General features: G+C 36.4%; 9 protein-coding genes and 6 long non-coding RNA genes across 52 annotated transcripts; 7 read left to right on the top strand and 8 right to left on the bottom strand.

The window, feature by feature from the left end:
- The first annotated feature begins 8115 nt into the window (after positions 1–8115).
- LOC110876830 lies at positions 8116–10381 on the top strand. The gene is made up of 4 exons (XM_035977142.1): positions 8116–8283; positions 9171–9276; positions 9370–9559; positions 9802–10381. Exons 1-4 carry the CDS (start codon positions 8116–8118, stop codon positions 10379–10381), a joined length of 1044 nt encoding a protein of 347 aa, XP_035833035.1.
- A 6885-nt stretch (positions 10382–17266) lies between these two features.
- Positions 17267–19067, bottom strand: LOC110876829. The gene is made up of 2 exons (XM_035977141.1): positions 18951–19067; positions 17267–18556 (listed from the first exon to the last, which is right to left on the bottom strand). Exons 1-2 carry the CDS (start codon positions 19065–19067, stop codon positions 17324–17326), a joined length of 1350 nt encoding a protein of 449 aa, XP_035833034.1. The 3' UTR covers positions 17267–17323.
- An 8177-nt stretch (positions 19068–27244) lies between these two features.
- LOC110875012 lies at positions 27245–27681 on the bottom strand. Its single transcript, XR_002556438.2, has 2 exons — positions 27410–27681; positions 27245–27326 (listed from the first exon to the last, which is right to left on the bottom strand). It is a non-coding gene; the product is annotated as an uncharacterized LOC110875012 (long non-coding RNA).
- A 12514-nt stretch (positions 27682–40195) lies between these two features.
- On the bottom strand, positions 40196–42599 carry LOC110879756 (serine/threonine-protein kinase AtPK1/AtPK6). Its single transcript, XM_022128277.2, has 6 exons — positions 41859–42599; positions 41699–41781; positions 41509–41629; positions 41253–41426; positions 40800–40907; positions 40196–40724 (listed from the first exon to the last, which is right to left on the bottom strand). Exons 1-6 carry the CDS (start codon positions 42483–42485, stop codon positions 40437–40439), a joined length of 1401 nt encoding a protein of 466 aa, XP_021983969.1. The 5' UTR covers positions 42486–42599; the 3' UTR covers positions 40196–40436.
- A 6251-nt stretch (positions 42600–48850) lies between these two features.
- On the top strand, positions 48851–50212 carry LOC118482251. Of its 2 annotated transcripts, XR_004868035.1 has the most exons (6): positions 48851–48997; positions 49078–49162; positions 49231–49315; positions 49384–49489; positions 49788–49914; positions 49999–50212. It is a non-coding gene; the product is annotated as an uncharacterized LOC118482251 (long non-coding RNA). The 2 variants fall into 2 exon arrangements; XR_004868034.1 differs by having other exon boundaries at positions 48851–49162; positions 49999–50209.
- An 18-nt stretch (positions 50213–50230) lies between these two features.
- On the top strand, positions 50231–54038 carry LOC110879755. Of its 3 annotated transcripts, XR_002558973.2 has the most exons (10): positions 50231–50366; positions 50655–50926; positions 51098–51169; positions 51591–51876; positions 52055–52118; positions 52653–52702; positions 52786–52889; positions 52980–53170; positions 53256–53445; positions 53557–54038. It is a non-coding gene; the product is annotated as an uncharacterized LOC110879755 (long non-coding RNA). The 3 variants fall into 3 exon arrangements; XR_004868036.1 differs by lacking the exon at positions 50231–50366 and having other exon boundaries at positions 50442–50926; XR_004868037.1 differs by lacking the exon at positions 50231–50366 and having other exon boundaries at positions 50443–50926; positions 51621–51876.
- An 871-nt stretch (positions 54039–54909) lies between these two features.
- On the top strand, positions 54910–56371 carry LOC118482250. Its single transcript, XR_004868033.1, has 3 exons — positions 54910–55099; positions 55301–55394; positions 56033–56371. It is a non-coding gene; the product is annotated as an uncharacterized LOC118482250 (long non-coding RNA).
- A 1380-nt stretch (positions 56372–57751) lies between these two features.
- LOC110879753 lies at positions 57752–66165 on the top strand. 34 transcript variants are annotated; one of them, XR_004868030.1, is made up of 20 exons: positions 57752–58082; positions 58150–58196; positions 58275–58323; positions 59280–59694; positions 59790–59841; positions 60718–61317; positions 61503–61640; positions 61750–62811; positions 62877–62936; positions 63002–63062; positions 63128–63190; positions 63408–63478; positions 63769–63820; positions 63917–63931; positions 64012–64049; positions 64156–64276; positions 64597–64703; positions 65092–65182; positions 65475–65537; positions 65810–66165. It is a non-coding gene; the product is annotated as an uncharacterized LOC110879753 (long non-coding RNA). The 34 variants fall into 34 exon arrangements; XR_004868029.1 differs by lacking the exon at positions 63408–63478 and having other exon boundaries at positions 57753–58082; XR_004868026.1 differs by lacking the exon at positions 63917–63931 and having other exon boundaries at positions 57753–58082.
- Positions 66166–68691: 2526 nt separating this feature from the next.
- Positions 68692–71546, bottom strand: LOC110876828 (protein FAR1-RELATED SEQUENCE 5-like). Its single transcript, XM_022124988.2, has 4 exons — positions 70779–71546; positions 70328–70586; positions 69716–70239; positions 68692–69561 (listed from the first exon to the last, which is right to left on the bottom strand). Exons 1-2 carry the CDS (start codon positions 71486–71488, stop codon positions 70538–70540), a joined length of 759 nt encoding a protein of 252 aa, XP_021980680.2. The 5' UTR covers positions 71489–71546; the 3' UTR covers positions 68692–69561; positions 69716–70239; positions 70328–70537.
- An 11142-nt stretch (positions 71547–82688) lies between these two features.
- Positions 82689–85528, bottom strand: LOC118481841 (uncharacterized abhydrolase domain-containing protein DDB_G0269086-like). The gene is made up of 8 exons (XM_035977140.1): positions 85363–85528; positions 84675–84836; positions 84461–84604; positions 83952–84382; positions 83783–83873; positions 83385–83536; positions 82959–83207; positions 82689–82868 (listed from the first exon to the last, which is right to left on the bottom strand). The coding sequence occupies exons 1-8, from the start codon at positions 85526–85528 to the stop codon at positions 82689–82691; spliced, it is 1575 nt and encodes a 524-aa protein (XP_035833033.1).
- A 5286-nt stretch (positions 85529–90814) lies between these two features.
- LOC110879752 (transportin MOS14) lies at positions 90815–99548 on the bottom strand. Its single transcript, XM_022128273.2, has 26 exons — positions 99195–99548; positions 98537–98614; positions 98318–98380; positions 98192–98239; positions 97965–98111; positions 97743–97874; positions 96304–96344; positions 96113–96204; positions 95854–95981; positions 95694–95769; positions 95506–95626; positions 95326–95425; positions 95134–95215; positions 94830–95032; positions 94676–94727; positions 94422–94577; positions 93576–93699; positions 93426–93507; positions 93255–93343; positions 93095–93169; positions 92964–93018; positions 92762–92881; positions 92596–92688; positions 92357–92502; positions 91400–91577; positions 90815–91322 (listed from the first exon to the last, which is right to left on the bottom strand). Exons 1-26 carry the CDS (start codon positions 99315–99317, stop codon positions 91044–91046), a joined length of 2883 nt encoding a protein of 960 aa, XP_021983965.1. The 5' UTR covers positions 99318–99548; the 3' UTR covers positions 90815–91043.
- A 13432-nt stretch (positions 99549–112980) lies between these two features.
- Positions 112981–113352, bottom strand: LOC110876827. Its single transcript, XM_022124987.1, has one exon. The coding sequence runs from the start codon at positions 113350–113352 to the stop codon at positions 112981–112983; it is 372 nt and encodes a 123-aa protein (XP_021980679.1).
- Positions 113353–114968: 1616 nt separating this feature from the next.
- LOC110875010 lies at positions 114969–116779 on the top strand. Its single transcript, XR_002556436.2, has 3 exons — positions 114969–115102; positions 115659–115715; positions 116534–116779. It is a non-coding gene; the product is annotated as an uncharacterized LOC110875010 (long non-coding RNA).
- Positions 116780–121816: 5037 nt separating this feature from the next.
- Positions 121817–123816, top strand: LOC110879749 (probable myosin-binding protein 6). The gene is made up of 2 exons (XM_022128270.2): positions 121817–123506; positions 123597–123816. Exons 1-2 carry the CDS (start codon positions 121985–121987, stop codon positions 123797–123799), a joined length of 1725 nt encoding a protein of 574 aa, XP_021983962.1. The 5' UTR covers positions 121817–121984; the 3' UTR covers positions 123800–123816.
- Positions 123817–124025: 209 nt separating this feature from the next.
- Positions 124026–127347, bottom strand: LOC110879750 (transcription factor bHLH79). 2 transcript variants are annotated; one of them, XM_022128271.2, is made up of 6 exons: positions 126725–127347; positions 126250–126453; positions 126084–126149; positions 125779–125847; positions 125607–125678; positions 124026–124501 (listed from the first exon to the last, which is right to left on the bottom strand). In XM_022128271.2, exons 1-6 carry the CDS (start codon positions 126986–126988, stop codon positions 124370–124372), a joined length of 807 nt encoding a protein of 268 aa, XP_021983963.1. In that variant the 5' UTR covers positions 126989–127347; the 3' UTR covers positions 124026–124369. The 2 variants fall into 2 exon arrangements, with proteins under 2 accessions (XP_021983963.1, XP_021983964.1); XM_022128272.2 differs by having other exon boundaries at positions 124026–124498.
- Between the last annotated feature and the right edge of the window lie 16832 nt (positions 127348–144179).

The following is a 144179-nucleotide window of genomic DNA, read 5'->3' as shown; positions in this document are numbered from 1 at the left end:
CACCTCTAATCCATCATCAAAAACTACTACCTTAAAGGTGTGGTTATGACTCAAAAAAGGAAAAGATTGGTTGAAAAATGGAAAGGAGGACCATAGTTGTCATGGTTTAATCCATGCAAACCATGGTGAATCAATCAAGGGGGTGGTGTAGCCTTCCATTCATGTTCCTATGTGACAAATCATATCCCAATCATGACCCTCACACCCTATAGCCTAATATTATAATTATCCATAAAAATATTCTTTTCGGAAAATGCTAAATAACGTAAAGCATTATAACTATCTATAATAAATATCATATTATATTCATTTAGTTAATCATATAATAATTATCCATAATTAATTTCAAATAAGATTCATTAAGTTAATGAAACTAGTTGATTTTCCGTCCGCACGTTGCGGTGGGGACCCAATGACTACAAAATGCGTGTTAGCAACGGCAAACAAACACCGAATATCAAAATATTAAATAGAAATGACGTGTTAAGAATAGTCACTCCGTCCTAAAAAATGATTTTAAATAACCTAATATATAATTATAGGACCCACACGTCCTACACGTTGTAAATTCGGTTGTTTTCAGTTCAGTTATTACGGTGCTAACACGTTAAAATATGGATGAGCTCGGTACTGGTAACGGCACCGAAAGTACCGATCCGAAAAATCATCGAAATAAGGTACCGGCACCGAAAATATTCGGTAAAATACGGTATGGTATTTGAAGGTAAAAATCAATAAATACAGGTATGGTGCTAGACCGGTGTCGAACCGAAAGTAACAATTCTGAAAACGCCAAAAGGTGGGTACCAAATTGGTAGCGAAAATGATATGGTATAGTAAATTTGGTACCGATACGATACCGATTTGATTACAGTATTTGATACGATATGCTCATCAATATTCTAAATATCCAAGTTAATTTTACATGTTACAATTCATTCATTACAGAAAAAGACAAAAAAGAAAGCAAAATAAGTTGTTAGGTATATAAAACTTCATTCAAACGAAATACAGTTTACTTAGTGTGTGTATGAAAAGTAATCTAAACGGTGCAATTACTTGCATTGCTGCGCTGCTACAGGATTTGATGAGCTCGGTACCAACCGGTACCGAAAACACGGTTACCAAAATCCCAAAAGTGGGTACCAGTACTGAATATACCTGGTACGGTACGGTTCAGTACTGGTACGATACCGGTACCGAAAATAAACCGGTTTAATAAATTTGATACCGATACACGATACCATTTATTTATCTCTTAGTGATATTACTATTCATTCCATTCTAATTTTAATTTAATTAATATTAATATATAGGTAATAATAGCTATCCATAATTAAATTTATATCAAATGTTTAATATATAATTTTTTAATTTGAATATCATTATTTAACATGAGAACAAAATAGAAAAATTATTATTTAACTAATATCAATATCTAATATAGAAGACAGATGAGAAAATAAGGGTGATGAAACACGAGAGTGAGACATGTCTTTAAAGGGTTTCATTTATTTTATATATATATATGTAGGGGAAGGTTCATTTGAGAATAAATTTAATGTGAGAAGAAAAAGAAGAAAGGGCATATTAGTAAAATATATTTCATTTATAACTCATATCATTAATTTTTAACTCTTTAATTAATTAAACTAATCATTAATTATCCTACATATAATCTACAAAACCTACACATATCAAAATTTCCTACATATACCCTACACATTATATAATTTTATCCTACACAGTCGAAATTTATCCTACACACCTCGAAATATATCCTACACAACTCATAATTTATCCTACACAACTAGTAATTTATTTTACACTTTAAATTAAGCTGCTTTTTTTAATTTGGAAAAAGTATATATTTTGAAAAACAGTTACAAATTTAATTTAGTTAGTTATGAAAGAGGAAGAATACAAATTAATGATTTTTGTAAGTTTACCAATATACTTTTTTATTAAAATTAAATGCAAATATTAAATGAAGTAGAATGAAGCATTCTTATTGGTTGAAACTTCTTATTTTTTCTTCTTACAAAAAAATTCTTCTCATAGTGAATATAAGTCGGTTTTCGAATGATTTAAACGTGTTTTGATGATTATATGAATACACCTATGTTTGATTGAACAATTGTTGAGAGAAAAAATATATAAAAATAAAATGAATTCCATTATGATTATAAGTCTCGGATTATAATGGTTGAATGCGAAAACACAAAAAACGAATAATACAATAATTGCGGCATGTTAAGGGAATAAGCCGGATTGACAAAACATAATCGCCGCCATGTGATCAATTCCAATAAGTCCACTCTAGCCCCACAGTACAGAAAAGACTTTTTATGATTAAGTTGAAGATCGGAAACAAGTGTAAAACACCTCATCAGCCTTATAAAATTGATTGCATTTTGGGATGACCATTCGCCAACCAAAAGGATATAATCATCAGCAAAAGTAAGGTGGGTGACAGTTGGTCCACCATTTACGTTTAACACACCATGAATAGACCCCGACCTGACTGCACTAGTGACAAACGAGGAGAAAGCCTCCATGGAAAGAATGAAGATAAAAATGGGAAAAATGATTCCCTTAGCTAACCCCATGTAACATTCATAGTTGAATGTTTAAGTCAGAGAACTGTTGACTAGGATTGATGAGCAGGAAGAAGATAAGATGCCTTTGACCCAAAGTTTCCACTTCATGGGAAACCACATCTGTTCTAAAATCAAATCCACGAAAGACCATGAGATGGAATCAAATGCATTGTTGAAGTCGACTTTGAAGAGAAGTGCCTTTGATTTTGGTTACTTTACCCATGATAAGATTTGATTAATGATCATCAGACCATCCAAGATATGATTTGAAAGAAACGTTGGTTGTTCTTCAGAGATAACTGAGTTAATAACCTATTTGAGACGGTTTGCCAGGACCTTTGATATTACTTTACTATTGCATCCAATCAGATTTATCGGCCTAAACTCATTTAGACTTGTTGCGTTATTGTTTTTTGGTGTTAGAGAGATGAAAGAGAATGCACACACATGGCTAATAACACCAGAAAATAGGAGTGACACATAACCTCTTGGAAATCATCACCCAAAACTTTCCAAAAACACTTAATGAACTAGTTGAGAACCCGTCCGTAGGCCGGGTACCTTAACGACATAATAACATGAATACCCATAGAACATAATAAAGAAAACGATAAAACGTATTTATAATGCCACTAAACAAATAATGAAACATTATAATGAACAAAACAAAAGAGCATACTTAATAGAACTAAATATTTGGTGAAGCAAGAGTCTCGGTGTATATTGCTCCTTATAACCCATGAAACCAAAGTACAGGATAGTAACAATCATCCCGTCCGTAGGCTCTTTTATACTAATATATTTACACATTTGTAAATGGCCAATAATACACTAAGTTGTTACTTATTTTAATATAATGTGTGTCGATATTATCTATTAAATAACTATAAATTTGTAACATAGAAAGGCATTTGCGAGTTGTATGTATATAACTATAAATTTATAACATAGTTAGGCATTTGTGAGTTGTACGTTGGGCTAATGTGGTGTTTCTCGCAAGGTTGCTTGTACATTTTGTTTTAGGGTTTAGACATTCTTCTGCTTTTGACACGTTCCTTCCTTTTTTGCTTACTCATTATCCACCAATGTTTTTAAAACCGGACCGGTCGCTCTACTGGTTCACTGGTCAGACCAGACCGGTTTGACCGGTCGAACCGTTTCAAGAACCGGATTAATCTATATAATTATTATTATATTAATAAATACAAAAGGTATAAAATTGTAAATATGGTTATAATTCATTTATGAAAAATAAGTTAAACATAGTGGATGTTTATTAAACTATATGATATTAAATCTTAAATAATATACTAATTATGAAACAAAGATATTTAATAAAGAAATTTGCATCGAGCTCACAAAAACAAATTGCCTGCAATGAAACCTTACAACCCATTAAATAAAAACTACTTTTACTGAAGCTACACATCTACCCAAGCAACATAGGGTCTTCAACATTTAAGTCTAATAAATAAATCTGAGATCTTACAACCCATTAAATAAAAACTACTTTTACTGAGGGTACACGTCTTCTTCTATACGCTTCTTTTTCCACAAAACAAAATAAACACACAAATCTTCTTCTTGGTTACAACCTACAACCAAATCGTCACTCTAATCGCCTCTGGACGGAGCCATTCCTGGAAGCTCTCACCACTTACGTCTCCATCGATGCCACTCTCTCCTTCGGCTTCCGGCGATCTCAAATCTCTTACAGGTATAATCGCATCTTTTATTCAGTTTGTTATGGTTTAGAGTTGTGATTTACTCTGCAAATAGTTGAATCGTATTGTGGTTTTCTGAAAACACCGTTACATTATGTGCAATAAATCGGTAACATGGAGATGCAGACGGTTCAGGTGCGTTGTAGCCAAGTTAGGGTTCCAGCGAGTTTTCCGGTAAGTTGTATTTCACCTGCATGTTCTATTCTTGGGTACATTGGGGTTCTTTTGATGAAGTGATGAAGAAGAAACCCTTTTTGGTTTGTGATGATAATCTCTTGGTTCTTTTTGGCCAATGATATATAACCAATTGTCCTGGCTATGATGACGGTGGTGCCGACGGTGGTGTCACCGCCACAGGAATCACACTGTTCTAAAGGTATGAAGGTTTCTCATAAGTGTGATTCTAAAGTAGAATTTATTGCTGTAGAGAATTGAATGCACGATTTTATGCTCAGATTTGATACATGAGATTCATATTGTTGTTGATTTAAAGTTGAAATGCATATATGTCAATGACTTCATCCTATTTCCAATTTAAAAGACATGTTTTCTTTTTATTGCTTTTCAAGCTTCTGAAACTGAAAATAGAAAAAATACATTTTATAATGTAATTACATATATATATATGTGACAATGACTTAAAAATTAGACCACATGATATTATTGTGCAATTGTCAGTTATTATAAAACTCTTACCTTCCTGTGCATATCAGATTTGCAGGGACTGAAAAATTGACCATATGAAATAATCTCCATGTTTCCATTGTCAGATTAAATAATAAAAATTCAGGGAAAATTAGAAAAAATACCTTCTGAGAATCTTTGATTGGGCTACGAAATTCCTCTTTGTTGGTTGTCATTACATTTTAACCCAGCTGTAATTATTTGATAGAAATTTAGAAAATGGATTAAACAATCAGATCATGTTTAAATTGATAATATGTGTGTTATGGAATGAGCCATAAAATTGCTTCTTCTCGCATGTTGTTTTGTTGGTACCCTTCATTGCATAGTTAGCTATTTTGAATAGGTAGTAGTCATCCATAGCTATATGTGAAGGTAAAAATAGACTAAACACTGAAACCATGTTTAAACTGCTAACTTGTGTGTGGAAGTAAAAAAATACCTTCTGATAATTTTTTAATTGGCTAGGGAATTGCTCCTTGTTGGTTGTCAACTTGTCATTGCATTCTTACTCAGCTGTAATAATTTGATAGAAATTAAAAAAAAAACGTATTAAAAGATTACACCATCTTTAAATTGCTAACCTCTGTGTGTGTGTCAAAGAAAAAACAATACCTTCCTGTTATCTTTGAATAGGCTGTAGAATTGTTCCTTCTTGGGTATGGCTGCGTTGGTACTCGACTACAATAAATACGTGCGTTAACATATATAACAATATTCATTTTTTGGGTTAGTGGTACCTTCATTGCATAGTCAGCTGCTTAGAATAGGTGGTAGAAGGCATCAGTGTCATCCATGGCTGCAAATTTGGCGTTGCTCGAATGGGTTAAATGTGAAAAGAAGACATATTTTTCTGGTACCTCATTCTTCTTATATAGCCATCATATTGGGCAGTTACATTGTCCACTACCCCACTAACTTGCTAAAAAAAGGAAGACTTTTTTAACCGTCAATTATAACTTGCACTTTTGTTGGACCCACGTTTCGATAATGCATTTTTATTGGTGCACCTTAATAAACTGCAGGAAACCGCAAGATCATGGGTGAGAGAGTGTGGAACTGCCATGAACTGCTGCTTCTAGAAGGAATTTAGTGACTTTATACGGCTGAGATTAAAAGTTGCTGACTTTGAATGGTTGTAATTAACCCAAATGGCGGTTACAAACAACGGGAACAATATAATATAGAATTTAAAATCAAACCCATCTGGGGAAGGCGCCCGATCATCAAAAAACTCGGGTCTTTTCTTGATTGGCTCTTTACATCTTTGAGCAAAAAACTCCATAACCTCGCACTTAATAGTAGTTGGATTAATATGCCACTCATTATTAACCATGAAACCATTTAACCGAATTCTGCCTATTCTGCTATTAATACACCCATGAAAATATGCAGAATTTTCAACACGATGTGACGCCCATTTAACCCGAGACTTTTGCTTTAGATCCGATAGTTTAGCATCCTTAATCCCCGGCCAAAATTTTCTTAGCTACTAAGCCCACTTGCTGCTCATCCTTCAATAATTATCTAGTTTCCGCCAATCTATCTAGATCTTTGATTTTTTTCCTCAGCATTTAAAAGAGCTTCCTCATCTTTGGTGTTCTTATTTTTAATCCAATCCTTTAATTTAATTTTCCTTAATTTGGATGCTAAAATAACATCTGGTGAGCCATATCATCGAAGTCCATGGCCGAGGATATATCATTACAAGTTCATGGTTACAGTATCTTGAGATACTAGATGTAAGCGGGGACGGGGCACTCTCACGGGTACCCTCACCGGGTTCAACCTTGTGCTACAACACTGCCACCACCCACAAGGGTAGGCAAGGCGGGTTATTTGAACGGGTTCCTCTACCCATGGTTATTTGGTGACTTTTATGTTTAGGTCGTTGCTTTTTATAAAAAAATAATAAAAAATAAAAGGGTAAATTACACTTTTCGTCCTTTATGTTTGTATCAGATTACAATGGATAACCTTTAACTTTAATAATTATAGCAACAGTCCTTTATTTGGAAAACACATTACGCCCTACGTCCTTTAGCCATAACCTAGTTAAAATTTTCAGTTAAACATTGCATGTGTTATGCACATGAGGATATGTTTGTAATTTTCCTTATATATATAAAAGATCTTTTACTTTTTCATTTTCACAGCCACAAGACCAGACCTTATTCCCTTTCACTTTCTTCTCCCTCATGTCTCTCTGTAGAAAACGGCCAGCCACCACCACCCTTGTGGTGGAGCCACGGCAGCAGCGCCACCCCACAGTGTCGTCGGTGCCAAGTCTCTTCTCTCTCGGGAAACCACCACCCACCTCAACTCCGTAACAACCAACACAACCATTACCAGCAATGACCACGATCTTCAACAACCACCAACTCCAACAGCCACCACCACCCCCAACGAAAATCACCAATGTCTCGCTATATAAAAAACCCACAATCTGTTTTATGAGACTGAAAAAGAAAGTTTATATTTTTTCTTGTAAAAGTTTATCATGTTAAAACTCCATGTCTTTGTTCTAGTATTTATCATGCTCGGGTTCGAATCCTGCTTGCAGGCTCTTCGCTCCCCTCGAAACGGTTGAGTAGTCACCGTCAGGCAGCGTTGCCGGGTCGCTAGCTTGGGGAAGGGGGTCCCTCTAGCGGGGGGTACCGTGCAATTACCCTTTCTTTATTTATATTTATATTTATATTGTATTTTGTTACTGTTGTAACTTCACAACAAAAATTAAAGTGTGAATGTGTGTGAAAATGAAATGCAAAACTTGTTTGTATAGTTATTCAGGCACGGTTTGTTTACTTTAGTCGGTGTAAGCGTTTATATTGATTGACCATGCCTCCTTTACTACTGAGTAATCATGTTTAAAAATTTAGGGACTATGCAATATTGCAAAACTTTCGTCTGTTCAAACCCAATTTGTTAATTTTCAGAGATGTTTTTTATTTTCCAATCTTTGAGAAAAAACACCCCAAACCCCCAATTTTCTTTCACAAAATTACCACAAACCCCTTGATTTATTCAAAAACAGTACCTAAAAACATTAAATTCAGATGGTGGTGGCAGATGGCTTATGATGACGACGGCAGAGATGGTTTATGGTGATGACGGCGGAGATGGCTTACGGTGATGGTTGCAATGGTGATTGTAGTTGCCGACCGGAGACGACATTGGTGCCGGCAGGAGAGCACATTAGCCAAGACATTGGTGCCGGCAGGAACCAGGTGCTCATGGTTGCTGGAAGCTGGGGAGGTGGTTGTCGGATGCTGCTGGTGGTTGTCTAATGGGGGAGAAAAGGCAGAGAGGGAGAGGAAAGAGGAGAGAGAGAGGGAGTGTCTGTGTTGTGATTTTATATAGGTTTTTTTTTACTTTTTGTTTTTTAATTTGATTTTGTTTTATTATAAATATACTTTTAAATAAAAAGATAAGGTAAAATGACTGAAATACCCTTATGTACAGACCCCATGTCATACTTAACTGAAAATTTTAACCTAGTTTGTGCTAAAAGACCTAGAGTGTAATGTGTTTTCCAAATAAAGGACTGTGGCTGTAATTATCGAAGTTAAAGGTTGTCCATTGCAATCTGATATAAACATAAAGGACGAAAAGTGTAATTTACCTAAAATAAAATTAGTTTATGACAACGGTAAGACGGCGCCAGTGTTTTGTAGTTTGAGGGTAGTTTCTAAGAATTCTGACATTAAGGGATTTGATTGGTTGGAGTAAGGGTGCTACCCTTGGGTGCCCCTTCCCCCCTAATTCCCATAGATGTAATCTTGAGTAGTTCAAGTTTAACCACTGTTTTATTTTCTACAAACATATGTTGGTACTTGTGGTATGGTATTTTGAAGCACTAGCTACTTCACATTCCGAAACGAAATCTATATGTGAAACTTTGACCAGCTTTGACTACTCACTTTATTACTACTCGTTAGTAGTAGCTTGCTTTTCAAAACAACTCTACTTCAATAGTTATCCTTCAAATTGGGACTTGATTGTTGATAGTAGACGGGCTTCAAACAATATTCCTGGTTTGTTGATCGACGGAGTGTGGACGACTAAACCTTCCTTAGTCAAAAAAGAGATTATGGGTTTCTTCAAAGCAGCTTTCAAGGAAAGATATAATAACAGGCTTATTCTTAATTGCCATGGCATCTAGAGGCTTTCGGAGGAAAACGCGGCGTTCCTGACAGATACATTTAAGAACGAGGAGATTAAGAGAGTTGTGTTCGAGTGTGGGGCTGACAAAGCTCCTAGGCCAGACGGTTTCAATTTCAAATTCATTAAAAGGTATTGGAATATTTTTGAGTGTGATTTTTATAATTTGTTGGTTGAATTTTACAGAAAATGATATATAGACAAAAGGTGCATCTCTTCTTTTATAACCCTTGTCCCTAAAAGCAAGGACCCGGTGGGGATGAGAGATTATCGTCCGATTAACCTTATTGGTGTGATTAGTAAAACTGTTTCTATGGTTCTCGCTAATCGTCTCAAAAAGGTCATAGGTTCGGTCATTTCGAAAAACCAAACGGCGTTTCTTAAAGGCAGGTATATCCTTGACAGTCCGTTAATGGTTAATGAGATCATTTCGTGGATTAAAAAAGTTAAAAAAAGGCTTTCCTTTTAAAAATAGATTTTGAAAAGGCTTATGACAACGTTTGTTGGGGATTCTTACTAAACGTCATGGGTCAGATGGGATTTCCAGTTCTTTGGTGTAAATGGGTGGAAGGGGTTTTAACCTCGGCCAGATCTGCGGTATTAGTTAACAGATCCCCTACTTTTGAATTCAGTTGTTCTAAAGGGATCAGACAGGGTGACTCGTTATCTCCATTTTTGTTCGTTTTTGTTATGGAAGCCCTGTCCAGCATTTTCTGCAAAGCAGGGCTTGAGGGTATTTTCAAAGGCATTCAAACGCCGAATAACGGACTGGTTATTTCTCATCCCTTTTATGCGGACAATGCTCTTATTTTGGGGGACTGGGATAGGGGGAATGTTAAGAATGTGGCTAGATGTCTTAGAATTTTTTACTTATGCTCGGGTCTTAAAATAAACCTTCATAAATCTTACTTAAATGGGTTGGGGGTGGTTAGTGAAGACATAAAAGATATGGTCAATGTGATTGGGTGTAATACTGATAGCATCCCGTTATCTTATTTGGGTATAAAGGTGGGGGCCAATATGAACAGAATAAGAAATTGGGATCCGATTATGGATATTTTTGATAAAAGACTATCGGTTTGGAAAGCTAAAACTATGTCTATAGGAGGGAGACTTACTCTAATTAACTCTGTTTTGGAGAGTCTGCCTATTTGTTACTTTTCTTTATATAAAGCTCCAGCTGGTGTTATTAGGGTCTTGAAGCTAAGATGAGAAAATTTCTTTGGGTGGGGTCTAACGAAAAAAACAAAATGAATTGGGTGGCTTGGGATTGGATTACGTGGCTAAAGGAAAAAAGGGGGTTGGGGATAAACAGATTAAAAGAAGTTAATGAAGCGCTCCTTTTTAAGTGGGGCTGGAGATATAGAGTTGAAAGTCAAAATCTTTGGAGGAAAGTGGTGGATGCTTGCCATAAGAAGAACAATCAAAGGAGCTTCTTACCTTTTAACGAAAAGTATACGGGGTGCTGGAATAATATTGCAAAAATGATTTCCAAACTGAAATTAAATGGGAACGGTATAAATCGGGTGATTTCGGGTAAAGTGGGGAACGGGGAGGATATTCGTTTCTGGTTAGACACATGGGTGGGTGATTTTCCTTTCATGGAAAGATGGCCACATCTGTTTGTTTTGGATTCTAATAAATCTTGCAGGATATCGGAGAGAATAAGAATGGATCAAGATATCGGCGGATTTCATTGGTGTTGGGCTAGATTACCCGAGTCCAATATTGAATGTAAGGAATGGCGGGAATGCGAAGAATCTATTAACATGGTGAGATTGTCAAATGATAAAAACTCATGGATTTGGAACATAGATAGAAAGAACGGATTCTCGGTGAACTCGGTGAAAAAGGGGTTATTTCTGATAGGAGAAATAGTCATCTTCCCATATTTGAATGGAGCAAATGGGTGCCTATCAAATGTAATATCATGGCGTGGAGAGGTAACTTGGATCGTCTTGCTACTAGAGTCAATCTGAGAAGAAGGAACGTGGAGATAGCATCGGTTATGTGCCCGTTCTGCGACGAGTATGAGGAGTCGGTGGATCATTTATTTATTACATGTTCGGTGGCGATTAGAGTATGGGCGGCTATAAGTGCTTGGTGCAACATTCCCCTAATATTCGCGTTTGAATTCAAAGATCATATGGAAATTCATAATTCAAATCAAGGAGATAAGAAAATGAAGAAGATTTTAAGGGGTTTGGTTATTATTTCATGTTGGTGTATATGGAAGGCCAGGAACAATTTGGTGTTCAATCAGATTAGGGGAAGCGCTCAACAGATTCTGATAGACATTAAAATGAGAGGTTTTTGGTGGTTAAAGAATAGATCATCTTGTAATTATATTTGTTGGAGGGAGTGGTGTAAATATCCCATGTATAAGTTGTAGTTTTGTCTTTTGCCCGTTTGGGTCGGGGACGCTTGTTTTGTATTGGCCTTTTGCCCTTTTGTTTCGGAGGTTGGTTTTTAATGAAGTTTTTATTTCAAAAAAAAAAAAGATTGTTTTATTTTATATTTTTCAACATAGAACTTCTGTGAGCTCAATAAAACTTTGTTGGATATGCGGCACAACACATTGACAAAGGCCACCTTTCATGTTTTCATTAAATACTTTAATACATTATTTTATCCTAAAGACAAAAGTAATGTGACACTCTAGGTTTTCCCGAGTAACCCTTTTGTATTAGCAGTGTGTACGTATGAATTATTAAATGAAAGGTGTGAATTATCTTGATGTGCTATGTGTTGATAACGTGTATGTAATAAATATATATATATGTGTTTAAGTACTAGTGAACCGAGACCATGACTCGAGACCACTCGGTCTCGAGTGAACAGTAAATGGTTGGGCCGGTTGGGCCGCAAACCCTTTGAGCCCCACTCGAAACCCTTGTAGGGATGCACCACCCAAATCAAGTATAAAAACCCATCATCCACCTTTCCCTTACACTCTCACACATCATCCTACACACACTCTCTCCCTCACTAAAACCCTAGAACCACAAACCTCCTCTCCTCTCTTTCGGATTCAACCGGTAGCACCAAGACTCTCGGCTCAAGCTCGAGATCATCACTCGGGAACTTTCTTCACCAACCCTCCAAACCCTCTATATCTAACCGGTTAGTGTTTTGTGGTTTGTTTAAATCTTTGGGCAATTTGGGATACATAACAATACTACTTTGTTGAATGAATGTGTTGTATAATTAAGATGTTTGCTTTGAATGAACGAATGATGAACGATGTGTGTATCATTGTGTGATAATGTTTTGTTAAGATATTTTGAATGGTAAATCATTGTATGTTCACATGATTCTTGTTATCAAAAATTTCGTGCTATATGTTGTAGAATTAAGGATATGCACATGTCTTGAATTTAAAGATGAATGATAAAAACCCTAGTGTTGAACTACATGAACATGTTATGAATATTTAAACATGTCTGACTTAATATATGAAAACCCTAAAAAGATGAACTGTTTGAATGCATTATGAACATAATATGAAGATTTGAATTGTGTGTTTTGATCCGTTTTGAATGAAGTTTAGACAAGAAAACATGTTTATGCATTTTGGTTGGATAGTACATATTATCATGAAAACAAAATTCTATTGGATAAGTACATTGTACAACCGTTTTAGGATCAGCAGATGTTGGAGTCGAGACCCTTGGTCTCGACTCGAGACCATCAAAAATGGCAACTCGAGACCAACCAGCACATCTTATGTACTCGAGACCTATGAGGTTGCGACTCGAGATCTCCTGATCTCGACTCGAGACTGAACTCGAGATCTCCAAGGCTGCCACTCACTTTAAACACCACTCGAGAACGGAGGTTGCGACTCGAGACCAGCCCTCCACAACTCGAGACCCCCCTGTCTCGACTGGGCTGCTTGTCTTTGTTATTGGGCCAAAGTGTATGAACTACTCGTGCTTGTTATTGTTTAAGTGGGCAATGTGTTAACTGTTACTATTTAAGAACTTGGACGGGCCCAATAACTTAAAAGATAAATATATGTTACGCATGCTATGTGTTAGATACGTGTAAGATATACGTGATTACTTGTATCCGAGCCTGACCCATACTGGTAACCATATTAGGGCATGGTGACCGGCATACTTAACCAAGTAAACTAAACTGCCGAGCAACCCAAGGTGAGTTCACAACTTTTAAAGCATGCGTTCCCGGTGGTTTGGGAAAACGGAACTTAAAACAACGCTATCCCTTGTAAGGGATACAAACTTATTTTCTCCCCTTGTGCGGGACTCTTAGTTAATTACTGTTTATACGGAATGCAACGAGCAACACTAAACGAAACTCTATCACTCAAGTCCCTACTACTTAATACCGATTAGTCGCCTGGGCCAGGCGAACGGGTTATTAGTTGATAGCGCTATTTAGGTCTTACCAGCCTCACACCGTGCCTGTAGAGGATCGGTCGTGAACTAATGTACTCTGGCAAACCGTCAATGATGATAGAACATTGACAAACGGGGCACTGCGGAAACGTACGGTCACCTAGTATTCGGTATTGGAAAAACAGTTTAGTCGCTTACTTATGGGGTAGCTCCCCATGGCATGTATAAACAGATAAATTAACTGGTGAAACAAGTTTTTGGAAATTAAAAACTGGACAACTCGTGAACTCGCCAACATTTTTGTTGATACCCTACTGCATGCTTTGCAGGTACCCAGTGACTCAGGATCTTGCTACTTGGGGATGTGTAGTGGTCGTCTAACCCCTGTGTTGGGTTCTAAATAAACTTGAACTATGAACTTTGTTTAAAACTGTTTTGTCTATGCTTCCGCTACTTACCTAAACTACTATTTGAACTTAAAACTTTTAAACTTTGATTATGATATTTGCTAACCCTGTGGTTGGTAAATACTACTTATGTTATTAATTAAATTGCTCAGTATAATTGGTGGCTGGATCCTGGCCAGTCACGCCCTCAAGCGGTGGTACTCCGCATGTGGATTTTGGGGGTGTGACAAGTAATAATTATGTTTTTTAATGTTATTTTATTTTATAATATTTTGTTACTTTTTTATATTTTGTTATACTATTATTAGTATTAATATCAATATTAATAAATAAATAATCAAGACATTTTATTAGAGTGAATTGCAAATTTTGTCTTTTATCTATATACCAAATTGCAGGCGTTGTCCTTTGTCTTTAAATTTGATGAGTTTTATCCTTATTGTTTCAAAATCTTGCATGGTATGTCCTTTAAGCCTAACCCAGTTAATTTTATATGTTAAGTGAAGGGTAATTTGGTCTTTTTACTTATTTATTTAAAACATTATGTTAATAAATAAAACAAAATGAATTATTATATATAAAAACACACTCTCTCTAAAACACATACTCTCTCTAACGGTCGAGGTGGTCTGCTCCGTCGTCTGCCGGTTTGACAAACCACAAACTTACAAACAGAAAATTGGCATACGAAAACAGTCTTTCAAGGGAGTTCTTGTATGATTTTATAAATGAGAGTTGAGAAGAGGAATAAAGGCACATGTGGTGGTAAGAATTGGAGTCCAGAGGCCATGGTTAGGGCTCAATCAAATACACCTGCTGCTTTTGCTTTTGATAAAAACAGAGGCAGGCGTGCTTTATACTTTATAAATGTTGGTAGGGTTTAGATGCGGCCACTTGAAATTAAATCGTTCTGTGTTGTTTAAGATCTTGCGGAATCAAGTGGAATATGAAGTTCATTAATGCATTGGTGTACGATAAATATGAAAAGCTTTGTAACCAAACCCCCTTTTTAGAAATTTCAGATCATAAAGTGGTAACAGATTATAGGTCTTGCAGATTTCTATCATTTGACTAAATTGGTGGTGTGGGGGTGGGAGTGGGTGGGGGCAGGTGGTGGTGGTGGTGGGGGTTTGCATTAGAGAGAGAGTATGTGTTTTAGAGAGTGTTTTTTTATATATAATAATTCATTTTGTTTTATTTACTAACATAATGTTTTAAATAAATAAGTAAAAAGACCAAATTACCCTTCACTTAACATATAAAATTAACTGGGTTAGGCTTAAAGGACATACCATGCAAGATTTTGAAACAATAAGGATAAAACTCAACAATTTTAAAGACAAAGGACAACGCCTGCAATTTGGTATATAGATAAAGGACAAAATTTGCAATTCACTCCATTTTGTTATAAACACGAAAGTGAAAAAGTTCATCATAAATAAATAAATAACGAGTCTCTAATAAAAAAGTAAACGTGCAAACATTAAAACAAGAGTAAACTGCCATTTTGGTCCCTGTGGTTTGGTCACTTTTGCCACTTTAGTCCAAAACTCAAAATTTTTGCATCTGTGTCCCTGTGGTTTCAGTTTTATTACCATTTTGGTCCAAAAATGAAACCAGGTCATATTTGTCTTATAAAATCCTGCAATTTTGTCATTTTCCTCAGGGGCAAATCAGGTCATATTTGTCTTATAAAATATGGTATTTATTTATAAAAAAGAAATGATCATTTTGCACATGCGGAAAATGACAAAATAGCAGGATTTTATAAGGCAAATATGACCTGATTTCATTTTTGGACCAAAATGGCAATAAAATTGAAACCACAGGGACCCAGATGCAAAAAGTTTGAGTTTTGGACTAAAGTGGCAAAAGTGATCAAACCATAGGGACCAAAATGGCAGTTTACTCTTAAAACAATTAATCACCTAGATCGACAAAATCACTTTCACGACGATAAGTTAGGTATATAACTCTAGACGCCACCTATACATGATCTCCCACCCAGCCGCAGACATGCTAATAAGGCGAAATATATCCTTCAGTTTTCTTAACCAACTTTTTTATACTCAGCAAAAAAAAAACGATCAAATACAACAACAAAAAATAGTAACATGGTTAGTGTTAGGGGCCAAAACCGTTATAAAATGAAATCTTAGGATCTGATATGTTAAAATACTTACTCTAAAATTAATACACCAAATGATCTAATTAAAAAAAACACCATCTTCATATACTAAAAAGACCTTTTATGAATTAGGATCATCAAGTCCAAAAATAAAATCACATTTAAATTGTGAACCATCGATTTTTTTCCTTTTTACTGTGATTCATAGAGTTCCTTTTTTTTTCTCATTTTTATTAAATATTGTTACTGTTACAATTAGTAATTAATATTATGATTTATAAAATTAAAGTTGTGGATATTCTTTTTAAATTAAAATGGTTAGTTTCAAAACTATTAAATTTTTCAAAATTTAACTTTCATTTACAAAATCTTTGATTTGGTAAAGGCAAAAGCCTTTAAACACCTTAAAAGAGAGAGGTCTTGGGTTCAAGTCTCACAAAAGATAAGAATAAAAAATTTGTCGTTCAAAAAAAATATATGAACTTTTGAAAAATTTGAAAATACACCCTGGTCAAAAAATTAAAAGTTGAGCCAGAGAAATTATTAGTTTATAGAAACTTGAAAAACTGAATTATTTGAAAAAAGTAACAAAAAAAAAAGTTGACTTGGGTTAGGGGTGTATTTAACATAACCCTTCAACAATAAAAAGATTGCAACCGAGACAAATTATCATTGGGTAAAGTTGAAAGCCAAAGGGGGAGACTATTTGCACACTTGGTGTGTAGATAGTTAGCCTAAAAAGGACTTGGTGTTGGTCCGGTCAACCAGACAAAGACTGACGGGTGTCTGACGGGTCTGTTGACCGTACCAAAACGCCGAACTTTGGCCGCGTTTTGGTCCTGTCAACCAGACGCCCGATCAGTCTTTTGTCTGGTTGACAGGACCAAAACGCGGCCAAAGCTTGGCGTTTTGATTCAGTCAACAGACTCGACAGACACCCATCAGTTTTTTGTCTGGTTGACCAGACCAAAACGTCGCGCTTTGACCACAGCTCAACACTGCAGGGTATGCATATAGGACAAAAAAAGCCTTTTTTTTATGTGTATATAGGCATTTGGGTATGCCAACAGATACACCCAAGCCAAATGATTCAAAAGATAACATCATACAAACTAAAAACATGTTTTTTTTTTCAAGCGTGCTTAATGGATCCATTAAAAAAAAAAAAAAAAAACTCAACCAACAAGTTAACAAGAAACAAAAAAAAACCCAAAATACCAAGAAATAAAAAGAGGAAAGGTAGCTTCAAACAACTAATTCACGGAAAGAAAGAATCACGCATACTAGCCGCCATCAGCTTATCAGCCAAATCCTTCACTTGCTCACCAACAGCCACATCCTTGCTATGATCTTCAAAAAAACATATCATGTTATTCTTGATAAGATTCTTCTCAGCAGTTTCCCAGGTTAGCTCAGGCTCATCAACCACCTTACACACATTGTTACAAACATCAACGATCTTCTTGAAAACAGCAGGGTCCGTCAAACCAACCTCTCTTAAAATAGCAACTCTAAACTCATCATCATATGGTAACTTTTCAACTCCAGCCTTAGAATACTCAAGCTGATTTAACGCTATTGCTTTCACGCCCCTCTTATCACCCGGGTTGATCAACTTGCCAAAATCAACCATATAGGCGGTATGAGAAAACAAATAAGCTTTCATCAAATAAGGGTCACAACACTTGGGAATTAAACCCGGAAATCCCGAATGCTTCATTGAATCAGGCAGTTGCTCAGAAGCTAAACCAGAATTTGCACCATTCTTCGCCATTCCAAATGTTTTACACAGTAAAGAACTTGCCATATGCGGGAAACAAGCTATAGCACGAACAAAAGTTAAAGTGTCGCTATTCAGTCGGATCCTTTCCCCAGGGGCTGATCTGAGAGGAATCTTATACCAATAAGCAAGTTCCACAATTCTTTGAGCACCTTCAGAAGGTGTTACTCCAAGCTGATCCTTTCTAAAGTCACCACGACCTAGCCCTATGTTAACCATTTCACAAATATCTCTAAGTGTGTCATCCTTCGTCCTATTATGACGATTTGAACAGTTGGTGATGTGCTCCATGATACCATCAAACGTGAAATCATCAGAAGCACACTTGTCATTCTCTATAGGAGCAAGCAACGCTTGAAGCGATTCAAATTCATCCTCATTGTTGTTATCAAGACCCAGTTGTTCCCAATAACTATAACCGTCATCTGAATCAGATTCGATAGAAGCAAGAGACGTTACCAGTGTTTCAAAGTCATGATTCTTGATGATAGTATCAAAATCAAGAAGATTAGAAAAGACAGACATGTCAATCTCTGGAGGAGCAAGAGACTTCAGCAGTGATTGAAATTCATCATCTTTTATGATAGCATCGTCCACTTCAACAAAATCAGAAACAGCAGTACCCTTGTCAATCTCTTGGTAAGCAACAGGAGTTGAAGTTTCACCGTCTTTGCTGATGGCATGATCAAGTTCATCAAAGTTTAAAGAAAGCTTGTTAAAAGTATATGATATTACTAATATAATTCATAATTAAACTATTAAACGTTGATGTTGATATTGGGCTTATTGGTATTGTCTAATAAGCTGGTTGTTGGGCTGTTGGACTGATTGGTTGGGCTGTTGGCCTGGTTGTTGTTAAGTCGGTTATGACTGGGGTCCAAAGTGTAAATACAAGGTACTGATGTGCATGTCTTATAACTATCAAGGGGCTATTTGTATCATTGGTTGAGTTCAGGTATAAAACAGAAGAGAGAGAAGGAGCTCATAATTCACAAGGATATTTTCTAGGGTTTCATTATCTCTCTGTCTCATCTCCGTAGTTGCTGAGTTCATGTGGTGTTCCTGGGTGTTCGTGTGAAGATCTGGTCATCAAGTCATCTTCAACCTGTTGAAGAGTTTTATCTGTTCTTAGATCTCTGTTGTAGAGATCAGTGTTGTATTTGAGATCTTGTTGATCTCTGTTTGTTTCTTTTGTATCCTTTTGTCGTATTTCTTTGTTCATATTCAACAGATCATTCAATCTGTTGAATCTATACTTTGTATTACATAGATCTCAGATGTTTGAGATCTAGGGTTTGGTTGGGTACTTTTTTGGTTTGGGTTAATAATAGATTTTGTCACGTTTTTCTGTCGCTATATCTTGTGTGTTCATCTTGTTTAGTCTTAGATCTATACCATTTTACATGGTATCAGAGCTTTAAAGCTCTTATATACAGATCTAAGTCTTCCGCTGTTTAGATCTTCTTGTTTGTTGTAGATCTGATCTGATAGTGTTTGTTTTTTGTAGATCTGTGGAGTTTGTGGTTATCTGATCTTGGGGTGAATTTGGTGTGGATCTTGACATTGTTCTTGGAAGTCGTGAGAAGACTGCGTTGGTCTCTGAAACCCTAGAAGGTTCAGGGCAAACCAACCAGTAGTTGTTCTTTATTGTTTGGTGTTTGACTTGTAACCCTAGAAGGTTACAATCTTCACCTTGTGCGAAGACTTTGCACCCACTGTGAGATCTTTCCTTCTTGTAGCTTGTTTTTACTTTTGTTGGTTGATTAGTTGAAGTCGGGGTAGTGAGGACCGGCACTTTATCTGTTGTTTGTTTGTTTTGTTTTCTCTGGTTTATTGTGAGGTTGGCTCCTGTATTAAGACATGTTCAGGCACTATAAGTGATGAACCTGAAGTCTTGACACTGATACAGCTTCGCCATTGTGTGTTGTATATCTGTTGGTTTTTTTTTGGTGTGGCTTATATTGTTGTTTCTTGATAGTGTTTTATCTGTCTACTTGATTGTGAGTCACCATGGTTCAGCCAGAACCAGTAGATCAACCTGTACCAGGTCCTAGTACCTCTCAGACCTTAATAGGTAAACTGGATATTGGAGATCCACTTTACCTACACCCTAGTGATTCTAGTGCCCTTACTATTGTTAGTGTAAAATTGAAGGGTACTGAAAATTATGCTGTGTGGTCTGCGTCTATGAAACTTGCTTTAGAAGCTAAAAATAAGTTTGGGTTTGTTAATGGAAAGTGTGAAAAATCCACTGAGGATGATGTGCTTGCTAATCAGTGGGATAGATGTAATTCTGTGGTATTAACTTGGCTTTTAAACTCTGTGTCTGAGGAACTTTTCTTAGGTCAAGTTTTTTCTAGTTTAGCTTCAGAGGTTTGGGATGATTTGAAAGAAACTTATGACAAGATAGATGGTTCTGTGGTTTATGATTTGTTTAAAAAAATAAATAGTATTTCTCAAAATGGTTCTACTGTTGCTGATTACTATAATAGATTAACAACAATGTGGAAGCAGTTTGATGCTATGCTTCAACTGCCAACATGTTCTTGTAAAGCAGCAAAAGATTACAATGATTTTTCTATGTTAATCAAATTAATGCAGTTTTTAATGGGGTTAGATGATGTGTATCAACCTGTCAGAACAAATCTATTAACCAGAGAAACCTTTCCATCTGTCAAAGTTGCTTATTCTGTGGTTTCTAGGGAGGAATCACATAGATTGGCTAGTAGTGGGTCTAAAGGGCAAAATGTTGCATTTGTTTCTAAACCAAATCAGTCTTTTGAGTCAAGAAAGAAAACTTCTAATCAAAGAGGACCTAATTCTGCTTTAAAATGTTCACATTGTAATATGATGGGTCATACAGTTGATAGGTGTTTTGAGCTGATTGGTTATCCTCCAAATTTTAGGAAAAAACCTAATAACTCATCTGGTAAAACAAATGTAACTAATAAGTCTAATGCTGCTATTGCTTCATCTTCTAGTGGGTCTACTTCTGTTTTTCCTTTTACACCTGAACAGATAGCTAAGTTGTTAAACTTAGTTGGTGATAAGTCTGCTAATGTGTCAAGTACTGGAGTGGAGTCAACAAATGTAGGAGGTGAGTCATGCTTTGTTACAAGTGGTATTAGTTGTTCTAGTTCTATGTTCTTTGAAGGTATAATTAGTTGGATTGTTGACTCTGGGGCTAGTCAACATATGGTAAATAGTGATAAAGACATGTTTAACATTGTTGATGTTTCTGATTTTGATCTTAGGGTAGGTCACCCTAATGGTACAAATGTTAAAGTTTTAAAAATTGGTAATGTCAAGTTAACTGATGGCATTGTATTAAAAGATGTTTTCTATGTCCCAGGGTATCATGTTAACCTTATTTCTGTGAATAGATTAGCAAAAGATAATGGCATTAGTGTTGTGTTTAATGAAAATAGTTGTGTGTTACAGGATTCCAAATCAAGGAAAGTCCTGGTGACTGGTAGTCAAGATAGTGGGTTGTATTTTGTGGGAAAGAATGGTAATTCAGTAAATGTTTGTTTTAATAGTTTTATTAAGTCAAATCTGTGGCATAGCAGATTAGGGCATCCCTCTGATCAGGTTCTAACTGTGTTAAAAGAGGTGGTTGATGTTAAAAGTATAGAACATGGACCTTGTGATGTGTGTCATAGGTTAAAACAGGTCAGAGTTCCATTTCCTATTAGTGAACATAAGACTAAGTCAATAGGTGAATTAATTCACCTTGATCTTTGGGGTCCATATAAAGTTACTAGTTATGAAGGATTTAAATACTTTTTAACTATTGTAGATGATTTTTCAAGAACTGTTTGGTGTTATCTATTAACAAATAAAACTGAAGTTTTTGAAAATCTGAATAACTTTTATGAACTATTGGTAACTCAATTTGAAAAAAGGATAAAAGTTATTAGAAGTGATAATGGTACAGAGTTTGTGAATAATCAAATGAGTTTATTTTGTAAAACCAAAGGTATTCTGCATCAAACTTCATGTTCTTATACACCACAGCAAAATGGTGTGGTAGAAAGAAAACATAGACATCTCTTAAACACAGCTAGAGCTTTATTGTTTCAGAGTGGTTTACCTCTTAGATATTGGTCTGATTGCATTTTAACTGTTGTGTATTTAATTAACAGGTTACCCACTTCTGTGTTAGGAGGAAAATGTCCTTATGAAATTGTGTATGGTTTTAAACCCTCATTAAGTCATTTAAGGAACTTTGGGTGTTTGTGTTTTAGTACAATCTTAAATGAAACTGATAAGTTTGCTTATCATGCTGATAAGTGTGTTTTTATTGGTTATTCTAATGTAAAAAAGGGATACAAGTTGTTAAGTCTAGAAAATAGAAAATTTTTCTTTTCTAGAGATGTAAAGTTTTATGAAAGTGTGTATCCTTTTAAAACTGGTTTGAGTAATAATGAAGAACAAGTGAATAAAACTGATTTAAATCATGTTAATTTTTTTGATTTTACTGAAACACCTATTCCTGAAGTTCCAATTGTTCCCAATGATGAAGAGGGTGCTACTGGTGCACAAGACCCCAACAGTGAGGGTCAGCAACCAGATTCTCCCTCTACATCTGCTACTGCTCAGCAAAATGAGCAGTTAGGTAGTAGTAGTTTGGGAAATAATGGTGGGGCAGGCAACACTGTAGGGTTGGATGATGTTACCAACCAATCTGAGGGACAAAATACAGTTAGGAGGTCTTCAAGGAAAGTGTTGTTTCCACAAAAATTTAGTGAATATGTTGTTGAGGGAAAAGTTAAGTATGGGATTGAAAAAGTAGTTAACTATGCTAATTTGTCCCTTGACAATTTGAGTCTTGTTTCATCTTTAAATAAATCAATTGAGCCTAATTCTTTTAATGAGGCTGTTAAAGATCCTAGGTGGATCGAAGCCATGAATAATGAAATGGAGGCTTTAAATAGAAACAATACTTGGATCATAGTTGATTTGCCTAAAGATAGAAAACCTATAGGCTGCAAGTGGGTTTACAAAATTAAGTATAAGGCAAGTGGTGAAGTTGAAAGGTATAAGGCAAGGTTAGTTGCCAAAGGGTTTAATCAAAGAGAAGGGATTGATTTTGGAGAAACCTTCTCTCCAGTTGTCAAAATGGTTACTGTTAGAATAATTTTGAAATTAGCTGTTAATAATGGCTGGCCTTTGTACCAGTTAGATGTTAATAATGCTTTTTTATATGGGTCATTGTCAGAAGATGTTTACATGTCTTTACCTCAAGGTTACTTTAGTGATGATAAAACTAAGGTGTGTAAACTTTTTAAATCACTCTATGGGCTTAAACAAGCCCCTAGACAGTGGAATGAGAAGTTGACTTCTGTGCTTGTTGGTATGGGTTTTATACAAAGTGTATGTGATCATTCCTTATTTATTATGTGTAAAAATGATGTTTTCCTTGTTTTGTTGGTTTATGTTGATGACATTGTCATCACTGGTAATGATAGAGTTGAAATAACAAAAGTCAAACAAGGTTTAAGTGATAGTTTTCAAATAAAGGATTTAGGGATATTAAAATACTTCTTGGGAATAGAAGTCTTGTATTCCAATGATTCTGTGTGTTTGTCTCAGAGGAAGTACTGTTTAGAGCTTCTTAATGAGTTTGGTTATTTGGGGTGTAAGCCAGTTGGGACACCTATTGAACAGTCTCAGCTGGTTACTAATAAGATTTGTAAAGATACAAAGTTTTTGGATAATGTAAATGGGTTTCAAAAACTTATTGGTAAATTGATTTATTTGTCATTAACTAGGCCAGATATAAGCTATGCTGTTCAATTTTTAAGCCAGTTCATGCATAAACCTTGTCAAGTTCATATGGATATTGCTTTAAGATTGTTAAGGTACTTAAAGCAGTCTCCTGGAAGAGGTGTTATGTTCAGGAAGACTGATAGTTTAGATATTACTGGGTTTGTTGATTCTGACTGGGGAAAGTGTCTTTCAACCAGAAAGTCAGTGACTGGTTTTGCTGTTTATCTAGGTGATACACTTATATCATGGAAAAGTAAGAAACAAAGTGTTGTTTCTAGATCCACAGCAGAGGCTGAATATAGGGCTATGTGTTCAGCCACTTGTGAAATTATGTGGATAAAGAATTTGTTAGAAGAGTTAAAATGTAAATGTAATTTACCTGTTAAACTTTTTTGTGATAATAAGTCTGCAATTTCCATTTCTTACAACCCAGTTTTCCATGAAAGAACAAAACATTTTGAACTTGACTTACATTTTTTAAGAGAAAAAATTGTAAGTGGCTTAATTGAACCAGAAAAAATTGCTACTGAAATTCAGATAGCAGACATTTTTACTAAAGGGCTTAGTGTTAGTCAACACAGTGAAATGTGTGAAAAGTTGGGAATGTTTGATATGTTTAATATATGAATTATGGGGGGATGTTAAAAGTATATGATATTACTAATATAATTCATAATTAAACTATTAAACGTTGATGTTGATATTGGGCTTATTGGTATTGTCTAATAAGCTGGTTGTTGGGCTGTTGGACTGATTGGTTGGGCTGTTGGCCTGGTTGTTGTTAAGTCGGTTATGACTGGGGTCCAAAGTGTAAATACAAGGTACTGATGTGCATGTCTTATAACTATCAAGGGGCTATTTGTATCATTGGTTGAGTTCAGGTATAAAACAGAAGAGAGAGAAGGAGCTCATAATTCACAAGGATATTTTCTAGGGTTTCATTATCTCTCTGTCTCATCTCCGTAGTTGCTGAGTTCATGTGGTGTTCCTGGGTGTTCGTGTGAAGATCTGGTCATCAAGTCATCTTCAACCTGTTGAAGAGTTTTATCTGTTCTTAGATCTCTGTTGTAGAGATCAGTGTTGTATTTGAGATCTTGTTGATCTCTGTTTGTTTCTTTTGTATCCTTTTGTCGTATTTCTTTGTTCATATTCAACAGATCATTCAATCTGTTGAATCTATACTTTGTATTACATAGATCTCAGATGTTTGAGATCTAGGGTTTGGTTGGGTACTTTTTTGGTTTGGGTTAATAATAGATTTTGTCACGTTTTTCTGTCGCTATATCTTGTGTGTTCATCTTGTTTAGTCTTAGATCTATACCATTTTACAAAGCTTCTCTTCATCTAAATTAGAAACAACAGCCAGATCCAGTTCTGATGTGTACCACACACCCACATCCGAAACCCACGTCCGAGAAGACCCACGTACAAGACTCCTGTGCATGCATAGTTTCATTTTAGTTATTTCCCATTTTGAAAGTGTTGGTTTAGTGGGTTTATTCCATTAGGTCCATGTTCTCTTTTAATTCAGTTTGTAATTTGTAAGCCTATAAAAAGGCATTTGTATTTAGTGTTTGGGTATGAATGAAAAATATTAGTCTTGAATTCTCTCACTAAATTCTTTGGCATGATCAAGTTCATCAAAGTTTAAAGAAAGCTTGTCTTCATCTAAATTATAAACAACAGCCAGATCCAGTTCATCAGCCATGGTTTACTTGAACAACTTATAAGCTACTACTTTTCTTTTCTTGGCTTTTGATCTGGTAACAAGCAGAAATGTAATTAGTGCCAGTTAAATATCAAAACATGCTGAATTGTAAATTTGGATCTAAACTAAAACAGTTTTTGCCAAACTAAAAAGATTTAGATGCCCTTTTTACAGTTACAGGTTGCAAAATGAAAAGATATTTATAAAATGGCAAACATAACAGAAAGCAAACATGAAACTAAGAGATTTCAAGAAACTAGTTTATGTTACTGAAAAGAAATGCATGACATTAAAGGTCAAGATGAATTCGAATACCATGTTAAAATTACTGGGCAGAACAACAACAAAAAAAATAACAAAACTTTAAAGACTCTTCGGATTAAGAACAACAAACATCATTCCAAATGACATTCCTAAACTGAAGGAATACACTAGTATAATGTAGAACAACAAATTAACCAAGAAAAAAGTATGTAGGAGACGAGAGGACCTCTCTAACTCTTCAAGGGGAATGAACGGTTATGTGGGTCTTTCAAGTTCAAAGCGACTGTTTATATAGATCTCTAAGTTATAAGAATGGTCCTCTATCTTTCTAGCATATTCACTTTGGTACTTCTAAGTTCTAACTAGCTATTTTTTTTTCTATCAGTATGTCTAATTAACTTTACTATTTATATTAAACGAGTTAGCGTCATCCGCGCGTTGCTGCGGGATGCTGATTATTAAAATCATTAAGATTACTTTGTTTTCCACACCTATTTGTTCTTTTTTTAGCAACAAATGTTGCTCTACTCTACTTCACAACAATAATAGTAACATTCCCTTTTTGTCCAAGTTTGAACCTAAAATCTCTCTTTAAGAGGCATATGCCTCTACCAAATGAGTTGGCCTCACATTGACGACATTTTTGTTCTTGGGTAATGATCTTAGCTACTGAAAATTGTTTTTGACTAAAACAATTTGTTTTTTAATCAATATGACGGTTTAGAATAAAATAACCAAATTTGATGTCATTTTTAGGATGAATATTTTTCTAATTGTATAATGTTTAATTTATTTATTTATTTTAAAATTTTGTATTATTATTATTATAGACATAATTTTTAGAACAGACATGTTCTCTCTCTCTCTCTCTTTTTGCTATTGTTTTTCTTAAAATAGACATGTTCTTTGTTTAAAACATGTATTTTACTATTGACATTTTTCTAACAATGGGATTTCTTTGTGACGAATTAATTTTCTTTCTAGACGTTCGGAATCAATTGATTTAATTATGATTTGAAAATATCATAAACTTATATTAAAATGTTTTAAAAGTATGTTTAAATCGAAACAAACTTAAACAAAAATAGAATTTTAAAATATTTTGTCTTATTTCGAAAAAAAACCAAGGTATATATGTATGTAAAAATATCATAATAACTAAATGCTTTTCGAAACAAAATCTGATTTTATAATACTCAAAAAAATTTATATTTAAACAAACATTGAGTTTCTCTTTTCCGAAAAAAACTGTGTATTTAAGCTTCGAAAAGTTCAAGATTCTGCTTACAAATAAATAAAACTTGTATCTTTTTTATCACAACAAAACTTTTGATTTCCAACAATCGGTTCTTCATAATTCCTTTTGATGCATTTTGATTAAGCCAAAATGATTTCCATTTTGTTTTCAGTATTTCCCGCCACAAATGCCATGCGATACCCTGTTCATCATTTTCTTTCTTGGAACTCTTCGAAATTGAACAATCCGGTTTAGTCTATAATTGAATATGAAATTTTGGTGTCGATTTAATGATCAATTATAAAGATTCGATTTTTCTTTGTTTTTTATTGTGATTTTTTTCATAACAGGGGTCTGGCATGCAACTTTCGGTATGCCCTGTTCTACGTTCTTCTTGGTTGAAGATTTTCCTCGTAACTGATTAAAGAATTGTGATAAAAGAATTAAACACTCATCCTTACATATTTTCTTTATCTTCATATTCAACAGCAGTTTAAATCCTGCATTTGTTTCACTTTCACATTAAAATCGAACCGGATCTCATGCGTGATTCAGGGAAAAGAATGAAAAGAGATATATTTACACTTAACAATCCGACCGTCAAACCGGCCTACCGCTAGATCGCCACGACTGGAAGGTTTCTTCATGGATAAACTATTCACATTCAACCGGGTCGTTCCGATCAAACCTTGAACAAACCACCCTCGTCCATAACGGTATCGCCGTTAACAATTCGTAGTAATTGTTGTCTCTGTTTCTTCCGGCAATCTTTACAATTCGTATTTTTCAAGATGATTTTCCATGAAAGAAAAGGGTTCGTATATATAGGCGAATAAGTGGGGTAAAAGTAAACGGTAAAACCTCTTCGAAACGGTGTGACTCTTTAATTGTAAACCGTTTATTATTGAGTTGGTACGTTGGTTCATGCGAAGCATGATACAGAACGACACCTTTATTAATTTTCTTGCAACGCATCATCAATTTAATGAACGGATGTGTTGGTTCATTTGAAGAGGATATCCTTTTCTTTAATAATTTACTGAACCAACTATGTTAAATGAAGATATAAAAAAAAGAATTAAGATTACGTAGGCGAGAAAAATTGGCGAAACGGTATCTGCTCTTTCATCTATTTCAAAAGGTTATGTGTTGTTTGTATCTTAAACACAAAGGGTATGTGTGTTAAATAAATGTGTGTCAACAAAGAGGTATGTGTTTTAAACAAAAGGGTGGGTTGGTGTAAACAAAGGGGCATGTGTTTCAAACAAAAGGGTGCGTGTTACTTTTTGTATAGATATATAATATCCTTAAAACCTAATTTCGTATAGTGGTTTTCAACCGACAGTTGTTATTAACTAGATTCCATGTAAATAAGTAGAGATCACCGTTCTACAAAATTTCTTTTAGAGATTGTAAAGATTACCAAGAATTGTCCCTGATGTATCTTGGTTAGTATCACAAGAACTCATTAATGTCAGCTCAGTCAGCAATCATACAATGACATGATAGTGAATGTTTACAATCTTACCTTTTCTTCTTTTGCTTGTATAAATGATCACTCAAGAGTGCAAAAGCTTATGTTTTTTAAATGCAAGAGGCAAGCCTAAGTGTTGAAGGAATGTCTTTTCATATAATCAACTGGATAAATCATGTCTTCACATAAAATGTAAGCAATAAATTAAGGAAAAATGCCAACGGTATCAAGGTGTGTGAATAGGTGTTCCTCTTTAAGTGGTTAAGGTTTAAGTCACCAAGCTTAATTTTGTTCTCTTTGTATAGGGACCTATTGTAAGCCTAGTTGATACACAATCAATATACAATCAACCTTTGTGTTTTACAGATAATATACTAACAATATATTTAGTAGTAGTAGATTTAAAACTTTATAAATTCACAAACTTAACTGTAATTAATTCAATTAGGAATTTTATAGGATTCATAGTTAGTAAGCTATTTTGTTGCACTATAAAATAAATTATACACACTTCATGGCATTATAGCCTAGTAGCATCTTAGGGGTGGAATAAAGTTTTGGGATCATTAGGTCCTATATTCGATTCCCACAAGGGTTTTTTCCCAGATTTATTGGGTTTCCTCCTGAATTGGTGTATAGGCCTCATTGCCTAGTGAGGATGGACTTGATCAGGTGGTTCTGCTGATAGCACGATGATACTCTAGTGTTCCGTCAGTGATCCAATTTTTCCGTTTAAAGAAAAAATATACACCCATAGAAAATGGAAGTTCATGAGATTTTGTTGGAAATGATAAGGGAAGTAAAACACTTTTTTTTTTTTTTTTGAACGGCTAATTTCTTTAATCCCCTGTCGTCTGTGGGACTTGAACCCAAGACTTTCCCCTTCCCAACCTAGGTGTTTTAAAGGCTTTGCCTTTGCCAATGGACCACCACCCCATTGGTCGGGAAGTAAAACACTTAACGTATGTAATTATGGGTGGGGGTTGGGAAGGCGAATTCTCTCCACCCTATTGAATATTGTAATAATTCCCATAGTAAGGGGTTCGGTTAGCCCAACTTTTGAGTAAGTTCAACCACACCTTTGGTTTTCTAGGTAACTTCAATGAATACTTGTGGTATTTTAAAGCACTAGCTCCTTGCATTCCCATTAGATTAATGAGCGGAGGGGGGTCTTTGGTTTTCTACAAACACATTTATGCCGATACTTGTTGTAATTTAAAGCACTAGCTACTTCATATTCCAAAATGGTATTACTTGACTTCCATGGCAGTCAAAGCATTCAATGTAAAACTTCGAGCTTTTATGCTTGTAATTTCATTAGTAGCTTCCTTTGCAAAACAACTCCACTTTTTCTAAACATGGGACTTGAATGTTTTATGAGAATATTTTTCAACTAAAAGATTTAGCAAACATAACATGACTTAATTCGTTGGATAATTTTAAAAACACATCAACACATTCACAAAGACCAACTTTCATGTTTTAAAATTGTATGTTAATATATGCTATGGAATAAAGGCCTTTTCATAAACAAACATAAGAAGTACAACTTTGAGATGATAAAAACAACACTTCCACAAAGAACAAGACGGTACATCCTTAGACAATATATGAGAACTTCTATAACCACTCTACAACCATACAGGAAACACATCTATAGAGCAACAATATTCTACAACAATAAGAGATGGAGTTAAAAAAACTATAAACATCATAAAAGTCATGTTTAGTGGTAAAGCCCCATAACCCTCATAGATGTAAGGTTACACCTATAGAGACGACTTTTGTAGCCTATACAGACGAGGCTGTAGAGACAAATTTTATAGAGACGATATGTCATCTCTATAGGTGAAAAAGACCTATAGAGACATGTCCTCTCTATAAGCTGAAAAAAATGTCCTCTCTATAAGGTTTTTTCTTGTAGTGTTAAGTATGTAGTGGGGTTATACCCCTTCAATTATACATGTATATGTATGTATATATGTGTGTGAGAAAAACAAATGGTGGAGGGGTATGGCGCCACAAAAATTTTCGCAGGGGAAGCAAGTTGGAGGTATATGACGCCGCTCGGGGCGGTGTACGAAAGTGTCGTAAAGCGCTATGCGGTGGGGGGTGCTACATCAAGCCAGACTACAGATGAACTTTAACCATGTTTGCCTATAATCAATCATCTAATTAAACTGTAAACCAACAATCAGAAGATCACAACCAAAACAAGTCATGATAAAGTACATCATAAACGAAACGATTCAACTATCCATAAGATATGTAAAACATCCGATTAAACATAACAAATTCATAAAAAAAACTTAAACCAACAAGTAACTGCAAGAAAAATATCCCAAAACATCAAGAGTATAAAAAGAAACAACGTAACTTGGAACAACAATTAAACATTAAGAATACTAGTAACCCTCAGCTTATCAGCAGATTTCTTTCCTTGCTCACCAGCAGCCACATCCTTGCTGTCATCTTCAAAAAAACATATCATTCCGTTCTTGATATGATTCTTCTCAGCAGTTGCAAAGGTTAGCGCAGGCTCACCAACCACCTTACACAGATTGTTACAAACATCAACAATCTTTTTGAAAACACCAGGATCTGTCAAACCAACAGCTCTTAAAGTACCAACTTTAAACTCATCACTATATGGTAGCTTTTCAATTCCAGATTTAGAATAGTCAAGTTGACGTAAAGCTATTGATTTTAAACTCCTCTTATCACCAGGGTTGATCATCTTGCCAAAATCAACCATATATGCAGTGTGAGCAAACGAATAAGCTTTCATCAGATACGGGTCACAACACTTGGGAATCAAACCACAAAATCCAGAATGCTTCATTGCACCAGGTAGCTGCTCAGATGCTAAAACAGATTTTGCACCGTCCATAGCAAATTCAACAGCCTTAAACAGAAAAAGGCTTGCTACATGCGGGAAACAAGTTACAGCACGAACAAAAGTTAGAGTATCACTTTGTAACCGAATCCTTTCGCCAGCAGCTGATCTGAGAGGGATCTTATACATATAAGCAAGTTCCACGATCCTTTCATCACCACCAACCGTCTTTCTGAGCTGATCTTTTCTAATGTCACCACGACATAGCCCAAACATAACCATTTCATTTATATCCCTAACCGTGTCAGCCCCAATCCAGTTATGAAGGATTGAACAGTTAAAGATGTGCTTCAAGATACCATCAAAATTTAAATCAACATAAGAACATTTGTCATTCTCTATTGGAGCTAAAAAGGCTAGCAGCGATTCAAATTCATCCTCATTGTTGATACCAAGATCCAGTTCATTAAACTCATGATTCATGGTGGCAAGACTCAATTTGACAAAATTAAAAAGATCAGAAGTATCAATCTCTGGAGGAGCAAAAGACTCTAGCAGTACGTGATTTAAATTCATCATCTTTGATGATAGCATCATCCACTTCAACAAAATTAGAAACATCAGCCATGGTTTGCTTGACCAACTTGTGAGCTACTGCTTTTCTTTTCTTGGTTTTAATCTGGTAACAAGCAGACATGTAAATGCCAATTATAACTAAACCATACAAAAAATCCAAAAATAGAAGATAATAGAATTGCAAACAAAACAAAACAAATCGGAGCATGATACTATTATCATAATAGATTCGAATACCATGTACGGATAACTGGCCTACTGGGCACAAAAAAGAACAATTATTAATAATAACAAAACATGAATGAATCTTCGGATAATTAATTAAGAGCAACAAACATCACTCTATAGATCATTCCTACAGTCAAAAAATATACTAGTATAATGTAGAATAGAACTCCAAATCAAGAAAAAAATATGTAGAAGACGAGAAGACCTTGAAAGGGAACGAACGGTTATGTTGTTCTTTCAACTAGTATGCGACTGTTTATATAGATTTCAAAACTATAGGAATGGTCCTCTATCTTTCTAGCATCTTCACTTTGATGCTTAATTACCATGTGTGTCCTCATATTTTGATATTTGTCAAGTTTAAATCCACCATCTAGCATGTCTTACTAGCGATGATGCAAACCACTAACTTAGTTTACTTTTTATGTTAAGTTGAAGGATATTTGGATGAAAATGACAAATATAAAACCTCAAGGACGATTTCGGCAATTTACTTAAATTCTTTTTAATTTCTTTTATTTAATTAATTTTGTCGCATATATAAAACAGAATATACACGCAGTTTCTATAAAAAAATTAATAGTTTTGTCATATAATTTTTATAAATTTTCATCCAACCACTAACTCTGTTATTTTTTTCTATTAAGGTGAAGGATCTTTTAAATTTTATAAAGTAAGACAAAAAATAATTTCTAATTTTTTATATACATCAGTTTTATAAAAATAAAATCTACTTCAACCTCTAAATTTTATAAAATTAAAATGCTAGTGGCCTTATAGAAAAAGGTCAAATAAACAAATCTTATCATATGTACCAAGTTTGTAATTTATCTTCTACTCTTTTAAATTCGATCCTAAAAAAAACATAAGTCACTGCCCCTCTTATCAAACAACGTATCGTTACCAAACCTTAAAATTACCCACCAAATAATAAGTATGTTGGTGCACTTGTGTCTGTACTTTGTCTGTATTTTGTCATGATATAAAACGATGTCTTTTGTTAGTCTTGTTTACGTCTTATGTTTGTAATATGTGTGTTTGATGTAAGTTTGACCAAGTCAACCATCCTCCTGGTTTGACTTGGCCAAACAGTTAGATCATGGTTTTGTAATATGTTTGTGTCGAAGGATGAGTCATCGAAGGATTGTTTATATCCTTCGATGAGCTCGAAGGATAAACCTTCGATGGATGTAGATGGACCTCGAAGGATATCATCCTTCGAGGTATATGTGGATCCTTCGGTAGGTTTCAGATCGATAGATGATCTTTCGATCAGTCTATCTGATCCTTCGACCAGACAATCTGTGATGGGTATATATAGTCATGTAATGTGTTCACTTCAGTATGTGAGTGAACTTAGTCTTGTAGAGAGCTTATTTTCAGTTTGGTCAAGGGCTGTAACCGTGTCCACTGAAATACAAGAGAAAACTTTGATATCTCGTGTGTCTACCTTTCTCTTTGTAGCTTGTGTTCTCATATAAACTACCGGTTTGCGTCCTAGCTTGGATTCCGCACTTGCTAGTGTGTTAAACATAACAAGGATAAGGTTTAACCTCAACCTCCTGGGGACCTACAAAGTATAATGTCATGAACCAAAAGTTTATTTACTCAAACCACTCGGAATAAATATTACTTAGTTACCCTGATAATCATAATTAGATAAATATTTTATTTCTGCCAACATATTTCTTAGGTGCTTAACACATTTAAAAATATGTAACGTTTTACAATTTTTTTTCTATCTCTACACTTAATTAAATACTAAAAGTTGTAATCGATTGTTATGTGCTGCACACCATTGATATTAAATTTATATATCGTTTTCTCTTTATAAAACATATCTATATAAAAAACTGGATATTAATTTATGTCTTACTTTATAAAATTTAAAACATCCTTCACCTTAACAGAAAAAATAAAATGAGTTAGTAATTTGGATGAAAATTTATAAAAATTATGTGACAAAACTATTAATTTTTTTTATAAAAATTGTATGTATTTATTTCATCCAAAATAACTCTTTTGTACCATATAGTTCTTCACTTTTGGATTTTTTTTGCCATTTTCATCCAAACATCTGACTTTTTTGTCAAAATCATACCTGAGACTTGAGATTTTTTGCTTTCATCCAAATGTTTGATAGAAAAAAATAAAGCAAATTGGATTTTTTGATGAAAATGGAAAAAAAATCCTAAAAGTGAAGGACTATATTGTACAAAAAAAATTGTTTTGAAAGAAAATGACAAACATGCCCAAACCTCAGGGACGATTTTGGCAATTTACTCTAAAAGAAATTAAAAATAGTTGAGTAAATTGCCAAAATCGTCCCTGAGGTTTTATATTTGCCAGTTTCATTTAAATATCCTTCAACTTAACATAAAAAGTAAACTAAGTTAATGGTTTGGATGAAAATGGCAAAAAATGTCAAATGTGAAGGGCTATATGACACAAGAAAAAGTCATTTTAAATGAAACTGACAAACAGACCTAAACCTCAAGGACGATTTTGGCAACTTTCTCAAACTAAAGCTATTATATAACATTTTATATCGTCTATTTAGTACCAAAAGTTATAAATGCTAGTTTATTAGTGTAGGAAAATAGTTTTCGTTAGATAAAATAGAGGCAGAATTTAGAGAATTTGACCGTAAACTCTCCAAAATCTAGAAATCTCGTTGGAATATGCGTATAAACCATCACCTGGAGAATTAAAGCGCAATTGCCTTGACTTAAGACGCAATTGTCTCGCCTTGCTAGAAAATTGGACCTAGGCGTAAAAGGCGACGACTTTTAACAACTATGGGCCAAATAGCTTTATTAATTTACTAGGAATTTCAAGTTTGTGATGTTGTAACATGACATTTTACACTTCAATGTTGGACAAATGTGATGTATTTTTTCACATTAACCTCTAGTATTATTGTTGGGTTGTTATAACTATTATTATTATTTTTATGTTTTTCTTTCAAAGATTTTTTAAATAATTTATTATAAGATTATATGTACTGTGTTATTCTATAAATGATAAAAATGATAATAGAATACACTATGGATGACTACCAATGTAAGCTATTTGTGACATAAGGGTGTAAGGGGTGTATGTCTAATTATACGGGACAAACTTTTCACCCAACCAATCATATTATGCCATGTTATTTCCCCTCTCATTCTTCCCTCTTGACATACAGAACCGGTGACGAAAAATTTCTTCGTTATATTTCGGTATTTCTTTTTGACTATCGGATGAATCACTGCTATCGGGTGGAAAAACACTAGTATTTCTTCCACCATTTTTAAATAAAATAGGAGTAGAGATTTATAGTTTTGGAGAAATGGAGATATGGGTTGGTGTGAATTTATTTATAATGGGTATAGGTTTATATAGATTTATATATAAAAAAAAAAAAAAAAAAAAAAAAAAACCTTTTTTTCTTTTCTTTTAATTGCAACGGTTATATAGCCGTTGTAAATCACATTCCAACGGTCTAATCAAGCCTTCCCGCATGCAGCAACCATCCCCCGAAAACTCTCCTCCCCGTGCGGCAAAAGATGACGGCGGCGGTGTTTGCCGATCGGCAAAGGGGTTGCCGGCTTGCCGCACCCCTTGCCGCGACCACCGCATACACCCTAACATATAAAACACAACCATAATTAATATACCCATTTGTAGGTAAATGATTTGAAATGGTCAAGAGTTAATTTTTGTGTGTTTTTGTTTAAACGTAGGATCTTGATGAGAGCTCTGATTCTCTTCAAAGTGGATTGCCTGTGGTTTCTATCTCCATTGGTGAGTGGGCAGAATTCTCGGCATATTTATCACGGGGTGGAGCAAATATTTGGGTACGGTGCTCCTAGGCCATTAATCTATGCAACCGCGCTTAGAATGGGCCGTCTAAATCTTACTTTAAGGCCTGCTCTTATGCTTGTTTTTCTGGAAGTGTCGTTTAGGATTTTCTATTTCTCATCCTCGTGACCGTGTTGGTGATCTTTGCTGGAGTTTCTTCATGTCATGTTGCTGCCTATGAGATATTTAAAGCTAAAAAGCATGTTTCGTGTTTGTCATAAAGTAACTAGCGTGTTTGTCATAAAGTAACTAGTGTGTTTGTTTGAGTCGGGATATTAGAACTTAAAATCCGATAGTCGTTAAAAATGGAAAAAAAAAAAAAAAAAAAAAAACTATATGAAAATGCAGATAAATTTGATAAAACCAAACTGAAAAAACTATACAAAAAAGCAAATAAATTTGATAAAACCAAATGGAAATAGTCAAAAATATTCCTAAATTATATAATTTATCGTTTTGGGTTTTATCTGTCTCTTTCTCGTGACCGACCGTGTTGGAGTTTCATCATGTCATGTTTTGTGTTTGTCCAGAGCCGTCCCCAAGAACTCTTAAAAAATTTAGGCCTCGGGCGAAAAAAGACTTGGGCCCAAAATTATGGTTAAGGGGAATTGATTTATAAAAAAACTTGGTGGAGGAACCAAGAATCGAACTTGAGACCTATATTATCTTAAAATAGTTTTTATCACTCAACCATCAATACTTTTTTGCATAATAAATGGATGCATATACAAATATATAACTTAATATATATAAAATAAAACTTATAAAAACCTTTCAAGCCCTTTAAAAATTTGGGCCTCAAGCAAATGCACGGGTTGGCCGGCCCAAGAGCCGGCCCTGTGTTTGTCATAAGGCTAGAGGGTATGATGATGGTCCTCCAAGAGAGGATGATCCGCCACGTAGGCGCCACGTCATAGTCCTCCCAAGGATGGTCCATCACACAAAACTAGAGGCTATGGAGGATGGTCCTAGTCATAGTCGTCCTCATCACTTTTATGTTTTTCGTTTTAATCTTCTACTTTTTTTTTAACATTTAACAAATAAACTAACAAAATATTTTTATTAATATTAAAAAACATTACATAAACTTAAAAAAAACATTATTTTATAATAAATTATTATTATTTTTATCTCAATAAAGGTTTAAGCATAAAACCACATATGTAAATAAAAGGGACCATTGTTGTAAATAATCAAAGCCTGGACCCACCATTCTTATAATAACATGAAACCATAGGGACCATTGTTGTAAATAATCAAAGCCTGGACCCACCATTCTTTTATAATAACATGAAACCGCCGCTCAGGTGGTTGTCTTCTCTGATTCCGACAATCTCCTCAACAATGGCAGCTCCAATCTCCTCAATAATGGCATGTCTATTTTTTAATTTAATTTTTTTAATGTAACGGTAACATTTGAATGGAGGGGCCCACCATTTTTGCTTCGTCGCCATCGTCTGAAACTCGACGGGACGGGGGGGGGGGACCATACCGTGTAGCCTAAGGTAACTAGCTAGTGTGTTTATTTTGGTTTTAAAATACTATGGTGGTGTTTCTTTTTCTAAAAAAGATCTGTGCAGACTCTTTTGTCTGCCGCGCAGACATTGTCATCTGCAAGCTGTTTGTTTTCTGAAAACGTTCCATTTAAAAAAACATAACTCTTCTTAGTGCAGACTTGGCCCAACCATTTCTAAGATCTTCTAAGGTCTGCAGATGGTTAAACACCACCACCCCCCACCACTGTCCACCACCGTCAATCGCCACCACCACCCACCGTCCACGTCCACCACCCACCACCATCGTCTAGCACCACCACCACCACCGTCCGTACACAATCACCGGTTTATTTTAGAAGTCTACATACATTGAAAAATAAACAGCAGCATTCTTCTTACAAACTATAAAGGTTCGGTCCACCTCTTTTTCTATAGATATCTACAGATGTGGTCCGCAAGACATTTTACCTCTTAAAAAACAAACACCTACGTGTTTGTATCAGCCTATCTATGGCCACTACTTTAGGGGTTGGTTCCGGTACGTACCATATTTATCCTACAAACCGTAAAAACAGATCCTAGCACTTAAAAAAAGTTAAATTAGCACATATCATAACAATACATACATAAAAGTAGCACTTTTGAATTATATTAGCATATGAAAATTAATCAAGATAATTGATTTTAGCACATATTTGAATGATATCAGCACTTTTCTTAATCAACACATTGAAAACAAAAGAAAAATTCAAATAAAGAATTAATTGCTTGTTAGCATATTTATAAGGAATTCAATATAATTGATATTATTTAGGATATTATTTTATCATTTCTCTATAATTGATTGGATGTCATGTGACACTTTTTAAATGGTTCCTACAGTTTGTATGCGAAATATGGTTTGTATTTGATCCTACTCCCACTACTTTAAACTATAATAAAATATTTACCCATTTTATTTTCTTCGTGAATGAAAAAAAGCCCATACCCATAAGACACAGTTGCATGCGTTTATATTTCTCTGTTTAATTCGGCTTTGAGTATTGATATGATTTAATTAATAGCAACATGGTAGCTTACCTGACTTACCGTATTGCTTGATATTATTATCTCTTGATCATGTCTTTGTATATGTTACTTCTCGTCACCCGCCATTTGAGTGTTTGAAAGGTCTCGGTTAATTGAAAACAATAGGCGAGGCTAAGGTCATGTGTAGTGATAACAACACATAATCCCTTTTATAGGGGTTTATGTGACAAATGACAAAAAAGTGAAATGTGGGGATTATAGAGGAGTTATATAACAAATGATAAAAAAAGTGAAATGTGAAGGTTATAGTGAAATGTAGATGAGGACATGGTTGTTGATTGTTTGACGGTTGGGAGGATGCCTTAATGTCATGAAGTGATTGAAGTCGGATGCGTTTTAGGGTTAGATAGTTAAAAACTCATTCTGACCCATGTTAAAATTTAGATGGCTATTTTAAAACTCATCCTAACCATCTTGTCTAAATCCCCAGCTCATTCTAACTTATTTCCTTTTTTAAAGAGGCCCAAAATAACCCAAAATATCATGATTGGGTTTTTGTTGTCATCCCATTGTGTATGTAGTGAAGGATTATGTAGATATGGAGTTATATATGTATGTATATATGTGTGTGTGAGAGAGGCAAATGTTTTCACCCGTTATAATTTTCGCAAGTCAACCTAACTCAGGTGATATAACGCCCCTCGGGGCGGTGTGGGGAGACGCCATAGGGCGCTATGTTGAGGATAGGCATCATATAACCTTTCCACTACGGAAGGTCTAAGTGTTTAAAGGAGGAAAGGAGGATTCCTTATGAGATATATTTTCCAAAAGGATGATGAAGTTTTTAGGACAATCCACTCTTGTATTTTCTTTAACGATTGTGTCTGGTACAAATATATTTTTCTTTTTTCCATTTGTAAAGGCATAATTCAGTAAGCCTTTGAAAACAAGTCCCAAATCAATTAAACAAATGCCTCAGATTAAAATGTGAGATGAAAATATTTTTATTTATATGTTTCAACTATCAATTTTTAACACCTAAATACCATCTAATTTTTCACGCACTTGTCAAGATTTACCCGCATCACTTTTGTAGGAAGCAAATGCCATACGACTAGACGGACCACTACTTCATGGGTTGTGAGATGAAAAGATGGTTTGGCGTTTTTCAAACTTTACTACATTTTGTAATACGTTTCATTTATTATTTTTTTACTTTCATAAAATCTTAAAATATCATTTTAGATATTTTTAAATTTTGTTTAGAGTAATGAAGAATCAAGTCTCGGAAGATCCTCTAGGGTGAGAAACCATCGAAGACGCATAAGAACCTGAAACATATGATCAGGTGTGCACCAAACGAGAGTGGATGACACACGAGACTTGGGAATTGGTTTCTAAACCAAGCAATGTTAAACGCGTGTCTTACAAATGGGCATACAAGGTGAAAGAAAAACGAATGGGTCAAATGACAGGTACGAAGCCCGGTTGGTAGCTCATTAATCTCACAACATGGAATAGACTACGATACTTTTATCCCGACAGCCAAACTTACTACAATTTGAGTCATTCTAGCTGTTGTTGCTAGGAGTACGTGGGAAATGGAAGTTAGTAATGATTTCTTATATGGTGACCTAGATCATGTCATATAGAACTACCTAACGGGTTTTGAAAGTGTGACATACCGAACCCTCTATGTAAGCTATGAAAGCAATCTATGGACTAAACGGCCACCACGAACCTAGTTTGGAAAGATAAGTGAATGCCTCCAACATAACGGTTTTACCATGACAACTGCCGAGGTCAGTCTGTTTGTGAAAGCAATTGGCACCAAGGTAGTCATCATTCTTGTTTACGTTGATGATTTAATAATAAGCGCACATAATGTTGAAGAAGCTATATCACAAGTTCACAACTGATAGAATATTGTGTTCGATTCTATATGAAAGACCTTCGACAGCTAAGTCATTTTCTTGGCCTCGAGGTTACAATTAAATATAAGGTTGTCGAAAAGGAAGCAATTAGAGCTATATATCACATTTATACGATGCTTTATATTATCAAAGAAACAAATAAACGGGGGGTGGGGGGTCGACAAATTGGGGACAAATTCACATTTTCAACTGCTTTATTGAGGAGACGAAAGCCAAGGATTAGGTGCCTCATAAGTATAACCATGAAAATGCTCACCCGCAGTTGGTGTAGGAGCAGGTGAGTCGTCTAAGGGCATTGCGGTCCAACACTTGTCAAAGTTTTCAGTGCAATCTTCACCGCTGACATCCGGCTTGAACTTTGGTTGCAAGTCCCTGGACTCCAGTTTTTTCCAGTTTATTGTTCGAAACCATTTGTGTTTTTTTATATCATCACCGCCACGGGGCCCACTTCCTAGTCTTAATGAAGGGTCCTTTTGTAGCAGCTGAAAAGAAAATATGAACTTGAATTAGTATTAGTAATTTAGTGGTTAAAGGGCACCCTGATTATCTAAACTTACTCCTTTCAGAAGAGAGTGAGCTTCACCGCTTAACCGTGGTAACAACTTCACTTTTTCATTGATTATCTTCTCTTGTAGTTTCTTTCTGTTGGAATGTGTGAATGGTGGCTGAACAAAAGATGATAAAAGCGCACAACATTAGAATCTGAGAGTGTAAAATGAACAGGTCCGATTGAGTAACGGGTCAAAACATATAACTTTTTATACCCGTCAAACGGCTTGGATTGGGTTGGGTTGACCCAAAACACTTCCCGTCCAATTTTATTGTTTTATTTATATAAATAATCAGTATTACAAGAAATAAATCATTTCAGTAACAATATATATTTTTTATATATACAAATCAATCTTTTACCCATTTAGCCTCTTAGACATATAACGTAGCACGAACGAACACATACAAAAAGATATAAAGAAAACTACTAGTTCAAGATAACCGCATAGATTTTGTACCTTCCCGGTTAACATTTCATACAAGAGTATCCCAACACTCCACCAATCCGCATTTTTGTTATGGCCTTTAGCCAGTAATATTTCAGGAGCCATGTATTCAGTTGTTCCGCACATCGAGTTTGATCGGCTCGACTCATCAATCTCCTTCGCCAGACCAAAATCGGTTAGCATAACCTGGCGAATAAACAATCAAACACCGAGTTCAATCGACATAAAAAAATACAGCAGGTATTTCTAGTATTAGCATAGTAATTACATGCCCGTCCGCATCCATGAGTATGTTTTCAGGTTTAAGATCTCGATGCACGATCCCTCTCTCATGAAGATGCGACACAGCCGACACTATCTCAGCAGTATAAACCCTTGCTTGATCCTCACTACCCAAAACCAAATATCAAAAATAATTTATAAATCAACACATGAAGTATAATTGTATAAACATGTACCTAAATATCCCCTGTCTATATAAATGAAAGAAAAGATGGCCTCCATTGATAAAATCCAGGATCAAATACAGCTTTGTTTTTGTCTGCAACCATACAAACCCCTCATAACAACAACAGTAACTAAAAGTAGTAAAACAATTAACCGAAAGCAAGCGAGTACCTGAAAAGAATAACGAAGCTGCACAACAAATGGATGAACAACTTTTGTAAGTATATCCCTTTCAGCTTTCATATAATCCACATGATTATTTTTAATAATAGTATCCTTTCTCATCACTTTCATCGCGAATATCCCGTCCCCAATCGCACACTCACCGTCGACATTAACGACACTTTTATCCCTCCTCCTCACCTGAAACACCTTCCCAAAAGACCCTTTACCAATAACCCTCATAATCTCAAAGTCCCCAGGCCCAATCTTACAATTCAATTTCCCTTTTTCTTCAACTTCAACTTCAGATTCATCAGCTTTTTCGGGTTCATCTTCTCCGGAGCTATTGGGATCAAATTGGGGGTGGAAAGGGAGGGATTTGGAACGGGTGTAACGAGGAGAAGGGCCTATGAAGGAGTGGGTCCGATTATGGATGATTGGGGGGTCACCAATGAACAGGTTATGATGAGGAGGGTTTGGGTGGGTTGAAGATGATGAAGATGGGCCAAATACATCGGCAAAATCGAAGTCTGGATCAGTGGGTGATGAGGGGATAGTGAGGTTGTTGAGCTTGCTTGTTAATATCGACGGTAGGGTTTTCTTCTGCTGAGATGGTGACGCCATGTGATCGATCATAGTTGAGATTACATTTTATGAAAGTAATGAGTTGTTACTGATCCAAAAGGGTATTGATTGTGGAGAAGATGGAGACGAAAATGGGTTTGTTGACCAAAATCAGCAAAAATAAAATAAAATATTACTGCGGAGAAGTGTCAAGTGTTGCACATATAAAAAAAAAAAAAAAAAAAAAAAAAAAAAAAAAAAGAGTAAATTGCCATTTTAGTCCCTGAGTTTATCTAAATTTATCATTTTAGTACAAATAGTTTTTTTTTCCCTCTAGATCCTGACTTTTATATTTTGTTGCCATTTTAATCATTTTGTCTAACTCCATCCAAAAACCCAGTTTGTAAGGGGTATTTTGGGGATTTCTTTAAAAAATGTTTTCAGTTGCCATTTTGATCCAATTCCAAAAAACCAGAAAAATTCCAAAAAATAAAAAAAAAATCTAAAAATAAAAAAAATCTAAAAATAAAAAAAATCTAAAAAATCATAAAAATTCTAAAAAAATTCTAAAAATAAAAAAAAATTCTAAAAAATCATAAAAATTCCAAAAAATCAAAAAAATTCTAAAAAATCCAAAAATCATTAAATGTTTCGGCACGAACCGTTTCAACCCGTACCGTTTCGAACCGAACCGTTTCGACCCGTACCGTATCGAACCGAACCGTTTCGAACCCGTACCGTTTCGAACCGAACCGTTTCGACCCGTACCGTATTGAACCGAACCGTTTCGACGCGAACCCTTTCGAACCCGTACCGTATCGAACCGTACCATTTCGAAGCGAACCGTTTCGAACCGTACCGTTTCGACCCCTACCGTATCGAACCGAACCGTTTCGACGCGAACCGTTTCGAGCTCGACTGTTTCAACACGAACCGTTTCGACCGGTACCGTTTCGAACCCGAACCGTTTCGACCCGTACCGTTTCGACCCGTACCGTTTCGAACCGAACCCTTTCGATACGGTACGGGCTCGAAACGGTTCGCGTCGAAACGGTTCGATTCGATACGGTACAGGTCGAAACGGTTCGCGTCGAAACGGTACGGTTCGAAACGGTACGGGTCAAAACGCTTCGCGTCGAAACGGTTCGGCTCGAAACGGTTCGGGTTCGAAACGGTACGGGTCGAAACGGTTCGTGCCGAAACATTTAATGATTTTTGGATTTTTTAGAATTTTTATGATTTTTTAGAATTTTTTTGATTTTTAGATTTTTTTTGAATTTTTTAGAATTTTTTTGATTTTTAGATTTTTTTTTAATTTTTTTGATTTTTTGGATTTTTTTTGATTTTTTGGAATTGGATCAAAATGGCAACTGAAAACATTTTTTAAGGAAATCCCCAAAATACCCCTGTTACAAACTGGGTTTTTGGATGGAGTTAAACAAAATGATCAAAATGGCAACAAAATGTAAAAGTCAGGGACCCAGAGGCAAAAAAAAAACTATTTGGACTAAAATGGCAAATTTGGACAAAACTCAGGGACTAAAATGGCAATTTACTCTAAAAAAATGTTAAAGTTTCTAAGACTGTGTCCAATGCATCGGCCTGCATTTACTACATGTATCATAGTCATCACTGCCACATCAGTTTTTTACTCATTATTAACAAATGCACTCTCTCTCCTTTTTTTAACTCCAACTCATCCTTCCCACATGCACCCTCTCTCAGTGTTTTAAAAACCGGTAAATACCGGCCGGTTATACCGGTATTACCGTTTCCAGATGTAAATCCGGTACGAAACATCCCGGTAAATAAGTGAAACGGCATAAGGTTTGTATCGACGGTAAAATCCGGTATATCGGTTTGAAATGTAATACCAGTACCGGCCCTAGGTTATTTTAGTTTGGGTTGTTACTTATTTTTATTATATATGTTACTTATCTTATGTAATTTTTATATATTATAATTATCCGTAACTAATACTTCTTATTTAATATTGTATGAAACGAAAATAGTTATCCTCTAGTTGATGAGGATAGCGATAATAGTGAATTTCATCTTTTATGTGATCATGAACGTGATGTATTAACACTCAAATGGCTTAAACATATTGTCCACTTTCATTTAAAAGAGCTTGTTGGAAAATTGAATGATTTTCAATTAATTTTTGGATTATTTTTTATTATGGATTAGTTTTTGGATTATCTTTTAATATGTAATGATGTATTTTTGGATTAACTTTTGAGTTGATGACTTGATGTTGTAATTTATGAAATTATAGAGTTAACTAGTCAACCCGGTTGAACCGCTCAGTACAACCTGGTTCAACCGGTTGAACCATTTTTAGACTAATCCGGTTTAATTTAAAAACCGGTTTTTAAAACATTGCCCTCTCTCCTCTATTTTTTTTAAGCTTAAAATTGAATGGGCCCACCTTCTCTCTCTGCACTTGGTTGCACTTCCCCACCTACAAGCTTTCCCCTTCATCACCCACTCCATTGCATCCTTTCCACATGCAGCCTCCACGTCACCAAATGCACCCCCTTCACTTGAAGCATTGGAGGCAGTCTAATAATCCCCACTGTATATCATTGGCTATTGGCAATACCATTTTTTTTTATTTTATTTGGCAGTCTCACCTTTCAACTATTTTTTCCTCTACTGGTCTTTAATTAAAAAAATTAACGGAGTTAAGTTTTTTTTCTGAATTACAAAATGATGTTTTAGGGCTTTTGATCAGAACGAGGATACGCGTCGAATGATGTAAAACTTACATTGAAATTGTGCTCCAAACGACGAAAACGGTGCTTCAATTCGGGTGTTTAAACTTCCAATTAACAAATTTTTTTATACAACATTCGAACATTTCTGGATATTTAGGTCACAAATTTTTTTTATATAACATTCGAACATGTCTAGAATGACTGACATCCCAAACGAACCGACATAATATGTTATTACACAAATAATTTACAAATCAAAATAATAAGGTTTTATACACAAACTTTGTCTCGTCTATTCATGCTTAAACTTTCCGAAGGATGCTTCTGCGGAAACGGCGGTTTAGGAGTGCTCGGTTCTTCGCGTGCATGGTCGTCCTTTTGCTAGGTTCCCGTCTTAGAGAAAATCTGTCATAAACACTAAAAACCATTAGTGTTTAAGTTAAACGGTCAACGCGGGTTAAAACAACGAAGAACAAAAACAAGTTTGTGGAAACAGAGCTCCATCGCACCACGCGACAAAGCACACTTGTCCCAACACGTGGCGCGACGAGGACCTGTTTCTAGCATATTTTTGTAACTAGCAGTTTTGACCCCTGCACGGAATCTTGCCTAATTTTCACCATTTTTGCACCGAACTTGACCTAACTTCAAGCTTATCATGTTCAGGAGTTTCCCCTATAAATACAGGTTCAAACTCATGACTCGAACCCGTAACCCTTAGTTTTTTAAATTATTCGTTCGGTTTGTCGTTATTTACCCAGCCGACCCATTGGAGGCATTTCAGGTTCTAGTTCATGCATTCTACTTTCTCATCGATATTTTCATCATTTCAATTTTCCAAATTTGATTTATATCAGATCAAAAAGAAATTTAATGGATACAAGGATATGGTGGAGGCACAGAAATGTGATATCCGAAATTTAAAAAGGGATTTGAGTGAAGAGAAATGTAGGCATCTCCATTTTAAAAAACTTTCTGAAAAATTAACTGTTGAACTTGATACATTAAAATCAACTTTTGAAAATGCAAACCTCAATTTCCAAAAATTCGATGTTTCTAGTGAACGATATTGCAATCTTAATATACAACCATTCTTCTTGTTTTCTTGTGTTCACTTAATTGATTTCCGCACTTTTGGATATAAGTTGCGTTATTAGCTAGTGTTATTGTGCATATTTTGGTTGTGGGCTGCCAAACATTATCTTCACTTCAACGACCTCTACCTTTAAAGACGTTAAACTGGCTCATCACTTTCAACGACCTTTAAAGATGCAAACTTTATCTTCCCTTCAAGTCGAATTCCTTCCAGCATTCCTTAATCCTTCCAGCGGTCTGCATCATCAATCTCAGGCATGTAAAGACATCTTGTAAAAATATGACATAGTTCCTTTCAACGAGTACGTTGCATCAGGACAGGCTCCACCGTCCACACCCTCTCCTATTGATATAAACGGGGTATTCCCAGGTCCGGAATGGTGCCTTACTAAACAATTCAAGCCCGTTATCTTCAGCCAGTTTCTTAACTTCCCATAGTTCATACGGCCCATTCTCCTTGTATGTAACCTCTATTTTACTTCGATGCTGGTAAACGAGACGTGTCGCGTTATAAAAGAACCCAAACATCAGCTCCCTGTTAGCCCTACATTTAGATTAACATGTTAGAACTGTTTCAGATTGGTGCATTACCTGGATTTTTGATGGTTTTGTGTTACCCGGTTTAAGAGATTACCTTGACTTCCTTTCTTGAACACGTGGGCAGCAGAAAAACGGACAGGAACAAGGCTCCAAAGTCGTGATTGAAGGCTGGCAGATTTGCTTAAACCAACAAAATCATGATTGGGTATTTGAGATTTGGGTCCTTAAAATCTAGTTTGAGGGTCTTAATGGGTTTAAACAAAAACAAGGGGGAAAAAGACGGTCTTAATGGGTAGCGATTGTTGCTTAGTGTTCTTGGCGAAACTGACATTTTGATTATAAGGTTTGTACATGTGCTTTTGCGGTTGAAAATTATTTGATGATGGAATTGGTTGGATGTATATGTTTGATAATCCAAAGTTGAAGGTTACGGGCATTTGGCTTCCATAGCTATATTTGTGTATTTATTTAAAGAAATTCATGTGACTTCTTATAGCAATCTATCATGGTGTTCATAGAATATAAATTGTTTTAAGTGCTTTCTGACAAAAGTTGCTAACATGATTGTAGTGATATCATGGATCAAACATGTCTGGCTTAAGTGTGTTTTGTATTCTAACCGGATTTGGCTTCCACTGAAATGGGAAAGAAAACGAGTAGAAGACAAATATGATCAACAATTTACATGTTTGATCCATGATCCTTCGATCAATGATTAGAGAAGGCCACTGACGGTTGTGTTGTAGAGAGCACCCTTGTATGCCTTAAATCGACGCGGTTGTCATCGTGAACCATTATCGTCAACGACCGTCATCTGATTTGGTCTCGAAAAAAATTTAAATCGAGAACCCTAGCCACCACTCTTTCTAGTCATTAGAAATGGATCTTGAACAACCGACCAAGAATTACCAGAAAACCACCACTTCAACCACCGTCTTCAACCACCACTTCGGCCATCTTCTTGAGCCACTATTTTCATCCACCACCTCCCATTAACACAACCTCCATCATCCACCATCTTCAACCGCCACCACACATCGCTCCACCAGACAACCACCACCGGCCTACACCCACTATAATGAGAGAGAGAGAGAGATATGAGAGAGAGAGAGAGATAGATAGATAGATAGATAGATAGATTGTTCTGATGTTAAAGAAACAGAGAGAGAGAAAGAAAGAAAGAAATAGGGGATTGAGTTTTAAAAAGAAGATAGCGAGAGAAAACATGTGACATGGAGAGTAAAGGACTAAAATGCCCTTTTGATTTAATTTGGTTATGGGTGATGTGTAAATATGCTATTGGATGAGAGGAATTCCTATGGTTCTCGTAACTGGGGTTGGTTCTCCCTTGAACCTAATCCTATATATATATATATGGGAAGGTTCATTTGAGAAGAAATTTAATGTGAGAAGAAAAAGAAGAAAGGACATAATGGTAAAACATTAAATAGTTTATAACTCATCCCATTAATTATGTTATCTCTCATTAATAAAGAAAAAAACAAAAAGTATCCTACACATTTCAAAAATTATCTTACATTTACCGGAATTTACCCTACGCATATCTAAATGTGTCATACACATTTCAAAATTTATCCTACACATACTGAAATTTATCCTACATATGTCGAAAATTGTCTTTCACCATAAATTATTTTATCTTGAAAAAAGTATAATTATAAGTGAGTTACAAGTTTAATTAATTAGCTAATTAACTACAATTTTAAATTTACCCATATGCCTTTTTCAATAACATTAAATACACATATTAAATGAAGTAAATGGAGTATTTCTATTGGTTTAAAACTTGTTCTTTTTATTCTTACAAAAAAAAATTCTCATTTGAACCTTCCACAATATATATATATATATATCTATACTATATTAATAAGCATATCCAAAGGACTTCTTAAGGTCATTAAAATTTTCTTAAAACACCTTTAATGCATAATGTACATCCCACTAAAGCAAAACAACATTTACTATCCCAATTATACCCTTTTGTCACTGAAACAAAAAAACACCGACACAAATTAGGGTTTCACAAATCTCTTCATTCTTATCCGCCTCTGTTTCTCTCTCTCTCTCTCTCTCTCTCTCTCTCTCTTGCGGTGATTCAGAAACACGAAGCTATCTTCACCAGATCTGTTTGAGATTTTGCTTTCTTCTGCTGCTATTGATGGTGATTGTCTGTTTTAGTTGGCATTCCGACCACTCGACAACCGTAAGGTAAGATTTACTGTTGATTGTGGTTATTTCCTTTGAAGATTTGACTGTTGTTATTTCCTATGAACATGTGTTCACCACAGATCGACGGAGAAGAGGTGAAACTGACACTTTTAGATCTACGGCCCCCAAACCCTAATGCGTTCAAACATTCAGATCTGGTATAAGGTAAGATTTGTTGTTGATTGTGGTTATTTCCTTTGAAAATTTGATGATTTAACATGTGTTCACCGCAGATCGATGGAGAAGAGGTGCCACTGATACTTTTAGATCTACGGCCCCCAAACCCTAATGCGTTCAAACATTCAGATCTGGTATAAGGTAAGATTTTTTGTTGATTGTGGTTATTTCCTTTGAAAATTTGATGATTTAACATGTGTTCACCACAGATCGTGGTTATTTCCTTTGAAAATTTGATGATTTAACATGCAACTGAGCTTTTAGATCTGCTGCTCACAAACCCTAATACGGTCAAACTTTTAGATCTGGTATAAGGTAATTAATCGATTGTTTAGTTGATTTTTGTGTCGACCCATGTTTTAAATTTTGAATTTAATTGTTTTTTATTGAAGAGTTTTTGTTCGATTCATAGTAAGAAAATGGGATTTTTGGTGGATCAGGTGTTGGAGGGTAACCAACCGGTTTTGATGTTCTATCTAGCCACTGTGGATCTTGTAGAGTAATTTGATAGAATGATTTAAAATAGTTCAAATTTGTTCCCTGTCTAAGATCTAGGGTTTTATTGTAGCTTTTGAAGTTAACAGATTTAATTCTTACGATTCTATTGGAACAGGTGATGATTTTGTTGCAAAACATGACTTAACGAAGATGAATCATGTGGTTTGTTCGAAGCCTAGGCGAGTCAACCTCTTCAGTTCCACCTTGAACGGGCCTGCCATGAATTGAAGATGGCAAATGTGGTATATGTTCTTTAATTCAGGGTTTTATTTCCGTAAAGAAGTTTGTTTTTTACTCTGAAATGAATTATTATGTGTATCTTGCAGCTATCAGCCAACTGGAATAATTCAGGCCCAGACTGAGCATGAATTTATGCACAATATTTCTGAGGAGGTCTGCTCTCAGTTACATTCTGGAAAGTGCTCCGTTCAATGATAGCCAAAAATGGTGTAAGAAATTCACTACTTGTAGCACCAATGCCAACTACTTCAACAAGTCAAATTATTGGAAATAACGAGTGTTTTGAGCACTACACTTCCAATATCTACAGTCGTCGGGTTTTAAGGTAGCTAATTTCTGTTACATAAAAAGATATAAAAAAATAATATAAAACTTTAACCAGTTATTTTCGTCTGCAGTGGTGAGTTTGTTGTGGTGAACAAGCATTTGCTGCATGATTGATAATCTCACTAAGGTAATGTTTTAAAATGTTATCATTTCTCTCAGACAGGTCATTTTTGATATGGGTCAAAACGGGTTGGGGTGGGTTACTGACCTGAATTTTTTTATATCCATTTCCTGATAACTTTGTGACAAAAGATTAGATATTGAGTATAACACAAAACAATATGGATGTAGCAATCTAAACCTTTAGGATGATCCGTGCATTGGCAAATATATTTTCTATTCCTTTAAAATACGTGTATTTATTTTTGTGATCTGGACTTAACATTTTAATCTATTGTTATGTTACGAGGATCAGAGTATATCCCGCTAATTGGATCGGATGATGCAAGATACACTTTGTTGGGAGTGCCCAACTTTGAATAATGAAGCAAATTCTTTTTTTGATCGAGCCGAGCTTATAAAAAAGTGAATTTGGATCGAGCCGGTGAGATATTGAAGGAGATTATATCAGTTCGATAGATGATCGAGCAGGTGAAGCTTGTGACCATGGAAGCTCAGATGGTTGAAAATTCTTAAGGCATACATGGAGATGAGATATTGTATGTTGGCGATCGTATATACCCAGATGTAAGCGTTTCTAAAGTACATCTTCATTGACGGACAACCTTAATTTGTCTGCTATTTTTTTTCTGGTAGTTCAGTGATGCAACTATGCAAGTGCTATTTCAGATCTTTACAATTATGAACCATTGAATCCTTTAATTCAAAAACTCTTCTCAAATAGTTGTCGTCTTGCAGGTGAATCAAACTGTTACCAAGGGTGAATAGCAGCTCATCGAAGGTGAATGGCAAATGACTCGGAGTTCACGGGTTGGTTTTTTACATATACTTTTTGATAATGATAAAGTTATCATGTAAGAATTTTCTTTTATATCATTGTTGAAGGGAAATTGAGACATTTAACACAACCTGTAAAATTATTTTTCTTAGATAGTCACAGGTAGTTGGATAGAGAATGCAGCCAATGCGCGATTAACACCCGATCTAGCAGTTCTTGGCTTGTTGATTGGACCAGTACCCATGCGCGATACACTGGTGTACACGGCTAGAATATCACCGCAGCAAAGGAGAGGTGAGCCGGTGCCTCAAGAACTGCTAGACCGGGTGTTAATCGCGCATGGGTACTGGTCCCATAAACAAGCCAAAAACCAGTTAAATGGTAAACCGTTGTAAATAATTGTTACTGACTTTAACAAATTGATGATCTTGTATCGGGTATTTGCCACCTCAGACGGTAGCTAATGACGTAGCATTCCAACAGCAGGCGGATTCACCAATGACGATTTCTAGGAATATAACTGAAAGTGATCATGAGATGTCAGTGGAGTGGATGATAGAAGTGTTTTGGATTCAAGGGAATTATTGACGGTTCCGGATAGTAACGCGGGTGAGCTGGCAGTGGTCCCCATGAGGAAGCCAAAGGGAGCTGAGGTGGCACAACGCAGGATTCGTCGTCCGTTTTCTGTTTTTGAAGTGGAAGCTTTAGTCAAAGTTGTTGAGAAGCTTGGAACAGGAAGGTATAATATTATCATTACGAGTTTATATGACACCTCAATAAAAAAAGAAACCGGATGACAAAGATTTTTCAGCCGTTTAACGTGGTTTGAATAGTACCGATACATGCGTGTTATCTTGTAAAAAACGAAACCTTATTTGGATGTTAAATTTGAAGTGTTGTGGCTTTGAACATTACAGATGGCGTGATGTTAAGTTACACGCTTTTGATGACGCAAAGCCCTGGACTTATGTGGACTTGAAGGTACGTATGATTCAGTTTAAACACTGCAAACGTTGTTTGCGTACATAGAATCACTCTTGCTGACGTGGACCGTGGTATAACGTGGACCGTGGTATAACGTAGGACAAGTGGAAAACACTGGTGACAGCTTGACTCTGTTTCTGTAGGTGAAACAATTGTTTTTGTTGCATTTCATTGGGTCAAAGCCTTAGATGCTTGTTAGTTTGTGATTGAGGAGATCAAAGCATCTGTTCCCATATGGAAGTAAATGGTTTACTACAATGGTGAAGTTGAAGGATCCTAGATGTAGGCTGGGTTACGCACGTGTCCCAGACCGGAATGCGCGTAACAGGCATTAAACACGTGTAACTGGCATTGGTTACTCGTGCAAAGCCGGTTTCGTGTTGAGTGCTACATTCAGTGCTTACCAGGCTGGGTTACGCGCGTGTCCCAGACCGGATACGCGTAACTAGAGTAAAAACGCGTAATAGACGCTGCAAGTGTAATAGATGTTGCAAGTGAAAATATGACCATAAATGGTTGTTGTGTTTGCAGGCTCACTTGTATGACAAAATAAACGCAGCAGGAATCACATATATGACAAAGTATGAACATAAATGGTTGTTGTGTTTGCTGGCTCCCTTGTTAAAATTTATTGTTCTTATGATTTCCTCCTTTTATTATGTAGTCTGTACTGTTTTGGGGCTAGAAGAAGGGAAAGAGTGCATTATTGTTGGAACACTCTATAAGCATATGAAGCTCAAACCTACAATTCTTAGCGAGTATTCAAAGGTGGTATTGATTATGATAAATGTCACTGCTTTTCTGTTGTTACTTATCATGTTCATAATCTTATAATGCATGTTATTGTCTTTTATACAGAGGTCTTTTCCGCATCTGGAACTAAAAGGCTTGAAATCTTGCCATTTTCATCCGGCTTGTTAACTCCATACATGTTTCTCCGCGTACCCGTTTTCGTTCCGCGTATCGGAGCGAGCCGTGATACATAAAAAAACAACCAGTTTTTGACCAATTATCTGACCTGCCCATCACCAGCCCACCTCATTATAAATGTATGATCATTTAAATTACATCTTCATTTAATTGTAAGTTTATCTTGAAATAATGAGCTATATATTGTTTTGTGTTGTTTTGAAGGGAGTTTTGTTGTACTTGAAGGCGCACTCATGGCGCAAAGGGCGTGAGCCTTGGCCTGGATGAAAGACGCTAAAAGCGACATATATCTAAGCAAGGATCGACTTTCGCTTGCCTTCCATTTCGTGGGAATCATCTTTGGCATACTTTGAATCTAAAGGTTTAGATGTGCAAGACATGGTTACACTCTTAGGTAAGCCATCTATTCTAACAATATTGTTCCTACATTTATAACACACTGATAATTACTTGCAAGTCAAGCATGCTGATATTATAACTTCTCAATAAAATTTATAACTTTTAGGAGCACATATGATGGGAAGAGTTCGATGCATTAACATTCTTGATCGCCTATACAACTTCAACAACACTGGAAAACCCGGCCCCACAATGGAAGAATCTACATTGAGTTAGTTAAGGAACGGATGCCCTCCAAAGACAAGGCTGGGTCAACCTAACCCGCTCATAAACTTAAACCCGAGAAACCTGGACCATCGCTTTACCAACTCCTACTACTCGCAAGTGATGACCAATAAAGCTGTTTTAGGAGTCGACCAACAGCTTCACTATGGGGGTGATACATATGTTAAGCCATGAAAATCAAACTCTAATTCTCTGCTGCTGATATATAAGAATTGCAATGAGTTCTTTAATTCTATGTTTACAAGTTGTATATTGCTTCAGTTATAAGTTTTCAAACCGGATGAAAGTCGTCTGAAATGTATTAAAATGCATAAAACCCTCCTAAATCCCATATTAAAAAAAGTTAAATTAGTTTTGTGATAATATTGTTCTTGTAGTTATATTAGTTATTTATAAATTCAACAAATATTAAAAAAAGTTGAGTTTCGACTCACGCTAATAAACCAAACAATCGTTAAACGCCATAGAAGGTTACATCACCCTATCGCTATTGTTTTTGGTCAACTACTCAATTTACAGTCACAATAATGCATCTTACTTTTTCATCCTTTTATCATCACACGTAAAAAAAGTTTTTTTTTCTTCTCCATTTTATGTTACATGCTTCCGATTTTTCACCATCCTTTTAATAGTTCTTTCTTATATGTGGTGGTGTGCCATATCAACTTCAACTTCAGTTTAAACTGTTAGCTATTTTTGAACCAAACCGACATGAAAACTCGTCATTTTAGATTACAAAAGTAATAACGTAGTGTGGCTTAGTTTAAACTCTTAGCTTGTTAAGAAAAACAAGTTAGGCGGATTGATTTGATTAGTTTTGAGCTTATGGTTGTGCTTATGTTGGCTTGGCGCAGTTCAGTTTGTTTACATCCTTTTAAAAATCTTTAAATCCCCATAACCGGTTTTGAAGTATCTTAACCGAAAATTTAGATTTTAGTTACGACCCAACTGAACTGAACCTTCTGATACACACCATTAGAATTACAAACAGGTGTTGTGTTTTCCGTTGCATCGCGAATTTGGTTTTGGTTATGGCTCAAAACCGAACCTCCCTGTACATAGCCCTAAACTCACCAACCTAATTGATATGTTTCCCGCCGCATCGCGCGGGTAAACGACTAGTATATATATATATATATATATATATATATATATATATATATATATATATATATATAATAAAAGAAACTCCATTGAGGACACATGGCAGCCTCTCAGCTACTCTCTAATTCTGTTTCCCGCTTAAATCATAATTACCTTCTTTTCCTTAAAATCTGCCAAAAATCTCTCATTGTTCACCCCTCTTTCATAAACCCTACCCTTCACCTTTAACCCTTTTCTTTACCAAACCTCTAGATCTACTCCATATCTTCCGATTTCATATTTTCAGAAGGCAAGATTTGTGGTAGTGAAACTTAATCACGGTAATATTTCTCTAATTTGGTTATTTTATAGTACCCAAAATGATCGCTTATTATTGTTTCCTTTGTTAAACTTAATCTTATGTCTTTTTTCCAAACATCTATGCATTTATCATGACATGACATTCTGGTGTAGATCTTCAAGATAATAGTTTTTTTTTCTTTGATTGTCTTGATTTTGTTATAATCACTTCTTATTCGCAGGGCCGACTGATGGGTAAAATTTCTGAAGCAGCTTTGTGATGCAATTGGATGCGTGGATTTTTGTGAGTAATAAGGGTTTTGTTGTTCTTCACAGGTAATTAAATTTTGAGATATTCTTTTAGATGGACTTAATCCTCATTTTTTTTGTTTTGTAGATTTTGTTTTGGTAATTTCAATTGTTTGTTGTGGATTTCCGGTATATTCCATTTGTAGGTTAATGAATTTGTAGTTATGTATTATAATAATAGTGAGCAGTGTCTCAAATATTTGGTATCACAAATTTGTCAACTCTAAAACAGTCACTCTTCAATGTGTTGTGTCTTATAATTTTAGTTGTTAACATTGAGGCTTCTTTATTTAGTTATTTATATTGATTATTGATGCTTCGATATTCTATATATACACAGTTAAATCATGTCATTTTTAATTAAATTTTATGAATTGGGTCATTTGAAAGGTGTAAAAGTAAGCTTTGAGGGCCACACTTTTAGAGTTAGTTTGGCCACCAAAATGTTTGAGCCGACCATGTTTATTGGTTCCTTTTTTAGAGTAAACAATTTAATGATTTTTTTTTTCGAATATCTCGACATGCATTATCATATTCTATTGGCGATCTTCATAAAGGTAAGAGTTTTTTTTAAGATTGTTGTCATCGAGATATTGTCAGGGTTTGTTGTCATTTCTATAATCTAATTCATCACTTTTATGATTCATCTTTTTTTGTATCTTTAGATTACAAGTGAAGAACCAATACGAGAATTCTCCGGTAAGCGGCGACTCTATTTCGCTTCTGGTTATGAGATTGAACGAGGAAGATGATGCCTTCAAAATATTTAAATAATTAGTTTTTGGGTCTTAACCTCTTATGGTCTTTCATTTAACTAAAAGCAAATACACCATATAACTACCCATCTGTATATAAAATATTAAATTTAATATTAAAGGATTGCACAAGAAACTATGATCGGAGGGCATAATTAATTTTAGGTTTTTTACTTATTGTTTGTTAGCTTATTTTAAGAAATTGTATATACAGTTTGGTTCTCTTTTTTTTTTGTCATTTTGTTAAATACCAGGTTATAGTCTTGTGTATCATACGATTCAGTAATGAAAACTTTGTATTTACCCTTTTTAGATATCAACTGATAATCATGTTTAAATAGTTGTGGTTTGAATTTAAATATTTATAAATAGTCATGGTTTGAATTTAAATATATTTTCATGATTAAAAGCTTAAAATTAGATTATATTTGAAATAGTGGCCATTTTAAGGTAAAGTAATTCAAAGATATAATCATTATAAATCTAATATAAAAACACTTTCATAAAATCTATATTTTGGCAAGGTTTAAATAAAAAAAATATTATTATAAGTCATAATATGTTTGAGGTAAGGGTTGATATTGCAGGAAGGTTAATTTAACAAAAAAAAAAATTTGATTACTTTAACATATATATATTTAAAGGTCGGATATTAAGGTAAATATTTTAAAATAAGAAATGTTGATAGTAATTAAATGAAATTATTTCCGCTTATTGTCTCTTAATTATTTATTATTTTTCTTTATAAATATTCACTTTACGAATATTTCATTTATTTAGTTTTTTTTTTCCATTTTTTCTGTATATTTTTGTTGCTTATTTAATAATTTTATATTTTATTGACTTAACCCCGTGTAATACACGGGGCTCTAACCTAGTATATATCTATCTATACTATATTATAATGCATGAGGGAGGGGTATTTTAAGATACCCAAAAAATAAGAACTTTTCATCCCCTTTATTTATAGAAAGACCCCTAAAATGAGGGTAGTTTAGTCTTTTAAACACTATTTATTTTTTAGCCCCTAAACATATTACACTTAAATCCCTATGTTTTATCAAAATTTTAGATAATTAGTTACATTTTTACCCCTCCACAACAAAGTTATAATTTGTTTTACTTATTCTTGTTATATCTTAGAAACTATAATGTTTTAAAAAAATCCAAAGGTACCGTGGCAACCTACTCATTTTTTTCGACGTTTCGATAGGTGTCTTGATCAGTATTGACGTACGGATTAAAATGTACAAGTAGATGATGCCTTAGAGTACAAGTGATTAAAGTCTGGTGTACTTTTAGTTATCATCACAAATAAAATATAGATTAAAAGTAAAAAGCATTATCACTTTTAAAACTAAAGCTATTGTTGAATAATTGATTAAAAATTTCCTTTGTATTTTATTTAAATATCAATAAAACTTCCTATTTTAAAGGAGTAACAAAATCTTATAATTAACTAAACGTGAAGAGTTTTTTAAATTTAAACTCTAAATTGAAGTACTAAAGTTTATCCTGTAATTCTATATACTATATTTAAATGCAAATAGAAAAGGCAAATATGGTCATTTATACAATTTTTTAACATGTACATATTTTTAAAGCTTATTAATCGAAGTATTATTTTAAGCACACAGAAATGTTGAAACTTTCCACGAACAACCTAAAATCACGTTGCTTTCTCCCCCTCAAATCCTAGATCCATTTTCAAAATTCAAACCTAAAATCACGTCCTCTTTCTCTCCTAAAATCTATCCATTTTCAAAATTCAAACCCTACTCACCCAAATCTCTCTCCCTCTCAGATCTTCGCCAAAACCAAGCGTGCGTGCTCTCTCATTCTCTAATGATGGTGAAAGGAGTTTTAGGGTTTATGGTCAAATCGAATCAGGAGAAAAAAATATAGGGTTTACACATCAAGTATGATGATTTGAACAAAGGGCATAGACATTCATCTGATGGTAATTTGAAGCTTTATTTATTGACTTTTTTATTTGTGTTCTAACTGATTTGATGTGTTTGCAATAGATCTTCAACATCAAAAGGCCTTTTTCTTCTGCGTTAATCTCGAAAAGGTGAAACCAAGGGTTCCATTTTTTGTAATTTTGAATCTGAGTGATGTGTTAATGGAGACTGTTTTTGTTTCATTGCAGAGATATATGCAATAACATGATGAAGTGGATCTTTCTACCATTGGAATGGGTAATTTTTTATAATTAGTCTTCACTTATAGATTAATCTTACTTTTTTTTACAGCAAATCCATATCCATACGCTTATTCAATCATTTATCTTTATTGTATGTTTAATTTGTTCCTGGTATACTTTTTATCATGTTTATTATCTGTATGTACTCATTGTAGCTTATGTATAAAATTCTTTTTTGTCAAAATAGAATAGTTGAAACTAACATTAAAAAATGCATAAAGATAATGATATATCATGTATTTCTAGCCAAGCACCTTGCAAGAAAACCTTTCATAAGAAAATTATAACCTTTTCTTGAATATATTTGTATCTATTTTTGCATCCCTAATTTGAATGAAGCCAACATCGTCAATTTGATGGCAAAATATTGAGATTCTTTATTTGGGCCATGATTTTTATGTAGCTCAAATAAGCGTTTCGTGCAAACTATAGAGATTTGTATATTTGGGTCACTTTTACAAGGCCATTTCTGCACTAAGTATAAAGATTCTTTAATTTTTTAATCACTTGCACTAGATAACATTTTGGGTTTAATTAGATTGGAAAATTGTTGTATTTTTTCACATGCATTAAATAGTATTTCGCAATTCAGTCGACATCATTTTCACTTTTTTTTCAGCCACATAAACTATTTTGGTTAATTTTTCCTTGACCTATCAGAGCCATTATAGATATAAGCTAACTCAAGTCAGCCCATTGATTATTTTAATTTTGTATTGTAGTTCTCAAGAAAAGAAAAGCAATCAGAACCCTTATTGTGATTCTGTAAAAAAAAAATTGGAACTTTAAGTCTTACTTCTTTATCATGATTAGATTCAACCACTTAAACCTTCATGTTTGTTTAAGTATTAATGAATACCTAAGTATAGTTTGTAAATATACGAGTTAATGATTTCTCTATGTATTTACATTAGTATCCATAGCTTAACTAATAGGATTTCTATTTTGCAGCTTTCATATTTTGAGCGGGACGAAAACAGTGGACTAAGTTTGGCTCCGCGTGTTTTGCAATAAACTGGTTTATTTCTTATGGTTTATATATGGGATACTAAAACTGTCTACTTTACTACTGGTCTAGGGTTGATTTTTCTTCTGCTTCACTATATGGAGCTTTAAAACGTGTCAACATGTTTCCATCGTTGCTTGTGTAGCCTACCCACAAAGATAAGGAACGTAGTGGTCCGGCTGGATATAAAAAACAAGCCATGGCTCATGCGCTTTTGGTGGGTTTACGTGACTAGAGCCGATGGTGAATACATTAGCAAGAAACTCTCTTTCATCCACAATGGCTGATCCGTTCCATTTAGGATTTTCCTTCAAAAACTGCAATTGCACCAATATTTCCAAATTTTTTTTTTTGCCTCGGGTGAGATTATCTTACTTTGCACCAGTTCCTACTTGTTCATCATATCTGAATACTCTTAGATATTCATCATATCTGAATATCTTACTTTGCACCAGTTCCTACAGTGTCATCTTCCCAATGGGATTGCTATTAAGTATTAACTACAAGGTATGTATTTGGTCTCTTGAATCACCCAGTGTCGTCTCTTGAATGGGCATCACTATTTATATTTATAAAAAAACATAGAAAAGGTCACTATGTGTCGGTAAACGCCGTAAAACGCCATATGGGCGCATCGCTATGTAGTGCTATAGGCGCCTTGGTTTTAAAATGCACGCATCAGGAGCGCATAATGCGCGCATCACATGATGCAGTGATGAGATCGCATCGCATGTTGCGATTCCAAGATGCGCGCATCACATGATGTCGTCTATTGTGGTGCCTTATGCAGTTGACTGTTATTAGAACAAATTAGATCTTTAATTGAACAATTCTGACTATAGATGTAAAGAATATATTATATTTTAGTGTTTAAAGGTTCACAAGTTCAAATATTAGCTATACATATTTTTTAGTATTTTTAAATAAAGAACACCTCGTATACGTGATGCGTGCGCTTTGCGCATTGCGCATCACCCATTGGGGGTTTTTGCATCAAAACGCATCAGATCGCTACACACATTTGGCGCTATTGACAACTATGGTGTAACGGGTCAAAGCGCTTTTGTTATTTGTAGGATGGGTATACTTGATGCTATGTTACTATTATAGTAAACCATTTTTGTAATTTACAAAAATGCAGGAGGCTATAAGCATTAAAACCACTTTTTCTATGTTATGATTATGTTCTTTGGTATGATTCATGTATTAAACAAAATTTATAAACAAATATGTGTTATACCCTGTCTCATATTAAACAATATTTTTTTTTGTCATAATAGCAAATCAAAATTACCATAAAAAAGACATGAAATACAAAATGATTCTGGACCAATTTGGTTTTAAAGATCCACAAATTCATTATCTATTCTCTTCAAGTTTCAGGTCTGCACGGCGTAGAAAGTAGAAACGATGGATGCAGTACACGAAACAGCCCAGTAGTTGGTGGGCCTTTCAAGTTGATTGGTTCAGATGGTAAATTAGTGATCCAAAAGGGGGAGAATGGATACTAATCTAATTTGGTTATACTTCATCCCCTGATGTAAGGCCAGCCGAATTTGCCAAATTGGCCAAGGCTATCGATACAACAGGTTCTTTCTCTTGCTTTCTTGATATAATATAATGAATATCACATATAGATTCAAAACACAACATTAAGGTTTAACCTGTTTACGTTGGTATTGATCCACAACGCGATACCCCATCTCACCTTCGTGCTCATCTCAAAGGTCGGTTCTCCTTTCAATAGGGTCATTTGCTTTTACCTATAAAAACTAAAGCTTTTACCAATTTCGATTTAAGGTAATAATTGTGGTTTGGTAAGTTATTATTGTTTTTTTAAAACATGGAGTGCAGAATTTATGAGAGAATGATGGGTCTAACTGGACCAGTTGGTGTTGTAAGACGGATGGCAAATGAGTATAGATTGTTTTTTAAGAAGGCCGAAGAAGATGGGGATGATTATCTTTTCGAATCTTCACACATGTAAGCTGCACTTTCCAAAATTACTCTTGTTTTTTTTTCAACTTTAGTATATTTTCTGATTCACTGTTATTGCAAAGAAACTAATGTCTGATAAACCCTTTTGACCGGTTGATCAACCTTTTGACCTGTTTCTTTTACAATAGTAAATTATAATAAATCATTTACAAGTGCAACTAAACTTGAAGATATTCTTTGGGACACGAAACACGACATGGATGTGGAGTCACCCATATATAAGATAGCTTGATCATCAGCAAGGTAGGCGCAGTTGGCTGTGGAGTCGCCACTCTTGTGGTTTGAATCTATACTGAGTTATTTTACAGGTAGTCTCATTGATGTATTTCTGTTTATTCTAAATATTATGTTTCAAAAAGAAACGGTTCACACAAGAGGCCAACTGGTTTAATCTACATTGCCATGTATATATATTAGGTTGAAGCTCTTGAAGACCAAAAGGCATCAGAAAAGAGTATAACGAGCTTGACACTGTCTGGTTTATGGTTGGATCTCTATTCCAGGTGTTTTTTCTTGTTCCTTTGGTGACTTGTGATGTTTGTATTGTATAGGGTTAGACCTATTTAGTTCACAAATTAGCAAGAAATGGTTTTATCTTTGTTTTTGCTTGTTTTGAGTTGAGTTCTCTACATGATTTTTTTCCTTAATTTCTCTCTCTTTTTTTGTATTTTAAGCAGCAATACCCATTTGATATTCTTACAGAGGCCTTTTAATATGGGATATTTATACAAGCTTTTGCAGTAGTTCAATCTGATATGACCCATGATGATATGGGTTTGTTGTACTTCTTGTTTTATGTATGTGCCAAAAAGTGTTTTATCTTGTATATATGATGAGAACTTATTGGTTCAGTTTTTACTCTAGGAAATATGATTTAACAAGTTCAAGTGAATTTTTTTTGAGCCTGCTTCCTTCATGCAGAGAGGAACTCATTCTGTGAATCAGGTGCTACACTGCTACTTGCACTCAACTTATGCAGAGTCGGCTGAAGTTTACCTTTCCATAGCATATGTTCTAGGCTCATTTTTAAAATTAAAATTGTTATTGGACTTTGTTCTCTATTTTGTTGGATAAATGTTGACCTTCATTAAATGTTCTGTGACTCACTTCTGTACCTTGATAACGTATGTCGTAATGTAAATTGTCACCCCCGCCGCATCGCGCGGGCACCCTACTAGTACTACTATATAAAACATATCCAAAGGACTTCTTAAAGTCCATAAAAATTCCATTAAAACACCATTAAAGCATGATGTACAATCCTCTAAAGCACAACATAATTTGGTTTTCCTATTCTACCCTCACTCACAAAACAAGGCGGAGAACAAAACCACGTTATCAGCTCATTAGGGTTTCTGTCTTTCACATCCGCCCCATTTCTTCTCTCTCTCTCTCTCACCAGGAGATAACCCTTGATCGATGGATTTCACTGCCGAATTCACTGGATCGACGGATTTCACCTGCGAATCCACATCTCAGGTACCATCTGTTAAACCTTATCGGCATTTTTGGTTTGTTGTTTGACTTAGATCTGTAAATTTTAGGGTTTTTTCTCCGGCTATGACCCTAGATCGATGGTTTTTTCTGTCGAATCCACATCTCAGGTACCATATTTTTAACCTTATTGGCATTTTTGGTTTGTTATTTGACTTTGATCTGTAAATTTTAGGGTTTCTTTCTCCAGCGATGACCCTTGAGCGATGGATTTCACCGGCGTTTTCAAATCTCAGGTAACATCTTTTTTACCTCTCGGCATTTTTGGTTTGAAATTTGACTTGGATCTGTTAAATTTTAGGGTTTATTTCTCCGGCGATAACCCTAGAGATAGATGGATTTCACCAGCGTTTTCACATCTCAGGTACCATCTTATTAACCAGATCTGTAACTATTTTCTTGCAGATCTGTTAAATTTTAGGGTTTGTTTCTACTTGATTTGTGAAATAGATCCAGATCTGTAACTATTTTCTTGCAGATCTGGTTACTTTCAGATCCGTACAGTTTTAGTCATGTTTTAATCGGTAAAGTTATCGGATACTGATTTGCTTCTTTTTCTATCATGGATGTGAATAATGCAGGTTTAGTTTTAAATCTACTTGTTGTTTATCGTCTGTGAATAAGTTTGGATCTGGTTTCGTTTGCGATCTAAGTAAGGTGTTTGGTTTTGTGTTGAATATGCTATTTGTGGGGTGATGTTTCAAGGCATTAAATATAAAGGAAATGAATTGCTTATAAAAAAACAGCTCATTCGAGAAAACAATTCAATTCAGATTAAACTAAAGCCATCAAATGTGTTCATTTTCATTTTGTGGGTGTGTGTGCTTTTTTTGGCAGGGTGTGGAGTTGAATTTTTTTCTCACAATGAGGCATTCAAAAGGATGAGATTCTGTCAGAGATGTTATAAAATGTAACATGAAAAACAAACTTATGTCTATGTAGGTACTCATTGAGAGTTTGAGACCACGAATCCATCTATTGCTTAATGAATCAGGTAATTTACTAATTTACTCCCCCACACACGATTTTAGACTGATATATGTTTCCGATGACTTGATTATGTGCTTAGAACGACTTTTATAAATTGTAGGGATAATCTTGACAGGTCATAAAGCTGGAGCTTCATATACGGGTCAAATGTGCCTTGCCTGCAACTATTTTTCTGATTTTATTTTCTTGTTGCAGGTGCCAAAAAGCTTCGAAGTGAAGATGCTAGCCTTGAGGTATTTTTGAGATTTGATTTGCTAATCAGAAATAGAGTTTGGTTGTTAATATTAGCAAGTAATTTAGTTATTTTTCATGAACTTGATTTAGTTTTGTTCTTATTAGGTTGTGGCAGCTGGTGTTGTTCCAATTCTTGTTACTAGAGGCATTGAGAAGACAAATAAAGTGAGGCATTGAGAAAACAAATAAAGCTTTGGTGGCTGTGTTCAAGCCGATCTCAAACTAGGTAATTCAACTAACTTGTTCTTATTACAAGAGGCATTGAATATTTCTTTTATTTTTGGGTTACCAAGGGGAAGAAGCAATGCAAAATCCATCTCACTCCATTTTGGGGGTAAAAACTCATGTAGAGTTTTTAGCCATATACTTTTTTTTTTTAAATTTATAAAAATGTGAAACAAAAAGTTATCAAAAGATGATTAGTAAAATGTCAGATTGTAAAAATATGCGAGAAGTGGAAGTGTATGTTTTTAAGGGATTCCCTTTTAGGGCTGCCTACTTTTTCTATTACAAGATTGTTTTTTTTACACTGAAGTTGAATCGAAGGTTTCGTAGATCTCGTTGGCCTTTTGTCATTCGTCTCCCTTGGTGGTCAACATTTGAATGTTGGTGGCGCTTTTTTCTTTCTCTCATATTCATCAACGATTTCTCAGGTACATGTGGGTTGAGCAATTTACAAGTCTAAAACGGAAAATCTTGGATACGATTCGAAAGGGGTCACATGGAATGTTTTGTGTTAAAACTAATATAATTTGTTTTATTTTATATCATCATTACTTATAGCAAAAAAAAAAAAAAACAAAAAAATGATAAATTGAAAATATGCATTTAACATTTGTGCAAAAGTTGGATGAAAATCTAAAGCTGCTGGATTTCAACGAAAGATTAGAAGCAATATGTATTTGTTGTGTTGAATCTGGTTTAATGACCAAGCATCTATCATTTAATCTATGGACCTTAGTAGGTCTCATTTTCATATTTAGTTTAGTGAATATTTTTATATTTATTTATATCTCTAAACACTTTCAAAATATTTTCCAGGCAGAGCAGGGAGCAATTACTTGAACACTAACAAGTTCATTGATGTTGTCGCCGATGAGCTCAAAGCAAGACTCCCCAACAAATAATCATGGTATGTGTGATTGATTATTATTTGTTGGTTAATGAATTATTAAATTAGTAATGTCTTCAAGTCTTTAACCCAACTTCTTCCTTCCGAAAGAGTTACTTTTTATTTTTCTTCTATACAAAAATATGGTAATTTTAACCCATTTACTTGCAAACATTTCAGTTGTATTTGTATCTAAAACGGATCAAATAAAACAATTTAAGTAAAATTGGGATGGCCCAAATGGACTGAACTGATATGGATATGTAAAGTGGTACTAAACTGGTTTCACCTTTATCGACTATTTGAAATGCAGATGATTCCTTATTGGTTACATGGTGGTCGAGACTTGAGGGTCAGTTTCAAAGATTCTAAAGAGGTATTGTTCCTTACAATCTTCACTTTATGGTCTTACCTCCTTTTATACTTGTATCTTGGAAATAGACCATATAATTAGATGTAACAAGTTTCGACCCATTTATATGGGTTGTTTTATATCTAGACGATTAGAAAATAGGAAGCTATAAAATTTTAGCTTAAATGAGTTAAAATAAGAGCTTAAAGTTAACCAGGGTGAAATGGGTTTATATTTAAATACATGCCCTTCTTCAAGTTCAATGATTAATATTTCTTTTTTAAATATTTTTGCAGGTCTTTTATTTTCTATATTTGTAACTGGAATTTTGGCGAATTTATATTAGATACTACCAGACGACTAAGAACGGGTCTCTTTTGGCATTGCTTTCTTGATGGAATTGTTGTATATAAACTTAATTTCATTTTTCTTAAGTAAAAGAATGACAGTTAACAACACATTTCATCAGCAGACTCCCAAGATTTGTGGGTAAAAATAACTATTTCTTCCGGATTGCCGGATTGCCTCACGCGAGTTGTAATGTTAAATTTTGTATATACTAAAGGATGCTACAAGTTAGATAGTAAAGGCTAAAAACTTTAGAGAGCGACGATATTTACCCAAATGTACAGAAATGTGACAATCTGAGTTGTTTTGTTAGTCTTATGGATTATTTGGGGGAACAACATATAAAAACATGTGTAAATGTGCTATGAGCCCAAGACTAATAAAAGTACCTAAGTATCTATGGGCTTGATCGAGTGGGGCTGGGATGGGTTGCCCTCAACATTTTTGTTTTTTTGTATCCTCTTAAATTTTTAACTATAACTGAAATGAAATATTAGATATGTTGGGATAGTTACCTAATTCTTTTGGAGCATATTCAAATATATGAGAGGCCGTAACAATTTAATTTGGTGTTCACCCATAACCTAACCATTGTGCTTAGTTCAGTGCATGTGTTGCTTCAAATTTCAAAGTTCAAACTATTGTTTTTAGTAATAAATAGATTTTTAAAGCTACAATGATTTTGTTGGTTTATAAATCCAAAAGAACAAAATTCATGTACAAAAAATTTATGTAGAGATTTATACTTAATAAATTGTAGGGTGTCACACAATCGATACTTAAAAAAGGCACTGTATTAGGCAAAATTAAGGAAGATTTGTGTTGCCCGCCAAAACCATCACTCCTGTACATATCCCTAACTAACCAACCTAAGTGATATGTTTCCCGCTGCATCGCGCGGGTAAACGACTAGTATATATATATATATATAGAGAGAGAGAGAGAGAGGTTATCATACAATATGGCTAATCGTACATTACGTACGCTATAACCACAACCGTCGGATCATCTCAATTAAACCCCGTGCTTAACTATTAAATTAATCAAATTAAATTAAATATATGAAACCGCCAAGGTTAAAATCGTCCATTACGAAATCAAAAACCCCTGATAATCAGCAAACAAAACCTCAAAATCATACCGTAATATTCTTATTCAAAATTGAATTCGAAAATCCAACAAGTACTCAAAAATCGATCGATTCTTATTCACCAACTCCTCCTGCGAATTGAACTTCTGCTGAATTTGGAAGTTCAGAACTAAAACAAATACATAAACCGTCTATCGAAGAAGATGATGCAGGATGAAAATAAAATAAAATATGCGAAATACAAATCAAACGTGCGAAAAACATTTCAGACTAAAAGAAAGGTTGTGTTTTTTGTAAAGTTTGCGAAATCATATAACATTATATGCGATTACAATAAAAAGTTAATATGTTTAAGATGTTATATGATGTGCGAATTCATGATTTTACACATGCGATTTCAAAAAAAAAAAAAAAAAAACTTAATAATCTTTGAAATTTCTTATAGTTTGCGAATTCATGCTTTTACGGATGCGATTTCAAAAAAAATTAATTATCTTTGAGATTTCTTAAAGTTTGCGAATTCGTTTTAGAATCAAATGCGATTTTGAATAAAATGATGCTAATACTTTCAAATTACTTTGTCCTAAAAAATTTTTATGATTTAATAACTAAAAGAGTTAATTACTATTTTCGTCCCTGTGGTTTGTCAAAAATCACTATTTCAGTCCATTCGTTTAAAAATTGCGATTTCAGTCCCTGTGTTTTCACTTTCGTAACCATTTCAGTCCCTGTGGTTTCACTTTCGTAACCATTTCAATCCATTTACTCTGTTAGTATAGGGACTGAAATGGTTACGAGGTGGACAGATGTGGTTACGAAAGTGAAACCACAGGGACTGAAATCGCAATTTTTAAACTAATGGACTGAAATAGTGATTTTTGACAAACCATAGGGACGAAAACAGTAATTAACTCTAACTAAAATAAATAAAAATTAACTATTTTATATAAAAAAAACTATTTATTACCGATGTGACTGTAATTTGACATGTAATGGTCTATTTTACAATAAATACTACTGAACTTATCACCCTACCTACATAATAAATTTACTATTTTAATATAAAATACACAAGTAACTACCTTCCATATTAAGACATAGAACACAAAAACACACACAACACACCCACAAAAAATGGCATCTGAAGATTCAGAAAGAATAAAAAACATTGCAATAAAAGAGCTATTGTCAACTCGCACGCTGACATAAATAAGCATCGATGTCACCTCTTCTCATTTGATTATTGATTTACAAGGGAAAATTCTTGAAGAAATCAAGAAAAATCAAGAGATGTGGGAGAGGCTACTTGAAGAACCACAATCAAGCTTCAGAGACACAACTTTGAATCAGATAAAGGAGCAATCTCGAGCTGATGACTTAGCCTTCTCTTTCCTGAAAGATGCTCTAAACACTGTGAAGGAGAAGATGGAGTTAAACTTTGTTGAACATGACAAAATCTTTGGTTCAAGTAACTAAATTCTCTGTTTAATCGTTTTATGGTTGTAGCTGTGTTAGACAATAACAACTATTTTATATTTTGGGCACATGTTTTGAACACATCTTATGCTTAATTATAATATAAAATCGCATGAATGATATAGCCATCTTTGTCACAAAAAAAAATAACTCAAAATCGCATGTACTAAAAGTGAAATCGCATGTAAGACTGATTATAAACTGAAGCCTATAAAATCGCATGTTTATATACTAAAATCGCATGAAAAATGATATAAACAGATGAATATAAAACCGCATGTGTTTCGTATAAAATCGCATGTGTTTCGTATAAAATCGCATTTACATTTAAAAAAACTAATCTTCCTCATCATCTTCTAAAACCTCCTCCCACTGATCTTCTTCTTCTTCTTCTTCAGATCCATCATCACTACTGTAATCTTCAAACTCATCTTCCTCTTCATCGTCTTCGACCTCGTTGTCTTTGTCTCTGGGATCTTTTTCAATCTGGACGCCCTTCATCTTCTTCTTTTGCTGTTTGCCTTGTTGTTTGCCTTTCAGTATCTCGCAAGTCCGAATATCATGACCTCTTACATTGCATACACAACATGTCCTAGACCTTTTTCCTTTGCGGCTGATCCTTTGTTCTTTCTTGGATTTAATCCTTTTATGCGAGCCACGACCTTTGTTTCTTATACCAGCCGGCACACGAACAGTAGGAGGAGCATTAGTTACTGGTTGTTGATAACCAATCAACTTGGAAAATCGGTCAAATTTTGGATCAAGTTGCTTGGTTATACGACTCTGATAAGCTCTCTCTTTAAGCTGCATCATTTGATCCCTCACTAAAACAAGTTGATCAAGGTCGGAAATCAAATTGCTAACCAAATACTCCCCTGTGTGGATAATTTCACGAGCAATCCGTTTAGCCTTGTGTTGCACATCCTTGTCACCCACCCTTAAATTGTACTTCACATTTAATTCATTCGGCACCACATCCTTTGTCCATCTCTTCATAACATATTTGTTTGGTATTTTTTTAACACCAAACATCTTGAAAAGAAAATAGTTGTGTTTACATAGCAGCCCATACTACTCAAAACGCAAACAGCTACACTGTGCAGTTACATCATTTTCAAGATTCTTGAACCACACCTAAGAAAATCAAAAGAAAAAAATATATATTAAAAACTAAAATCGCATGTGTAAATTAACTATTTCACATGTCTAAAAATCATTTACTTGTATAAAATTTAAAATCGCATACGTACATTAAAATCGCATGTTTGAAATATATATGCTATAATACCTCTAATAAACCATCACCATGGGCTTTAAAGTCTTTCATCAATATCCTGATCTGTCCATCGGCAGACATTCGGAAATTGTTCCATGAATCTCTATTTGCTGAGTATATCTTAGCAGCATTTTTTTCCAATGTAGTTTCGCTCCAATTAGCAGGCTCAGTATATCTTGAAATATGATCATTCTTTCTATGATTGAACCTTTGGACATCCATTGCACCGTCAAAATGATTCATAAACTCTACAAGAGTGAGTTGTGAATTTGACACCTGGCAAAAAAATGATTCTCGCTCTCTGATCTCGAAGTTGTTCGCATGAGACCAGACATGGGCTCATGCCGGTAAAAAGCCGGAATCCACATGTTTCTCATCGAAAACATATCATCAATCCATTTGTTTTCAGTGAGACCGAACTCAATCATCACCAACTTCCACTGCCTCTCGAATTCTTCAGGCTCAATGGAATCAGTCCATACAATGTCGCACATCCTCCTTTTAAACTCATCATTATTGCACAACTCGTGTCCAACCTATACCGATAAATGCTTTTTATGTCAGCCTATAACAAAATCTATATTATAAAAAAACGCTAACGAAAGAAAATATAGCATGCTATACCTTATCTGCCACTTTTTTCATTATGTGCCACATGCACAATCGGTGTCTGCTGGTAGGAAAAACCTCCTCAATAGCATGTTTCATAGCAGGGTCTTGGTCCGTCACTACAACCTTTGGCTGCCGACCAAATGACTTTAAGAATGAATTCAGAATCCATTTATAGGATTCAATGCTCTCCGATGACAACAACCCAGCTCCAAGGGTTACATTTCAACAGTGGTTGTCAATGCCAGTGAACGGAACAAACACCATCTTGTACCTGAACAAACACATGCGAAAAACACATTGAAACATGCGAAATGGACAAATATCGCATGCGAAAATATACAGAAACACGTGCGATATATTCAACACCAACTCTTCAATGTCTACACATGCGATATTTCAAGTTTAGGAAATCATATAACATGCGAAAAATAAATAAAAAACATGTTTGTCTTGAAACACTTACCTGTTTATCTTGAAAGTTGCATCGAACGATATCACATCCCCAAACTCTATATAGTTAGGCTTGCATAACCCATTAGCCCAAAACAAACCAGTTAACCGTTTTTCATCATCAACAGAATATTTAAACGAATAATCAGCTAAATACTGTTTTTTATCGGCCATCCTATTAATCACCATGTCAGCGTCACATTCTTCTATATAGCTGTTAATTCGATTCCTAAAATTTTTGCAATCATCAACCGTGGCACCAACGTTCTCGAAACCACCATAACGTTTCCTCATTATATGGAAAGCTTTGACAGGACCAAGGTTTAAAGTGCCTAGTTCCCATACCATCTCCTCCTCCTGGACATCTGACAATTGTCTGTAAGCTGGCAGCATATGAATATCATCTGGACATACAAACTTATGATTATGGCCATCAACAAATCTCTTTACTGTATATAATCTACCATCCACTGTGCAAATCATAAGATGAGCTTTGCATCCAGTTCTAATGGTCCCCCTGTTCCTTGATTTGTATGGCTTTTTGGACTTCGAAGAACGATCTTCAATACACACTGCCTTATGACCCTCTTTAGAACAAACAAAATACTTAGTTTTGGTTATACCACCACTGTGTACTTCACCACCCTTCCGAGTAGAAAAACCACCTAACTTAGCATATGATTTGTAAAACGCATATGCTTGTTCAATAGAGGTAAATTGCATTCCAACCACTGGTGTAGCTGATGCTTCAACCTCCGGAGTGTAAATCCTTTCATCTACATAAATCAAATAAAAAACACATGCGAATTATCATACTCCTTACATGCGATATATTAATATATACCTAATTTCATCCTACCACAAACAACACATGCGAATTGTATGAGCCATAACATGCGAAATGATGATTCTGGTGAATATGATTTACACATATGATTTATTATAATAAAAAGTGCGAAAATTCGTAACAGAATAAACATCGCGTGCGAATTGAAAAACTCGTAACATGCGAACTTATACATGTTGCTTTCAAATCAAAAAATACTAAACAATCAAACTTCAAAAACAGCTTTAACAATGAAAAATAATTGCTACAATTAAACAAAAACAAGTATACGATCAATTTAAAGATCAGCATTAACATAATTACCATTCGTCTCATCATTTACAGCACTTGTACTTGCATTTGGATTTGGATTTGGATTTAAGTTTGCAGGTTGCGGATTTAAAACATCCTCAATCGAAACTCTCTGATATGCAGATAATTGAGCATGATCACCGATCGGACGAGTTTCTTCAAAATCAACATCTGTTCGTCCAGTGCTGCTCTGTGGATCCATCGAAAAAACAATTAAATGAAACGGTAACGATAAAGAACGAAAACTGCAATTGAGAATTATGAAAATTTTGAAAATGATTCGAATGATAATTACCGGGATATTAGTGTAACGAACTTCTCGCTGATTGAATGGATAGACGAATTTGCCCTCAAATGATTGAATTCATTGTCTGATTTAACCTTATCAAATAAAAACGAATCAGAACACGTGTACGGCCACTACTGTCGCGTACGTAATGTAGGATTAGGAGATTTGTATCCTACACTTTACCTATGTGTATATATATATATATATATATATATATATATATATATATATATATATATATATATATATATATATATATATATATATAGGGTGGGGTTCGGTTACAAAGTCCATTTTTCCTACATAGTGTACAAAATCATTAAACACCATAATTTCAGTCATAAAACACACTCAAAACCCACAAATAAGAGAGTGAAGATCACTAAAACACAATATCCAAACCCTAACAGTCCATAAAAACTTCAAACACACAATCGTAGAACTATGAGTATAAAACACACCATGATAATCAATATAAAACACACTAATGTTAGTCATTCGATAATCAAAGCCTTATCATCCAAAACACAACACAAAACCCACAAATATGGCGTTTTAGTAATCTTCACTTTGTTATTTGTGGGTTTTGAGTGTGTTTTATGGTTGACATTATGGTGTTTCATGACTTTTTACACTTTGTAGGAAAAATGGACTTTGTAGCCAACTCCTACCCTATATATATATATATATATATATATATATATATATAGAGAGAGAGAGAGAGAGAGAGAAAGTGTAAAATACAATAGGGCTTAATGTACGATGCGTACGATAACGTGCGTGATTTTGTTCTATAACGTGCGTGATTTTTAAGAAGTTTCATCAAATTTACGACTCGAATTGGGTTCCAATTGGGTTCAGTTTTTTTTGCTTCAGTTCAAATTGGCCATTGTTCGGTCAATTTCATCGAATGGGGGTCAAATTCATTGTTGATTTTGAAAAGTTTCATAAAAAATGATGACTTAAAATCAAAACAGTAGAACAGAGGATGAAGGAACATGACCAGGCTTTTGATTCAGACCGTAGAACAGAGGATGTAGGAACATGACCAAGCTTTGATTCAAATGGAGTCAGCGGTCAGTAACAATGGTATCAGACCGTAGAACAGGGGATGCGATTTTGATTTGGGAGTTAGGGGCATACGTGATTATAGGTTTATACCTATAATCAACATGCGTGATTCAAGCTTTGATTAATGTTTTCAACATGCGTGATTTGGGTTTTTGAGTTTATAACGTGCGTGATTTTCAATGAACGTGCGTAATTATCTGTCGTACTGGTCGTACGTTAAGAGCTATTGTACGTTAACCTTCCTATATATATATATATATATATATATACAAGTAATCAAAGCATAAACGTACATGATATCAAAGCTACCTCACATTTAGTTTTTTTATATAAATTTTAGCATTTTCGCTATTGTAATATTATATAAATTATACCGTCACAATAATACTAGTACAAGTTTTTTTAGACAAATTTTAAAGCATGATAATACAAGTTGTTTCAACTTCCAAAAAAGTACAAGCCTTTGTTTTTTGTCTTATTAATTTATTATTAAAACTAATTTTGAACATATTTTATTTTGTTATCTACGTTATTATATATTTTTTTTAATGGAGTTGTGAGTAGTAATGTATAAGTAATAAGTCATCAAAATACAAACATACATATTATCAAGTCTCTTCATATTTAGTTTTTTCTCTTTTCTATAAATTGACAATGTATACCAGTTTCATTATTGTAATAACTAGGTATAAAGAAGTTCGCCGCGTTTCGGCGAATTTCTTTTGGTATTTAATCTGTTTTTACATGTGTTTTGAAATTACTACGAGCGTGTTGCGAACAGAACTGCTGACAAGAATAAAATAAAAAGGTAGAAAAAAACACTAAAAGATAACCGAAAGAAAATCAACCAAAAAAATTGTATGATAACGATATTGTTTGTATGAAACGCGTGGTCAGAGATGAGCAAATTATTCCGGGTACCGGTACCAAATTTGCCGAACCGAAAGATCTTAAGTGCCAATTCGGTACCGACTTTTGGCGTTCCTGGTACCGGTTCACTACCGTTTTTTACCTTCATATACCGGTACCGTAACCGGTATTTTCGATATCAGTACCGATTCTGTATCGGTTGGCACCGAGCTTATCCGTACCCCTGAAACTAAAAAAGAAAAAGGGTAAATTACACTTTTCGTCCTTTATGTTTATATCGGATTGCAATGGATAGCCTTTAACTTTAATAATTACAGTCACAGTCCTTTATTTGGAAAACACATTACACCTTATGTCCTTTGGCACTAACGAGGTTAAAATTTTAAGTTAAGTTTGATCATGTAACTTGCACATAAGGGTAGATCGGTAACTTTACTTGTTTATTTAAAATATATTATAAATACACCTAAACTTCCCTTTCTCTCAGCTATCTCTCTCTCCCTCTTTCTTTCTATCTCTCTCTCTCTCTCTCTCTCTCTCTCTCTGTTTACAATCCAACCAGATCCTATACTTTCGTTAAACAACTCGCTGGAATCACAATCGCCACCGGAAACAGTGGAAACACTACCTTTCCGGCAAGCAAATCTCAAATCTACAGCAACACTCGTCCAGTCTACCGTCCTTAACCACACCGCAACCGTCGCAGCTGCTGCCGTTTCTGCCTCTGGCTCACCTTCATCCTCCTCATCCTAATCATCCTCGCCGCCGTCGCCGACGACATCTTCTACGTCATGTATCGTCCACACCGCCCGTCGTTCACCGTCTCATCGCTTCAAATCTCTCAGTTAAACCTAACTTCATCAAATAACTTAAACAATAGATTTAATTTCACCTAAAGGAAGTGACATCGGTGACAGATCTATTCCGACGTTCGTGATGCTGAAGAAGAACACGACGAGATTGAATGCAGTTGTGGCGGCTAGTGGAAGAACTGTGGATGATAATAGTGCTGAAGGGGTATGGTCCCAGATCTCGCGTCAGCATCGACCGCGAGTGACCATTACCCTTATCAAAACCCCCACTAGCTAAACAACCTACTTATGTCCGTGCGGGAACGCATCGACACAGTGGTTGAATCCAATCTGTCCAGTGATGGAGGACTTACCTGGAATATTAGAACGGTAGAGTGATGCGGCATAGCATCACATCTGGTGTATGAAAACGAAAGTATTCACAGCGATGCGGCCTAGCACCGCGTCCAGTGAACACTTCTATCAATACTAGGAAGCTGGATAACAGCAACAGTCACCACAGGCGACCATGCGGCTAGCACCGCATCTCGCGTATTTCTTGATCACAAGCAAGAGACGCGATAACATCAGATGTTACCGCAGGCAGAAATGCGGCTCGCACCGCATCCTATACGCCCAACAAGTGGGACTGACACACCAGTGCAAGTAGCGCCAATGACAGTCATCTGTCAGGACTACGTAAGCAACAGACTGACGTGGAGCAACCTCCACACCCGACAAGCCTGACACACCTGCAAAGGTGCAGCACGTCGTCAGTCTGTCCTCATCCTCCTCCTTCACTCCTCGGCTATAAATACCAACCCCAAACCAGGTTTGAGGTATCTCTTCACAACTCTCTCACTACTACTACTATCATACTTTGCTTCCCAAGCAGATTACTGATTCTCATGCCGGAGAGTGGTAACAAGGAGCACCCCCCACCCCATCCTCCGTGTTACGAGTCACGGTTTGTTTCCTTGTGCAGGAGATCAACCCACCGGTGATCCAGTCAACGATCCTCGGGAGGAAGGGATTAACCCTTCTTGACGAGACCAGTGAGTTAACCCTGACCGGTTAACCATTGTTTCATCATTGGCGCCCACCGCTACTCTTAGCACTTTTTCAGCTATCCTTTTCCCTCTCTCAAGATCATGACTGATCACCAAAACACCACCGGGAATAACCAAAATCCCACAAACCTAGGTCCGGTAGGGGTCAATCCCTCAACCTCGCAACCCGGACACATCGGCACGTCAACGCAAAGGGGCCCATCCCTTACGTTTGGACATGACTTATCACAGTACGCATCTGTGATCCCACCAGGCATGGACCTTCATGCCTGGTATGACCAGCAGGCAGCCCTCCTGACTGCAACATACAACCGCGCTTGTGCGGAAGCGCAAATACAAGCTGGGCCTACCCCAGCACCGCACACCCCTGCTGAACGTATTCTACAATACGAAGGCAGGGTACATTCACGTCCAGCTTCGAGAACCAGACGTGAAGACAGCGGATCATCTTACTGTTCGATCCACACAATCAATGAGGACGATTCCTCGTATGGGTCCCACACCAGGGGACCAGTGCATACCCGCCTAGGTCCTCACGTTGAGGACAGACGACGGTCCGCATCCCGACATGGCTCTGGAATTCAGAGCCGGTTGGGCCCGCAACCGTATACCGAAGGGTATGGTCGTACCGACCCGGACGACCATACATATATCGGGGATTCGCATGACACCAACAGCAGACCGGGAGGATGCAACTATGTCCCTCCCACTCATCCCCGCAACACATACCTCAGGGCCTCAAAACGCCCTGAGAACCAGCCATACAGGCCAAAAGTTGCGGCCGAAAATTCCAAATTCGCCCCGCGAATTGCCCACGCCCATGTTACCACAACAAAATTCCCATTCAGTGTCGGGAAATACAATGGTTCGTCCGACCCGGACGACCATATGAACGTTTTCATGGGCGCAGGGTGCAACGGCCTGTGGGACGAACCCACCTAGTGCAACTTTTTCCCCCAGACCCTCACGGGCCTGGCCAGGACATGGTTCGATTCTTTGCCAGTGGGATCACTGGCCTCATTCGAGGACTTGCACGCAAAGTTCCTCGCTCATTTCAGCCAACAACGACGTCACGTACGTGACTCGTTGGACGTCATGAACATCTGGCGAAGGGACGACGAATCTTTAGAAGCATTCGTAGTCCGGTACAATAAAGAGTGCCTAGAGATAGGTGACGTGCAAGACCAAATGGCACGGAACCATTTCATCAAGGCCGTTAGGGACAGGCAGATGGTCGTGACCATCTCTGGCAAGGAGGGCTTGCCTAAAAAATGGGAAGATGTCATGGCCGCGGTCAAGACATACGCCCAAACGCAGCGGTCTCTCGAGCCGCATGTGGCAAAGGCACAGCCCCAAGCTGAAACCTCCCACCAAGGGTCCAAGCGTAACAACAAACGCAACCGGGACGTTGGAAATCGCGATATTTCCAAACCATACTTCCCGCGGACCAACCCGTTTGACCCAAGGAACTACAATCCCCAACGGGACAACCGGGCCCCAAAGAAATATTCTCGGGACCGCAACTGGACCGAGATCACTGTGTCGCCAAGCGAAGTCCTTCTCACGGACGCACAGCTCTTGCGACCGGCCCAACCAATGAAGTCCAAGAAAAATCAGGACCTCGCACTCTATTGTGAGTACCACAAGGACTCGGGCCACACCACAAACAACTGCATCAGTCTCCGGCTGGAGATTGAGCGAGCCTTAAAAGAGGGGAAATTGCAACATCTTTTGCCAGGTGGACAGAAACCCACCAAGCGCATCAACCCTCATGGCGAAGGCACCTCCTCCGGGAAGAAGACCATGTACGTGGCCTCCACGCACATGATCAACGGAGGTAAAGGTAGGCCGCACAAAGCGGCAAGAAGACCGGACAATGACTGGAAAGACGAGCAAGTCGTCTTTCCAAAAGTCCGAGGCGGACCGCGCGACAGGCGCGCCGTCGTAATTACAGGCCAACTGGCACATTACTGCACCGAGCGTCTATTCATCGACCCGGGCAGTACTTCTGATATAATCTACGAACAATGCTTCAACCAGTTCGACCAGGAGGACAAAGATCGGTTGCAAGCAGTAGATTACCCGTTGGCCGGGTTCGCAGGGGAAACTGTCTTTCCCCTGGGCCAGATTACTTTTCCTGTGCGTCTTACCAGCGGAAGGCACACAAGAACAGAAGAGGTAAACTTTATGGTTTTACCTCACACCTCCAGATATGACGTACTCCTTGGGAGGGAATCCCAAGGCGATTTCAATATGATTACGTCCGTCCCCCATTCTGCTGTCGGTTTTCCAACCGAATCGGGGGTCACGATAATCTACGCACGAAGGGACGTCATGATGTCGGACGAAATACGTCCGACCAAGGTCGCAAGGCCCACCCCCAACAACCAACCAGAAAAATGGGTTCTCAACGCGAGATACCTAGAACAAAAGGTTACATTGGGTCACGCCTTGTCCCCGACCACAAAAGCGCACCTGAAGCAGCTTCTCTTCAGGAACCAAGACATTTTCGCATGGACACCCGCAGACATGACAGGGGTCCCGCGTGATATTGCGCAACATCACTTGAATACCTTGCCAGGTATCAAGCCGGTGATCCAAGGCCAACGCCACCTTGGATCCGCTAAAAACCAGGCGATGCAAGAGCAGGTCGAAGAACTGCTCTCCGCAGGCATCCTGCGGGAAGTTAAATACCAGACTTGGTTATCCAACCCAGTCATGGTAGAGAAACCATCCGGGGGCTGGCGCATGTGCGTCGATTACAAGGACCTCAACAAAGCCTGCCCCAAGGATTGTTACGCACTTCCAGAAATCGACGAAAAGGTTGATAATCTCGCACCATTCAGATGGAAGTGTTTCCTCGATTGCTACAAAGGTTACCATCAGGTACAAATGGCAATCGAGGATGAAGACAAAACGGCATTCCGCACTCCTAACGGGAATTACTGTTACACAAAAATGCCGTTTGGGTTGCGCAACGCGGGCGCAACCTATCAAGAACTGATGAACGACACTTTCAGCGGGCAAATAAGCAAAAGTGTCGAAATCTACATGGACGACCTAGTCGTCATGAGCATGGAGGAAGATACCATGCTCACAGACATCGAACGAACATTCCAGACTCTGCAAAGCGTTAACATAAAGCTCAATCCAGGGAAATGCTCGTTTGGAATGGAAGAAGGCAAATTCCTTGGGTTCATCGTGACTAAAGATGGATTCAAGGTAAACCCGGAGAAAGTTCAGGCGATCGAGCGCATGCCATCGCCTTCAACGATGAAAGACATGCAACGGCTGGCCGGCAGGCTAGCCGCACTAAATAGATTCTTAGCCAACCATGCAGCTAAGTCCTATCCCTTCATCAAGACCCTACGGAACTGTTTAAAGAAAGAACAATTCCAGTGGACCGCAGAGGCGGAAAGTGCTTTCCGGGAAATGAAGGAGTGTTTGATACAACTCCCAACTCTAACCGCACCACGCAAAGATGAACCACTTATATTATACCTATCTGTCGCGGACAACGCGGTAGGTGCGGTATTGATAGTGGAGCGGGAAGGGGTTCAAACACCCATCTATTACATCAGCAAGATGCTCAACGACCCAGAAACAAGGTACTCAATAATGGAAAAGTTGGTATTAGCACTAGTGCACGCATCAAGACGGTTGCGACGCTACTTCGCGAACCATGTTATCACGGTGCTAACCAATTACAGGATCGGCCCGATCCTATCCAAACCTGACATCTCTGGGAGATTAGCAAAATGGGCAATAGAGCTGGGCGCGCGCACACTGAACTATAAACCGCGCCCCGCGATTAAAGGCCAAATCTTAGCTGATTTCGCCGCCGAAGTACCGGTCAATCGCATCCAAGAATGCGAAGAAGCACAAAACCCTGCACCACCACCATCTCCCTCGGAAACATGGACACTATTCACAGATGGTGCCTCCAACGAAGAAGGTGCGGGCGCAGGTCTGCGACTCGTCAGCCCTGATGGCCAAGAACTTACATATGCAATCCGCCTCGATTTCAAAAGCACAAATAACGAGGCAGAATACGAGGCCCTACTGGCAGGACTACGTTTAGCAGTCAAACTCGGCGTGCAACATCTGGAAGCACACGTCGACTCTTTGTTGGTTGCAGGACAGATACGCGGCGACTATGCCGCAAAGGGGGATATCATGATCCTCTACCTCGAGCAAGCCCTGCAACTAACATCAAAGTTCACTTCATTTAATATCCGACATATTAACAGAAGTGAAAACAAATCCGCAGATGCACTCTCCAAACTTGCATCCACCAGCTTCCAACACCTGGCAAAGGAGATACGTATCGAAATTCTACAAAATCCTTCAGTACCCCTACGCCATGTCAACGTCATCCAATACGGCACAACATCTTGGATGACACCAATTATTGCATATCTGCAATCAGGTGTGACTCCCGAAAGCAAGTCAGAGGCACGCAAGTTACAATACAAAGCGTGCCACTACCAAATGGGAGACGGTATCTTATACCGCAAATCATACCTAGGGCCACTCCTACGATGCGTCAACCCCCAGGATGCCACATACCTCATCAGAGAGATACACGAGGGTATGTGCGGCATACACGCGGGACCACGCATGGTAGTGGCCAAAATCATGAATGCTGGGTATTACTGGCCCGGCATGCACCTGGACGCCGTCAAAGAGTTGCGCAAATGTATCAACTGTCAACGACATGCTCCAAAAACTTTGCGCCCCAAGAACAACCTGGTCCCGGTCACTACCGCATGGCCCTTCCAGAAATGGGCAATCGACGTTGTGAGACCTTTCCCTGACGCACCAGGTGCGGTCAAATTTATCATAGTAGGGGTTGATTACTTCACAAAATGGGTAGAGGCAAAACCTCTCGCCTCAACCACTGCTATGATAACACGGAAATTCATATGGGAACACATCATCTGCCGTTTCGGTCTACCAATGTGCATCGTTACCGATAATGGCACCAACTTTGCTGCTGACGAATTTCAAAAATGGCTAGAAGAACTACACATTGAACATATATTCTCATCCGTGGCACATCCGCAAGGGAACGGCCAAGTTGAGAGTATCAACAAAAGTCTAGTCGAAGGCATCAAAGCAAGATTGGGAACAGCCAGGCGTGGCTGGGTCGATGAACTCCCAAGTATCCTATGGGCTCACCGTACGAGCCCAAAAACAAGCAATGGGGAAACACCCTTCAGCCTAGTCTATGGTTCAGAAGCGGTGATCCCCGCGGAAGTAGGCATCCCTTCTCCCAGAATGTTGGCTATTGAAAAAATAGACAACAGTATGGAACGCAGATTGACTTAGACCTCTTGGAAGAGAGACGTGAAATCGCTGCCATCAATGAGGCTAAGTATAAATCCAAACTGGAAAAGTACTACAACTCGCGTGTCCGCGTTTGTACTTTCAATCCGGGAGACTACGTCCTCCATGACAATGAAGCATCTAATGCTGAACGCCCAGGAAAACTTGCCTCCAAGTGGGAAGGACCCTACCTCATCAATGAGGTCTTGGGAAAGGCGCGTACAAATTGCAAACGTTAGAAGGCGAACCTATCGCACGTACATGGAATGCACAACAGCTTAGACGCTGTTACATGTAAGCCATGTTTTTTCATTTCCATGTAACCTATCGGGCCGCAGGCCATTTACACTTGAATAAACGAACGATTCAATGCAATATTGTTTGTTACTACTATTACAAATGTGTGTTCCACTTTGCGGTATCCACAAAAACAGATTGGCAAAAATCTTCATTCGCGATACCCACACAAAGTGCCAACCACACACAAATATTGTAATAGGCCAGCATTGGCAAAATATTCTTTATCCGGCCGGGTAGATGAGTTTTTACAAATCTTACACAATTCCTAAACCCTAAAAAGGTAAACAATGGAATTGATGCATACTCATACGACAAAGGTATGGAGTATACTTGACCCCATTCAAAATGGGTAGAGTTCCGGATATACAAGTTTTTACAAAACTTAAACAATTCTAAACCCTAACAGGGCAAAACACGGAATTGACGCGTACTCATACGACAAAGGTACGGAGTATACTTGACCCCATTCACAATGGGTAGAGTCCCGCATATACACGTTCAAACATGCAAGAAATTAAAAAACTTGTACACATTGAACAGCAAACTTTATATTCAAAAAATTCAAGCACCTACGTGATGCTTAATGGATTTACATAGAGTTTCCAACATTTACAAAAGGAAAACAAAAAAGGGGGCACACTAGCCAACCTAAACCCTATTTTTTACCACTGGTACCCGCGCCATCTTGGCCGCCACCAGCGGGATTTTCCTCTTCTCCATCGGCATACAACATCCGCAACCGGTCAACGTAATCCGCAGCCTCTAAACATTCGTCCAACTTCTCCACACAAGAGAGGGACGTATCATAGAAGGAGGCAACAGCCGCGTTAAGACGCCCTTCGGTGTCCACGTCACGAAACCCGGATCGCTCTTCAGTGAAACCGCCTTCAGACATGACGTTTATGTGACCGATACAGCGGCTGTAACCAGCTTTAAAACCGGCACCGCGGGCACGTTCCTTGACCAAGTCCAAACCAGTTGCGGTTTCAGGAGCATCCATGATGGCCTGAACAATCTGCAACAAAAGGATAATAAGGTCATCATAAGGTCAACCTTTGATACAAAGTCACAAAATACTTACATGTGCAATGCCTTGACTCCGCATCCACTCACGATCAGCCTCCAGTTGTTGGAGCGAAGAAGTCAGAGCATCTCTGGCTTCAACGGCAACATTAGCCCGCTCTTCCGCAACACTAACGCGGGCTGTGAGGTCTGTAACCGCGACCTCCCGGGCCTGAACTTCAGCCTTTCAAAGAGCAAAAAGCAGTTTACTCAAAATCGGTAAACATTCTCAAAAGGCGGAAAGAAATATACAAACAGAAATAACGAATCATACCTGAAGGTTGGCAACAACTTGATCCAAACGGGTGCGCTCCGCATTCGCCACCTCAAGAGCCTTAGAAGAGCGACTCTCCCTCTCATTGGCCTCCTCAAGGGCCTTCGCAGCACGAGCCCCCGCTTCCTTGGCCTCTTCAAGCGCCTTTACGGCCCGGACCTCCGCCTGCTGCGCTTTAACTACAATCGCCTCAGCTGCAGCTTTCTCTTTGCCAAAAGCAGCGTTCGCCGCCTTGGCATTCGTCAACTCCTGACGAGCACGAAACAGATTGTCATTCTGCTTAGCCCAAGATTCATTCCACTTCTTGCGCTCATTGGAAAACTTTTCATTCCAACTCTTGCGTTCATCAGAAAGGAGCTTGGCAAGAGTACGAACCTGTTTTAGCTCAGCAGTGGCAGCCCACTCTGTAGTCTGTTTCTGCTTGACAAAAGCAGCTCTATCTCTTTCAAGCTGCTCCGCACCCGCACGAGCAGCTTTCACCAACTCTTCTGCTTCAGCCCGCAAACGAACAGCTTCTTCTTCCCTGCGGCCCAGCACTTTGTAGTCTTCCAAAATGGCATTCGCCACAATGGAACTTCCTACTAGCATTGTAGAAAGTTGATTGATGCGCACCTCACGGGGTGCGGCACGGGCACGTTCAGCTTCAAAGGGGGTGCCCAAACCACCCAAAATCTCCTTGCACGCGGAAGGATCGTTAGAAATATCATCCCCCTGCATAACAGTCCAGGGGGGTCGATGATACGCTGTACTTCGATCCTACGTGTAGGTGCGGTAATAGTACTCCAATTCAGACTCCCCAGGCTGAATAGGAGGCCCATCATAACCCGCACCACCGGAAGAAGAACCGACAACCTTCTCACCAGCAGAAGATTTCTGCGGCTCAGCACCATGTTGCCGCACCTCAGCATCTGACTTCTGTTTCCCAGCATCTGAAAACCTCAAGTCCAATCCATCACCCTCATTGGGAGAGATCAGATTGTCGGAGGAATCCACAGTATCAAAAATCTGGGCAGCAGTCTTCTCCACCGTCTTCTCCACCTGCACGGTGGGATCGCGAACAAAAGGTGCCGCAGGCTCCTTGGGCACCACAGGCTCCTTGGGCACCACAGGCTCCTTCGGCACCCCCGCGTCCGCAGCAGCGGTATGCGTGGGAGACGAAGGGAAATCAAAAAATGAAAAACCTGCATCTTGTGATTCTGCAATACAAAGAGCAATAACTGTTAATCTAACACGTTGTGCATGCAAAACAATGAAAAAAGTTATACTCACCAGTAGCAACCGCAGGTTTCTTTGCGCCGGAGCAGCCCTTTTAGACTGCAGCTTCCGACGTTTCGGTTCACCACCAGCAGCCTTTTGCTCTAGTTCTCTCTTCTCACCAACAACGGGGGGACCCATAGCAGTTCCACTTGCAGCCGCACCACTACCTAGAACACCCAAACCCTCAAGGGTATCAGATACTACCACATAATCGGTATATCTGCGATAACAGGATCGATAGGTACCTGCGGCCTGAGACACCGAAGGAGGGACAACTGAGCCTTCAGCCCTCCCCTTACCACGACCCCGCGTGGTTTTCTTCACCTGCTTCTTCTCTACGTGCTTCTTGGGGATGCGCTTTTCAAACTTCCCCAAGTCCGCAAGCATAGCTGCATGGGAGAAATCAAGCAAACAAATTACAAAGGTGAACTGGGAAAACAAGTACAACTTAGAAAATACCTTTTGTGCCTTCTGGCACGGGTGCCTGCAGCACATCACGTTTGGGTACGCGGAAGTTGCTAACAATTTCCAGATTAAAACCTTCCCGCAACTCAACCGGAATCAGCTCAACCTGGCCCTCGAAATCGGGCTCGAACATCCTCCACAAGCCAATCGCATCCACTGATACAACACATGCATGCATATTATTACAAGGACAATGAAGCAAGGAAAACAATAAAGAGTAACAAGCTTACCACCACTCTTTTCCCGAAGAACGGGCCTTGCCTTCCTATCCGGCCTAGTAAGCATCATCCGCAACACCCACAGCTGGTTGTTATATAACTTCTTAAGTTCAATAGGCCGCAGCCTAGAGAACCAATCCACAGTCTTTGCGGTGGCGACAGGAATATCCTCATCAGTAACGCCAACATTGACATTCCGGAAGGACATATTGGCATAGACCGCACAGGCTTTAACATACAAGAATTTCTTCTTCCAGCCGGTCACACCCTTAGGAGGCGTCATCAACTTTAAACTCCCATGACGTTGAGTAAAAGAGAAAAAACCAGTGTTCACCGTCAACTGGTAAAATCGCCGGAAATTTTCAACAGTAATGGGCAAGCCATGGGCACGGAAGGTATACTCAAAGTTCCTGATTCGGAACATCCCAAATGGACTAAGTTGGGAGATATGGAGATGATAATACTCCAACACCCCTCCGCAACGAACACCGTCACCAGCAACCGAAGGTTGCCTTCGGTGAAAAAATCTGCCCACATAGTAATATAACCGGCCGGAGCATCGGCACCGGTATCCCCCTCCTGTGGGTAAGTAGCCTTCCACTCGTCGGCCATCTGAATGGTGGTCATCATGTTTTTAAAACCACCCTTTGACCACTTCAACACCGGTAACCCACCACCGGAAGCATCAACATCATCATCTTCGTCTTCATCAGCCGCCACTACCGGCTGTTCAGGGTTTTCACCCTCCACATTGTGTACATTCGATGGTTCAGCCATCAGAAATATGGACAAAGGAAAGAACGTGAGTGAAAAAACTCAAATCAACCTCACCGGAAGTTCAAGAAATATCGTCGGAGAAGACAAAGAAAATGTTTCTCTCACCGGCAAATTTTTGAAATCTCGAACAAGTGAGGGGAAACCACGAACGGTTTCCCCTTATATACCCATCGCAATTAATGCGGAGGGAGAAAACGAATCATCACGTTCAAAAAGAACGAATTACGCGACACCACGTGTCAAGCGCCGTTTCCGCTGACGGTTATCACGCGCGCGTGGCCGCCCACGCGCCTGACATAAGAGACCTTTACACTCCTTGCTACAGTGCATTTAATGCCTCGGGCAGTGCAAATGTCCTTTCATTTCAGCACATGACAGAATGACCTCACCAACTTCGACCAACTCACACGTGAGGTCAGCCACGTATGCAAAAAAAAAAAAAAAAAAAGAGCGACTACATTATCCAACTATAAGCGGCATGCGGTTTCTCTGGTATACCGCACCATACCCATACCGCATGTCGTTTTTTTACATACCCCTATAAATAGGCAAAAATATATATCCCCACACTATAGGGGGGTATAATACCTATCCGCACTACCCACGAGCACACATGGAATATGCGGAAATGACACACACGAGCCCGTTCAGGTGTGTCAGATACTCAGAACCAGCGTTGTTCTTTGGACTGAACCGCATCTCAGAAACAGGTAAACCGCATTGCCTTCATTCTCTTCAAGCTTCAAATCCCTCCTGTCCGGTTCACAACCACAGAGGGTGCATGAACAACTTCTTTAACAAAAAGAAGGAAGGGAATGTACGCGCACGCACATCAGCAACCCTGACTCCTGATCCTTCAAGAGCCACATCCGAGCAACACTCCCGTTTCAAGCGAATATGGTGTCCGCATATTCCGCAGACGCTCACGAGTCGCTGCGGACATAACCATAACTTCCGCAAACGGTTGCTACGGAAGAGCCACAACTAACTTCACATCGAGGAACGAAACTACTTCAAGGAAAACTCCTCGGTATTGGAGCGTGAAGGAAGGTGCCTAAGGAAGAGATGCGGACGAGATCCCCAAGGATCATACGAGCCCTTGTCGAACAACAAGCGATCGAGCAAGCGGTAACAAGTCTGCTTATGACTTTGTTACCCTACTTGTAAGATGGATAGAATAAACAATGGTGGGCATTACCATGCCTATGACCATGTTTATTTGACCATTATCCAGAATCACATTGTTCGACCAAACATGGCCAACAATGACGCAAGTACTGAACATTGTTCCCACAACCGTGGCCAACAATGTCAAGCAACAAGGTAACCGCAAAGGACGTGCGGTTACTAGAGAGCTAATTGGAAGAACATGAACACCCCACAAAAGGGATCATCATTTGATGTCCAATCATGACATCAGAGAACTCTCTTCTTCATTCACCATCTCAGAGATTGGTTCGAAGTTTGTGCATACGCCCAGCAAGGTCTCAGGTTGGTTCGACACACCAACAGGTGGCACCCAACCCAAGGCTGAGAATTTCGCATCAGACGAAACATTCTCACCGGTACGGAAGAGGCGTCAAATGACTCTTCCAGACCTCCAGCTTGATTTACAAAGAGCAAAGACCATCCACTTGGTCTAGGATCTTCTCCAGACTCCAAACTACCTTCTAGACACCATAGTCCAATACTCCTCCCACATGCAACTTGCATATGGCAGCAACACTAGACTGGGGGGACTTGAAGGGGTATGGTCCCAGATCTCGCGTCAGCATCGACCGCGAGTGACCATTACCCTTATCAAAACCCCCACTAGCTAAACAACCTACTTATGTCCGTGCGGGAACGCATCGACACAGTGGTTGAATCCAATCTGTCCAGTGATGGAGGACTTACCTGGAATATTAGAACGGTAGAGTGATGCGGCATAGCATCACATCTGGTGTATGAAAACGAAAGTATTCACAGCGATGCGGCCTAGCACCACGTCCAGTGAACACTCCTATCAATACAAGGAAGCTGGATAACAGCAACAGTCACCACAGGCGACGATGCGGCTAGCACCGCATCTCGCGTATTTCTTGATCACAAGCAAGAGACGCGATAACATCAGATGTTACCGCAGGCAGAAATGCGGCTCGCACCGCATCCTATACACCCAACAAGTGGGACTGACACACCAGTGCAAGTAGCGCCAATGACAGTCATCTGTCAGGACTACGTAAGCAACAGACTGACGTGGAGCAACCTCCACACCCGACAAGCCTGACACACCTGCAAAGGTGCAGCACGTCGTCAGTCTGTCCTCATCCTCCTCCTTCACTCCTCGGCTATAAATACCAACCCCAAACCAGGTTTGAGGTCTCTCTTCACAACTCTCTCACTACTACTATTATCATACTTTGCTTCCCAAGCAGATTACTGATTCTCACGCCGGAGAGTGGTAACAAGGAGCACCCCCCACCCCATCCTCCTTGTTACGAGTCACGGTTTGTTTCCTTGTGCAAGAGATCAACCCACCGGTGATCCAGTCAACGATCCTCGGGAGGAAGGGATTAACCCTTCTTGACGAGACCAGTGAGTTAACCCTGACCGGTTAACCATTGTTTCATCAAGTGCTTTGAAATCAGATCTGAAGAATAAGAAGAGTTTGTTGTAATTGATTTACCTTGATACGAAGGTGAAGCTGAAGAACGGAAGACGGTGGCGCCGTGGCGACGACGAGTACTTCTGGTGTGAAATGTAAGGTGGATCTTAGGATAACATCTGGAAATTGACTGTTTAAGATTTTATGAATTTGTTTGGGTGGTTATCATTAAATACATACATATACATATTATATATACACACATATTAACTAACTAATTAATTAATTTTCTTTATTTTATTTATTACAATATATATTTTTAATATGTTATATGACTAAATTGCCCTCATGTGCAATGCACATGTCATATTTAACTGAAAATTTTAACTTTGTTAGTGTTAAAGGACGAACGATGTATTGAGTTTTCCAAATAAAGGATTGTGACTGTAATTATTGAAGTTAAAGGCTATCCATTGCAATTTGATACAAACATAAAGGACGAAAAGTGTAATTTACCCAAAGAAAAAAATTAAAAGTTGAAGAAAATCAACAAAAAAAAGTTGTACGATACCGTTATTCGTACGGTAACCGTGATCAGGGATGAGCAAATGGTACCGGGTAGCCAGACTGAATTTTCCGAACCAAAGAATTTCCAATATCAATTCAGCACCAACTGTTGGCGTTTTCTATATTGGTGTCGGTTTTTACCTTCATGTACTGATACCGAACAGGACCGTACCGGTATTTTCAATATCAGTACTGGTTCGATATCGGTTGACACCAAGCTTATCCCAACCCCTGATATTAAAAAAAGATTAAAGTTAAAAAGTAAAGAAAATAACTATTATTATATTATAATATTAAAATAATAAAAGTATTAGAAAAACTATATATTATTAGAATATTAAAATCACTATTCAGTTCGTTTAGTAATATAATATAATATAATATAATATAATATAATATAATAATAATAATAATAATAATAATAATAATAATATAGTAATAATATAATGTAATGTAACGCTATATAAATACAAATTATACGGTATAGTCCTTACAATATTAGTAAAAGTACCGGTATTCATTATTTTTCTTTTTCGGACAAGTTATATTATTTCTTTTTCGGACAAGTTATAAAGCATGATGGAGCAAGTACAAGCATTTGTTTTTTGGGGTTTTTTTCTTATTATTTTTTTATAAAAATAATTTTGAATATATTTTTCCGAGGTGTTTTTCCTATTATTTTTTAGAAAAAATAATTATGAATATATTCTATATACTCTTAAAGGACAAAGTCGGTGGAAACCTCATCAGCTTTGCCTTCCCTCCCCCATACGTTTACAATGTTGTAATTTTAGTCCCTTTACTTTGGTACCTTCAAAGTTTCATAAAATGGCAAATTTAGTCCCTAAACTACTACTTCAGTTTTCAAATAGTTTGCTTTTGACACCTCAACTTTGTGGTAGTTTCCTTTTTAGCCCCAACTTTGTTATAGTTTCCTTCTTATCCCAAAAGTTTATCAAATTTTATCTTTACCCTTTATTAGCCTTTAAGTTTAGGAAATGTAATTTTTAACCACTTAACTTTTTATGAACTTTTTAAATGCCACTTTGACCCCCTCAAGAATTTTTGGCTTGACGATATAAATGTGAGTTAGTCGGGTCACGTATAATACGTTATGATTGTACGATATAGATTCGATTTACGTTACGTTTTGATCCAATCGCAATGCAACTATAACATACATTGAGTTCAATCAGATACGTCAGAACGTGCGTTTTCATATTATTAACATATCACATAACGCTTGGACTAATACGTTCGATATTTGCGAAGTACCTACACCGCAACACACGCGGGTCTTACAAGCTATAAAGCATGATGGTAGAAGTTCCACAAGCGTTGTTTTTTGTTTTTTATTTTCTATTATTTTTTTATAAAAATTAATTTTTAACATACAATATTACATAAAATATTAAGGAGTTATAGCAAAGATGCTTATAATAAATATTTTAAAAATTTTCATATTAAAGCTTGGATTCTCTGATGGAGACCTAAGTTCAATCTTCACTTTTGTCACTTTAATGGATTAGGCAATGATAGATAGAGCCTAGCGGCCCTAGCCTCCCTACAGAGGTGCCTAACTCTATCCTGAGCCCACCCGGGTTTTCGTCCCCCTATGTGTTACGCCAAAGAATTCTGCTCTTGTAGTAGCACAACTGTCAAATGGTAGCTGGCGGTGTGGTTTCCTAGAAGAACACCCAAGCCAAACTCTAAAGCCAACGTGGGCCCAGTTAAGACAACATAATTCGGCCAGAGTGGGGCAACAAGGCTCTCCAATTTAGGGAGTGCGATAGCCTAATACAAAAAAGTCGTCGTTCCAACAAAAAAATTACTTAATAAGTAGCTTAAACGATGCAACCGCAAGCAAATATTAGCAATGCACAAAAATCCTCTTGGCATTCTTCCAAATAATGCTCTACAAAAATGCATTTTTACCAAGTAAATCACACAAGCTGTCCTAATGCATAACTGTCAACAAATTTTCATGACACTCAAAAACATATATGGGGGGTTCATTATCATAAAATCGGAAAAGGGATGGTATACATAAGCAAACCAAAAGTATAAAACCCCAACCAAAATTTTTAAAGAAAACAACTACAACAATTATACACCACACCACCATCCCTATAAGCCCAGAAAAAAAATGTAGTAATCCATCCACAAAGAGAAGATTAGGCATAAAAAATGACCTTTTTCCCCAATGATATAACTCTATGATACATAGACCAAATTCAACTCAAGTGGCCTCAACGCTTCTTGAACGATCTCTTGAACCGTACGATTTCGTCTACAAACTTCCGAAAGCTCTTCAATTGGATTTGTCAGACCTTTGATATCTACACCCGACGCTGCATCCGATAACGCCTGCAAAAATCTTGATTTTTCCATGTCTGTTGCCGCAGTAACAGGAATCAAAGACACGCCTTCCTTAGCCCACTCTAGAGCTTTAACCCCATACGCTCGTGATTGTGCCAGCAGGGCATACGCCACCTATTGCAGCAACACATTTAAATAAAGAATACACACTTGAGAGAGAAAAAAAAAAAAAAGATGTCAAAATGTCTTACGGTTTCTAATCTTGAACTTGGAAGAGCCCCGGTTGCGGCAGCGATTAATATCCTAGTAAGGCTCGCACCTCGAGGCACAATAACACTATCCCTTATTGAAATAAATTGTTGTCCTTGGCTCGATTTTCCCAAATCGAATATGTCGGACAAGAAACTTAGTATAGAATTTGATGCCTCCCTGCATATGTCAAATAATATTTTGTTGTAACATATTTTCCCAAACCATATATACTATAAACATGTTATTTTGTCCCATCAATCAACTTTGGCCTCTCAACTTTGGCATTAACCAACTTTAGTCCCTCAACTTCAATAATGAAATGTTTAATACCTCAACTTAAATAATGACATGTTTAGCCCCTCAACTTTAATAATGACATGTCTAGTTCCTCAACTTTGGTAATGACGTGTAACTATTCACGTAAAACAACTTTAGCCCCTAAACTTTAATAATAAACAACTTCAGCCTCTCAACTTTAATAATGACATGTTTAGCCCCTCAACTTTAATAATGACATGTTTAGCCCCTCAACTTTAAGAATGACATGTTTAGCCCCTCAACTTTAATAATGACATGTTTAGCCCCTCAACTTTGGTAATGACATGGGTTTCACGTATAGCAACTTTAGCCCCTAAACTTTAATAATAAACAACTTCAGCCCCTCAACTTTAATAATGACATGTTTAGCCTCTTAACTAACACAACTTTAGCCCCTTAATTTCAATAATAAACAACTTTAGACTCTCAACTTTAATAATGACATATTTAGCCCCTAAACTTTAATAACATGTTTAGCCCATTAACTAAAACATCAAACAACTTTAACTCTCGTGAATTGCTTATTTTTATCCACGTTTCGAACCCGCTGCGGAGCGCAGGTGGTAGCCCACTAGATATTATTAAACTGTTAATAAAAAATATATTTAAATCAATTAAACATAAACATATTAAACAACCTGTGCTGCACTGTGATGCCAATCATGGAGCACTCCACCAATGACGGGAATACAGGAGATGGGAATAGCAAATGTGGGCAATACCGAATGCATCTTGACGCCAGCAAAAAACAATCGTCTGCTATATCTGGCCGGGAAGTGAAGTCCTAAAGATAATAATATAAATAATTTAATATTTAATATTTTATATATTTGCTAACATTTGTTTATCTTTATGAGATGAAAATATGAAATCAGACCTGGATTTTTGTAAGCAAACATGCGGTATTGCTAAATAGAGATTCGATCAACACTTTTAAGTAGTCAGCACAAGAAGGATCAGATCCAAATATCTGCAAGCATAATATCCAATAATTACCTTTCTATATTAGATTAAAGATGAATAACTTTTGAGGTGAATAATACCTTTATAACTTCACTAGAGAGATATAAGAAACACGGTTGATGGTGTTGTTTATACAACCCTTGTATCTCTTCAAGCATTGCTCCAATTGTAACTCCCATAAACCTTTTAGATGTTCTCACCTTCATAACACCATTTATTTAATTGCACAAGTTATTACCAAGAAATAAGTAAACCTAAAAAAAACATATAGCTTTAACTCACGGCATGTTTACACGCCCGACATAATGATTCCATTGTCCGCATGTCCCAAGCACGACTGCATATTCATCATTCACAAATTCGTATTTTAGATTAGAACATGCCACGATTCAAAATATGGTGATAATACTTACATATCAAAGATGGCTTTGAAAAGTGGCCAAAGTCTTTGAATTGCATCCGCAACGGCTTCCGGATTATCTACATATCTGCAAATGATTCGTTAATTTTAAAGAACTATAGCTCCTGTATAAACCTAAACCAGTGACTGGAGCAAAGTAATTTTTTTGGTACCTAAATATATTTGCAAGTCGGTCGATATGAACTGTGATTTCACGTGCTGGTTTTTGACCCAATACCAGAGGCCCCTGATTAATCACTTCCTGCTCGAAGACACATGAGTAAGTACAGCAAAAGCATGGCTATTGTTTTCTTTCGGTTCATTTATTTCTAAGTTAGTCGAACCTGTAAAGGTGCAACAACGGGTATGCAAAGTGCCTCGAGGGCTTTCTTAGCCTGGTCAGGAGGAAGCTCGGTGATAACTATACTGCAACGAAAAAATTATGAGAACTTTATTTAATTAATGATTAATATTCTGCAAGATTGTAGTGGTACCTTAAGGCTTCGACCAGATGCAACGAATCTTGAGCTGCTACTTTAAACGAACCTTCCCCAGTCATTGCCGTTTGATATATTTGAAAAAGCCCGTCTAAAGATCCTCGGAGTTTTTTCCCACAGTCTAAAGTAAAACACGAATCTTTTGTTATCAACCATTTGGACAGATACAGCGTATTACAAGCGTCACATAATCCGTACATAAGAGTTATATTATTGGATATATGCATTACTCAATAGTAGGGGTGCAAACGAGCTGAGCAGCTCGAGGAAAAGCTCGAAACGAGCTGAGCCTTATCGAGCTTGAGCCTAGAATAAAGCTCGTTTATTTATCGAGCTCGAGCCTTGCATGTGAAGCTCGTCAGGCTCGTCGAGCCTTAGTGTAATATTAGTTTTTATTAATGCTTGATAACATTTACCCCTTAATTAAAGTGGTCTCGTAAGCGAGCCGAGCCGAGCTTATTTAAGCTTGTTTACGAGGCGAGCCTAAACCTAAAAATAAGCTTGTATTGTAAATGATCCCGAGCCTGAGCTTCACTTATCGAGCTCACGAGCCTAAACGAGTCTATTACTATTTTATTATTTTTATTTAATATATTAATTAATAGATAACAAACGAGCCGAGCTCGAGCTTGAGAAACTACCAACGAGCCGAGCTCGAGCTCTTTTAAGTTGATCGAGCTCAAAGCCTGGTCGAGCCTCAAGCTCGGGCTCGGCTCGTTTGCACCCCTATTCAACAGTAAATTACGGGACACTTATCATGACCTAATAATATAAGTAATATATAATAAACAAAGATAACTAACATCTGTAGAATACTAATAAGAATTATCTTATGAAATATACCATCGCAGATGTGCCGGAAAGCCAAGGCCGCAGCTGCTGCAGAATCCTCGGACATACTCATACCACGAACAAGAATATCGATAACCGAAGGCAAAAACGACAGTCCAGTTGGTGCAGCATCAAGCCATTTAGAATAAGCTCCAACAGTCAAGCAAACTGGAAAATAAAAGAAAAATGATAATAATCATAGCCCTGTTAAAGTGTTAACTAGATAGCTTGAATAATACGATAAAGTGATAAACAACATATGTAACCTGTCTGAAGTAGTAATGATTGATGAGGAAGTTTAGGTAGCACCGACATAATCTGTCGAGATTAACCAAAATAGTAAAGACAAATAATTAAAAATTAAAAGGATCAAAGTCAACATAAGTCAAAGAAGGAATCACGTTGTAGGTTTGACTCTACCTGGGGCATAACTTCTGACTCGGTGATAGGAACAAGATCCGAAATGGCCCTGATGCAATATAGTTGAGCCTCTGATGGTCGCCAATCCATCATATCAGCATTTTGGGGCCCACTTAGAGCCTCAACAAGCTTCATGTATAGAATTTTGAGTGTTGTTTCACCTCCTAGAACCAATGCAGCATCAATTAAAACATCCGCAACAGCTACAAATCAAATACTATGATGTCAGTAAATATAAATAAAATACTTTACGGATGTTAATCAGAAAATAAAGTGCATCTTGAATATGAAAGCAAATGGATACCATATCTTGTCTGTTTGAAATCCTTTTGGTCCTCTTTTGAAAGTTCCGAGTAATCTTGAGGATGCTGAACTCTGCAACTAACCTGTAAGAAACAAAATACAATCTCATTATAAAATATGTCTTTCTCATTAACTATATATTTCATTTTTGGGAATTGTCGCAAAAATAGCAAGATTTTTTTAACTAACTCACCAGTGATACAAGTGTTTCATATGACGAACGGAAAACCTGCACCCGTCTATTTCTCTCGGCTTCAATTAATGATTCATTGCCATGTGATGCATATGATTCTCTGCAAAATAATAATAATATTATATTTGTACTAAATATTTGGTTTTATAAAAAAAGTGAGAACATGAAAAACAGACACACCTTTCTATCAAGCAAATTTGAAGATTGTGCCAGAAATTAAATGTCATGGAAGCAATATCGTATTCTGGATGTGCAGCAACCTCAAGCAACGCATGAACAATCATCATCGATTCGTCTGAACCTGTATATAATATCGATGTTAAAATTAATACCAAGAGTCCAAATGAGTAAATGATTAAGTAGCGTACCGGTTGCAATCAGTTCGACGTAGGAATCGCCCATATCAGCAAATAACCGAGCAATCGCCTTAACATCTTCCTCATCCTAAACCAAAATATTTAAAAGATTAAAAAAAAGAAGAAGAATAAAATCATTTAATGTGTATCTTATGAAAAAAAAACGAAGTACCTTTGAAGAATCTCTAAGTTGTGGCTTCAGACTCATAACTTGAGGCACAATAACTTGAATTAACGGCATCTGAACAGCAAACCCATCCGAATTTCTTGCTGACGTGTAATGTATTAATTCAGAAATGACTGCAAATAAGCAACACCGAATAATATAACATTAAAAACAAGTGAATAATCAATCAATAAACATATGTAAAATAAACTGATTTCAGTAAAAAGAAAATATATATGTATTTTGTTATATTGTTCTATGTTACCATTCACAGCTGCCTCTGAAAGCACATCAGAAGTTAAGCTAGAGAGAGCTGTTAGCACCAATGCGTGCGTAGCAAGAACAGATGCAGGGATCCTGTAAGCAAAAAAATAGAAAACAAAAAACTTAACAAATAATAACAATAATGCTAGTTGTGCTTATCTAAAACATTTAGTCAGCAGCACGAAAACGTACCTATGTCTTAGCCGAAGCCAAGATGCAAAAGCCTCAAGAGCCTGAATGCCAAATCATGGTTAGAATGTCACATAACTAAAACAAATAATGAGAAAAAATAAGTCAAAAGAATGCAAAAAAGGCGTGCTTTGTGTCCATTATCCATAGTTATAGTTATCAAACTAATCAACGAAAAAATAAATGCCCACCGAGGCGTAAGCCCAAGGCGGAATTGAAAAATAAATATAAAAATTATGTATCCTGTAAAATATAAAATACAGAACTTTCCTAATGTAAATAGACTTGTGAGAATAGTTTTGGGTTGAATATGATAAAAGTTTAATGTTTAAGGGTGTTCATGTAAGTTTTTGTAAATTAAATAAATAAAGGTGTAGTTATTTTCTTCAGTAACCCTAATAAGTTACATCACTCTTTTATCGCCGTCATCAACTCCTCTGTTCTACTTCTACCCTAATTTTCTTGGTAATCCATCGCTATAAGGTATATCTCCATCTCTGTTCTACCCTATTTTTTCTTGATTGCGTATAGCTACAAGCATTGTACGTCTTTATCCAGCCCAAAAAACCCTAATATATCCCGCCTAAAAACCGTACGCCTCTGATTTACCGTTCCGCCTCGAAATGAAACGTCCGCCTCGTACCACTGAGGCGTACGTATAATAACTGGCACCGAGGCGCCGCCTCATGTACGATTTATCACCGTTCTGCCTCGAGACACGCCTCAAAACGAGCGTTTTTTTAAACTATGGTACTGGGTACCAAAAAAAAATATCAGTACCAAACCGTACCGATCGAATTTCGGTACCCATTTTTGGCGTTTTTCAAGATAGGCACTTTCGGTTAAGTACCGAACTACCGGTACGGTATAGTATTTTACCCACTTTTTACCTTTAAATACCGTACTGAGCACTTTCGGCACCGGTACCGGTACCCATTTTGGTGATTTTCATTTTTCAGGATCGGTACTTTCGGTGTTGGTACGGTGCCGAGCTCATCCCTAGTTCCCTACTAATTGGTTACGACTTACGTGTCGAGTCAAGTCACTGGAGAACGTTAAAAATGTTACCCTTAATATTCAAAACACTTGTTTGCTACTTTGCTTCAATATCACCATAACTCTCTCTATGTGTAATGACTCTTAAATTCAAGTCACAAGTCAAAGGTTAGGATTTCGAGTCGACAGCTATGTATAAAACTACTGCAAGCTTAAGAGTGACATTAATTATAATGAGTTTGATCAAATAACTCAAACTTAGGACTTTCTAATGACTTGTTATTATTTGTTCTAACATGTACATATACATCATTTATTTCTATTGAAATAAAACAATAACTTATGAGAATATCAAAGGGAACAAATCAAGTATCCAATCCTATAAATGACCAGCTTCTTTCTTAAATCTTAATAATGCATGAGTACAAAATAAGACGAAATCTTACTTGTTCTTTTAGTTCTGGAATATTTAAGCATGCAGTCAATATACCAAGAGCAACATCCATCGTAGAAACAAGTTCATCTTCGAATTTCCGGCGTCTATCAGGACGCGCGGCTATCTTGTAATTAAAAACTTCCTGATATTAAATATATTACAAATACATTAAAAATTCATAATAGAATCTATGGCATCAACTCGGGTACAATATCTAGATAAACATACGTACCTCCGGTAAGACTCTGAGCAGCTCTAAGAAACTCGGAACAATATCGGGATGTGAATTCATTTCATCTCGAAGCCAATTCATTATGCCACCGTCTCCCCAATCGTCAGCGGGAACTTGAACAGCCAAAGCAGCAACAGCAAGACTAATCTATATAACAACACACCTTACAGTTGCGAGTCAGCACACAGTGAGTGTGTGTTTATGTGATAAGAAGTTGTGGACGTTACCTGTGTCCTAACTTTAGGTGGGCCCTTGTGAAATGTTTTCAATAGGTTCTGCAGTTTAAAGTTGAAACACCAATTATCAAACCAGACATTCAATACAACTATACAAGGGTAAAAATGTTTACTCACGTTTAACGAATCGCGTAGTGGACGAAATGCTTCAGAAGGCAATTCTTCAAAATCTCGTTGCACCTATTTTCATAAACAACATGAGAAACATATATGGATAAATGAAAATATATATATTTACCATGAAAGTTAGCAGTGAAAACTTAAAACATGAAGTTTGAAGATAGTATAGAAAAATACCTTACGTGATTAAAAGGACAGTAAAGATGAATGAATTACCTTACTTCTGAGAGTTTGTGAGCAAAAAATTAGAGTCTCTACGTTGCTACTTGCATCATGAAGCAGATTATCAGAAACCTACACAAATTGAGTAAACATCAGCTTATTCCGTTTAATCGTGTAATTGTCACATAAGAGTCACATATCTGCAGAATAAACACTTAGACACTGTTATATGTTTTGATAATTTAACCGACTGAACCAACCATCTGTAAATCTTATTATGCTTACGATAATTCAACTGATAACTAAATTGTACCAACAAGACTACAGAGTTTCATGTCCCGTCCTACTAAACTAAGTCATCAAGTGCAAAAAGAAACGACACTTAACCAAAACTAGACCAGTAAAGCTTATTAACAGGTGAAACTTAAAGCTTCTAGCTTTAGTCATGGCAGGGCAACCCTAGTTAAAAATCATTAATACCAAAGTAATTAACACCAACGATTGCAACTTCTGGTATCCCTCTACCTATCCTATGTTATTTGTCTACTTTCAGATTTTGAATCCCTAATTAATCAAGAATCTTAAACACTCAACAACTAAATCAATACAGTTGTAGCATCATAAAGCAGATTAACTAAACCTAAGTGATTAGGTACAAAAGAATGAAACATCAAATTAATTAATAATGAAGAAACCAGATTGGAGTGAGTACCTGCCAAGCATCGATGGTGCGTTGGAACTTTTGAAGCCATTGATCGGCTTGAGATCGAACGGCGTCGTCTGGATGATGATAAAGAGCGTTCAAGGCTTCTTTAACAATGTTCTCGTGCGACATGAATCCCCCCCAAATCGGAAAACAGGGTTTTGTGATAATCAGGAGATGAGATGGGTATGAATTGCAATGTGTAATTTATATGTGTGTTGGCCCCCGTGTGGTTTCGAGGGTTCTTGCAGTTGGAAGAAATAATAATTATCAGCCGTCTCGTAGATCTGGACTGTGTGTTTGTGTGTGTGTTTGCGTCTTTGACAATCGGTCAATCGTCAAATTCAAATTTTCGTGCGGGTCGGGTTGAGTTATCTTTTATTTATCAAGATTTTATAAGGGTAGTAAAAAATACACAATCGAATAAATTATACTTTATGTATTACCTAATTTACAAAACTTGTCTTAGAAAACAATTACATTTTAAATTCTTGTTTATGAAAGTACTAGGTTATAACCCCGTGTATTACACGGGTTGAATAAATGAATTTTATATATCAAAAAATAAAACATTATCTTTTTAAAAGCCTCCTTTATTGCACGAGTTGAAGAAATATAATTTTATATATTAAATAATAAAATAAGTTATATCTATAAGTACCATATGTATTGTACGGGTTGAATAAATGTAATATTATATACCAAATAATAAAAAAAATTATATCTTTAAAACCATTGTATTACACGGGTTGAATAAATGTAATATTGTTTACCAAATAATAAAAAAAGGTATATTTTTAAAAACACCCGTGTATTACATGGGTTGAATAAATATGATTTTATATACCAAATAATAAAAGATTATATTTTAAAAAACTAACGGATTTTTTTATATTTAAAGTAGGATAAGACTGAATATTAATTTGAACTAACGGATTTTTTTATATTTTAAGTAGGATAAGATTGAATATTAATCTTTATTTATTTTTAGTTAATATAAGATTGAAAAATCATATGATTGAATAGGTGGGAGGTTGTATGATGATAAATCGGTTAACCGTACTGAATGATAAAGATGACTTTTCAGAGTCAACGTAAATACAATAAGGTAGAAGACGAATAATCGATTAAGCGATAAGAAAGCATAGAATTTTATTAATAAGTTTGACTTTCGGGAGTCAAAGCGAAAACAATAAAGCATATAATATTTATTTTAATACACTTGATTAGCGATAAGTATCATAAGAATAATTAATTTTGATGATATTGGAAAAGGTAAATTTAACATATGCACTAATACTAAATTTGTTGTTTTCTCAGTAGCCTTCCCAAGTTCATAACAAAACATGTTAAAAAATAAAATATGTCGGGTCGGTTCTTATACTTAGTACCCGATTACATAAAAACCCTGAAGACCTAATATTTAGGGTAGTGAATCGGTAATTGATTTTATGTTTGATCGGTTCTCGGACCGGGTCAGGTCAAGTAATAGTCAGGTAGGGTCGGGTTTTGTCTTTTGCTCACCCCTAAATGAAATAAGGGCGGTCCCTGAATACCAATACAAATCCGACATAAACAAATTCACACACATACTTCCTCCTCCAGAATATTTAAAGAAAAATTAATAATAATCATATCACATGAAAATTAATAATAATCATGTCACATGAAGTTTTAAAGACGAAACACATGGTGATTACTATTGGATATTTATTTAATAAAATCGCATTAATTAATCGAATTTAACATAAATATTTGTGGTGTTAGATGGATTTTTTTTAATTATTTGAAAGTTAATATCAACTTTAGAATTCGTATGAATTCTTATTAGATTTGATTGAATATTATTGATAATAAAAATTTGTATTAGATTAGATTTTAGATTTGATTAAATATTATTAATAATAAAAATTTGTATTAATTTAGATTAAATATTATTATTATTAGTATTATTAATAATTTTAATCAATTAAATGAGAGAATGACAAGTGTCTCAAAACAGGTTTCTTTTATTATATAGTATAGATTTCATTTGTGGATAAATTCTTTATTGAATAAACAAGACAGGAGAGATAAATAAATAACTAGATAACTATAACCAATACAAAAGATATTCCTAATCTATTCCAAATACTAATAGATAAATACAAAATACAAATAATATTATATTATAATATACATATTCGTATATTATAATATATGCGGTTAACACACCCCCTCAGTCTAAGCAAGAAAGGACTGGATGCACAGGCTGGATTTGAAACGTTGAAATAATTGGCGAGGCAGTCCTTTAGTAAAAATATCAGCATACTGAAAACCAGCCGGAACATGAAGGACCCAGACATAACCGACTTTAACTTTCTCGCGCACAAAATGAATGTTGAGTTCCACATGCTTGGTACGTTGATGCTTTATGGGGTTTTCTGATAAATAAACAGTAGAGATGTTGTCGCAATATACAATAGTCGCCTGAAGAGTAGGAACATGAAGTTCAGTGAGAAGATTGCGTAACCAATTAGTTTCCACTACAACATTTGCAACACCCCGGTATTCAGCTTCGGCACTGGAGCGTGAAATAATAGGTTGTCGTATGGAAGACCAAGAAACTAGATTGTCCCCCAAAAAAAACACAATAACCTGAGGTGGACCTTCTAGAATTCGGGCACCCCCCCCCCCCCACAATCAGCATCTAAATAAGCTGTTAATTTCACTAAATTGGAGGGATGAATGTAACAACCCTTAAATAAGCCCCACAACAATCTGTAATTATAAAAACGCACGTACGATCAAAATCTGCTTGAAAAATAAAAAATAAAAGGGTTAGAGGGCTGTCACGGGGCGTGATAGCCTCCCCTAGGCTATCGCGGGTGGCGAAACCCTCCAGAACCGCCTTGGACACTTGTCTGACACGTTGCATCCACGTGTCAAAGCTACTAGATGACTCGGGCCACCTAAGCCCTAGCTAGGAGGCTTTGGCGGGGTGTGATAGCCTCCCCCTAGGCTATCGCGGGTGGCGAAACTCTCTAGAATCAACTAGAAATTGAGCATTCGTGCTCCAGTTCAAACTCGTTCAATTTCTTTCTCTCTCAAGACATTCTGCTCAGTATTATACCCACATAATACTCAGAGTACCACACCTTATCAGGGTAATAACTCTAATTACTGGTACGGTACTTCATTCGATCGATTGAAACCGATCTAACGGATGTTTAAGTGCTGCCGATATACGGCTATACTTTGTCATTCGTTGTGGGTTTTGATCTCGTGATTATCGTTACAGTTGAATTGAGGTAATACACTAATACGTGTGCATTGTGTATTTAATTAGGTATACAAACATTAAACCAGTAGGCCAGTACCAACACCTTAAATCTGCAATGTGAGTCATTCTATTTTATTAAATACTTTCAAAACCTTAATTGTTTTCAATTATACTTACAGTGATTAAGTTTTTGTATTCTGATATTACTGTCGGTATGTGGGGTTTTGTATACATTACTTATCTATTGTTACGTTATTATTGGACGACGAGTTAGTCAATAGTAATATGTCCACGAGCACATGAGTTAGTCTCAGTCGTAATACTGATTTGAGTAATTTTTAGATATAAACAAATGTAAAAACTCTTAATGCTGTAAATTATAACAAATGTGTTTTTACAACTGAATGAACTCACCAGTATTTTTGGTTGACCAAATGTTTTTAAAACGCGTTTCAGGTGATTTACTGTGAAATGTAGAAAAGTGTCGTGAAGCACTTCAGCTTAAATAAGTGGCTATGTAAATCTGAAATAAACGTGTTTTTGTAATTAAGGATTTATCCCCGTGAAAATCCTTTATGTAAACACGGATTTTACCCCACAGTTTATGAAATGAAAATCTCGGTGTTTGAAACTCCGATATTTTTCCTAACACCTGTTCCTGATAAATTTTCCGCTGCGATAATTTAATAAACATCGGCACCACTCGTGTCTGCATCACGGCTCCCGCCCGGGGTAGGGTCGGGGCTCATGACAGAAGGTGGTATTAGAGCCATTGATTTAAGCTAATTAAGTATTATGAAAATACTTAAATTTAGTAGTCAAGAAACTAATAAAATGCTTCTGTGAAATCTGTGATACCAATCAAATATTATATATTCGATTCTCGGAGTTCGTGTTTTCATTGTTTTTACTAACAATATGAGCGGTAGAGACCTAGCAGATGCATTCCAAAATATATCTGATAATCCGACAAATATGGAGACAGCTGAAAGTCAATCCGGATTTCACAGAAGCATTCCAGAATTTGATGAATAATCCTAATCCATACTACCCACAATACGAACCAGCACCTGCAGCGTTTCCACCAATGAACCCAGAGAACGTAGTAGAACTTCGCCATTACAACGAAGAATTCATAGATGCAGGAAGCAGGATCCGAAACGTGGGCGAAAATCTCATCTGGAAATACGACAAGAGAGAGTTCAACTTTTGAAGAAGAAAACTAACTTTATATTAAATGTTTGTATAATATATTTATGTATTCTGTGAAAAAAAACCTATATATGTATATATATATAACTATATCTGTGGTAGTGTAAAATATATGAAGCATATTATAAGAAACATATGTGTCGCAATGAACGACGTTTTTGATAATATGCTCTGACCAGTGTGTATTTGTGTTTACAATATTTTGCTTATTTGCTAATTATTTTGTGATATTAATCCGTGAATATGTTTGCAATTCAGATGTCAAACGAAGTTAACCAATCGGTCCAGAATAATCAAGAAAACCCCTTGGACAAGGATGTTATAGAAAACATAATTGCCCAGGGAATACCCAATGTTATCCCGTTAATTATATAAGCTGTTAAAAACCTTGTAGAACACACCAAAGCGTGAGTAGCAAGCGTACTCATAATGACTGCTTTAGCCACAGTGTAAACGGAGGCAATGATGATATGATCAAAGCCCCATTTCCTAAAAAGATGAAGGCAATGACTTCCGGATGCACCTATAAAGAATTTCTAGCCTGTAAGCCAACTGAGTTCGCATGCAGTGAAGGAGCTACAGCTGCTCTGCGATGGCTAGAAAAGACGGAAACTGTCCATAAAATCAGCAAATGTGATGATCAAGACAAGGTGATATATACTTCCAATCTCTTTAAGGAAGAAGCCTACTATTCTTCAGGCAAAATGAAGCGACATAGCGTATGCCATGAGCTTGAGAGAATTTAAGGACATGGCAGAAAGGAAATTTTGTCCCCCTTATGAAAAGGAACAAACGGCAAATAAGTTCCTAAATCATAGAATGGTCGATGTGAATTGTCATGAGTATACGACCAAATTCTTCGAATACGCAAGAATGGTACCAACTCTGGCCTTGCAAGAATCTGTACTAATTTCTCGCTATATTTGGGGATTATTTAGTGAGATCTGTGACATAGTCAAGGCTGCTAGACCTCAGACTATTGAGGAAACAATCAAATTGGCAAATACTCCGAGCGACAGACTAATTCGTACAAGAGAAGAAAACAAGAAGAAAGAGTTAGCTCGGAAAATTACCCAAGGTTTTCGCTCGGGTAATACCTACAAGAAACGAGTCAGGCAGTCTTCTGCACCGCCTTTCTGCAAATTCTGCAAAAAGAAGCATTCTGGAAGGTGTAATAGATACTGCAATTTCTGCAAAACACCTGGACACAAAGAAAACGAATGTAGAAGGAAAACTACAATTTGTTTCGATTGCGGAGAAGCAGGTCACATTAAACCAGATTGCCCTAAACTGATGAAGGCAACCGAAAATAAGGTAAAAGCAACATACGGAGCCAACAAGAAGAACGCACGAGCCTTTACACTTACAACGCAAGAGGCAACTATGATTTCCGACGTAATCGCCGGTACGTTTCTTATTCATAACGTCTACGCTAAAGTATTATTTGACTCTGGTGCAAACCAAAGTTTTATAAATACTGCATTTTGTCGAGCGCTTAATCAACCATTAACTAAGCTTAGTCAAGCTTGTATGGTAAAAACGACCGAAGGAAACTCCACCGACACACGTGACGTACTTCAAGATGAGAGGATAAAACTATTAGGACATAAGTTCACGACAAACCTTCTACATATGAAACTAGCAGGATTTGATGTAGTATTAGGAATGGATTGGTTAGTAGCTAACCATGCTCGAATCCTTTGTGATCAAAATTTTGTCGAGATTCGTACGCCAACAGAAGAGATGATCCTGATAAAAGTAAACAAGCCGGACAAGCCAACAAAATTCATCTCAGTGATGAAAGTTGCAAGCTATGCACGTAAGCAAGGAATAGTGTATATGATCTCAGTGATTATTAACACTAGAGGCAAGGAACTGAAGGAAATTCCGATAGTATCAGAATACCCCGATGTTTTCCAGAAGATCTACCTGGACTATCACCGGACAGAGAAGTAGACCTTAGAATTCATCTAATACCTAGAATTACACCAATTGCTAAAGCACCTTACCGTTTAGCACCAACGAAGATGCTAGAGTTAAAGAAGCAATTAGATGAATTATTAGAAAAAAGATTCATACAACCAAATTCATCCCCTTGGGGAGCACCTGTGTTGTTTGTCAAAAAGAAGAATGGATCGATGCGTATGTGTATCGATTTTAGGGAATTGAAAAAGGTTACAATCAAGAATCGATACCCATTACCTAGGATTGATGATTTATTTAATCAACTTCAAGGAGCTCGATATTCTCTAAGATCGATTTACGCTTTGGATATTATCAACTGAAAGTACAGGAAGAGGACATTCCTAAGACTGCTTTCAGAACTAGGTATGGCCATTAGGAGTTTACAGCATGCCCTTCGGTTTAACAAATGCTCCCACGGCATTTATGGACATGATGAAAGGATATGTAAACCGTATCTGAAAAAAATTTGTAATTGTCTTTATAGACGATATACTTATTTATTCCAAAAGCAAGGAAGAACATAGTAAGCACTTGTATGCACTTTTAACACTGTTAAGAAAAGAGAAGTTTTATGCTAAATTTTCTAAGTTTGAATTATGGTTACAAGAAGTGCAATTCTTAGGACATATGATTAATCATGAAGGAATTCAGATAGATCCCTCAAAGATAGAGGCAATTACTAATTGGAAAGTCCCCAAGTCATCTACAAAAGTCAGAAGTTTCCTAGGATTAGATGGATACTATCGACGCTTTATCCAAGACTTCTCAAAGATAGCAGTTCCGTTAACTAAGTTAACATGTAAGTCGGTTAAGTTTGAATGTGGACCCAAGCATGAAGAATCCTTTACGACCTTGAAGCAAAGGTTAACAAATGCACCAATACTTGCATTACCAGAGGGAATTGAAGATTTTGTAGTCTTCTTTGATGCTTCTAGATTAGGATTAGGATGCGTTTTGATGCAACGCGAGAGGGTAATTGCGTATGCATCTAGACAACTGAAGAAGCACGAGCAGAATTATACAACTCATGATTTAGAGTTAGGAGCAATAATTTTTGCCCACTAATAGACTTCTCCTATAACAATAGTTATCACACAAGCATTAATGTTGCCCCATTTGAAGTATTTTATGGACGAAAGTGCCGAACTCCAGTATGTTGGGCAGAAATAGGAGAAAGTCAATTATCAGGTCCCGAGATTGTGCAACAAACCACTGATAAGGTAACTCAAATTAAGGAAAGATTGAAAACAACACGAGATCGACAAAAGAGCTATGCTGATCATCGACGTAAGCCATTGGAATTTCAAGTTGGAGACAACGTGCTATTGAAAGTTTCTCATTGGAAAGGAGTAGTCCGATTCGGTAAGAAAGAAAAGTTAAGCCCAATATATGTTGGACCTTTTAAAGTTATCCAACGAATAGGGCCAGTCGCTTATCAACTACAACTACCAGAAGAAATGGCAGGCGTACATGATGTATTTCATGTATGTAACCTTAAGAAATGTTTAGCTGATAAATCAATGGTGGTACCTCTTCAAGATATAGAGGTAAATGAGAAGTTGAAGTTTGTTGAGAAACCTCTACAAATTGAAGATGGATAGATTAAGAATGTTAAACACAAGAGGTTAGCCCTATTCAAAGTGAAATGGGATTCGAAAAGAGGACCAGAATACACATGGAAGCTAGAATCAGAAATGAAAAGAAAATATCCTTACCTATTCCAGTGAATCTCGAGGACGAGATTTAAAACAAGGTGAGGATGATGTAACAACCCTTAAATAATCCCCACAACAATCCGTAATCATAAAATAACGCACGTACGGTCAAAATCTGCTTGAAAAATCAAAAATAAAAGGGTTAGAGGGCTATCACGGGGTGCGATAGCCTCCCCTAGGCTATCGCGGGTGGCGAAACCCTCCAGAACCGACTTGGACACTTGTCTGACACGTGGCATCCACGTGTCAAAGCTAATAGATGACTCGGGCCACCTAAGCCCTAGCTAGGGGGCTTTTGCGGGGCGCGATAGCCCCCCTAGGCTATCACAGGTGGCGAAACTCTCCAAAATCAGCTATAAATTTAGAATTTGTGCTGCAGTTCAAACTCCTTCAATTTCTTTCTCTCTCAAGACATTCTGCCCAGTATTATACCCACATAATACTCGTAGTATCACGCCTTTGTCATTATCAGGGTAATAACTCTAATTACTGGTACGGTACTTTATCCGATCGATTGAAACAGATCCAACGGATCTTTAAGTGCTGCCGGTATACGGCTATACTTTGTCATTCGTTGTGGGTTTTGATCTCATGATTATCGTTAAAGTTGAATTGAGTTAATACACTAATATGTGTGCATTGTGTATTTAATTAGGTATACAAACATTAAACCCGTAAGCCAGTACTAACACCTTAAATCTGCAATGTAAGTCATTCTATTTTATTAAATGCTTTCAAAACCCTAACTGATTTCAGTTATACTTACAGTTATTAAGTTTTTGTATTCTGAATTTACTGCTGGTATATGGGGTTTTGTATACATTACTTATATGTTGTTACGTTACTATTGGACGACAAGTTAGTCAATAGTAATATGACCACGAGCACAAGGGTTGGCCTCACTTGCAATACTGATTTGAGTAATTCTTAGATATAAACAAATGTAAAAACTCTTAATGCTGTAAACTATAACAAATGTGTTTTCACAACTGAATGAACTCACCAGTATTTTTCGCTGTCCAAATGTTTTTAAAACGCGTTTCAGGTGATTTACTGTGAAGTGAAGAAAAATGTCGTGAAGCACTTCAGCTTAAATAAGTGGCTATGTAAACCTGAAATAAACGTGTTTTTGTAATTAAGGGTTTATCCTCGTGAAAATCCTTTATATAAATACGGGTTTTACCCCACAGTTTATGAATGAAAATCTCGGTGTTTGAAACTCTGATATTTTTCCTGACACCCGGTCCTGATAAGTTTTCCGCTGCGATAATTTAATAAACACCGGTACCACTCGTGTCTGCATCACGGCTCCCGCCCGGGGTAGGGTCGGGGGTCGTGACAACAAATATATAAACCATGATCATGTGTACCTTGGAGATATTGTAGTATTCGCTTCAACTAATGAAAATGAGGCTCACGATGATCATGCATAAAAAGACATACATGTTGTCCGCATAAGTGATGTCTGGCTGAGTGATAATAAGATACTGAAGAGCACCTGCAAGACTGCGATATAGGGAACCTTCCTGAACAGGAGGGCAAGCATCAGTACTCAGTTTCGAGTTGGTATCAATAGGTGTTGCACATGACTTGTAGTCAGTCATATTTGCTCTGGCAATAATATCAGCAACATAAGATTCCTGAGTCAGGAATAACCCACCAGCCTTTTGAGAAACAGTGATACCGAAAAACTAATGAAGCGACCCAAGATCACTCATAGCAAATTCAGTAGATAAGGAAGTAATAATTTGCTTTAAATGATAGTCATCCGAAGCTGTAAGAATAATATCATCCACATAAAGAAGCAAATAAGATAATTTAGTACCGGACTTGTAGACAAATAACGAAGTATCCCTTAGGGCACTTTTGAAACCACACATGGTAATAAATGTGGCAAAACGTCGGTACTGTTTAAGTCCATACAATGATCTACGCAAGCGACAGACATTGATAGGTTTACTAGGGTCCTTAAAACTCGGTGGTTGGTGCATATAAACAGTTTCATGAAGGTCACCGTGCAGAAATGCATTCTTCACGTCAAGCTGGTTAGTAGGCCAACCACGCGAAACCGCGAGACTGAGAACTGTACGAATTGTAGCAGGTTTGACCACGGGGCTAAAAGTTTCATCACAATCAACTCCCACCTGTTGAGACTTCCCATTAACCACCAAACGGGCTTTGTAGCATTATAAAGAACCATCTGCATGAAACTTATGACGAAATAACCACATACAACGTATTATATGAGCATCAAGTGGTCTAGTCACTAACTCCCAAGTTTGATTATCCATTAAAGCTTTAAATTCGTCATTCATGGTTGCGTGCCTATTCGGATCCGATAGGGCTTTTAAGGGAGAAGTAGGTAAGGGAGATATAGGAGGGGAGGTTGATGTGTAAAGGTTAAGGTTAGAGCAGGACGCTCTAGAGCGAGTCACCATAGGATGCGAGGACCATGGTCTCATAGGAGGTGTTGGAGTTGGGTTCGGGTTATGTGGCCTAGGTCTTCGCTGGTAGACCTGGGAAAAAGGACGAGATACCGATTGTGAAGGACAACTTAAAGATCGGGTTGGTGCAGTTTGGGCTGGAATGGATTGGTTCGTGATAGGTTGGGCTGGTGAGGTCGATGTGTAACTAGAGAGGGGGTTGGTTGGGAATGTAGGGAACAAGTTATGGCGAAATAGTGGGGAGATGTTTGTTTCTAGAAAGTCATGAGTCGGAGGCGGTGTAATTGTAGGATTAGAAAAGGGAAAAACCGACTCGTCAAAGGTGACATGTCTGGAAAGAATGATCTTGCCTGTAGCGAGGTTAAGACACATGTAGCCATGAAAGTTGGCAGGGTATCCTAGAAAAAACACAAAGAGAAAAGCTCAAGTTTGTGTTGTCTAGTAGTAGATAAGTTTGGATAGCAAACACATCAAAAGACGTCTAGGTGTTCATAATCGGGATAACGACCATATAAATATGCCATTGGTGTAAAGAAACGACGGGTAGGAGAGGGAAAAATGTTGTGTAAGTAGGAGGCTGTATAAAGGGCCTCAACCCAAAAATTGGAAGATAACGAGGCATGAGTTAGAAGACAAAAATGATTTCGTTTAAGCGGCGTATCATGCGTTCCGATTTCCCATTATGTTGGAAAGTGCGTGGGCACGAAAAACGGGATTGGAGTCCATGTTTGCGGGCAAAGTTTTTAAAATTCATATTGTCAATCTCACCCCCTAAGTTGCATTGGAATGACTTAATGGTTAAATAAAATTGTGTTTTGATATATGTGTGAAATTGAGTGAATTTTTCAAAGGTTTCAGATTTGTGTTTTAAGGGAAAAACCCATGTATAGTTGGTAAAATCATCGAGTAACACTATATTATACTTATAACCCAATTTACAAACAGTTGGTGATGTCCAAATATCACAATGCACAATGCACAATGTCAAATGGCAGTAAAGTAACAGAACTAGACTTAGAAAACGGTAATCGTTTATGTATCGCTAACTAACACGAATGACAAAGCAAAGTAGTAGATTGTTTGTGACAAGAAACCAAATTACTAGATTTTAAAAAGTTCATAATATAAGCTCCTGGGTGGCCGAGACGATCGTGCCAAAAATCTTGAGGACTAGAAGCAAAGAAAGCTGAGGCGGAGGCATTGCTGGTGAGTGGATAAAGTGGACTGGAACTATTGTGTCGGCTCAGGATCTTCCCAGTCTGGTATTCTTTCACAGAAAAACCAAAGGGTTCAAATTCGACAGAAACATTGTTATCTTTAGTAAATTGTTTTACTGAAATAAGATTTTTAATAATGTTAGGGGAACAAAGAATGTTTTGAGTTGTAAAGGTTTTGCGGATTGGGTAAGGGTGGTGTGACCGGATCTGTGGATGGGCACGTGATTACCATTACCAACAAACATAAATATAATAGGACAATTAGCATTAGGAGTAGTAATCATACCAGATTCACCCGTAACATGAGCTGAAGCCCCGGTATCCATATGCCAATTCTGAATGGATTTTCAGCACCCTCAACAGTCAAGACCTGAAAAGCATCCTCCAGTTGTGCGGGGTCTAGTGGGTTCAATTCGGTGAGATGGGATTGATTGGTGTTTGGCTGAGTTTGTTCAGGTGTTGTTGGCCCATTATTTGGCTGAGGTTGTTGTAGTGGTCCGTAGGGCCAAGGAGAAGCCCAAACCGGTTGGGTTGGGTAAGGGAAAGGTGGCATAAACCAAGGTGTCGTAGGCTGGTTGTGCTGATTTGGCCACCACATGGGCTGCTTATGATTGTTCTGATAATTCTGAAAAGACCGATTATGGTTCTGAGAAGAACCACCACGATTGGAACCACCCCCGCGTCCACCTCCACGACCACCACCACGGTTTTGAGGTTGGCGGCGGTTGTTGTTGTTTGCAGAGGGCGGAGGGGTTCTTGTGTGGCTGCCATAACAACAGGGGCAATAAGAGATTCACGGGCTTTAAGGCATTGTGCATCAGAATTAAGCATGTGTTGGGTTTTTCACATGTTTATCAAAGTAATTTTATCCAAATAAAATAAAAACGTATCGGAAATGTTATTTAAAACATGTTACTTTACAAGATATAAAACTCATTTATATGCAAAACCCAAAACCCGGATCCATATACGAACATGCATACTATCAAACACAACCATAGGGTGTTTTAGAATACTACCTTCTTGGAGTAAAAGATATGAAGAGGATGATGCTTCTTGAATGGAAATCTTCAAGTGTAGAAGACCTCAAGCTTGTATACCCCAAGCCTTCCAGCAAACACCTTGATTTTGCTAGGATTTGTACACTTGAATCAAACTTGAAAAACTCTTGGACAACCACACTATGTTGGCCGATTTTTAGAGAGCAAATTATCAAGTCTTCTCCTTGAATTTTGTCATGCAGTTGTTTTTAAAAGTATGAGAGATGTTGCCTCCATTTACATCTTAATCAAGAGTCTTCTAAACATGACAAATGCATGTAATATGATTGGACCAAAATGGTCTTGGGAAGACCCCATAGGGGGAGGCCCATATGTGGGTTTTATAAAAAAAAATCAAATTTCTTTTAACAATTTAAGTCTTGTTTCTTTTATAACTTTTATAAAATATAACATCATATGTTTACAAGACTTTATGCAACCTTTTAAAATATTATTTAACCCATTAAATAACAAAATAAAATATTCTCTCAAAATAAGTTATCCATATAATTTATTAGTTTCTCAAGTGTAATTATTTAGAAAACCAATTTCTAAATTTTCTAAGTGTTAATATTTATTTGTTTGATCATATCACAAATAAATGTTATAAGTGTTTGTCTAGCTTGTTATTAGGTATGATCCGACTTGGATCATAACGTAGTAGCCACATCAATTTAATATGTGTCTTGAGCATACAGAGTCCAACAACATGTGGCACACATCCCCCCATGATGGTAGTTATTGGTTGATGATGGAAGCGGTGGTGTTGAACTCTGCGGGAAGACCACGAACAAGTTGCAAGACAAGGCGTTCAGTGGTTACTTGATGTTCGATGTCAGTTAGCTGGCTCGCTATTTCCTTCAATCGCTAGCAATAGGCTTCAAGGGATTGCATGGATTTTAATGTCAGGTTGATGAATTCATGCTCCAGGGCAGCAGCCCTAGGGCCTTTGTTGTTGTGAAAAAATTGCTTTGAGCCATAGCCAAGCTTCCAGAGTAGTTGATTTAGGTTTGAGCAAACGGACTAGCAGGTCATTAGATAGGGTCCTGTAGATCCACTGAAGAACAATATCGTCTATTTCCATCCAAGAATCATAAGTAGGGTCAGTTTTTGCTGGAGAAAGAGTGTCGTCAATATGGTTCATAACTTTATACCCACGAGCATTTTGCTGGAAAAATTTAACCCATGAAGAGTATGATACCTTGGTACCATCGAGGACTCGCACCTTATTCTGAATGTTGGTGACTGTATAAACAGGGTGAAGGGTGTTGGATTGTGCAGCAGCATCACTAGGTTCTGGCTTATCACCCATGGTAAGTTTCTGGAACAAAAAAATAAAGAAGAAAAGGAAAAACAAGGGTGTTAGTTGCAAAAATAGGGGACACACAGGCTACAAACACGTGGTTTGCTTGTGCAGGAAGAAAGAAAATTGGTATAGAGCTAGGGTGGTATTTGATTTTTGGATGAATTCTTTATTGAATAAACAACGTATATTGTAACACCCGAAATTTCATATATTATATATAAAAGTTAGAGTAAATTGCCATTTTAGTCCCTGAGTTTTGTCCAAATTTGTCATTTTAGTCCAAATAGTTTTTTTTTGCCTCTAGGTCCCTGACTTTTCCCTTTTGTTGCCATTTTGATCACATACACTAACTCCATCCAAAAACTCCATCTTTAACCAGGGGTATTTTGGGGATTTTCATTTTAAATGTTTTCAATTGCCATTTTGATCCAATTCCAAAAAGTTCCAAAAAATTCTAAAAAATAATAAAAATTCTAAAAAATCATAAAAATTCTAAAAAAATACAAAAAATTCGTTTCGGCGCGAACCGTTTCGAACCCGAACCGTTTCGACGCGAACCGTTTCGACCCGTACCGTTTCGACCCGAACCGTTTCGAGCTGAGCCGTTTCGACGCGAACCATTTCGACCCGTACCGTTTCGACCCGAACCGTTTCGAGCTGAACCGTTTCGACCCGTACCGTTTCGAGCTGAACCGTTTCGACGCGAACCGTTTCGAACTGAACCGTTTCGAGCTGAACCGTTTCGAACCGAACCGTTTCTAGCTGAACCGTTTCAAACCGAACCGTTTTGAGCTGAACCGTTTCGACGCGAACCGTTTCGACCCGTATCGTTTCGACCCGTACCGTTTCGAGCTGAACCGTTTCGACCCGTACCGTTTCGAGGCACGGTTCGCGTCGAAACGATTCCGCTCGAAACGGTTCGGGTCGAAACGGTACGGGTCGAAACGGTTCAGCTCGAAACGGTTCGGCTCGAAACGGTTCAGCTAGAAACGGTTCGGCTCGAAATGGTTCACCTCGAAACAGTTCAGCTCGAAACGGTTCGGGTCGAAACGGTACGGGTCGAAACGGTTCGCGTCGAAACGGTTCAGCTCGAAACGGTTCGGGTCGAAACGGTACGGGTCGAAACGGTTCGCGTCGAAACGGTTCAGCTCGAAACGGTTCGAAACAGTTCGCGCCAAAACGGATTTTTTGGATTTTTTTAGAATTTTTTAGAATTTTTATGATTTTTTAGAATTTCTTGGAATTTTTTTGATTTTTTGGAATTTTTTTGATTTTTTGGAATTTAATCAAAATGGCAATTGAAAACATTTAACATGAAAATTCCCAAAATACCTCTGGTTAAAGATGGAGTTTTTGGATGGAGTTAGTGTATGTGATCAAAATGACAACAAAAGGGAAAAGTCAGGGACGCAGAGGCAAAAAAAAAAAAAAACTATTTGAACTAAAATGGCAAGTTTGGACAAAACTCGGGGACTAAAATGGCAATTTACTCTAAAAGTTAGTTATAAATTAGTAAGAATGGACTTTTACAAATAAAACACAACTTCCCATAGTATAAGGGTCAAAGTTGTACAATTTGAAGGATTTTATTTATAACATTATTAAAAACCCAAACACACCCACACACACGACCGTAGCAAGAGAAGAAAGGGGAAAACCCTTAAGCTTAACGAATTCAGCAAATTGAAGATGATTTAAGGACAAATTCGAATGCATGTCTTTAATTTCTCAATCATCTAAGTATCCTCAACCCTAGGTAAGTTAAATTATATGTTTTGATGATCTTGATTGATGAATTGGGTTTTGAACCAATCCGTGAAAATGTATGAAATTAGAATGATAGTGAGTTAGAATCATCTCATGAAACATGAATCATGCTTGAAATTCTGATTATTTTGATGTTTTGATTAAAACCCACTTGTAGTAGTAATGTTATGAAGATGATGATGCTAAATGTGTTAAGTTGATTATAGTTATGATATATGAAGTTGGATGTTGTAGATTACTATTATAAGAATCTGATTTAGAATGAAAGTTATGTGAAAATTAGTTGAGTTTCATGATCTTGATATGAACTAGTAAGATTATGCATAATATACTTGTACACTATGCCTTGTAGATAGTACGCACACAACGTGTTCGATGAAATGCCTAGGCTGATTAGGTTATGTTTTAACTTGAAAAAACATGTTGAATTGATGAATTAGCATGAGAATGGACTTGTATATGGTTAATTAACGCCATAATAAATAATTAAAGTGTGCGTGTGCAATGGATATTGTGAAAGCTAAACGTGAAATGTTGCACCCTAGGGGCGAAGAAAGAAGAAGGTACAAGTCAATCCAAGGCACTAGGAACACGAGATCACGGTAAGTTCCTATGAACTTTGTCTATCCTTAATGTAGATTTATGAATGTTAGTCTCATTATATAAATTCTAGTTCGAAAATGGTAGTGTAAAACTCGGTAATTCGATGTGTTGATCATTTAAGGAATGGTTAGAAAAATGAGAAAATAAAGGAATGTTATGTAGTCAAACCATATGAACGGGTCACATTAAAAGAATGTATGTTGGAATATTATGTAGTCGAACCGTATGAACGGGTCGTACTAACAGAATGTATGTTGGAATGTTATGTAGTCGAACCATATGAACGGGTCGTACTAATAGAATGTATGTTGGAATGCTATGTAGTCGAACCGTATAAATGGGTCGTACTAATAGAATGTATGTTGGAATGCTATGTAGTCGAACCGTATGAACGGGTCGCACTAATGGAATGTATGTTGGAATGTTATGTAGTCGAACCGTATAAACGGGTCGTACTAATAGAATGTATGTTGGAATGCTATGTAGTCGAACCGTATGAACCGGTCGTACTAATAGAATGTATGTTGGAATGCTATGTAGTCGAACCGTATGAACGAGTCGCACTAATAGAATGTATGTTGGAATGTTATATAGTCGAACCGTATGAACAGGTCATACGAATAGAATATATGTTGGAATGTTATCTAATCGGAATGTAGGGAATACGCCAAACAACTAGAATAAGGCATTAAACAGTGTTTATATAAGTAAATTAATGAGAATGGGCTGGATAACGAATGCAAATTTTTAATAGTTGGAAGTTAATATGTGGTACATACGTGTAGAATTAATGTTGATTCTTGTTGTTGTGATGTAGGTAAAGCCGTACTTTAAACGAGCGCTACACTCGGAACGAACACACTCCATGATGCCCTTTACGCGCTTCCGGTTTACGTTTAGTGTCAATGGGTCAAACTACTTTCGATTGTAAATGTTGTTTTAAATGTTTATGTCTTTTATAAGTAAGTTTAAAGTTTATACTTTAAATATGTTAGAATTGGTCAGAATTTATATTAAGTTACGAAAGTTCAAAATTTTAGCGTTTTTACATGATGTTTGACCATCGAGAAAAGTCTAGGCGTTTCATATATAAATACAGATACAGGAGAGATAAATAAGGAACTAGATAACTATAACTAATACAAAAGATATTCCTAATCTATTCCAAATACTGACAGATAAAAATACAAATAATATTATATTATATTATAGTATACATATCCGTATATTATAATATATACGGTTAATAGTTTATCCTTGATTTAACCAATTCTTGTTTATCCTTGATTTAACAAGGGTAAATTGGTTCATTCATATATCATTAACTTAAAAACTCTCTTTATAACCCCATTTGACAAAAATCTCAGTCTTTATTAACTATCTTCTTCCCGACCACCTACATCTCTCTAAAGGTTTCCCCAATTTATAAAAGCAAAAATCACACATCAATTACCACACATAACGAAAATCAAATAACATCAATCCAATAATTAATTATAAGAATTTAAGGGCAAAAACGAAAATTATGACACAAGAACGGACTGAAATGAAGTAATGTACGCAATACTAGGCAAGAAGCCACTATATGAGCTACTCTATAAGCCTAAGCCCAAAGTCTAAGCACATGGCCCAATACTCATCTATAAATACCCTCGGCCCTTATCTTTTTTTCCTCATTTTCACTTTCACCTTCTATTGCTACACCCTCACTTCTCCATACTCTCTCCCTATCCCTCTTTAGAAGATCCGAACTAACCTCCGGCGGTCGTCTGACGGTGGTCCGGCGGCCGCCCGATGATTTTTTTCCAGCGAACATGGCTTTATTATGGGATATGCCACATCTGATTTTAGAAACAATTTTATGTTTGAAGATACTCTACTAAATGTATGTATGAAAATCATGTTGTTTGGATGTGTTGGATGAATGTTTGGTGCCCTAAATGCTTGCAAGTGGTTAGATTTATACATGCATGTGAAGAATGGTATAAGGTCCGGTCATATGATGATATTTTGAATATCATTTCACATATTATAAACAGGTATTATAGTATATTTAAAGTATTGTTGATTTAGGGATGTTTGGATAATGTATTTTGCTTGAAACAGAGTGAAAATGATAGATTTTATCATATAAATGGGTGATATTAGTAGATCTAAAAACATGGTGATATAGACATGTTATTTTTCAAATTGTAATTGTTTTTTATTCGATTTGTCATACTCTTATGTTCAAAGCTCAAAGCAAACTGTAGTTTACAATCATTGGTCAATATTCAACATCAACCTATTTATGTTATAGTGAGTTGTCTTTTGTGCATTAAAAATTAAAAATATCAAGTAATGTCAGAAATAAAGTATTTTTGATTTTTTAGTCCATTTAAAGGTATTTTTAATTACTGATTTTAAATATGTTATAATATTTTAAATTCAATTTCTGTATGTACTACTATAATAATGAGTATTATGCAAACATTCATCTTGAAGTGACTTTTGCAAGGAGTTTTGTACTATAATAATGAGAATTGTGCATTGCTCATATCATTTCCAGTTCTTTTAATCTAATATGTGATAAAGGTCCTACAAAACATGCTATTAGAGATTGGTCATGTACTTGAATCAAACATAATATTTTCAAATTGGTCATGAGAAACTAGTGCAGTTGAAAATAACAATTCACTTAAGCAATTTTTTTTGAAGGGCCTCAAGAACTTAACTTCGTTTAGGGCCTCTTAAAGGTTGGCCCAACCCAAACAATGTGACCTTGTTTATTATTATTTTTTTTTTCATAAACTTTGTACTTCACACCTTACTCTTAGTGGTGCACAAAAAACTAGAACCCGGACCCAGACCCGAAAAAAACCCAGAACCGGGTATTATAAAACCCGGGTTTTTTTATATCCGGCCCTACCCATAGGGTAGGGACCGGGCATTCATATCTGATCTAAAACCCAAACCCGGAACCGAGTTTTTTTTTATACCGGGTTTATACCCAGTTTTTCGTAGTACCCGGTTTTATAAATACACGGAACCGGGTTTTATAAATACCCGGTTATATAGCGACAAAAAGGGGGCCTGCACTTTTGGATGTGACATGCCTTGCAAACAATTAATTTATCTTTTCATTGTTTGTGATACTTGATGTTATTGTTGTACAAGACTTTTCATTTCTTTTCTGACATGACTTGCCAAAAGCAGATGCATAGTAATTAATATGCATTATGAAGTAGATTCTTTGTTAACATGCCGTGCATCAGTATAATTAATATGCACAAGCATCAGTATAAGTAATATGCACAACAACTAGTAATTGGTATATATAAATTCCAACGGTAATATTATTGTTTAGAGTCATTTTAGGGTCATTTTGTGCAGAATTGAGGATAACATTGGGTATAAGTATTGGTTCTATGTTTGGGTTAGTCACACAACTCAATTTTACACTGAAAATCAACAAAACCCTGCTCTAAAAATGGCTTCGCAAAATGCTACATTTTCCGTTGGCGTGGGTTCTACGGCTACCAAAGCAAGCGTCGTGGAGGTTATTCCTACAACTCGAAACCAAGAAGTTTGGGTTCATTTCGAGTTATGTAAAATGTCGTTTGGACCAAACAAAGCTCGATGCGTTCATTGTGGAGCTATGTTGAAGTCCGATTCAAACACGACGTTGAAAAAACACTTGTCAACGTATTGCAAACTTTTGAGGAATGATCCGAACCGAGGTCAACCACCATTGTCAACCGACGGGCAAATTTAGCATTGTGACGTTGAGTCGGTTTGCGAAGGATTCGAAAATTTCGTGATTCAAGAAGGTTTGCCATTTCAATTCTTCGACAACCAAAGATTGACTCATCTCAACCAAAGAGTTCTACAACCATGTTATAACCAAGTAAGTCGCACTACTTTTCGACGTGATTGTCTAAAAGCGTGGAAACAAGCAAAACAACAATTGTTTTCGACTTTTCAAAGTTTAGAAACCAGTATGAATTTGACGAGCGATGTTTGGTCGGCACCTCATGGGTTACCCGAATCGTACCTTTGTGTTACCGCACATTGGATAGATCCCTCTACATGGAAAATGCAAAAGCGTACGATTGCTTTTGAGTTATTTCCTTATCCACATACCGCAAACAATTTGTTTCAACTTTTGAAAGAAGTAATCGATGGTTATAATTTTGGTGACACGTTGTTTGCTATCTCTTTTGATAATGCATCCAACAACACCACCGCGGTCACACAACTAAAGTTAAGATATAAACCGACTTGCAACGGTGTTTTTTTTTTCATAACCGTTGTGTGGCACATGTTATCAATTGTGCAAGACGGTTTAAATGAAATTGTGGATTTGAGAAAAAAAATTTAAACAAATGCTACAAGATATTTTTGCGACTAGCAAAGGAATATATATGCGATACAAAAGATATTGTAAAAAATCGGGTGTTAAAAGTTTGGGTGCGAATTGGGACGTAGCGACTCGATGGAACTCGACTTGTAGCATGTTTGAAGGCGCCATAAAACAAAAGGATTGTTTGATTGCTTTTCATGATTTGCTTGGAGACGAAATGGAGGTTGAATCATTTCCGTCGTCTAGTTGGGCTATTATTGAAATGGGAATGTCAAGCCCACTAGAAGAAGACTAAACGAAAATGATCAAAAAAACGAAGACGACTAAAAAAGAAGATCAAGAAGCGAAGACGATTCAAGTCCTATCTGTGTTTTTTATCTATGTTTTCAAGAATTAAGAATTCTAGTTCTTATGATTTAACAAAATTATGTATGCACCTTGATGTAATGTTGTTGAATTATTAGGTTTCTAATGATATCTGTCTAATGATGTTTGTTTGATGCAAAAAATGAAAAATTGATGAAACTTGGTTAAAACATTGTTAACCCTGAATGTTTGTTTTTTTAATTTATACATTCGAAACTCATATAAGCTGAGTGTTATTTCTTATTTCTTTTTTCTTAAAGATTAATAATTTATTATAATAGCATAGCAAATAAAAATGTCATTCTTCAAAATTCATAATATCGAATTTAAATTTAAAAATGTCATTAAATTTCAATAGGCTAAACCATCCACTAAAACATATAAAGAAATTTGGGAAAACCTTTAAACACCTTGGGAGGGAGAGGTCTTTGGTTCAATTCACATAGACAGCAGGGAATAAAAGAAATTTGTCGTTAAAAAAAAACATATAAAGAAGCATTTAATACCCGGTCGGGTTTTTTTAATACCCAGTGCGGGTTTTTTCCCAACCCGAACCCGGGTACATAGGGTATACATTTTTGGTAGAAAACCCGGACCGACCCGGTTTTTCAAAAAACCCGATTTTGTAAAACCCGATCCTACATGAACCCGGTTCCATACCCGGAACCGGTTTTTCAAAAAACCCAATTTGTGCACCATACTTACTGCTGTTTTTTAGTAATTTGTACTTCACACCTTACTGATGTTTTTTTATAGTCATTATGTGCAATTTGATTTTTTTTGTTATAAACTTGTTACTTAAAACGTTATTGTTGTTTTTATAGTCAACATAATTGCTTACCAAAGCATGCTGAAAACGAAAATTGATGCAATATGCGAAGGAAACCGGGACATGTGGGAACAAATGAGAGAGTATTACAACTCAGGGCAGCCTTATGATACCGTCGAAGTAGATGACGAGACAATAGATGCTGGGGGTGGAGATCTGAGTTTCGGTAACAACCTAGCAATACAATTAGGCAATGCTAGAAACTTGACTGTAACGTCAGCGGACTCTTATGGTAAGTTTTACAAATTTAACACAAGTGTGGGAGTACAATACAGATTGCACATAAAGAAAATGAACCTTACAGACTTTGGGAGATTATATTGACCGAAAAGTTGACTTTCTTGACCTGGGAATGTATAAATAGAAGAGGAGGTAGAGAGTTTCCAGACAACAATGACCTCTACTATTTTTGGTGTTATATTGGGTTGTATGTAAAGTCCATGATTAAACGCTAATATAGGCAAACTTGACCCCTAATAGACCTCTTCTATTTTTGGAAGCAAAACATGTCTCAACAATTCCACCAAATTATCCAAAACTTTTCATAGTATTCTACAAACCTATCTCTATCTTTCTCTCTCTAAACAGTTCTAGAGAGAGGAGGAGGTTGATCATGATCTACAAACTTTGTTAACAAAGGTCATGATCATTTCATCTCTTTCTCTGTCAATCAACAACATTCCCCACGTCAACATTTTCGGCCTCTCTTCCTTTCTTCAATTATCGAAACAATGGCATTGTCGGAAAGATCGTTACAGAAATTTGTTATCGAAGAAATGGGTGGATTCACGCATTTCCTGTTATGGGCCATTCTCGAATGGATATTGATCGCGTCTCTTTACATCGATGGGTTTATTGCGTTCATGACAAGTATGTTTGCGAATATCTTCGAGCTGGAACCACCGTGCGTGCTTTGCACGCGGGTTGACCATGCACTCGTGCGTAATGACCCAAAGACATACTATAACGAATCCATATGCGAATGTCACCAAAAAGACATATCTTCTTTAGCTTTTTGTCATGTTCATAGAAAACTCTCTGATATTCAAAACATGTGTGAGGGTTGTCTTCTCTCGTTCGCAACCGAAAAAGAGAAGTCCTTCGTTGGGAGTCAGCAAAAGGACGATGACGGGTTTAATGATGATGGCGAAAGCAGTCTTGATGTGAAAAGGTGTTCGTGCTGTGGCGAGCCTTTGAATACAAGAGCTTCGACAAAAGATTATTCTAGAAGCTTTTCGAACGTTCGTGCTTCTATAATAGCAACAAGTTCTCCAAGGGTGATTTCTTCTCCAAAGGCGATAACGTGTTTCACACCAACATGGAAAACTGACGAGTCGCGATATACAGAGCTGAAATTTGTGTCTGATAGCGAACTAGATATGCTACCAGATTCCGAAGAAAACGAAGAGTCTTCCAGAACTCCAGATTTACTGAAAAGCAACAATTTCTTCGGGATCGCACTCACGGATTCAATGGCCGTTAGTCCGAGGTTTACTGGCAGAGCTCCCAAAAAAGCATCATTAGAAAAATCCAAGTTGTCAGAAACAAACGATGAAACGTCAGGAGACGGTGATTCAACTCTCAAACAGTTGAAAAAACAAGCGCGTTTGGACCGAAAGGCACTTCAGTCATTGTCGATGGAGCTAGAAGAAGAAAGGAGTGCATCTGCGGTTGCAGCTAACAACGCAATGGCAATGATCACACGGTTACAAGCGGAGAAAGCATCTGTTCAAATGGAAGCGTTACAGTACCAAAGAATGATGGAAGAACAAGCTCAATACGATCAAGAAGCGATTCAAATACTTCAAGATATGTTAGCTAAGAGAGACGAACAAGTTAGAGTTATGGAATCAGAACTCGAGAGCTACAGAGAGAAATATGGAGACGTTAGGAAAGTAGGTATGGATGAATGTGAAGCTGATGAATATTACCATGAGTGGAGATCTCAAACTTCGTCATTTTTTGGCGAGAAATCTCCAGAGCCCGTGACCCCGTTTGAACACGATTATGAAGAGCCCGTGAGCCTGTTTGGAAACGAGCCCCCAAGCTCATCACCAATGGATTTCAAGGAGTCAAGGGCTCATGAGGAAGATGATGAAAGCCACTCCGGAAGATCAGTAGAAAACGAAGGGGATACATATGAGGAGCCATTGTTAGATTTCGAAAATGAAAAACATCAGCTTTATAGTATGTTGAGGGATCTTGAAAACCACATGGAGTCATCTTCATTGGAAGATGAAGACGAAAATACAGGTAATAACTAATAACTAATAAAACAATTTATGTATTTCATTTAGAATTATTAAGTGTTTTTATTTAATGTTTTGCTTGTCGATTTCGCAGCGCAAGAAAGTAGGGTAGCCCTAAAAAGAGAGGTATCGCAAATTAAGGAAAGATTAAGAGTCTTAGAAGCAGATAGTGGATTCTTAAAGCATACTGCAATGACACTTCAAAAGGGCGAAAAAGGAGCGGAACTCTTAACAGAGATAGCCCAACATCTAAGGAAGTTGTGTCACTCAGAAGACATAAGCACAAAAACTACCTAAATTTCTCCAAAACTTAATTGTATGCTAACTACCAACATTAATCTCTTAGAACAGTTTAATTCCTCTTTGTGTTCTTTAAGGTTTCTAAAGCTAACTCGCTATTTCAATTTCTGTTTCAGCTTCACTGACTTCCACTAAATAAAAAATTAATGTTACATATATTGTCCCAGTATGTTTTATATATCATGTGTTCTTTTTTTCGTCGCCATTTTAATACACATACATGCATTTTAAATAAAATAATCATAAATACACTTTTAAATTGTACATGGAGAATACAACAGTTTGTTAACGAGTACATCTTACAGAATCAGTCAGAAAGAAAAATCAAGATAACATGTAAAGGCATTTCTCTCGGTAGTCTTTGGTCTAATCAGGGTTGACCAGAAATGCATTTTTTTACAGATGATATAATACGGAGCTTAAGTATCATTAGTAATATGATATAAGTTCATATATTATACGTATATTATCTTACATACCTCAGAAAGTCTCTCACATTTCCACTGTTAATGCAGGATTTCTTAGTTTCTGGTTGACTAACAACAGCATGCTTCATGTTGACTTTCTTTATGTTGCTCTTTCAAAGCTACTTCCTAATTGCATATGAAGCCACTCTGGTTGTGATTCTTGGCCGAATTCCCGTGCTGCTTGTGACCCGAAAAGAAGTCCAGCTGCATCAAACGGTGGCGGGCCAAGCTGCTACACAAAGGTTAAATTATATCACAATTTGATAATAACTTAATAAGCATTTATGGTTAATCTTAAAAAGTCAAACCTACTACTTTCCAACTCCCAATCTGACATTAATTTTAGAGTAAAATGCCATTTTCGTCCATGAGGTTTGGCTAGTTCTGCGACTTTCGTCCAAAGGTTTGTTTTTCCACATTTGGATCCAAAGGTTTGAAATCTTGCCATTTTCATCCGGTCGTTAACTCCATCCATTTTTCTCCGTTAAGTCAGGGGTATCTCCGTCTTTCATTTGGTCTTTTTCACTTTATGTAAAAAGACCGAATACCCTGAAAAGGACCGAATTGCCCTTTAAATTAACAAAAAAGACGGAAATACCCCTGACTTAATGGAAAAAAATGGATGAAGTTAACGAGCCGGATGAAAATGGCAAGATTTTAAACCTTTTGGATCCGGATGCAGAAAAACAAACCTTTAGACAAAAGTCGCAAAACTGGCCAAACCTCAGGGACGAAAATGGCATTTTACTCTTAATTTTATTTTACTTCAATTATCTACAAAACGGTTTCATATAGTTTAATTTGGTACATCGATTTTTCTACACCAATAAACGTTCCTTCCTAATTAAAAATTTATATGATAGCTTGTTGACTTCCAAAAGTCAAAAGATAAAAAGTCATCAAGGAATCAGAGTAAAGCAATAACCCAAGCAAGTGAAAACAAGATCCACATAAGTGCTGCTGCAGGGTGGTCCAAACTCCATACAACAAGATAAAGCTTGAGGATGACGAAAGCATGTGGTCCAAAAGTAATATCGGTTCATCAAACTCATTTGTAGATTTGTAGCAGACTCTGCAAATGGCTACAAACGATTCTGTAGAGATCATGAGGATATGGTCCTCGAGCTAGATGATATGATTGTGTCGTTTTATTCACTTATAGCATGTATACCACAAACAATGTACGTTGGATATAGAATTTGGTTTTGACTGTAAACCGTTCATTACATAAAAATTAAAACACAACATATAACCAAACGAGGCCTAAGACAATAAAACACATTATGGTAGAAAGTTGAATAAATGTTGCATATGATAAAAGGTGTTGCAATACTTACTTCTTTTGTAGGAAACCCTTCGATAGGAGAGTTCATCCTTGTATTTACAGCTTCAAGCTTCATAGATAAGAACTACAAACATCAAATACATTAAAAACATGATCAATTTTTTCATAAATTAGGTGTATGATGTAATTATTAAATTGGAACCAAAATACGTTGAAAGAAGTACCTCAACTTGATGTTGTAGAGACTGGATGTAGTTGATTATTTCATCAAGTACAAGTGCTTTTCCTATAACCTAATAGATAACACAAAAAAAAAAAAAAAAAAAAATATTGCCTTCATAGTAATCAAGAAAAATATCAACAATCACATACCAAACAATATTTGAATTGCCTAATTTTTAAAACCAATTTATCAGAATTTGAGGAAACATTCAAATTAAATAACCTTTTTTGTGTACTTAAGGATTCAGCTCATCTTAACAAACATATATACAAAAAAAACAAACACAAAAACGACACGGATGCACACCTTATTACACCCCGGGACCAAATCTTGAAGAATCTTCATCCTTTCACTAATCTTTTCTCTCCTAGCCTGAAAACAAACGAGTTCATAAGTTTATGTCATCGGTACTGATTAAAGAAACATATTAATTAAAACATATATTAATTCATTAAGACGTGAAAGTAATTACTCGCTCGGCAAGACTATGGCTATCAGTAGCTTGACCCCTTCTTGCTCTAACATGGATATAATCTTTAGGCGGTTCATTCGGTTTACCACTTTGCTCAGCTACACCCTTACTACGCGATCCCGAACTCCCTTCACCGTCAACTTTCAAACCGCCCAATTCGTCTTTCGATCCAGACACCTTCATTCTTTTTCCATTCAAGCTTCTCTATTTGCATATAAAATTAAGAAAAAAGCTCTCAACAAAGAATCTTCAATAAAAAAATAATTTTTTTTTAATTCAAATAGCAATAGCCAAATGTTTGCTGATCTAAAATACCTCATCTAGATCTATATTATAACAAAAATCAGCATAACAAACACAACCATAATATAACATAATCATCACATAAATCCCTAATTTCAATTCAAGAACAAGAATTCCATAAAAAAAATAAAAAAATAAAAATAAAAACAGTATGGGTAAATTTAGAAAATACCAAATCATTGTTGCTACTAGTAGACACAATCTTTGAAGATTCATCTTCAGAATGAGCATCCCTTTGTTTCCTACGACCGCCACTCTGATCTGTCACAGAAGATTCCTCATTTTCCCCAAACCCACTAATAAAGCTGTTAACTTTGAGCCCTAAACCCTCATTTGCACCGCCATTGATGTTCGAAAAGGGCCAAATCTCAGTTAAACTGTAAGAAGAAGGATTGGCAGCTGAGAATGAGGTCTCGTTGATTATTGGTGGATCCATTAATACTCCAGCTATGTGATGATACAATGTATGTATATATTTTTATATATATAATTGAGGGAACAGGTAATAAATACGAGCTCCTAAGCGTTCGGTTGACGGCTGAATGTGGAAGATTTGACTGAGCTGATCTGGGTGTATTTACGATTGGTGTTTCTTGGAAGCAAATGCAATGAGACACGGAGGTTTATTTTATATGGGTTTATTTATGATGATTGTGTTGTGTATGTATAGATGCATACGTATATAGAGAGAGAATGTGAGGTCAGTGAACACTGTGAATGAATGAAGGAGAGGATGAAGGAGCGTAGTGCGCTCCCGGCGCATTTTAAGCAAGGTCCCTCGTATTATTTATCAACTAGTATTTTGACCGGTACTGCGTTGCCACGACGTCAAAACTTAAAAGAAATTTGAATTGTATCGTCAATTATCAGACCAGACTTGTTTTCGAACAAAACTTACATCAAAACGTAGACCAACTGAAAACATACACAAAATGGGAAAAATATTATATATGACTTATCTCACTACCGAGAATAATTTACGTCAAAACGTAAACCAACTTAGATTTATACTGAAACGTATTTAAATAAAGCACTTAAGAAAATAGTATTCTTTTAAGTTAAAGAATGGTATCGCGCGTTGCGACAGCGTTGAAACGTAAAGTAACTCGAACTTATATGCCGTCTAGTGAAAACATATTATATATGACAAAACGTAGACCAACTGAAAGCGTACATAAAGACAAACACGAAAGCGTAGACAACCGGAAACGCACGTAAAAATAAGCACGAAACGTATTATATTTGACCCACGTACAAAAAATAAGCATGTAATACTCAAGAGAGAGTCAAAGTGATATCTTACAAAGTTTTTGTAAAGCCAAGGGGTGTAATTGATAACACTAAATTTTGAGAGTAAATGATTATAAAAAAAAATAAAAAAATACTTGATTTGACTAATGTTACAATGAAAAACATTTTAACAAAGGACCTACTAAATACACCATCCTTTTACTAGTTATATACCCTCCTCTCATATACTTATGTGTGAGACCCAGGACTTTTATGTTATAATAACACTAGGAATTTGAAGTGAGCAAAAATCGACACATAACCGAAAATCGACACCGTTAACCGAAATTAATCAAAACCAGCAATCCAAACGGTTATGGTTAAGTGAATATAATTAATGGGCATTTCAGTTATTGTTATAGTTAAGGTATCTACATTAACCGGTTTAACCAAACCAAACTGAACCTTGTTTATATATTTGTGATTATTTTTTTCCATCGTCAACTAGACATGTAGTTGAAGTCAAATGTTTAAGTAAGTACTGGAGAAATTTTGTTTTACCATCCCCCTCTTATTTTCTTTTCTCGGTTTATTTGTCTCTATTCTTGTTTATTGTATTAGCATTTAAATAATATTTCCAAAATACGGTTATATTATTAGATTAAATTACTTATGAACTAAATAATTCAGTTTTCAGTAAACGATATATGCTCTAAAAGCTAAAATAGTTCATATAAGAACATAGTCAAGTTTTTTTTTAAATTAATAAAATATATAAGAATACAGTCATGTATTTATCTAAAAACGCACAAAAAATATATCATTTAATAACTAAACCATAACCGCCGATTAATAGAACCGCGGTTAACAGACTATCAGTTACGGTTATGATTAACATTTTTCGATTAACCGAGCCCTCGGTTAACCGAGGTTGTACACCCCTACTAGGAATCCCCTAAGCAAAGCCACCAAAACTCCTATATTTACAACATTGTCTAGATTTGAACTCATTACCTTCCACTAAGAGCCAAGATCTTATACCAACTGAGCTAGTCCCAAGCTTTGTTTATTGACTAATGCTTATATGATTTTTCTGTCCCTAAACCGATATTCTTGTGGTTAAATAGTATGTTATACAAACAAAATGTCAAAAGTTCAAATTTGCAAGTTGTATGTGTGGTGTATATTGTGGGGTTTCGGATGCCCAATTCGATGGGTTTAATGAAGCAGACGATTGAAAGATCAAAATGAGGCAGGGTTGGCCTATTTAGTTTTATTATGGCTTGTTTGTTATTTCTTTAGGAATAAGTACAAACCCTAAATCTTTATTATATATGTGTGTGCTTGTAATTCCCCATCGCTAGTGTTTGAGAACATGGCAATATAAAATTATCCTGGTTCCAAGCATGGACGTAGGTTTACATAATTCAACTTTTGAAACATATAGTACAATTCCTTAAAACATATTGTTGACTTTTTAATCAACTACCTTAACGATTATTAAATGGTTATAAAGTTTTCATACACTATTATTTTTAGAAAAAAAAGAAATACACCACAAAAAAATATTTTATCCATATTATATATAATGCATGAGTGAAAGGTATTTTAAGATACCCAGACTTTTTTTAGCGTAATGCATAAAGTACAATCCTAAAATGAGGGTAAATTAGTCTTTTAACCACTAATTACAGTTAAATCCCACATCTGTATTACACTTTAATCACTCGTCTTTAATCAAATTCTGATTACTTAATTATTAGTTACATTTTATTCTCTTATGAAAAACTAATTGATCTAACGATTTTTAAAGGGCTATAACTTTTTTCATCTCTTATGAAAAACTCATGTTCCTCCTAACGTGGATTGCCAGGTATGTGTTTTTGTTTATATCTCTGTGAAGATTTAATTCCTCGTTTTCATTTTTCCATCTTCAATCAATGTTCTGTACAACCTGTTTTTTCATTACAATGGTGCAGGGCAGCATGGATATCCTTAATCTTGTGGGCTGATTTTTTAAACCTGCAATGTGAGTCCTATCATCCAGATATAGATCCACACGTCTATTTTTAGTTCATCTGGTTATGGTAAATGTGACAACACTTAGCTTCTTGGTTTCTTTTTCTCTTTTTTGTTTCTTTTAATTGTGTTCTTTAAAGATGCTCTCTTTCACTGTCTTGAAATGGATAATCTTGTATGCAAATCATGTGCATTTTTAAGATAATTTTCTAATTTGGTGCCATAAAATTTTTGAAATAGCTTTACACTATAAGCACGGTAATCTTGGTGTTGCAAAGCTTGTATTATGCTCACATCTATGGTGGTTGAAATCAGGAGAAATTGTTGCTGGTAGTCCCATCAAGAACCCACTGTAAGAACGGGTCAGTTAATGTGTCAAAATAAGGTAGGTTGGGTTGGGCTGGGCTAGCTGACCCACAATCATTATCCCTTTATCTGGATTTTATAATATATGTGAAAATGGATATTTTGTACAAGTAGAAACGGGCCGCCTTTGGTTGGGTTAGGATTTACAAGCTACTGGATGATGATGATGATGATGATGATGATGATGATGATGATGATGATGATGATGATGATGATGATGATGACGACGACGACGATAGTGGTGAACTTGGCGGCTCTGTTAAGTCCAAAAAGACCAATATAAAGGTGAAAAGTCTCAGAAAAAAAGAGTGAAACTCAAGAATATGAATAAAGGTGAAAAGTCTCAGAAAAAAAAAAAAGAGTGAAACTCAAGAATATGAAAATGATGAGGTATTAATTCTTATACTATTTTTTGGTATAATTGATTTGTTTCTTATTGTAAGTTGTTGTACTGGTGACTTATGTAGTAATTGGTGCTGATAATGACCATATGTGGTATGCAGGGAGCTGCAAATTTGAAAGAACAAAGACAAGTGAAACAAAAAGATATTCATGATGAATATGATGGTTTTGAGGTTTTGATATATCATCAATTTATTGCCATCAAACAAAATTTAGTGTCACTCCATATTTAATATATTTTGATATTTAGTGGCAATTTTTTGGTCAAATATTAATATCAAAGTTCTATTGTTGTGACAGTCTAAAAAGAAAGACTCCATGACCAAACACGAGAGGATCACATAAAAGCCCTCCTTGAGCAGGTACGTTTTACGTGCACTTTATAGTTTTGGATTGTGGGCAAGATTCATGGGTTGGTAACAAGTTAAAACGAGCCATCATGAGTATGGGCCGAAACGTCCAGTCTGACCTTTAACTACATTTTCTTTGCATTTTCAAAAATAATTAAGGCATAAATTATGACTACAAAAACAGGAGTGTTGGGATTAGTGGGTCAAAACTCGATACATGGAGCAGTTTTCACTGTGGACAAGATAGGTGGGTAACATGTCAAGATAGGTATGGGTTAAACCGGTTCATCATGAGTGTGGGTCGAAATGGGCCAATCTGACCTTCAACCATGCTTTTCTTTTTATTTTCATAAATATTTAAGACTTAAAATGTGACTACAAAAACAATACATTTATAAAAATAAGGGTTATATGCTGGTGTTAGTATTAACTAAAATGTAAACATGCTAAATGGGAATGGGTAGTGATTTCCACTATGGGCAACATGGATGGGTAAGAGGCCAAATTGGGTTTGGGTTAACCTGTGTTATCATGCATGAATATGGATTTGGGTGTGCTATTGCTACAAACTGTAGTTGTTGGTGTTGGTCTGAATAGCATGTAAGAGACTCCACATTTATAACATATCATTGAGTTAGAATTGCCCACTTTCAAGTGGGCCCGTTTGGGGTGATGTTTGATCTCCAATGTGGTCAAATGAGTTTATAAAATATCAGGTAAAAGTTAAACGGGTCAATGGGATTGAAAGTCGCTAAGTATCTTGAATAATTGTAGTTTCCTGAATATTCTATATAATAAAGCTATATAAAACTGACATGTGTTTTGAAAAAGAGTGGAACTAAATCGGATATAATTTTGACCAAATGAGGCAAAAAAAAAAAAAAAAAACTTTTTTAGGGTAGTCATCTATTTTGTCTGCTTTATTATAGAACTCTTCTATTTTTATTGTTTTTTTATTTCTACTTGGTTTTTAGGAAAGTTTCTTTTTTGGATTTTTTAATCTTAGTCAATTGTTTGGGTTCATCAAATTTGTTGAAAATGGCAAGATCCCAAGGGATTTATTTGTTACCAGATTATAGAATGGGACAATTTATTTTATCTGCAACACAGTGTTAACACAAACACTTACAAGTTTAAGGAAGAGATTTTGCAAGTGGGAGCTGGCTTTGAAAAATTGTGGAGAAAACTTTTATAGCAAGATATCAGCTGACATGGTGGAGTAAAAAGAAAAGCAGGTATGAGAGGTCAACTAATAATAAGAAAGTCAAAAGGTGTGAGCTGACGGGTTCCTAAATCAAGCTCGAGGTATGTTAATATGGCAAGCTCAATATGTGATGAGTCTTTGTGGAAGGTGATATAGATGTTGATTTAGTTCAACATCAAGAACCCATTGTAAAATCTTTTCATATTTGGAATCAACGTCAATGTTGTTTTGTCAGAATTACTTTCTTTTGTTTATATACTTTTTTGCAATGCTCGAATAATTAAGGTTTATCTATTGTGTAGGCTTGGTCTTGGGGTCACATGCTCCACACAAGGTGATTATAGAGTAGGTACTAAACTGTGAATGTCACTTCTCTATAGTTCATACATTTCACATAGGGCTTGGTCTTGGGGTCACATGCTCTACACAAAGTGATTATAGAGTAGGACAATAGGTACTAAACTATGAGTAACGCTTCTCTATAGTTTATACATTTTACATAGTGAACACTCAACTATGTGTCATACTGTCATTGAATCTTGAAATTTGAATTTTTTAAAATTGCGTATATAAAATTTATAACTACATTGCAAAGAAGTATATGGGGTGGCAATTGTTGGGCCTTTTCTACTTCTTACTGATTATAAGGTATTTTTACATTAAAAGTTTAATTTTGAAGTCCATAGTAGCATTATGTTATTGTTAAAGTATATAGCTTCCTTCAAGCCTTTGAGTCTGAATTTATCACATTTACAGCCGGCAGCAGAGGCTCTTAGATTGCCCATGTTGTACGAATGGTAAATGGGAATGAACAATTGTACCTGAAGTTTCACCATCACAAAATAAATTAGTAAAATCAGTTAATTGTTAACTTTAAACGCACTGCTAATTGTAATATTTTTTTTAATTAAAAGTACTCAAAGAAATAAACCTATCGGTGATGTTATTATGACGTTGAATTCCCCGTCCACTGGACGGGTATTAAACTAGTTCTTGTGGTTAAATAGTATGTTATACAAACAAAATGTCAAAAGTTCAAATTTTGCAAGGTGTATGTGTGGTGTATATTGTGGGGTTTCGGATGCCCAATTCGATGGGTTTAATGAAGCAGACGATTGAAAGATCAAAATGAGGCAGGGTTGGCCTATTTAGTTTTATTATGGCTTGTTTGTTATTTCTTTAGGAATAAGTTACAAACCCTAAATCTTTATTATATATGTGTGTGCTTGTAATTCCTCATCGCTGGTATTTGAGAACATGGCAATATAAAATTATCCTGGTTCCAGGCATGGACGCAGGTTTACGTAATTCAACTTTTGAAACATATAGTACAATTCCTTAAAACATATTGTTGACTTTTTAATCAACTACCTTAATGATTATTAAATGGTTATAAAGTTTTCATTCACTATTATTTTTAGAAAAAAAGAAATACACCACAAAAAAAATATTTTATCCATACTATATATAATGCATGAGTGAAAGGTATTTTAAGATACCCAGACTTTTTTAGCGTAATGCATAAAGTACAATCTAAAATGAGGGTAAATTAGTCTTTTAACCACTAATTACAGTTAAATCCCACATCTGTATTATACTTTAATCCCTTGTCTTTAATCAAATTCTGATTACTTAATTATTAGTTACATTTTATTCTCTTATGAAAAACTAATTGATCAAACGATTTTTAAATGGGCTATAACTTTTTTCGTAAATTATTATATTTTTTTTAAACTACACCATAAACACAAACATTTTATTCTCTTTAATTTGAGTATAGTATTGCTATAGTTTTTTAATTAAAAATGAGTTAATTACACAGATGGACCCTATGGTTTATAGCTAGTTTCACATTTGGGTGCTAACTTTTTTTAACAGGTTTATGTTTTATGGTTTCAATTTTGAAACACCTTTGGGTACTAACACTAAAATTAGTTAATTTTATCAATATAATGACTAAAATACCTTCCATTTTTTAAATTTTATCAATGTAACACCTTTGGGTACTAACACCTAATTTTATTTAAGTTTAAATCAATTTTACAAAGAATTTTGAATTAAAATTATTTTTCTCTATAATAATTTTAAAATGTTTTGACTAGATATATGTTTTGAAACGGTGATTATTAAATAAACTAGATATAATATACTAGTAGATTATTACTATGTGTGTTACATGGACATGTTTATGAAAAAAATGAAGAATCATATATAAAAATATAAATTACGTACGTAATCATATATTCATATATAGATTAAATGTCTATAACAGTCACCATAATTGAAATTATTTGATGAAAAATTAACTAGCTTGGTTTCTCAAATCTAACAAGGAAGAAAACATTGGTTTTGTATGATTATAATATACAACTCATACTTTATAAACATACATTTTTAGATTTGATATAAATAAGGAGTTTACTAATTTCATAATTTTTTTAGATGTAATTCTACATATTCGACCAACTTATTTTAAATGTTGAGTATGGGTGTATGTTTCGATAATACGAAAACATTTTAAAATTGTTATATACAAAAATAATTTTAATTCAAAATTCTTTGTGAAATTGATTTAAACTTAAATAAAATTAGATGTTAGTACCCAAAGGTGTTACGTTGATAAAATTAAAAAAATGGAAGGGAATTTTAGTCATTATATTGATAAAATTAACTAATTTTGGTATTAGTACCCAAAGGTGTTACAAAATTAAAACTATAAAGCCTGAACCTGTTAACAAAAAGTTAGTGCCCAAAGGCGAAACTAGCTATAAATCACAGAGTCTATCTGTATAATTAACTCTTAAAAAATTGATATGTTACGTGATTAACAGTGTCTTGGATGACAATAACTAAATGGTTAACCGAAACCAAACTGAAATCAATAAAAAACTAAATTAACTTATTATCCAAAAACCAATTAGTCGAAAACCGAACTAAGTATTCATACTTTTATATATTTCTAGCTTTTATACTTCGAGATCATGCACTTCATATATTATACCTCCATTTAAGGTATCTATATTTCCATTTCAAGTAGTTATACATCCATTTCATATATTTACACCTCAATTTCAGGTGTTTCTAAACAAAAGTTTTAGTTCAATTTGGTTTTGGCTATTAACTTAAATTAGACAAACCGAATAAAAACCATCAATCTAACCAAATAAACTGAACTGATTAAGCAAAAGTTTTAGCTCAATTTTGGTTTGGTTTATTAACTGAAATTAGACGAACCGAATAAAAATCATCAATCTAACCAAATAAACCGAATTGATTGACCGAAACCCGATTGGTTAATAAAATAGACTAGCCGATTACTTCGGTTCAGGATAATAACTGAACAGGTCGAACCATGCACACCACAATGAAATGGACTAATGCATGACCTCGCTTATGACGTATATCCACCACAAAAATGTTGCAACAAATTTTATACGAATACGACAACCACAAGAAACGAGTATCGCGGTGCAAAATATTGGTCCCGCTGCAACGTGCAGACCCCCTGCTAGTTAATTTTAACATGAGTATGGTATAGGGATGATCATTTGGTACCGGGTGCCAATATCATACCGGATATATTTGGTACAGGTACCGGTACCCATTTTCCCCGTTTTTCAATACCGGTACTTATGGTAAATCACTGGTAAATACCAGTACCAATATTCTCGTTTTTCGATATCATTATCGGTTCGATACTATACGAGTACCATGCTCATCCCTAGCATGACACATTGTTTTTGCTATAGACCTATAGTTATTTTTAATTTTAGAAAATTAGCATGTTATATAATTTATGTAATGCATCACGGATACAACTCCTCAAGCAACAAAAGAAATGCGGAAGTGACAACAAAATTCATATATGCTATCTTAAAACAAGCACGGAAAGAGTGGCGAATATTATTGTTGATATTAATTATTTAAAATCACAAACATACCATTTGGATGATAATTATTACAAAACACTAATTATTGCCAGAACAAATATCTTGGATTTAAGGTTCACATTTTTTGAATTTTTTGTTTCTTATATTCATATGTGTATTATATATACATATAAAACCATACATTTTTACCTATACACAGCGTACATACATGTAGGTAATTTAACCTACACATAATCTACATATGTGTAGGCTATATAAAAACTAAAAATTTTCCTTTTTTTGTTTTAAATTCTAGTGTGAGAGATAATAAATCTTACATTTGTAACATTTTCATTTACTTTTTAGATTTTAGGAATAGAAGATTCATTTTGTTCTTCGTGTTCTCGCAATATTTAGTGTTCTGCATAGAACATTCCCCATACCATTTAGTACGAAATGTATAATTGAGTCAAAGCCACTTCATATATATCTTTTAGTTTATGTAGTGAATAAATGTGTAATTGATATGAGGCTTAAAACTGTTTGGTTTTTTAGGATTTTGACTTGTGAACAAGGGGCCTAGTAATTTAATTGCAATGGCCTAGCATATTTATCTAGTTATCTAATATTCCTACCAACAAATAACAATAACAATAACAATAACAATAACAATAACAAAACAATAACAATAACAATAACAATAACAATAACAATAACAATAACAATAACAATAACAATAACAATAACAATAACAATAACAATAACAATAACAATAACAATAACAATAACAATAACAATAACAATAACAATAACAATAACAATAATAATAATAATAATAATAATATTGGTAGGCTAGGTTAGGGGTTCCAAACATGGTTATAAACGAGACCCTCTATTAACAAGATAGTATATGTTAATTGACTCAAACTAGAATGAATTCCCCTGCGTTAGAGCGAGGGGTGTTAAAGGGGTGTTAATTAACCTTAAACACAATAACTGCGCGACATATTAAATTAAGGGGAAGTGTAGAAAATATATCATAACATTGATTGCTTACAAAAATATCACAAAACCTACAACCAACGTGTTAAAGTACTAATATATCTAAACCTATTCTTTTGTCAACATTATTAGACTTCGTGTAACGGGTGTTAAGCACGTCAACCACAACCTGTAATTCAACTTGTTTTTCATGAATGCGGCTAACCCTCTTGGTTAGCTCATTAAGCTTTTCGGTAATGCGTTGATTAGAGTTTATGACATTCTCTGAAATCCTCCTAAGTCATTCAAAGATTTCCACATCTTCATTAGAGGCAGACATTTTAAACCTATAAATTTTCATATCAATCAGCTTTTACCTTAATCAGATAGCAACAAGTATGCAAAATTATTATCAAGTTGCAACAAAGAGACTCGTAGATATCAATGTCGTATTGGTCACAAAAACCATAATAACAACTTATTCATCATCGTTAATGAGGTCGTAAACCTTAATATAAATAACAAACCACAACAAAAATATATATCAAAAGGGTCATATTATTTGACCTTAATGGAAACGCGCATCACCAAGTAGTAAATTTGACTTTGTAGGCTCAGAAATATGGACTGAACCGCTTTCTTGTATCAAGTCTTCTCAGTTTTCTAAACCCAAACAAAAACATCATAAAATATTTACACGTTCTATAACAATAGCATATTGACTAACTTTAAATTCCAAGCCAATGTACAACAACCAAAACCCAGTGTACAACAACACGAAACACAACAAACAACTAAAGAAACATGTACAACTTGCGATGTAACAATATGTTACTAATTTATATAGTATCAATCATCAATTAGTAACAAATCCCTTAGGCATTATGTGCAACAAGAAAACACGAAAATACCTATTAATGCTTAGAAGCCCGGCATGGTTGCAACAAAGATTGCTAAGCCAAATGACGAACACCATGATAGCCATTATATACATGCATTGCAATAACTTTCAAATGAGTATAAAGTCATCTTCATTGAAACCAAATTTCAAAACTATCGTCCTCAGAAAGTAACATTTTATTTAGGCAGTATTCACAGCTTCAACCAAGTAAACAAATCGAAAACATTAAGGCTCGGAACCCCACCATGGTTAAAAGAAAGACAACCACACCAAATGTTGAGCACCATCATAGTATGATACATACGCGTTGCAATAGCTCTCAGATGAGCAAAAAACCATCATCATCAAGACCCAAAATTCAGATGAACACAAACAAGTAAATTATAATTTGTTACTGCAAAAACAACAAATTCTGAGATGAACACATAGTGTCATCGTCATCGATATCTCAAATCAACAAACAAATAAATTGTATCTGCATTAACCAAAATATCTCAGATGAACACATAGTGTAATTGACATTGATATCATTGTGTGTTTAAAACCCAAAAAATAATAATATCACAACTACGAACCAATCACCGGAAAACAAACCCCAACACCCTAAACGAAACAAATAAAAACCATATCACTGGAATACAATTATCAAAGACATCACCTGTATAACGGGTATCATCGGAAAAATCCCAAAACCCCGTTAAATATGGTTTCACCGGAGAAACCCAAATGGGTAACAACCATATAACCAGAAAAGAAACTGGATGCCCATAATCGGAAACGACGAACAACATATCACTTGTAAAGATAACGAAAGACCATTACCAAAAATTCAACAACATACAAACACATAGCTTGTCGTCTACTGACAAAAGCAAATAAAAACCCAAATAAAACAAACCATCGTAAAAGACGATGCGATCAAAGCTTGAAAACCCTAAACGAGTCATAATCCAACGACCAAAAAAGGTAACCTGCAAGAATTAACTCTTGCATATAGTCTTCATATGTTGGAAAATTGATAGTGTTTCTTGCTTATTAGTTATTACGTAGTTGTGCAAGAAGTAACTCTTGCACATTGTAACACCTCGAAAATTCATGTCCAATAAAATAAAGACACGTGTCATGTGGGACAAACGTGTCGGGAACCCGGATCAAATAAGGATGTATGGTAGGATTTAAAAAGGGCGTCATGTTATTAAAATACCTCTGAACGGCCCAAGGGCGACATGTTATTAAAATACCTCTGATCGACCCAAGTTATAAATCCCAAGATCCTTAAATCGTTTGATAAACATCTGATATATTAGCCGGTTGTTTCTAAATAAATACTTCCATTCATATATGGAAAATTGGATTCTTTAAATTGTTACAGTAACATTCAGTAAATAAATTCTGGATTAGGGGAATTACACTTGAAATTTAATTCATGTCCAACTATATGAGAATCCAAGAGAAATTCTTGAGATTTCCGTCATTTCAAAATTCCCACAAGATCCCAAAAGAGTGTAATGCATGGCTAGACATGCAATGGCTGACTAGGTGGTCCCCTACTGCAGTAAAAGCATGAAAATTCGGAGTCTACGAAGTTGCATGGTCAAGGCTTGAAATTTATAAAAATTTTTGGTTCTGGTCAGCGGATTACGGACCGTAAGGCCCTAGGCTTACGGTCCGCAAGGTGCATATCTGGGCGTATCTGACCAGGGTCGGTTACGGACTGTAACCGTATAATCATACGGTCCGTAAGGCTGTCGCTGGCAGCAGAAAATGGACAGCTGCCTGTTCAGCCAGTTCCACCGCCTTTCATGAGTGGTTTTCGAAATCAGGGACTTGTTAGGCAGTATTTAGCCACATAGGGGCACCTGGGATCATCTCACAACACATATAGACTTCCTTGGCAAGACCTTGTGACATTTAGTTGACTATATAAGGAGCTTTTGTAACAACTGCCACTAAAATCAATAATTAGGACACTAAGTAGTCAATAAGAAAACCCTAATTGAAATACCCAAGTAATTCTGCGCTAACCCTAAAATTTTCAGAATAATCAGAATCAGGATCAGGACCCCTAAAACTCAGGGGGGATAAACCCTAGTTGGTAATATCTTAATAGTTTTTACGTGGGAGCTAAGTTTCAGTCGAAACCAACTCAGCAGGCCTATACCCGCAACAAGGCTACTCTAGGCTAGATAGGTTTCCCAGGCGAGTCGCGACAGGGGTCACGACTTCTTCCGCAACACGCGGGGGAGTCCAATTTCAAGTATAAATAGGACAGTCTGTTTCATGCAATTGAGTGTTCGTTCGACGTTCAAACTCGAATTGTACGTCGAGTTAAGGCTGTTATATTACCATCAAACACACACTAATCACGAGGTGCTGCCATAATCAGGGTAATAACTCGATCGCTATTACGATTCAACGTCCGATCGATTATAACTATCCAACGATAGTCCGGGTGCTGCTCAATTGAGCTTGTACTTTGATTATTCGTCGTGATTTCGACTTGAATATTTGAGTGTTGTTCGAATTCGGACTATACTCTGTTATTCGTTGTGAATCCGATTGAATTATCGAGTATTGCACTGATTAATCGTTGTGAGGGTTTAATCTCGTGAATTGACGTAACTCCTGTATTAGTTACTAACCTGCCTGTGTGTGCATTGTGTTAAACTAGGTGTAATCAAGGCTAATCAGTAGGCTTATATCTATTGCTCGTTAATCTGCAATGTGAGTCATTCTTCTTTTTAACTGTTTTCTCACAGTTTGTGAGTAAGTATTACAATACCTCAAATTATTTTCAAGGTTATAAGTACAGGGATTAAGTCTTTGTAATCACCAAATTACAGCTGGTATGTGGGGTATTGTGCACATTACTATTTTTATCACTCTATGTGAGTGAGTATTACTCTATGTGAGTAATTATTACTCTGTGTGAGTAAACCGTCACTATTAGGGCAACGGGACCCAATAGTGGTATGACCACAGTCACAGATCCGGTCGAGTGACAAATACCCATTCTTGATAATTGGTTGATAGAAACATTGTAATCGCTCTTAATACTGTAAATTTATAACTAACGGGTCATTTTAGAAAATGGAATGATTCACTCAGTATTTCCCCGCTGACAAAACCTTTTTCAAACATGTTTCAGGTGATCTGTGTGATCCAGGAAAAGTGCAGTAAAGCACTATCAAGCTCAGAGAAGTGGCTCAGTGTAAATAAATGAATAAAACATGTTTTGGAAAATAAAGATTTCTGTGTGAAATCAACGTATTATAAATTATGGGATTCATCCCTTAAACTTTGTGTAATATATTAAACGAGCATTTTCCGGTGAAAATATCCTGTTGTAAAAAGACTTCCGCTGTCGCATAAATTAAATACCACGGGTACCACTGAAATCTGCCCGCGGCCCCCGACTCCATCCAGGGTAGGGTCGGGAGCCGTGACAGAAGGTGGTATCAGAGCTAATAATTAAATTGAGCCACTGATCGAGCCACTGATTAAGCTTAAATTAAGTATTTTGTCCAAATGATTAATTTTACTAATTGTTATTCAGTGATTATATGTTTTATTAACTGGTTATTTTTAGTTACAGTATGGGTAAGCAAAAGCTGTCTGCTATCTACCACAAATTAGATGTGGCATCTTCTTCTAGAAACCCAGTAAACCTAGAAGAAGAAATCTTTGTCCGCAAGGCAAACTATGAAAATCCTCTTTCCCCAGAGAAAAGAGATTCGATACTTAAAAAGAGTCAGGAGAAAAAAGAAACCCCGAACCAAGAGAGTTAGGTTTAACCCAGAAGTCCAAGAATTGGGTAATAATGCACCTTGGGAAGATAAAATAGACGGGAAATGGGCAAATCTCTATATGCTAGCTACTGTAGCAAAAAAATGCAAATTTCTAAAATAACTGATAAGTTGGGGCTAGTAAGAAGAATCACTATCCAGTAAATAAATAAAATCCCAGTGTGTTTATTTCTGTTGTCCTTTGTATAAATTAAAATGCAATAGAACTTCAGTGTTTGTTTGTTAAACTTTGTTCCAAAGTTTTAACATTGCATTTTTTACATATATGCTATGCAGCATGAATGAGATGTCGGAAGCATTACAGAATCTCAACTTATATCCAGTGCCTATCGAAGTCTCTCACGACTTTACTGGTTACATTGCTGACATAGAAGAACCTGTGGAATTCAAAGCTCCACCGCTGGAAAAAGCCAAACCTAAAAAGAAAAGAAGATACGTAGGGTGGAGGAAAGTACGCCGTAGGAAACCAACCACTAGGAGACTTCCTAAAATAGAAAATCCTGTGAGCATGAACAAGGGAAAAGAAATAGAAACTGGAGAAAGTTTGAAACCACCAGAAAAGGAAATAGGAATAGATCTGACAAAAGGGAATAGAAATTGGCGAAAGCTCTAAACAGTCTGAGGAAATCACGTTCCAGGACGAAATAGATCGCCTACTGGAAAATTGTGATGTTTTAGAGCCTATCAACGATAATCTCTTCTCTTACCCGGCTACAGTTCAATTCCCACTAAACCTAGGACCAGCTATTCCAGACCCACTAATTCATACCAGACCATTAGGCCAAATGGAGGAATGGTGGACCAATGACTGGCAATTCCAAAACATAGTCAACAGTCCTTATAGCTTTCTTCCACAATTTGACCCAGAACCACTCCCAAATCCTCCCATGAGTAATGAAAACCTAGCTGAACTCCGTCAGTTCGGTGAAGAACTGATAGGTACAGGTAATAGGATCAGGGAAATGGGAGAGCATCTAACTTGGAAGTACGATGAGAGGGAGCATCGTTACTAGAACAGTCAGTTAAACCACAGAAAGCAGTATTGTATAATAGTAACTTAAAATTCTGTAAAATGGGCAATAAAACTCTGTAAAATATGGTGTGTATGGATGCATATACAATATACCATAACAAATTAAAAGTCGAGAAATCGACAATTTTGGTTATGCTTTGTATGTTGTGATAATCTATGTGTTTATCTATGTGAATTTTGTCATTTATAAGTTAGACACTAATAATTTTTACCAATTAGCAGATGGAAAACGCTAATAATGAACCAATTAATGAAGTAAATCAATCTGAGCAAGAACAGGAAGATCAATATATAACTCGACAAGATATTGAGCACTTTATCGCCCAAGGGATAGCTCATGCTATTCCAGAAATTGTGGCTGCTGTTCAGAAACCTGCCGAACCACAATTAATTCCTAGTAAACGTATTCCAGAAGATAACGGCAGTAACAGCATAAATGGAGGCGGCAATCATGACGATCATGATCCGCAACAGGCCCCACTCCCTAAAAGAATAAAAGCTGCAACGCCTGGTTGCACTTACAAAGAATTTCTTGCTTGCAAACCCGCAGAATTTGCAGGTAATGAAGGGGCAACTGCAACACTGCGTTGGTTAGAGAAAACCGAGGCAGTAATTGCAATAAGCAAATGTGCCGAAGAGGATCAAGTGATGTATGCATCAAATCTGTTCAAAGAAGGAGCACTAGAATGGTGGAACACGGTCCTCCAGGAAAAAGGAAGAAGGATAGCCTATGCCATGAGTTGGGAAGAATTTAAGAATCTGGTAGAAAGAAAATTCTGTCCCGAATACGAGAAGGAACAAATGGCAAACAAGTTCCTGAGTCATCGTATGCTAGGTGTAGATTGTCGGGGCTATACTTCGACATTCTTTGAATACGCAAGGATAGTGCCATCACTGGCTTCGCCAGAGCCGGTACTTATTTCTCGTTACATCTGGGGGTTAATTAGTGAGATCCGAAACATCGTTAAAGCTGCGAGACCTCGTACTATTGACGATGCTGTAGAATTAGCTAATACCCTAACAGATGAATTGGTACGCACAAGAGAGGAAGATCGCAAGAAGGAATTAGCTCAAAAGATTACCCAAGGATTTCGTGTGGGTAATACCAAGAAAAGAGGAACCGGGCAATCCTCATCACCTCCGTTCTGCAAAATTTGCAAAAAGAAGCATTATGGACAATGCAACATGGTTTGCAATTTTTGCAAAATGAAAGGACATCGGGAAGAAGACTGCAGGAAGAAAACAAGAGTTTGCTATAATTGCAGAGAAAGGGGACACTTTCAATTTGAATGTCCTAAGATAGCTAAACCTGTAGTTAACCAAGCCAAACCAGCTGAAGGAACAACCAAGAAAAATGCCCGTGCATTCCAGCTAACCACTCAAGAGGCCGAACTCATTCCAGATGTGATAGCTGGTACGTTCTTAGTTCACAACGTATTTGCAAAAGTATTATTTGACTCTGGTGC

The sequence above is a fragment of the Helianthus annuus genome, chromosome 9, assembly GCF_002127325.2.
Source record: "Helianthus annuus cultivar XRQ/B chromosome 9, HanXRQr2.0-SUNRISE, whole genome shotgun sequence".
NCBI lineage: Eukaryota > Viridiplantae > Streptophyta > Magnoliopsida > Asterales > Asteraceae > Helianthus > Helianthus annuus.
The sequence above is the reverse complement of the archived record's forward strand: the minus strand, read 5'-3'. Positions and strand labels throughout refer to the sequence as shown.

Coding starts and splice junctions, on each gene's coding strand:
- LOC110876830 (XM_035977142.1), top strand. CDS start 8,116: ATGACGGCGGAGATGGCTTACGGTGATGGTTGCAATGGTGATTGTAGT. Junction 8,284..9,170: donor GTGGTTGTCGGATGCTGCTG/GTGGTTGTCTAA, acceptor CATGGCATCTAG/AGGCTTTCGGAGGAAAACGC. Junction 9,560..9,801: donor ACGGCGTTTCTTAAAGGCAG/GTATATCCTTGA, acceptor TTTTGAATTCAG/TTGTTCTAAAGGGATCAGAC.
- LOC110876829 (XM_035977141.1), bottom strand. CDS start 19,067: ATGAACAAAGAAATACGACAAAAGGATACAAAAGAAACAAACAGAGAT. Junction 18,557..18,950: donor CAGATAAAACTCTTCAACAG/GTTGAAGATGAC, acceptor ACTTTTAACAAG/CTTTCTTTAAACTTTGATGA.
- LOC110879756 (XM_022128277.2), bottom strand. CDS start 42,485: ATGATCGATCACATGGCGTCACCATCTCAGCAGAAGAAAACCCTACCG. Junction 41,630..41,698: donor TATAGACAGGGGATATTTAG/GTACATGTTTAT, acceptor GGTTTTGGGTAG/TGAGGATCAAGCAAGGGTTT. Junction 41,427..41,508: donor TCATGGATGCGGACGGGCAT/GTAATTACTATG, acceptor TTTATTCGCCAG/GTTATGCTAACCGATTTTGG.
- LOC110876828 (XM_022124988.2), bottom strand. CDS start 71,488: ATGCAATTTACCTCTATTGAACAAGCATATGCGTTTTACAAATCATAT. Junction 70,587..70,778: donor GCAACTTTCAAGATAAACAG/GTAAGTGTTTCA, acceptor GTGTTTGTTCAG/GTACAAGATGGTGTTTGTTC.
- LOC118481841 (XM_035977140.1), bottom strand. CDS start 85,528: ATGATGACCACCATTCAGATGGCCGACGAGTGGAAGGCTACTTACCCA. Junction 84,837..85,362: donor CGTTGCGGAGGGGTGTTGGA/GTATTATCATCT, acceptor GTGTTGTATCAG/TGGATGCGATTGGCTTGTGG. Junction 82,869..82,958: donor AAGTTGTTGCCAACCTTCAG/GTATGATTCGTT, acceptor GCTCTTTGAAAG/GCTGAAGTTCAGGCCCGGGA.
- LOC110879752 (XM_022128273.2), bottom strand. CDS start 99,317: ATGTCGCACGAGAACATTGTTAAAGAAGCCTTGAACGCTCTTTATCAT. Junction 96,205..96,303: donor TGGCTTCGGCTAAGACATAG/GTACGTTTTCGT, acceptor TTTTGCTTACAG/GATCCCTGCATCTGTTCTTG. Junction 95,216..95,325: donor ATGAAACACTTGTATCACTG/GTGAGTTAGTTA, acceptor TGTTTCTTACAG/GTTAGTTGCAGAGTTCAGCA.
- LOC110876827 (XM_022124987.1), bottom strand. CDS start 113,352: ATGGGTGATAAGCCAGAACCTAGTGATGCTGCTGCACAATCCAACACC.
- LOC110879749 (XM_022128270.2), top strand. CDS start 121,985: ATGGCATTGTCGGAAAGATCGTTACAGAAATTTGTTATCGAAGAAATG. Junction 123,507..123,596: donor AGATGAAGACGAAAATACAG/GTAATAACTAAT, acceptor TCGATTTCGCAG/CGCAAGAAAGTAGGGTAGCC.
- LOC110879750 (XM_022128271.2), bottom strand. CDS start 126,988: ATGGATCCACCAATAATCAACGAGACCTCATTCTCAGCTGCCAATCCT. Junction 126,454..126,724: donor CTAGTAGCAACAATGATTTG/GTATTTTCTAAA, acceptor ATATGCAAATAG/AGAAGCTTGAATGGAAAAAG. Junction 126,150..126,249: donor GCCATAGTCTTGCCGAGCGA/GTAATTACTTTC, acceptor GTTTGTTTTCAG/GCTAGGAGAGAAAAGATTAG.